General features: G+C 44.1%; 1 protein-coding gene across 1 annotated transcript; it reads left to right on the forward strand.

Annotated features, from left to right (window-relative positions):
- The first annotated feature begins 1,014 nt into the window (after nt 1–1,014).
- Nucleotides 1,015–114,670, forward strand: CD164L2 (CD164 molecule like 2). The gene is made up of 6 exons (XM_078683887.1): nt 1,015–1,333; nt 98,944–99,036; nt 104,926–105,009; nt 106,033–106,074; nt 109,070–109,232; nt 112,144–114,670. The coding sequence occupies exons 1-6, from the start codon at nt 1,240–1,242 to the stop codon at nt 112,160–112,162; spliced, it is 495 nt and encodes a 164-aa protein (XP_078540013.1). The 5' UTR covers nt 1,015–1,239; the 3' UTR covers nt 112,163–114,670.
- The last annotated feature ends 29,509 nt before the right edge of the window (nt 114,671–144,179 follow it).

The following is a 144,179-nucleotide window of genomic DNA, read 5'->3' on the forward strand; positions in this document are numbered from 1 at the left end:
GGGATCTTACATTCCAACCCTCCAGAATTGGGTGGGAGGTTCAGGGCGCTTGCTTTTATTTCCTCCAACTTCGTCGTTTTACCCTGCTGCACCGAAAGAGGCATTCCTGGCCTTGTTATACCGGCCATCAATCACAGTGAGCCCCCACAATGCATTTCTTGCATTCAATGTGCTTTATAAACACAGCACGTTCACCTGACGGTTTTTAAAATAAACTAACAGTTTAGATTTCTGTTTTGCTTTTCTTTTTTTCCCAACATGGAATGCATTTTTAGGACGCATTTTCCTTGGTACTTAAAAACCGAAACATAAATCATTCCTGTTAGTTTATATACAAAAATAAACTCCCATCAAGTGACAGCATTCTGTTCAAATGCATCTGTAACAACATTAGCTATAAAGTGCCCGTCCTATATCTCGCCTCCTTATACCGGCCATCAATCACAGTGAGCCCCTGCAAATGCATTCCATGAGTTTTCTAAACACAATTTGGAATGCAACAGGTATCGCATTTGTGAGTGTTTAGCTATTGGCATTCTAAATGACAATGCCTTTTATTTATGTTTTAAAAACCAAAACATAAATAAAAAGGCATTATCATTTACAAAGCCAACAGCTCAAACTCTGGTAAATGCGAGACCTATTGCATTGCAAATGCTTGTTCACCTTGAGGGTGAGCGCAAAAACTGAGAGAGCGATAGGGACTCGTCTCAGCACTCGCTTTTTAGAACTGCCGGTGCTGAGCTCCGGCAAGACCCGGCCCACTTAAAGCCCTGAAGTAATGGAAACTCCCCCTGCCCCTTGCTTTGGTAGTAAAAGTCAGATTCAGTTGACGTGATGGTCCCCTCACACCCATGGGCCTCGCGCCGCCCACCACACCTGCTGCACCATTGATTGGCAGCTCCCTGCAGTCCATGTCCCGCCGGAGACTCCCACAGCCCCACTCTCCTCGCCAGGTACCTTGTGCCCCTCCTCCTCTTCCATCCCTCACCCCCCTCGCGGCCCACGTCCCGCGGGACGGGCCACAACACAGCCGCGTGCACAGGTATCAGGTGCTCCCTGGCCCGCAGCCAGCCTCTCCGGTTACTCCCCGAGCAGGATCGCTTTACAGCGGATCAGGTTTGTGCACCTGACGGCCACACCGCGCTGATCGGGGAGGAAGAGCGAAGCACCAGCCCCTCCAGCTGCTGTCCACGGCTCCGAGCATTATTCACCGGCGCCTCAGCTCGGACTGTACCAATGAAGATGCGGCTCCAGGTCGGACCCTCGCTGCGCGCTCCCGTGGCACTGATGTTCCTCCTGGCGGTGGACGGCGCCTCTTCGGCGACAGCAGGTAGGGTGCCCAGCGATGCCGAGCCAGGAGGGGCACCGAGAGGGGCAGGGGCAGCATCACGGGCATCAGCGCCTTGTAGGGTACCGGGTGGAGCAGAGCAGGCTCCGGTACTGATGTGAGAAGAACTGCAAGGGCACAGAAGAGAGCTGGGCATGGTAACCAGGGCTAGTAGGGTACCGAGGGTAGCAGCAGCGCTTAATTTGTAAAAAAAAAAAAAAAAGTGCCAGGGCCCTCGTCAGAAGCCCACTGCAGCTTGCAGCACCCATTGCACATGACAGGACAGCCAATGACCGTACCAACACACCTACTAACAGTCACACTCTTACAAGTGTGACAATTCCCACTATTCCAGGCGCTCCACACTATAAGGATGGCTTGGGGGTAGGGATTGGTCCCGTTTACTGTATATTGAATTAATAAATGACTGCTGTATTCTTCGTTTCCAAATTAGAAATACAGCGCCACCATGTGGCACACTACCAATAAAGTGCAGGTGCCCAGCATCGGAAACCACTGGCTCAAATTAAGCACTGGCAGAGTAAAGACTGGCACTACGGCGGAAAATGCATGTTAACTGTACAAGGAGAAGTAGCGGTCTCTGCACGAAACAGGCTATTGTACCCACAGTGAGGTGCCAGGCGAGTGAGGGTACGAAGTGAGCAGGATGAGGTCGAGTACCGAGGGGCATACATGGCATGATGCAAAGGGGAGCAGGGCCGGTGTTGTGCCCACCAGAGCACTGCTTTGTGTGGGCTGAGGGTAGCACTGCTTGGTGTGGTACTGAGGGTAGCTGGGCCTGGAGATGTACCCAGGGCAGCAATTTCTGGTCTTGTACTGAGCGCAGCAGTGCCTGGTGTGGACTGATGGCAGCAGTGCCTGGTGTCCTAATGAGGGCAGCAGTGCCTGGTGTGGTACTGAGGGCAGCAGTGCCTGGTCTTGTACTGAGGGCAGCAGTGCCTGGTGTGGTACAGAGGGCAGCAGTGTCTGGTGTGGTACCGAGGGCAGCAGTGTCTGGTGTGAAACCGGGGGCAGCAGTGCCTGGTGTGGTACCGAGGGGAGCAGGGCTTGGTGTAGTACTGAGGGCAGCAGTGCATGGTCTTGTACTGAGGGCAGCAGTGCATGGTGTGGTACTGAGGGCAGCAGTGCCTGGTTTTGTACTGAGCGCAGCAGTGCCTGGTGTGGAACCGAGGGCAGCAGTGCCTGGTGTGGTACCGATGGGAGCAGGGCCTGGTGTGGTACAGGGGGTAGCAGGGCCTGGTGTGGTACCGGGGGCAGCAGTGCCTGGCGTGGTACCGAGGGGAGTAGGGCCTGGTGTAGTACTGAGGGCAGCCGTGCCTGGTCTTGTACTGAGGGCAGCAGTGCATGGTGTGGTACTGAGGGCAGCAGTGCCTGTTTTTTTACTGAGGGCAGCAGTGCCTGGTGTGGAACCGAGGGGAGTAGGGCTGGTGTGGTACTGAGGGCAGCCGTGCCTGGTCTTGTACTGAGGGCAGCAGTGCATGGTGTGGTACTGAGGGCAGCAGTGCCTGGTTTTGTACTGAGGGCAGCAGTGCCTGGTGTGGAACCGAGGGCAGCAGTGCCTGGTTTTGTACCGAGCGCAACAGTGCCTGGTGTGGAACCGAGGGCAGCAGTGCCTGCTGTGGTACCGATGGGAGCAGGACCTGGTGTGGCACCGAGGGCAGCAGTGCCTGCTGTGGTACCGAGGGGACCAGGACCTGGTGTGGTACTGAGGGCAGCAGTGCCTGGTGTGGTACCGAGGGGACCAGGACCTGGTGTGGCACCGAGGGCAGCATTGCCTGGTTTTGTACCGAGGGCAGCAGTGCCTGGTGTGGAACCGAGGGCAGCAGTGCCTGGTGTGGTACCGGGGGGAGCAGGGCCTGGTGTGGAACCGAGGGCAGCAGTGCCTGGTGTGGTACCGAGGGGAGCAGGGCCTGGTCTTATACTGAGGGCAGCAGTGCCTGGTGTGGTACCGGGGGCAGCAGTGCCTGGTGTGGTACCGAGGGGACCAGGACCTGGTGTGGTACTGAGGGCAGCAGTGCCTGGTGTGGCACCGAGGGGACCAGGACCTGGTGTGGTACTGAGGGCAGCAGTGCCTGGTGTGGTACTGAGGGCAGCAGTGCCTGGTGTGGTACCGAGGGGACCAGGACCTGGTGTGGCACCGAGGGCAGCATTGCTTGGTTTTGTACCGAGGGCAGCAGTGCCTGGTGTGGTACCGAGGGCAGCAGTGCCTGGTGTGGTACCGAGGGGAGCAGGGCCTGGTCTTGTACTGAGGGCAGCAGTGCCTGGTGTGGCACCGAGGGGACCAGGACCTGGTGTGGTACTGAGGGCAGCAGTGCCTGGTGTGGTACTGAGGGCAGCAGTGCCCTACATTGTACCGAGGGGAGCGGTGCCTTGTGGGATGCCCAGGAGCAGGATGCTGAGGTGAAATGACCCAGGTAATGGACCCGGGGCCATGCAGGGCTCCAGTGAGCACTGGGCTTGTTAGGTTGCCATGGAGAGCGGCATTTAGCCGCACACAGGCCGGCCCAGGGTCGGGCGTGGCAGGAAGTGACGCAGGGTCTCACAGCCTACGTACCGTAAAGAGCAGAGCAGGTACCTCAGGTTAGGTTGCATGGGGCGCAGAGCCAATAGACTACCCAGAGGAGCAGTACAGGAAAGTGCAAAGGGAGTAGGGGGGGGGCGGCGGGGTCAGGCAGCACTTACATTAGAACCCAGCTGGGCTCCTTGAGGGAGGTATTATTTATTGGCAGTACAGCCTCGGGTAAGGGGGCGCAGAGGGGTTCTAGCTACTAGCCTGGAACCCAGGGGTTCAGGTCTAGCTCCTAGCTAGGGCACCGGAGGGAGCAGAACGAGGCCTCGGATGTTTGAAGGCCCGGCAGGGCGTGAGAGGGTACCCCTGGGAATACTACCCGGTCTTAGAGGATGTGCCAAGGGCAGCAGAGTCCGTCACTGAGGGCAGCAGTCGAGAGGGCCATTGAGGTTCTGACGGGGGCTTGACACTGCTAGCTTGTGGAACTCACTCCCTCTGACACTTAAGAAGGAAAGCAATCTTTTAAAAACTTGGCGGTTCAAAAACTAGCCCGAACGCAGTAAGCCAGGATCCCCTTCTAGTTGGCCAATACAGCAGAGACGCCGCGCCTAGACATCCTCGGGTATTAGTGCGCGTTACAAATCTTAATTTCATTTAATTTAATTTCATTACTGAGGGAATGGAACAGCGGGGGGCACGGAGCCAGAGAGAGTACTTGGGGAACAGTGCCGGTGGGTGATCAGAGTTAGACCTGGCACTGAGATAAGCAGGGCACACAATGGAGCATGGGGAGGTGAGTACAGAGGGGCTCAGGCATGACAGGGATGGAGAAGAACATGGCTGTTCCTATGAGTTATTCCTACCACTACCGGAAGCAATTCCTCTGCTAGAGGTCAGGTATTCCTGCGGGGGCAATAGCTACTTCTGGGATAAGAAGGGAGGACAAGGTGAAGGAAAGGGGCAAGAACACCTCACAGCAAAAGCTCTCTGGTGCCTATCATGGTAAAACCACCAGTGACGGTACCTCTCAAAATTCTCCTTCTTGACTTTGGCAAGGCTCCGACAGCTTGGCATAGTGCCTGCTTGTACCCAGTCTACAGTGTCTTGAGGAGCACCTCTTCGTACTAGGCACTTGGGGAATGGTCTTCAGACATTAAAGTAGATAAGCCGGTGATTGGGTCCTCACCCTGTTTAGCGCCACTCTAGGCAAGTGACCAGTCTTCTTAGCGCTTTCCTAGGCCAAGATAGCAATACAAGCGAAGGCACGAAGCAATGTACCCGAGGTGAGTGCCTTCAGCAGCAGTCCATCATTAAACCACGAGAAGGTACTCACAAAAAAGCAAGCCGATAGAAAAGGGAAACAGTAAGTAGAATGTAACGTCAACTGTCAGAGCAGAGTCCAGAAGAAGGTAGGAAATCAAATTTCCACCTCCTTGTCGTTCATAAAATTTAGATTTCCTTGCTACAAGCTATAAATATCCTTGTTTTATGACAAGGACAAGGAGTTATCATTATAAGCATGCTCAAAGGCTGGCTAGAACAGCAGTCATCGCATGCTCAATCGGTGTGAACTAGAAGGTCTGGAAGGTGGACGCATTAGACCAATCTGCTGCCTTCAAAATGTAATTTATATCACAATCAGCAAAGGAGGACTAGAGGGCTTGGGCTCTGCAAGTTGAATGAGCAACAGACTTCAGAGCATCAGTGGTCATTTTGGATAACAACCAGCGAACCAATCTGACGAGGGTGTAACTGCTCACTGCACAGTACAATGCACAGAACAGAGGCGCAACCGGTTTGAGGTCCATCGGAAATGAAGAAGACAACCCCATTGAGAGTGAAATATGTTCTCAGAGAAGGAGAGGACCTTGACATTAGCTGCACAGTTGATGGAGATGAAACAGAGAAGGATGGCTAGTTAAGCTGACAGTTGTTTAATAGACAAGTCCAGGTTAAATGGCCAGGCAGAGAGACCCATAAGGACTGTGCTTATGTCTGACGTTGAGGTGTAACAAAGGCAGGGAGGTCGGAAAACACTTTAGTTTCAGTTATCAGCTTTCTGGGTTCCATGGGCCCCCGAGAAAGGCTGCATCGTGTCCCACTGCTCTGACACCTTTTAATGCTACTGTCTACAGGTGATGAAACCCAAATCTAAATTGTTAAACAATCTGACACTATTCAAGCGAGCAGGGGAAGGTGACAGCTTAGAACTAGTGTTTGAGGATTCCCTACGGGGTCTATTAAAATGTCCCAAAAAAACAGAAGGTTTCGGGCAGGTCTGTGGGGCTTTCTAGGAGAGGACTTTTGCCAGGCCTTGGAAGGCCAGAATGGGTTGACGAGGACAATGCAAGACCGCCAACAGCATGGGTGAACAAGAGGGATCAGAAAGAACATAGGAAAGGCTTAGCCTATGAAGGGGCACTAATCCTGGAGAAAGGTGTCTATATTCCAGACTTCTGGGTCCAGGCAGATGCTCATAAACTCCTGGAACTCACTGTTGAGGCAAGAGGCTAGCCAGTCCACTTATAATACATCCCAAAGAGAGGAGATTTGGGAGAAACCTGGTGATCTTGTGTCCATTCATTTTGCTAGGGAACTGGAGTTGCCCGGAAGACATTCTACTTTGATTAGGAGGTTCCTCTCAAAGCAAAGGCTCCAGCAGTCCCGGGACAGGAAGGCTAGCATCTTTGTCTTGTTCCCTACTTGGACTGCCAATATAATGTCTATACGAAGGTGGATAACACAGTTGGCTTGTCTGAGTAAGCTCTTGATGGCAGAGGTTCCCACAAGCAGACCCCAGGAGTTTATATGGATAGAGGACCTTTCCAGGGAACACAGTGCCCTGTAGAGAGACCCTGGAGGTTGGCATCCCATCCGAGTTTGTTCATGTTCAAGGCAAAACTGGCCATACCAGGCATCAGACATTTCTCCGGGAGGCTGGAAGGGTGGGAAGCAGTTTTTACATTTTTTTTAACTGGGGGCCATTTTTGTAGCAGTGTAGCAGTTTTGAAAGCACTCGCTGCAGAGTGCCTTGTATATCTAGAAGCTTTCACGCAACAATAAAAGTGTCAAGATAGCTCTGGTGATTAATGTACCTGTTGTTTTCTCTAGTGGCAGTTTTGACTCATCTAAGGTAGCACATGGGTTAATATGCCTGCTGCAAAGGACGTGTTCCATGCAGATCACAGGACAGTATTTTATGTGTATAGCTTAGTGGGTTACTGCTTTTGTCACGGAGACCCTTTTGCTACTGTGCAGTTCATAAGTTACAATCATAATCTAACACAGTGAGCTATGAAGTGTCATCAAAGAGCTGCATGCAAACTGCATGGTACAGGTCAGAAAGTTATGTTTTTTTCCAGATCTTTCATTATCCTAATGTTGCTAAAAAGGGTTTGTTTGGGTAGAAATACGTTCTTATTAGTAAAGCCAACCCTAACCACTGTGTTACATTCTGAATCCTGAGCTTGTGCTTCTACAGACGAAGTACTCTTAAAAAATGCCTACCAGTATGGATGACATGAATCCTACACCTTGTAGTCCCCTTTGTCTTATGTAGCGTTTTCTTTTCACTGATTTACAGAAGTATGATTCATTGTCTTTCTTGTATTTGTGTGTGATGTAAAGTGCTCTGGCACCATACACTGGTTTAGAAGCTGGTACAGAGACTGTATAAATCAAATGAAATACATGTGAGAGAGGGGGTATGGAGAGATATGGGGCACTGGTGGAGGGATAGTGAGGGAATCATTGAAGAGCCCCAGCAAAGATTGTTGAATTCTGGTGATGCAAAGATCATCATTAACTATGCTTTAAAAGCGAATACAATTGAATATATAATAGAAAAATGTGTTGTAGAATGCATACTTTTTGTCAAATTCTCTTGGGGGAGAACCCCTAAAGCATTCCTTGTAGGTCAGGCATGCTCGCTGCACTCGCTATGCACCATACGAGGGCTGGTCTGACAACATTTGCTGGGGCTGCTTTGGGTTCCCGATCCGGCCCTGTTCACGTTCGAATTAATCACAGGATTCGGAGTGAAGCCAAGAATGGTCTTGCCAGTCCAAGTCTCCATGGGTGTCAGTAACAACAGTAATTTCTCCTTGTTGTCCCTGTGTTGGATAATTGGAGTGGACAATGTGAGACAGAGGCAGAAAGCTTTCCAACTCTTTAGAGCCCTCATATCAAACAATCAATCAATCAGGATTTATAAAGCACAACTAATTACCAGACAGGGTATCCAGGTGCTTGCATATCCTGGAGGCTTATTCAAACAGCCATGTTTTGAGGGCCATTCTGATTTCTAGAAGTGAGGTAATGGTCCGGAGTAGCGTGGGTAGGCTGCTCCAGGTCTTTCCTAGGATGCAGGAGGAGTAGTGTCCTCCAATTCTACTTGAGCAGATGCGGGGAGTATGGGCAAGGAGAGGGAGGCAGAGGGTAGTCTTCTCAACGATTAGATACAATTCAGAAAGTGGTTAATGTATGCGGTTCCTTAGTTGTGTAGAGCTTTGTGTGCGTGGGTCAGCATCTTGAATTGGCATTTCTTCTGAATGAAGAGCCAGTGGAGTTGCGTGTTGTGGGGTGTGATGTGGGTTCATTGGGGAAGGCCGAGTATGAGTCCGGCTACAGCGTCCTGTATGGTCTGAAGTCTCTATATTAGGTGTGTGGCGATTCCTAAGTCGAGGGTGTTAACGTAGTTCAGTCGGCTGGTGATGAGGGCCTGTGTCACGGTGCGTCTCGTGTGTAGGGGTAGCCACTTAAAGATCTTATGTCGTATGTGCAGAGTGAGGAAGCACACAGAGGAGACATAGCTGATCTGTAATTTTAACGTGAGCTTGTTGTCAATGATGATTCTGAGGTTTCTAGCATGGTCAGAGGGAGTCAGTGGGGGTCCTAGGTCTGATGGCCACCAGGAGTCCTTCCATGTGTTGCTGCTGTTGCCAAAGATCAGTAGTTCTGTTTGTCTGTTTTCAGCTGCAGGCAATTGCTCTTCATCCAGTTGGCAACACTTGTTATTCATCTGTGGAAGTTGGTTCTGGTGGTGGGAGGGCCGTTAATGACAGAGGATGAGTGGGTGTCCTCTGCTTAGGAATGTATGATGAGAGCGTGGGTTCGGGTGATGTTGGCCAGCGGGGTCATATATGCTTTGAAGAGCGTGTGGCTGAGGGATGAGCCCTGGGGGGCACCTCAGGTGATCTCCTTGGATTCCAAGGGGAAAGGTGAGAGGTGAATACTCTGGGTTCTCAGTTGATCCATCTGAGCGCGTTCCCTAGGATGCTGATCTGGTGGAGTGATTCAATCAGCGTGTGGTGGGATATGGTGTTGAAGGCTGCCAAGAGGTCATGGAGGATCAGAGCTGCTGTTTCTCCTCAGTCAAGGAGAGGTTGGATGTCGTCAGTAGCTGCAAGCAGGGTGGTTTCAGTGCTGCAATTGCTGCAGAAGCAGGATTGTAGGCATTGAGTAGCTGGTTCTGCTCCAAGTGTGTCATGAGTTGTTTGTTCATTATCATTTCCAGTACCTTTGCTGGGAATGGGAGCAGGGAGATTGGCTGATAGTCTTTGAGTTTGCTGGGGTCGACGGAAGGTTTTTTTGAGTAGTAGTCCGACTTCGGTGTGTTTCCAGGAGTTAGGAAATGTTGCGGTGGTGATAGAGGTGTTGAGCAGGGTAGGGAGTTCCTGGCCAATCCTTAGGTTTCCGGGGTTGAAGATGTGATGTGGGCATAGGTTCAGTAGGATCTTACGAGAGGATGGATTTCATTGTGGAGAGGGTGTCCTGGGTGGAGATGAGATCCAGGTGGTCAATCTGTGGTTGTGTCGGGTGCGATGGTGGCGTATCTGTCAAGGAAGTCCGTAGGTGTCAGTTGGGGTTTAAAGTTTCTGTATTTTGTTGCGATCTTGTCATAGAAGAAGTCAGCAAATGGAGTGGATGGATCGGGATAGAGGAAAAAAATCTGTTTTTCAGGTCCAGATGGGCGCTCAGCTAGTCAGATAGGAGTGTGTTCCAAAGAAGGCAAATGCTCAAAGGATGGCGTCCAGGTCGCACAGGTCAGTAAAGCACAAGAAGAATGTTCTAAATGAATGCAATGGGCTACAACACACCCGATATTGCCGGTAATTTGAGTAACACATATCACCTTGGGTGCCAGAGGCAAAATCCTGTCGGAACAACTGGTGCACCAAATCTGGGCGAGAAAGGCAGTGAGGCCAGTGATTTGGATTCGTAATATAAAGAAAGGCAAGAGAGTGTTCATGAACTCATTCTCAGTTGAAATGAGATGGGCACCATGTCTAAAAACAATAATTATGTAGGCATGAGTGATGAAGGATAATGGGAATTAAAGGGAGTTGAAAGGTCACAAAGTACGAGTGAGGGGAGATGTGAGAGGCATGAAATTATAAAAATGCTGACACATGAGTTATATGCATCATTAGCAAACTAGATAAAGAAGAATAAAGGCAAATGTTAAGTACCCAGCATCACTTTTTTTCTCCAAGTATTGACTGTATAAGAGAGAGTCAGTATGCCATGCTATCACTGATCTACAATGCAGCACAGTGTACTGCAATGGAAGTCTTCTAGCTGAGGAGGAATAAAATGCGACACATGCTGTACTTTCTCAATGCCCCACTCATGGATAGCCAATGCAATAGGATAGGATAACATTTATAAAGTGCACTAATACTCGAGGATGTCAGGGCGCTGGGGAGACAGGGCACAAATCCACCAAGTATCTCGAAAAAAGCTATGTTTTCAGCATCTTTCAAAACACTGGAAAAGATTCTACATTGGAAATAGAGGGGGACAGGGTGTGCCATAATTTGGCGACCACCACAGAGAAGGAGCGTCCGCCCCAGCTGACCCTGCGGAATTTAAGAGAGATAATTTTTTTTCTGGGAGGAGCATCTTAGGGTCCTCCCGGGGGTGTACCATTGGAACATGGTTTTCAGCTGCGGCGAGCCTTTACTGTGCAAGGCCTTGTACACCGTACTAAGGAACTTGAAGGAGATGCACTTCCTAATGGGGAGCCAATGTAGAGCACTGACCCCTTCCCTGGCTGATTGGTGCTTTGGAATGTTAAGGATCAGCCTGGCTGCCATGTTCTGAATGACCTGAAGCTTGTTCAGGGAAGCCAACATTGATGTTGAGGTACAGCGCATTGCACTGATCAAGCTGGAAGATGACTAGAGTAATGATGGAGGGCCGATGCAGTTCGGATAAAACCTACAGTAGCACCTCTCTAACGGTTTTCAAGATGTAGAAACAGGTGCTGACAGTGCGGCTGACCTGAGCGTCAAAGTTCAGACCCTCTTTGAAAGGGATCCCCAGGTTTTTAGCTGTACTAACCAGGACGGGAAGGGGACCACATTCTGCCAGCCACCAGGCGTTCGACCAAATGGAATTCCATCTCCCCTTCTGCTGACATATCACTACTTAAAATTAGGTTCTTTTCAAATTTTACAATACTACCCAGAGGTAAGCACTTAGCAAGCTTGTATTACAATCCTATGCATACGACATGGGGATTTCCAACACAAGCACACTGCAAATATGGAATACCCTCACCTCCTGCCTTACAGCTAAGTTAAGCAGTGCCAAAAATATAAGCCGCCTTTAAGAAACAAGCATGTGCAAAGTCAATAAGTCTAGTTTAAAAAAAATGTATTTCTTTTTATTAAAACAAACATCAGCATTAAGTTACATTACAGAGGATAAGGCACAGTAGCTGAGTAAAGCAATCTCGTCTGTCCTTAGGTCACTATCCATAAAACTTTTATCCTCTGTGGAAAGATGCGGGAGTTGAATATCTCGAAGTAGTAGATGAGAATCAGACTCCGGGTAAGGAGAGACCGAAGTATACACCGACTGGAAGTGTTTGGTAAATTCATCCACAATACTCTGAGGGTCTATAAGCTTTTCACCCTCCACGTCCAGGGACCAGTTGACTAGCCCAGTCCTTCTTATCCAGCCAAGCGAGGAGTGTTCCAGCCTTATCTCCAAAATCACAGAGCCTACCCTGCTGCTCTCTGCCAAGCTGCTTCGCTCCATCTGTGACCAAATTTTGTAGTCGTTCTGTAATAAGTCTAGTTTTTATATGCCAACGTATGCAAGCAACATTTGTGTACTCTTTTGTTGCCATATTAAAGCCAGACCAATGGGCTATGCTACTGATCATTTATCAGTGAATGTAGAGTGCTCCAGGAGGCATAATGCTGTCCTGAATAAAACATCAAAACATCCTGTAGCAATAACAAAACAAAACACATTACTTTTTGATGTAATACAGTCACTGTAGACCCACCAACCCCAACCTCTATCACCTGGAAGAGACTCTTGACTCAATGGCACTGTAGACCGCCCTTCCCCCACCATCACCCAGTGACGTAGCTAGAGCTTTTGCAGCCCGAGGCAGTCCCTGAGTTTGCCGCCCAGTGACAGCCGGTGCAGGTAAGAGCGTTTGGGGGGGGGGGCGGAGGAGAATCGACAGATGACAAACAAAATTTTACAAAAAGAAAAAGTACCTTGCACTCACTGCCGCCTTTCCGTCCCTCCCAGCTACGCCACTGTCTTCACCTCTATCACTACCATCTTCCCACTCTCTCTTCACCCTCCATTATGGGCCACAATAACATCAGCAACTAGGAAAGGACTCTTCTACAAAAACAAAAAAAGAACTAACCCGATCTCCTCCCGCAGCAGACACTGGCTTAGAAGGTGGACTTGATTTTAAACCACAAATTGAAGTCATGTTCGGCACACACTGCAGACCGCCCTGCTTCTATCTCACTCATGGCCTACAGATGTTAGCCGTCTAAGCTATGTTTGTTCAACACTGGCCTTTATCACTTTTCAGTCAAATTTGGCCTATATCATCCATTATTCACAGACAAACATATTCAGTAAAGCTTTACCAACCCATGATTACCCTGCTAAAGACCACTTATTACTTATCACTTCTCAACATTGGCTCCTAGTGTTCTCCTCTGCCTTCTTAGGAATTCCTATAATTTAGTTGATTCCAGTTCTCCTTCCTATCTACACTACCTCACACTCCTAATCATGGTGATGACACTACCCTCGGCTGCTTCACATTCAGCCCACTTCACCAAATCTGAAGTCAGCGCTTTCAAGATTGCTTACCCTCCAAATCTTTCCAACTACTCGAAGAAAAACATGAAACACAAAACCCTAAAAGACTTCCTGGAAACCTTCTTTGCTAGGCAATATCGCTGTATGCTGAAAGGATCTTTCAAATCAGACCTACTCCTTTTCACTCATTCCGCAGTCTCATGGTCCACCACTGTTCAAAATAAGTTCCACAACGTCTCATTATCTAGCGTTCCCTCTGGTAGCAAACTGAAAAATACCTCCCCTTTTGGTCTTTCTAGTAGTCTCTCAATCTCCATTTTTGCTGTTAGGAAAACTATGTTCCAATGGAACATTGAGATTTTGACTTTGATTGGCAATATTTTTCTCTCAGTAAGACCCACCCCTTTCATCTGACATTCTGTACCATCCAGAATGCTGTCGTCCCTTCCTCCCCTTTTCCCCTTTTAGCCCCATGCAACAGACACAGCCTCTGACCTACTTTTCCACCAATCAGTGTGGTACCCTCTACCAACTATAATTCCGACTTCACTCCCCACTGCCCCCTTTCCCCCGCCATCCTTTGTGGTTCACCCATCCTCTCACAGAACACACCCGCATTTTCCAGACACTATCCTCCACTACCTACCTCTTCACCCCTTCTCCTTCCGCCTATCTTTCCTATGCGCTGCAACATTACATCCCCATACTCTCTCCCTACCCCCTCTTCTCCCAAATCCCATCACAAACCCCTCCCATCACTCCCCAACATCCACTCCTAATTTTTCTCTTCCCATCACCCCCTCATCTCTCTCTCTCACTTACTCCCTCTCTAAACTTGCTACACACCCCCACACCACCAGACTCATCATCTTTCTCCCCTCAAATCAACCTTCCTATAGCCCCTCTCTCCCATCTAAACCTACATCCTCTGAAATGGCCTCACCTAAACCTTCCATTTCTGCTCTCCTTTCTCCCATCATCGTACCCACCGAAACCAAAAGTACTCCCTGAATTAGTCCATGGAAGATCTATTCTATCCTCTCTCTACCCCGACTCAGCCTGGGTTCCCTTTCACAGAATTACTCTCTGCTATCTCGCTCCTTTTGAGCAAAATCAACACTCCTTTCTCTTTCTCTCAGGCCATCTCCCACTTCCACAACTCGTTTATACCCCACAATTTATAAACTCAAAACACTGCACAGAACATTAACCCATAGCCTAATAGTATCTCCAGAGACAATGTTTCCACCGTCTCATACGAACCGGCTCACCACTTAACGACAACAACATTGACAATCTTGTAGACACCTACCAAAACACCTCTTCCTCACCCTCTCTATTTGCCAGCCAACCACAAAGGCCTACCTATCCCCACTGTCATCTCGAACCGCACTCCACCATATCACTCACCAAGCCAAAAACGTATCTCAAACCCCAACCTGATTCAAGTTACCACTCTAACTCTTGAACATCCCCCTCTGAAATGTATCAGTCCCATCCTCTTCTGGTTGCTTCACAATTGCTCAATTGCTGATCCGCAGTCATGCACCCCTCGAGATCTCAGACACTATTAGGGACTACAAAATTTGCATCATAGTTCTCTCCAAAACGTGGTTCATGACTCTTCGAACACCATTCTTCCCCGCCCCTTACCCTTTGATTACTCCATTTTAAGAAGTGATCTTGTCGACAGACAAGGGGGAGGGGCTAGTGATCATTCAAAGAAACTCTCCCAGCTGCAGACTTCTCCCGATATCCCACTTTCAGGCCTTTGAATGCTTATCTCTGGACATCTACTCATACAGACTTTAACCTCAAGATGACTGTCCTCTATACATCCTCCCAGACAAACCAACACCTTCATAGAAGAGTGAATCAAATACTTCACAGACTAATTGACTAGAACTAACAACTTCACTTTGTTGGTGACTTTAACCTTCATTGGGGCTCAGAAGAAATTCCCCCTTAGATAACGTTGCTTCTTCCTTCGATGACAATGGCCTCCACCTCCACCAACACTGCCTGAAACCTATGCATACTAAAGGTTCCACCCTGGATATGATAATTTCCAGATCTCCACTTCTAGTGACCAGTGACCCCATCCAGGTAGATTGGTCTGACTACTTAAAGATTCCTATCTTTCTCAACTACAAAATCTTTTGGTCAACCAAATAAAGAAATAATATGGTTCAGAGACACCAGCAACATGGATATAGAAAATATGGCTAACAAAGCCCTATATAACCTCACATCACTAGCCCCCCAGCTCAACATAAGCAAGTCCATAGACTACAACTACTCTTCCATGGAATCCCTGATGGATGAATACGCACCAATGAAGAGCAAACTCAGCAGAACCAAGCCTCCTCGCCCTTGGTTCTCTAAACCGCTTCATGGAGAAAAGAGGTGTATCAGAAAACTTGAGAAAGATTGTCAATGTGCTTCCTCATCATCTAACTTGTCCATGCTCCAATCGGCCAGAAATCTCTACAAAATAACACATCTTTAAAGCCAATGCTGCACACATCAGACTTCTTGACACAGCTAAGAACAAACCAAAATAAGTATTTGAGGCAATCAATTAAGCCAATAACCCGCTCCTCTGCCCCCTCACAAGGCATCAGAGGCCCTTTGCAACAACTTTGTGGAATTCTTTGCCAAAAAGACCTTAACATCTTCCTTCCCACCAACCTCAACTACACACATGAAGAAATTGTACCTTGCAAGGCACTTCACACATGGCCCTCTTTCCCACTATCTCTGAATCCAAGCTACAACAAACTTGATTCAAGGTTCAGTGCTTAATTTGTAAAATATGAAGTCCAGGTGGTCAAATGTTTGTCAGAGGCCACACCTACTTTCCCCCGGCTCCACCCACTTCCACAACTGGGTCCACCCACTTACTCTATTGGCTTCACGCACATCGTCAACTGGCACTGCTAAAAGTTAGATGTAATACCTGATCTGAATTTCAGGAAGGGAGCCTTCCTCATAAGCAAAAGCAACAATAAACATAATTTAACTTAAAGTAATGAAAAATGAAGTAGTAATGTCTGAGCTTTTCAAAACTGGTTTCAAAACTGTTTCTGATGCTCACTTGAATTAGACCCTAAAGCAGAATGCGTGGGGGGCGTACTTCACTGCATACAATTAAATATCTTCAGATTTGTGAGTTCGAAATTTGCCTCTAACGGGTGTTCTACGTTTAAAAAGAGTTGGACAGGCTTGTCAGGCACACTGAGCCTGGAATTTGGCAGTGCCTGCTATGCTAGTATAACACTGAATAGTTAAATGCAACATTTCCCTTTGGAAAAACTTAAATATAATTTTTAAGAACTATTGTAGGGGGCTTGGTTCTTTATATGAATTTGTATTCATTGTATCAATTAGCACTGTTTTAGTGATATTTAAGTATTTTTATGGTGTTATACAATTAAATGTATTTTAATTGCAACTCATTGTGATTCGATTAATTAAACTTGTGCAAAAGTATTTTCACATCCTGAGTAGAGCGCTTCTAATATGTGTGTGGATGTGAGCTAGGGTCCTGGTATGAAGGTGTATGATTGACTTGGTCACAAAGAGCTACAATAGTTCTTAACAAATATATTTAAGTTGTTCCAAATGGAAATTTTGTATTTAACTATTCAGTTATTAGGTGCTCCGTCCCTTTGGACTTGAAGAGCCCCTCTCCTTGGTTTCAAGGTTTTCAGTACAACTATTATAACACTGCCTTTAAAAGCAGGAGTGCATTTACTAAAGCTAAGGGCAACAATTGTCTCTAGTGCAGTCTTTTAAAAAAGCAATATTTGATGGTCAAGGTAAGTGGAAAACTAGAGTAAGCTCATGCTATGCTCGGCTCTTAAGTTCTTATGAAACGATAATACAAAATATACTGTTAGCACCCGTTTTTGCACTCTCTACGATAACCCAAAAGTACCTTTTTTTTCAAAACAATTTGCAAGGATTTGGATATTGAAAGAAAACCGAGAGCTGACGGACATAAATGTTGCCACATTCTAACATGAACATGAGAATAAAGTCAAAGCTGTAGGTTGAGAAACAACAATCTATCTATCTATCGTGGAAGAAAAAGCTACTGCATTTTTTTATGGATATCCTTCCTCTGGGATGATGTATACAAAATTCAGATTAAAAATCTTTTTTTAAAGTGACATAATGCGTGCCAGTGTGGACAAAAACACGTTGCCATGCTTTCAATATAATAACTTGCAGAAACAAGCATTAGAAATGCAATCGGGCTCGGTTTTATTTGAGTTTGAGCTAATGGCATTTTAAATGCCAATGTATTGTTGCTGTGTGTTATGGAGTGTGTTCATGTGGTGTGTACTATATATGTGAAATTACAATCCCAGGCATATATTAAGACAACAACCAATAGATAGAACAAAACAAACTAGTGCAGTTTCAAAACATATACATATTTAATTTGATTTAAAAAAGATTCAATAAAAGAACAATACATTGATCAAGATTGATAAAAAGTTCTATAATGATACATTTGTATTCATAGGAAAATTTAATTAAAAAGGAGGTTAGGTGGCATCCGGTCGACGCGTTTCGGCATAACCTATGCCTTCATCGGGACTTAAACCATCCAATTTCTGTAAAAAAGATTATAACATTAATCTACTTGTTATATCTTCTATCTTCTAGTGGTATAACTGAACTAGTTCTGATTCATCATAGTATTCTATTGGTATAGACATTCACAAAAATGATGTATCGCCATATACACAAATATTTCACACCTATGCACATACAGATTTTAATAGACACAGCCTCTCTTTACTACGTACAGGTCAAACACAAAGATGTACTAATCAGAGTTAGATTGTTTAACTAGATACAAAAGTTTGTACATATTTGTCACAGACATCCTTATATATCATTTTGTTATTAGTCAAAGAAATCTCATTGGTCAGATCTAGTAGCTCAAATGGTGAATCTCATCCAAATGACTAGTCTGTCTCAGCATATCAATGGCTTTGTGTTTGCTTAAGGCTTTTACTAAAACATCATCGTTTCCTAGATACACAAGAAGTTATATAGAAAAATAATAGAAAAATACAGTGAGAAAGATTGGAAAATAGAGACAGCCCATTTTTGTTGTACCATGTCGATTAAGGTCCCTATTCTAAAAAGATTCCATTCCAGGTATAAGTATCAGTTAGCCACGATTTTATAAAGGCAACTTATTCTACAGCTCTAATTCGTAGGTCCAAATTCCTTACCTAAATATGTACCAAGGTACAAGGCCAGTGCTGTTCTCTAAATATTTTAACTGTAGGGCGGCTGTATGGGAACTGCATCCACGGCTTCAGGACTGAGTGATATGTTAAAAATCTTCTGGGAGGATCAAAAGAGATAAAATGTAAGGGTAAGACATGAGTAGACAGACGAACCCTTTTTGTCCTACTAATCCAGTTCCCTTGTTTAGAGCCTACAATGCTACAATAAGAGGATTACACATAGATGCTCACTTTTTATTTCTGTTCGATGTTCCTTCAACGCTTATTTAGCCTAGTTTTCTTGCTGAAATATGGACAGGTCACGATATCCTATTTATCAAACAAACAGTCACTATAGTACACATCTACATTAATGCTTATTTGGTATGAGACAAGGACATCTTATTCATTTTCTTACCCTTAATGGATTATTTAATGTCCTTCAACTGGGGTCTTTTAAAACGATTGCAGGTAACGTGACAAGGCCTCCGGTGTGTTGTTTAGAGTCCTAACAATAACACACCAATCATAATCAGCCGGGGTTCTATAATGATGTTTCATCGAAAAGTTTATACGTGATCAATTTATATTTCCCACTTACCTAAATATTTTTAGGTGATGATATTATGTGGTGCCAATTCATTCACATAACTTGAACTAGAAAACTTGTTTAAAATAAGGTCGTCCTCTATTATTTTATTCCGTTTTTATACCCGATATAAGCTCCTGGTAAGAAAGAGAGGAGAGCAGCCTGTTAATATATCAGTTTAAAACCAAAGTCCTTCACTGGCTCGCTTTAGTGGCGTTTATCTAATCATAAAACAGAAACGCCACGCAAAGCGCCACCGATTACTCGAACAATTTAAAGTGGCATACGTTATTACATTTACGCGCCGCTGTTTACCTAGTTCAAGAGAGCCGCTGATTCGGACGTCGTGGACTACTACACTTGTGATTCAGTCCCGGGTTAGCTACTGATGCGTCGTGATATTTCGCTTTGATAGGTCTCTCAGTGCACGTTGCTCCTAGTAAGAAAGGTGCAAACTTTTAATATTACCCGAATTCTAACAAAAGACTACATACACGTCTATTTAGACGCTACATGGCCCGTGCGGTTTCCTACCTTAAGTCTGCACGAGGACGCCAACAGTTCCCGATACAGTGCCGATGTGTCGGATCTTTCAAAAAGAACAGCCCTGATTTGAAATTCGGAAGTCCTTTTATAAGAATCGATGTCATTGGTTAAGGGAAAATCTAGGTTTCTTAAAGGGACAGGCCCTATTTACATGTAAACTGAGTTCAAGGGATTTTCACAGGATTGCATTTTGCCAAGGCAGCTCCTGATTAAGACCGTGACTAAAGGTCTTAAGAGAGAAAATCCAAAAGACTTCCCGTTTTTTTCTTATCTTCTCTCCTCCCTTAGTATTCGGTATTCGTATTTTTTCTAAAATGCGCCAACGTATCTCTGATGGGGCATGCTTAAAATCCGAGAAATGGGTAGCAAGTGGGGCAGTCAATTTCTTAGTTTTGATTGCCGATCTATGTTCGGTCAATCTGACTTTGATGGTTCTTGCAGTCTCGCCCACATATCCTAAGTTACAAGGACACATGAGCAAATAAATAACATTGCTGGTGTTACATGTCCATAATTCATTTGCTACAATGTCATATCCATTCAATTGGAAAGTCTGCCCTGGTATGATACCGTCACAAGAGTGACAAGAGCCACATCTTGAGGTACCCCATATTGGGTTTGCTCCCTGTATAGATTTTTGTACAAACGGGATTTTCTCAGAGGTGCCCGTGTATCTTGATCTGACTACAAAGTCCTTTAAATTCTTGTTCCTCCGATGGGCATACATTGGTTTTTTGAGTTTTGGGGCAGATGGTTCTAAATTCAGAAGGTGCCAGCTGGCATTGACTATTTGCCTGATCGTCGCATTTAGTGTTGAGTGTCGTGTAACACACACTAATTTAGGTTCCTTGGTTTCTTTATTTGATTTCAAAAGAGCATCACGGTCATAGTATCGAGCCCTCTTATAAGCTTCACGTACCAGACGGTGAGGGTATCCTCTATCCAGGAATTTTTGCTTCATCTTTACAGACTGACTATCATAGTCCTTGATGTTTGTGCAGTTCCGTCTCACCCTGAGGAACTGAGAGAAAGGAATACCATCCTTCTGGCTCCTGGGGTGATAACTTGAAAAATGAAGCAAGGTGTTTCTTGATGTGGGCTTCGAGTATAGGTCTACTTCCAAAGTATTGTTTCTATTCCGGATATATATATCCAGGAATTCGACCTCAGAGGTATGGACATGGGCCGTGAAACGAAGATTTTCGTCCGCAAGGTTGACCCACTCCAAGAATTCTCCAAGAGTCTGTTCCCCACTGGTCCAGATAAAGAAGATGTCATCAATGAACCTACACCAGTGGGAAACAGACTCATAGAAAGGTGCCATCTCATTATGTATATTGCGTGCCTCGAAAAGAGCCATGTATATATTAGCTATGGACGGAGCCATGGCTGCCCCCATGCTCACGCCCTTTGTCTGTTGATACATGCGGTCACCAAACTGGAAGACATTTTCCTGCAATACTATAGACAGACATTCATAGATAAACTGCCTGTTGCAGGGTATCTTGTGTAAGTCTATAAACCACATAGTGGCATCTAAAGCTCCTTTCTGTGGGATGTTACTGTATAACGCTTCGACGTCAAGCGTGACTAGAAGGTCCCTATTACCATTGAATTGGAGATTTTCCACTCTCGCAATCATTTCTCCTGTATCTTTAATATAAGATGGAGATAGGGGTATATAGGGTCTCAATATATTGTCTATATACTTAGAAAGTGCTTCAGTCGGTGTGCCAATGGTTGATACTATGGGTCGATAAGGTGGGTTACTCTGGTCCTTGTGCATTTTAGGAAGGCCATAAATGCATGCTAATTTACCTTGTGAGTTGTTCAAGAACTCATACTCTTTTTTATTTATTATGTCCTCATCCAGTGCTTTCTTTGTTACCTGTTGAATCTTCCTGACTAACCTATTTGTTGGATCATTCCTAACTTCTTTATAGAACAAGGGATCATTCAACATTCTTAGCATATTCTCCTCATATTTGCTAGAATCAATCAACACAATGCCACCTCCCTTATCGCTGCTCTTTATTATTAGCGATCTATTGTTTTTCAAACTAAGTAAGGAGTCATGTTCCTTCTTAGAGATGTTATATTTTGACTTAGGAACATATCTCAAAGCCTGATCTAATTTTGTTAGTACAACTTTTTCGAACATCTCCATCTCCGGACCAAGTTGGTCCAGTGACGGTGTGAAGGTGGAGGGCAAGGCTACAATATTGTTTGAAATATTATCATTTTCTAATTCGGTCCTATCCATAAAAAATTTTTTTAGTCTTATTTTCCTGAAGAAGGAATGTATATCTCTGTAAAGTTCAAACAAGTTTACATTAGCGTGTGGGACAAACGTTAAACCTTTTGAAAGTAAGGATATATCTGAGGCTTCTAGGTTATGTTTTGAAAGGTTAAAAATCGGTATCATATCCATTGCCTCTGGTATTGCCTGCTGCGTGTTTCCAGGTAATGCTGGGGCTGCGCTTCCATGGGATGCTGGTAAGTTTGATGTCCCCGGGATGACGGTTGAAAGCGTACTCTCTGCCGTCCCCGCCTCGCTCCTCGGTACCCTAAAAAAGGCTGGCGTTGATTTCTACGGCCATTCTGAGGATTGTAATGACCATCCTCCTGATAATTTTGTTCATTTTCGGATTCAGGGTCTGAGGAGTCAGAGAAATTATTTACTCTCTGTTGATTATAGCCCCCTTCTCCCTGCTGATTGTCAGGTTTATAGAAATTATCTCCTAAATAAGGGTATGCTCTTTCTATGGTGTAATATCTTTTATCCTTTGTGAATTTCTCTTCTTTTCTTTTTGTGAGATATTCTGCAAAGGATAAGATATCCTTATTGAGGGATTCCAATTGTTTATCAGCATCCACCAATACCGTGGAGGTTTTAATTTTATTTTCTAAATCCTCTATTTCTTTTTTTATATCTGAGGCTATCTCCTTAGAGGTGGAAATTATTAAAATCATTAAATCCCTAGAGCACCTACTTGCTATCATGCTCCACTTATGTAGGAAAGATTTTACATCTACAAATAATCCCGGGATGTTCCTAACCCGTAGTCCTAAAGGGATGATGGCAGCTTTCAAGTAGTTCAACATAAAGTCTCCGTGAGCTTCAATCCTTATTAATTTCTTTTTCAGGTTTGATAGTTTTAGTAAATCACTATTACTCTGTGGTTTTGACATAAAGTTAGAGGTAGAGCCGGTTGGTACAGTATTACCGACCAGAAAGGCAAAATCCTCATCCGAAAAACCAAATGTTTCTAAATGGGCCATTCGAGTTTCAAGAGAGAGGTTGGTGATGGAAGAAAAAAGGAGAGTATACACAGAACTAATAAGAGAACCCACAGTTAGAAGTGCATAGGTGTACAAAGGCGATAAAATAATATAAAAGTTAAAGAACAGTCCCACACGGATAACCGTGGGTAAAACTACGTTAGCAAACAAGGACCCCCTGATATGGATAGTTATCCTGGGACAGGGTAAACAATATATGTGAAATTACAATCCCAGGCATATATTAAGACAACAACCAATAGATAGAACAAAACAAACTAGTGCAGTTTCAAAACATATACATATTTAATTTGATTTAAAAAAGATTCAATAAAAGAACAATACATTGATCAAGATTGATAAAAAGTTCTATAATGATACATTTGTATTCATAGGAAAATTTAATTAAAAAGGAGGTTAGGTGGCATCCGGTCGACGCGTTTCGGCATAACCTATGCCTTCATCGGGACTTAAACCATCCAATTTCTGTAAAAAAGATTATAACATTAATCTACTTGTTATATCTTCTATCTTCTAGTGGTATAACTGAACTAGTTCTGATTCATCATAGTATTCTATTGGTATAGACATTCACAAAAATGATGTATCGCCATATACACAAATATTTCACACCTATGCACATACAGATTTTAATAGACACAGCCTCTCTTTACTATGTACAGGTCAAACACAAAGATGTACTAATCAGAGTTAGATTGTTTAACTAGATACAAAAGTTTGTACATATTTGTCACAGACATCCTTATATATCATTTTGTTATTAGTCAAAGAAATCTCATTGGTCAGATCTAGTAGCTCAAATGGTGAATCTCATCCAAATGACTAGTCTGTCTCAGCATATCAATGGCTTTGTGTTTGCTTAAGGCTTTTACTAAAACATCATCGTTTCCTAGATACACAAGAAGTTATATAGAAAAATAATAGAAAAATACAGTGAGAAAGATTGGAAAATAGAGACAGCCCATTTTTGTTGTACCATGTCGATTAAGGTCCCTATTCTAAAAAGATTCCATTCCAGGTATAAGTATCAGTTAGCCACGATTTTATAAAGGCAACTTATTCTACAGCTCTAATTCGTAGGTCCAAATTCCTTACCTAAATATGTACCAAGGTACAAGGCCAGTGCTGTTCTCTAAATATTTTAACTGTAGGGCGGCTGTATGGGAACTGCATCCACGGCTTCAGGACTGAGTGATATGTTAAAAATCTTCTGGGAGGATCAAAAGAGATAAAATGTAAGGGTAAGACATGAGTAGACAGACGAACCCTTTTTGTCCTACTAATCCAGTTCCCTTGTTTAGAGCCTACAATGCTACAATAAGAGGATTACACATAGATGCTCACTTTTTATTTCTGTTCGATGTTCCTTCAACGCTTATTTAGCCTAGTTTTCTTGCTGAAATATGGACAGGTCACGATATCCTATTTATCAAACAAACAGTCACTATAGTACACATCTACATTAATGCTTATTTGGTATGAGACAAGGACATCTTATTCATTTTCTTACCCTTAATGGATTATTTAATGTCCTTCAACTGGGGTCTTTTAAAACGATTGCAGGTAACGTGACAAGGCCTCCGGTGTGTTGTTTAGAGTCCTAACAATAACACACCAATCATAATCAGCCGGGGTTCTATAATGATGTTTCATCGAAAAGTTTATACGTGATCAATTTATATTTCCCACTTACCTAAATATTTTTAGGTGATGATATTATGTGGTGCCAATTCATTCACATAACTTGAACTAGAAAACTTGTTTAAAATAAGGTCGTCCTCTATTATTTTATTCCGTTTTTATACCCGATATAAGCTCCTGGTAAGAAAGAGAGGAGAGCAGCCTGTTAATATATCAGTTTAAAACCAAAGTCCTTCACTGGCTCGCTTTAGTGGCGTTTATCTAATCATAAAACAGAAACGCCACGCAAAGCGCCACCGATTACTCGAACAATTTAAAGTGGCATACGTTATTACATTTACGCGCCGCTGTTTACCTAGTTCAAGAGAGCCGCTGATTCGGACGTCGTGGACTACTACACTTGTGATTCAGTCCCGGGTTAGCTACTGATGCGTCGTGATATTTCGCTTTGATAGGTCTCTCAGTGCACGTTGCTCCTAGTAAGAAAGGTGCAAACTTTTAATATTACCCGAATTCTAACAAAAGACTACATACACGTCTATTTAGACGCTACATGGCCCGTGCGGTTTCCTACCTTAAGTCTGCACGAGGACGCCAACAGTTCCCGATACAGTGCCGATGTGTCGGATCTTTCAAAAAGAACAGCCCTGATTTGAAATTCGGAAGTCCTTTTATAAGAATCGATGTCATTGGTTAAGGGAAAATCTAGGTTTCTTAAAGGGACAGGCCCTATTTACATGTAAACTGAGTTCAAGGGATTTTCACAGGATTGCATTTTGCCAAGGCAGCTCCTGATTAAGACCGTGACTAAAGGTCTTAAGAGAGAAAATCCAAAAGACTTCCCGTTTTTTTCTTATCTTCTCTCCTCCCTTAGTATTCGGTATTCGTATTTTTTCTAAAATGCGCCAACGTATCTCTGATGGGGCATGCTTGAAATCCGAGAAATGGGTAGCAAGTGGGGCAGTCAATTTCTTAGTTTTGATTGCCGATCTATGTTCGGTCAATCTGACTTTGATGGTTCTTGCAGTCTCGCCCACATATCCTAAGTTACAAGGACACATGAGCAAATAAATAACATTGCTGGTGTTACATGTCCATAATTCATTTGCTACAATGTCATATCCATTCAATTGGAAAGTCTGCCCTGGTATGATACCGTCACAAGAGTGACAAGAGCCACATCTTGAGGTACCCCATATTGGGTTTGCTCCCTGTATAGATTTTTGTACAAACGGGATTTTCTCAGAGGTGCCCGTGTATCTTGATCTGACTACAAAGTCCTTTAAATTCTTGTTCCTCCGATGGGCATACATTGGTTTTTTGAGTTTTGGGGCAGATGGTTCTAAATTCAGAAGGTGCCAGTTGGCATTGACTATTTGCCTGATCGTCGCATTTAGTGTTGAGTGTCGTGTAACACACACTAATTTAGGTTCCTTGGTTTCTTTATTTGATTTCAAAAGAGCATCACGGTCATAGTATCGAGCCCTCTTATAAGCTTCACGTACCAGACGGTGAGGGTATCCTCTATCCAGGAATTTTTGCTTCATCTTTACAGACTGACTATCATAGTCCTTGATGTTTGTGCAGTTCCGTCTCACCCTGAGGAACTGAGAGAAAGGAATACCATCCTTCTGGCTCCTGGGGTGATAACTTGAAAAATGAAGCAAGGTGTTTCTTGATGTGGGCTTCGAGTATAGGTCTACTTCCAAAGTATTGTTTCTATTCCGGATATATATATCCAGGAATTCGACCTCAGAGGTATGGACATGGGCCGTGAAACGAAGATTTTCGTCCGCAAGGTTGACCCACTCCAAGAATTCTCCAAGAGTCTGTTCCCCACTGGTCCAGATAAAGAAGATGTCATCAATGAACCTACACCAGTGGGAAACAGACTCATAGAAAGGTGCCATCTCATTATGTATGTTTGTTTGATAAATAGGATATCGTGACCTGTCCATATTTCAGCAAGAAAACTAGGCTAAATAAGCGTTGAAGGAACATCGAACAGAAATAAAAAGTGAGCATCTATGTGTAATCCTCTTATTGTAGCATTGTAGGCTCTAAACAAGGGAACTGGATTAGTAGGACAAAAAGGGTTCGTCTGTCTACTCATGTCTTACCCTTACATTTTATCTCTTTTGATCCTCCCAGAAGATTTTTAACATATCACTCAGTCCTGAAGCCGTGGATGCAGTTCCCATACAGCCGCCCTACAGTTAAAATATTTAGAGAACAGCACTGGCCTTGTACCTTGGTACATATTTAGGTAAGGAATTTGGACCTACGAATTAGAGCTGTAGAATAAGTTGCCTTTATAAAATCGTGGCTAACTGATACTTATACCTGGAATGGAATCTTTTTAGAATAGGGACCTTAATCGACATGGTACAACAAAAATGGGCTGTCTCTATTTTCCAATCTTTCTCACTGTATTTTTCTATTATTTTTCTATATAACTTCTTGTGTATCTAGGAAACGATGATGTTTTAGTAAAAGCCTTAAGCAAACACAAAGCCATTGATATGCTGAGACAGACTAGTCATTTGGATGAGATTCACCATTTGAGCTACTAGATCTGACCAATGAGATTTCTTTGACTAATAACAAAATGATATATAAGGATGTCTGTGACAAATATGTACAAACTTTTGTATCTAATTAAACAATCTAACTCTGATTAGTACATCTTTGTGTTTGACCTGTACATAGTAAAGAGAGGCTGTGTCTATTAAAATCTGTATGTGCATAGGTGTGAAATATTTGTGTATATGGCGATACATCATTTTTGTGAATGTCTATACCAATAGAATACTATGATGAATCAGAACTAGTTCAGTTATACCACTAGAAGATAGAAGATATAACAAGTAGATTAATGTTATAATCTTTTTTACAGAAATTGGATGGTTTAAGTCCCGATGAAGGCATAGGTTATGCCGAAACGCGTCGACCGGATGCCACCTAACCTCCTTTTTAATTAAATTTTCCTATGAATACAAATGTATCATTATAGAACTTTTTATCAATCTTGATCAATGTATTGTTCTTTTATTGAATCTTTTTTAAATCAAATTAAATATGTATATGTTTTGAAACTGCACTAGTTTGTTTTGTTCTATCTATTGGTTGTTGTCTTAATATATGCCTGGGATTGTAATTTCACATATATTGTTTACCCTGTCCCAGGATAACTATCCATATCAGGGGGTCCTTGTTTGCTAACGTAGTTTTACCCACGGTTATCCGTGTGGGACTGTTCTTTAACTTTTATATTATTTTATCGCCTTTGTACACCTATGCACTTCTAACTGTGGGTTCTCTTATTAGTTCTGTGTATACTCTCCTTTTTTCTTCCATCACCAACCTCTCTCTTGAAACTCGAATGGCCCATTTAGAAACATTTGGTTTTTCGGATGAGGATTTTGCCTTTCTGGTCGGTAATACTGTACCAACCGGCTCTACCTCTAACTTTATGTCAAAACCACAGAGTAATAGTGATTTACTAAAACTATCAAACCTGAAAAAGAAATTAATAAGGATTGAAGCTCACGGAGACTTTATGTTGAACTACTTGAAAGCTGCCATCATCCCTTTAGGACTACGGGTTAGGAACATCCCGGGATTATTTGTAGATGTAAAATCTTTCCTACATAAGTGGAGCATGATAGCAAGTAGGTGCTCTAGGGATTTAATGATTTTAATAATTTCCACCTCTAAGGAGATAGCCTCAGATATAAAAAAAGAAATAGAGGATTTAGAAAATAAAATTAAAACCTCCACGGTATTGGTGGATGCTGATAAACAATTGGAATCCCTCAATAAGGATATCTTATCCTTTGCAGAATATCTCACAAAAAGAAAAGAAGAGAAATTCACAAAGGATAAAAGATATTACACCATAGAAAGAGCATACCCTTATTTAGGAGATAATTTCTATAAACCTGACAATCAGCAGGGAGAAGGGGGCTATAATCAACAGAGAGTAAATAATTTCTCTGACTCCTCAGACCCTGAATCCGAAAATGAACAAAATTATCAGGAGGATGGTCATTACAATCCTCAGAATGGCCGTAGAAATCAACGCCAGCCTTTTTTAGGGTACCGAGGAGCGAGGCGGGGACGGCAGAGAGTACGCTTTCAACCGTCATCCCGGGGACATCAAACTTACCAGCATCCCATGGAAGCGCAGCCCCAGCATTACCTGGAAACACGCAGCAGGCAATACCAGAGGCAATGGATATGATACCGATTTTTAACCTTTCAAAACATAACCTAGAAGCCTCAGATATATCCTTACTTTCAAAAGGTTTAACGTTTGTCCCACACGCTAATGTAAACTTGTTTGAACTTTACAGAGATATACATTCCTTCTTCAGGAAAATAAGACTAAAAAATTTTTTTATGGATAGGACCGAATTAGAAAATGATAATATTTCAAACAATATTGTAGCCTTGCCCTCCACCTTCACACCGTCACTGGACCAACTTGGTCCGGAGATGGAGATGTTCGAAAAAGTTGTACTAACAAAATTAGATCAGGCTTTGAGATATGTTCCTAAGTCAAAATATAACATCTCTAAGAAGGAACATGACTCCTTACTTAGTTTGAAAAACAATAGATCGCTAATAATAAAGAGCAGCGATAAGGGAGGTGGCATTGTGTTGATTGATTCTAGCAAATATGAGGAGAATATGCTAAGAATGTTGAATGATCCCTTGTTCTATAAAGAAGTTAGGAATGATCCAACAAATAGGTTAGTCAGGAAGATTCAACAGGTAACAAAGAAAGCACTGGATGAGGACATAATAAATAAAAAAGAGTATGAATTCTTGAACAACTCACAAGGTAAATTAGCATGCATTTATGGCCTTCCTAAAATGCACAAGGACCAGAGTAACCCACCTTATCGACCCATAGTATCAACCATTGGCACACCGACTGAAGCACTTTCTAAGTATATAGACAATATATTGAGACCCTATATACCCCTATCTCCATCTTATATTAAAGATACAGGAGAAATGATTGCGAGAGTGGAAAATCTCCAATTCAATGGTAATAGGGACCTTCTAGTCACGCTTGACGTCGAAGCGTTATACAGTAACATCCCACAGAAAGGAGCTTTAGATGCCACTATGTGGTTTATAGACTTACACAAGATACCCTGCAACAGGCAGTTTATCTATGAATGTCTGTCTATAGTATTGCAGGAAAATGTCTTCCAGTTTGGTGACCGCATGTATCAACAGACAAAGGGCGTGAGCATGGGGGCAGCCATGGCTCCGTCCATAGCTAATATATACATGGCTCTTTTCGAGGCACGCAATATACATAATGAGATGGCACCTTTCTATGAGTCTGTTTCCCACTGGTGTAGGTTCATTGATGACATCTTCTTTATCTGGACCAGTGGGGAACAGACTCTTGGAGAATTCTTGGAGTGGGTCAACCTTGCGGACGAAAATCTTCGTTTCACGGCCCATGTCCATACCTCTGAGGTCGAATTCCTGGATATATATATCCGGAATAGAAACAATACTTTGGAAGTAGACCTATACTCGAAGCCCACATCAAGAAACACCTTGCTTCATTTTTCAAGTTATCACCCCAGGAGCCAGAAGGATGGTATTCCTTTCTCTCAGTTCCTCAGGGTGAGACGGAACTGCACAAACATCAAGGACTATGATAGTCAGTCTGTAAAGATGAAGCAAAAATTCCTGGATAGAGGATACCCTCACCGTCTGGTACGTGAAGCTTATAAGAGGGCTCGATACTATGACCGTGATGCTCTTTTGAAATCAAATAAAGAAACCAAGGAACCTAAATTAGTGTGTGTTACACGACACTCAACACTAAATGCGACGATCAGGCAAATAGTCAATGCCAACTGGCACCTTCTGAATTTAGAACCATCTGCCCCAAAACTCAAAAAACCAATGTATGCCCATCGGAGGAACAAGAATTTAAAGGACTTTGTAGTCAGATCAAGATACACGGGCACCTCTGAGAAAATCCCGTTTGTACAAAAATCTATACAGGGAGCAAACCCAATATGGGGTACCTCAAGATGTGGCTCTTGTCACTCTTGTGACGGTATCATACCAGGGCAGACTTTCCAATTGAATGGATATGACATTGTAGCAAATGAATTATGGACATGTAACACCAGCAATGTTATTTATTTGCTCATGTGTCCTTGTAACTTAGGATATGTGGGCGAGACTGCAAGAACCATCAAAGTCAGATTGACCGAACATAGATCGGCAATCAAAACTAAGAAATTGACTGCCCCACTTGCTACCCATTTCTCGGATTTCAAGCATGCCCCATCAGAGATACGTTGGCGCATTTTAGAAAAAATACGAATACCGAATACTAAGGGAGGAGAGAAGATAAGAAAAAAACGGGAAGTCTTTTGGATTTTCTCTCTTAAGACCTTTAGTCACGGTCTTAATCAGGAGCTGCCTTGGCAAAATGCAATCCTGTGAAAATCCCTTGAACTCAGTTTACATGTAAATAGGGCCTGTCCCTTTAAGAAACCTAGATTTTCCCTTAACCAATGACATCGATTCTTATAAAAGGACTTCCGAATTTCAAATCAGGGCTGTTCTTTTTGAAAGATCCGACACATCGGCACTGTATCGGGAACTGTTGGCGTCCTCGTGCAGACTTAAGGTAGGAAACCGCACGGGCCATGTAGCGTCTAAATAGACGTGTATGTAGTCTTTTGTTAGAATTCGGGTAATATTAAAAGTTTGCACCTTTCTTACTAGGAGCAACGTGCACTGAGAGACCTATCAAAGCGAAATATCACGACGCATCAGTAGCTAACCCGGGACTGAATCACAAGTGTAGTAGTCCACGACGTCCGAATCAGCGGCTCTCTTGAACTAGGTAAACAGCGGCGCGTAAATGTAATAACGTATGCCACTTTAAATTGTTCGAGTAATCGGTGGCGCTTTGCGTGGCGTTTCTGTTTTATGATTAGATAAACGCCACTAAAGCGAGCCAGTGAAGGACTTTGGTTTTAAACTGATATATTAACAGGCTGCTCTCCTCTCTTTCTTACCAGGAGCTTATATCGGGTATAAAAACGGAATAAAATAATAGAGGACGACCTTATTTTAAACAAGTTTTCTAGTTCAAGTTATGTGAATGAATTGGCACCACATAATATCATCACCTAAAAATATTTAGGTGAGTGGGAAATATAAATTGATCACGTATAAACTTTTCGATGAAACATCATTATAGAACCCCGGCTGATTATGATTGGTGTGTTATTGTTAGGACTCTAAACAACACACCGGAGGCCTTGTCACGTTACCTGCAATCGTTTTAAAAGACCCCAGTTGAAGGACATTAAATAATCCATTAAGGGTAAGAAAATGAATAAGATGTCCTTGTCTCATACCAAATAAGCATTAATGTAGATGTGTACTATAGTGACTGTTTGTTTGATAAATAGGATATCGTGACCTGTCCATATTTCAGCAAGAAAACTAGGCTAAATAAGCGTTGAAGGAACATCGAACAGAAATAAAAAGTGAGCATCTATGTGTAATCCTCTTATTGTAGCATTGTAGGCTCTAAACAAGGGAACTGGATTAGTAGGACAAAAAGGGTTCGTCTGTCTACTCATGTCTTACCCTTACATTTTATCTCTTTTGATCCTCCCAGAAGATTTTTAACATATCACTCAGTCCTGAAGCCGTGGATGCAGTTCCCATACAGCCGCCCTACAGTTAAAATATTTAGAGAACAGCACTGGCCTTGTACCTTGGTACATATTTAGGTAAGGAATTTGGACCTACGAATTAGAGCTGTAGAATAAGTTGCCTTTATAAAATCGTGGCTAACTGATACTTATACCTGGAATGGAATCTTTTTAGAATAGGGACCTTAATCGACATGGTACAACAAAAATGGGCTGTCTCTATTTTCCAATCTTTCTCACTGTATTTTTCTATTATTTTTCTATATAACTTCTTGTGTATCTAGGAAACGATGATGTTTTAGTAAAAGCCTTAAGCAAACACAAAGCCATTGATATGCTGAGACAGACTAGTCATTTGGATGAGATTCACCATTTGAGCTACTAGATCTGACCAATGAGATTTCTTTGACTAATAACAAAATGATATATAAGGATGTCTGTGACAAATATGTACAAACTTTTGTATCTAGTTAAACAATCTAACTCTGATTAGTACATCTTTGTGTTTGACCTGTACATAGTAAAGAGAGGCTGTGTCTATTAAAATCTGTATGTGCATAGGTGTGAAATATTTGTGTATATGGCGATACATCATTTTTGTGAATGTCTATACCAATAGAATACTATGATGAATCAGAACTAGTTCAGTTATACCACTAGAAGATAGAAGATATAACAAGTAGATTAATGTTATAATCTTTTTTACAGAAATTGGATGGTTTAAGTCCCGATGAAGGCATAGGTTATGCCGAAACGCGTCGACCGGATGCCACCTAACCTCCTTTTTAATTAAATTTTCCTATGAATACAAATGTATCATTATAGAACTTTTTATCAATCTTGATCAATGTATTGTTCTTTTATTGAATCTTTTTTAAATCAAATTAAATATGTATATGTTTTGAAACTGCACTAGTTTGTTTTGTTCTATCTATTGGTTGTTGTCTTAATATATGCCTGGGATTGTAATTTCACATATATTGTTTACCCTGTCCCAGGATAACTATCCATATCAGGGGGTCCTTGTTTGCTAACGTAGCATGTGGTGTGTACTGCCAGTGATCTCCTTGTGAGTGTGAGAATATTGCACCGTTACTGCCTGTGATGTCCTTCTTGTGAGTGTGAGAAGCTTGCACCTCTGCTGTCTGTGGTCTCCTTGTGAGTGTAAGAAGCTTGCACTGCTGCTGCCTGTGATGTCGTTCTTGTGAGTGGGAGAAGATTGCACCTCAGCTGCCTGTGGTCTCCTTGTGAGTGTATGCACGGTCATCGCTAGCCTGTAGATATGCACTGTCATCGCTAGCCTGTAGATATGCATTGGCTTCACTAGCCTGTAGATATGCACCGTCATCGCTAGCCTGTAGATATGCACTGTCATCGCTAGCTTGTAGATATGCGCTGTCATTGCTATCCTGTAGATATGCGCTGTCGTCGCTAGCCTGTAGATATGCATTATCATCGCTAGCCTGTAGATATGCACTGTCATCGCTAGCCTGTAGATATGCTCTGTCATCGCTAGCCTGTAGATATGCTCTGTCATCGCTAGCCTGTAGATATGCACTGTTATCGCTAGCCTGTAGATATGAAGTGTCATCACTGGCCTGTAATTATGCACTGTCATTGCTAGCCTATATGCACTGTCATCGCTAGCCTGTAGATATGCATTGTCATCGCTAGCCCATAAATATGCATTGTCATCACTAGCCCATAAATATGCATTGTCATCACTAGCCTGTAGATATGCACCGTCATCGCTAGCCTGTAGATATGCACTGTCATCGCTAGCTTGTAGATATGCACTGTCATTGCTATCCTGTAGATATGCGCTGTCGTCGCTAGCCTGTAGATATGCATTATCATCGCTAGCCTGTAGATATGCACTGTCATCGCTAGCCTGTAGATATGCATTGGCTTCAAAAGCCTATAGATATGCACTGTCATCGTTGGCCTGTAGATATGCTCTGTCATCGCTAGCCTGTAGATATGCATTGTCATCGCTAGCCTGTAGATATGCACTGTCATCGCTAGCCTGTAGATATGCACTGTCATCGCTAGCCTGTAGATCTGCTCTGTCATCGCTAGCCTGTAGATATGCTCTGTCATCGCTAGCCTGTAGATATGCTCTGTCATCGCTAGCCTGTAGATATGCACTGTCATCACTAGCCTGTAGATATGCACTGTCATCGCTAGCCTGTAGATATGCATTGGCTTCACTAGCCTGTAGATATGCACTGTCATCGCTAGCCTGTAGATATGCTCTGTCATCGCTAGCCTGTAGATCTGCTCTGTCATCGCTAGCCTGTAGATATGCACTGTCATCGCTAGCCTGTAGATATGCACTGTCATCGCTAGCCTGTAGATATGCACTGTCATCGCTAGCCTGTAGAAATGCTCTGTCATCGCTAGCCTGTAGATATGCTCTGTCATCGCTAGCCTGTAGATATGCACTGTCATCGCTAGCCTGTAGATATGCATTGGCTTCACAAGCCTGTAGATATGCTCTGTCATCGCTAGCCTGTAGATATGCTCTGTCATCGCTAGCCTGTAGATATGCATTGTCATCGCTAGCCTGTAGATATGCATTGGCTTCACAAGCCTGTAGATATGCATTATCATCGCTAGCCTGTAGATATGCACTGTCATTGCTATCCTGTAGATATGCGCTGTCATCGCTAGCCTGTAGATATGCATTATCATCGCTAGCCTGTAGATATGCACTGTCATCGCTAGCCTGTAGATATGCTCTGTCATCGCTAGCCTGTAGATATGCACTGTCATCGCTAGCCTGTAGATATGCATTGGCTTCATAAGCCTGTAGATATGCAGTATCATCGCTAGCCTGTGGATATGCGCTGTCATTGCTATCCTGTAGATATGCGCTGTCATCGCTAGCCTGTAGATATGCATTATCATCGCTAGCCTGTTGATATGCACTGTCATCGCTAGCCTGTAGATATGCTCTGTCATCGCTAGCCTGTAGATATGCACTGTCATCGCTAGCCTGTAGATATGCATTGGCTTCACTAGCCTGTAGATATGCACTGTCATCGCTAGCCTGTAGATATGCATTGGCTTCACTAGCCTGTAGATATGCGCTGTCATTGCTATCCTGTAGATATGCGCTGTCATCGCTAGCCTGTAGATATGCATTATCATCGCTAGCCTGTAGATATGCACTGTCATCGCTAGCCTGTAGATATGCTCTGTCATCGCTAGCCTGTAGATATGCACTGTCATCGCTAGCCTGCAGATATGCATTGGCTTCACAAGCCTGTAGATATGCACTGTCATCGCTAGCCTGTACATATGCTCTGTCATCGCTAGCCTGTAGATATGCATTGGCTTCACTAGCCTGTAGATATGCAGTGTCATCGCTAGCCTGTAGATATGCTCTGTCATCGCTGTCATCGCTAGCCTGTAGATATGCATTGGCTTCACAAGCCTGTAGATATGCACTGTCATCGCTAGCCTGTAGATATGCTCTGTCATCGCTAGCCTGTAGATATGCATTGTCATCGCTAGCCTGTAGATATGCATTGGCTTCACTAGCCTGTAGATATGCACTGTCATCGCTAGCCTGTAGATATGCATTGGCTTCACTAGCCTGTAGATATGCACCGTCATCTCTAGCCTGTAGATATGCACTGTCATCGCTAGCCTGTAGATATGCTCTGTCATCGCTAGCCTGTAGATATGCACTGTCATCACTAGCCTGTAGATATGCATTGGCTTCACAAGCCAGTAGATATGCATTATCATCGCTAGCCTGTAGATATGCGCTGTCATTGCTATCCTGTAGATATGCGCTGTCATCGCTAGCCTGTAGATATGCATTGGCTTCACAAGCCTGTAGATATGCACTGTCATCGCTAGCCTGTAGATATGCTCTGTCATCGCTAGCCTGTAGATATGCATTGTCATCGCTAGCCTGTAGATATGCATTGGCTTCACTAGCCTGTAGATATGCACTGTCATCGCTGTCATCGCTAGCCTGTAGATATGCATTGGCTTCACTAGCCTGTATATATGCACCGTCATCGCTAGCCTGTAGATATGCACTGTCATCGCTAGCCTGTAGATATGCATTATCATCGCTAGCCTGTAGATATGCACTGTCATCGCTAGCCTGTAGATATGCTCTGTCATCGCTAGCCTGTAGATACGCACTGTCATCGCTAGCCTGTAGATATGCATTGGCTTCACAAGCCTGTAGATATGCATTATCATCGCTAGCCTGTAGATATGCGCTGTCATTGCTATCCTGCAGATATGCGCTGTCATCGCTAGCCTGTAGATATGCATTATCATCGCTAGCCTGTAGATATGCACTGTCATCGCTAGCCTGTAGATATGCTCTGTCATCGCTAGCCTGTAGATATGCACTGTCATCGCTAGCCTGTAGATATGCATTGGCTTCACTAGCCTGTAGATATGCACTGTCATCGCTAGCCTGTAGATATGCATTGGCTTCACTAGCCTGTAGATATGCGCTGTCATTGCTATCCTGTAGATATGCGCTGTCATCGCTAGCCTGTAGATATGCATTATCATCGCTAGCCTGTAGATATGCACTGTCATCTATATCCTGTAGATATGCACTGCCATCGCTAGCCTGTAGATATGCTCTGTCATCGCTAGCCTGTAGATATGCACTGTCATCGCTAGCCTGTAGATATGCATTGGCTTCACTAGCCTGTAGATATGCACTGTCATCGCTAGCCTGTAGATATGCATTGGCTTCACAAGCCTGTAGATATGCACTGTCATCGCTAGCCTGTAGATATGCTCTGTCATCGCTAGCCTGTAGATATGCACTGTCATCGCTAGCCTGTAGATATGCATTGGCTTCACTAGCCTGTAGATATGCACTGTCATCGCTAGCCTGTAGATATGCTCTGTCATCGCTAGCCTGTAGATATGCACTGTCATCGCTAGCCTGTAGATATGCTCTGTCATCGCTAGCCTGTAGATATGCATTGTCATCGCTAGCCTGTAGATATGCATTGGCTTCACAAGCCTGTAGATATGCATTATCATCGCTAGCCTGTAGATATGCACTGTCATTGCTATCCTGTAGATATGCGCTGTCATCGCTAGCCTGTAGATATGCATTATCATCCCTAGCCTGTAGATATGCACTGTCATCGCTAGCCTGTAGATATGCTCTGTCATCGCTAGCCTGTAGATATGCACTATCATCGCTAGCCTGTAGATATGCATTGGCTTCACAAGCCTGTAGATATGCATTATCATCGCTAGCCTGTAGATATGCGCTGTCATTGCTATCCTGTAGATATGCGCTGTCATCGCTAGCCTGTAGATATGCATTATTATCGCTAGCCTGTTGATATGCACTGTCATCGCTAGCCTGTAGATATGCACTGTCATCGCTAGCCTGTAGATATGCATTGGCTTCACTAGCCTGTAGATATGCACTGTCATCGCTAGCCTGTAGATATGCATTGGCTTCACTAGCCTTTAGATATGCGCTGTCATTGCTATCCTGTAGATATGCGCTGTCATCGCTAGCCTGTAGATATGCATTATCATCGCTAGCCTGTAGATATGCACTGTCATCGCTAGCCTGTAGATATGCTCTGTCATCGCTAGCCTGTAGATATGCACTGTCATCGCTAGCCTGCAGATATGCATTGGCTTCACAAGCCTGTAGATATGCACTGTCATCACTAGCCTGTACATATGCTCTGTCATCGCTAGCCTGTAGATATGCATTGGCTTCACTAGCCTGTAGATATGCACTGTCATCGCTAGCCTGTAGATATGCTCTGTCATCGCTAGCCTGTAGATATGCACTGTCATCGCTAGCCTGTAGATATGCATTGGCTTCACAAGCCTGTAGATATGCACTGTCATCGCTGTCATCGCTAGCCTGTAGATATGCATTGGCTTCACAAGCCTGTAGATATGCACTGTCATCGCTAGCCTGTAGATATGCTCTGTCATCGCTAGCCTGTAGATATGCATTGTCATCGCTAGCCTGTAGATATGCATTGGCTTCACTAGTCTGTAGATATGCACTGTCATCGCTAGCCTGTAGATATGCATTGGCTTCACTAGCCTGTAGATATGCACTGTCATCGCTAGCCTGTAGATATGCACTGTCATCGCTAGCCTGTAGATATGCATTGCCTTCACTAGCCTGTAGTTATGCACTGTCATCGCTAGCCTGTAGATATGCTCTGTCATCGCTAGCCTGTAGATATGCACTGTCATCGCTAGCCTGTAGATATGCATTGCCTTCACTAGCCTGTAGTTATGCACTGTCATCGCTAGCCTGTAGATATGCATTGGCTTCACAAGCCTGTAGATATGCATTATCATCGCTAGCCTGTAGATATGCACTGTCATTGCTATCCTGTAGATATGCGCTGTCATCGCTAGCCTGTAGATATGCATTATCATCGCTAGCCTGTAGATATGCACTGTCATCGCTAGCCTGTAGATATGCTCTGTCATCGCTAGCCTGTAGATATGCACTATCATCGCTAGCCTGTAGATATGCATTGGCTTCACAAGCCTGTAGATATGCATTATCATCGCTAGCCTGTAGATATGCGCTGTCATTGCTATCCTGTAGATATGCGCTGTCATCGCTAGCCTGTAGATATGCATTATCATCGCTAGCCTGTTGATATGCACTGTCATCGCTAGCCTGTAGATATGCACTGTCATCGCTAGCCTGTAGATATGCATTGGCTTCACTAGCCTGTAGATATGCACTGTCATCGCTAGCCTGTAGATATGCATTGGCTTCACTAGCCTTTAGATATGCGCTGTCATTGCTATCCTGTAGATATGCGCTGTCATCGCTAGCCTGTAGATATGCATTATCATCGCTAGCCTGTAGATATGCACTGTCATCGCTAGCCTGTAGATATGCTCTGTCATCGCTAGCCTGTAGATATGCACTGTCATCGCTAGCCTGCAGATATGCATTGGCTTCACAAGCCTGTAGATATGCACTGTCATCGCTAGCCTGTACATATGCTCTGTCATCGCTAGCCTGTAGATATGCATTGGCTTCACTAGCCTGTAGATATGCACTGTCATCGCTAGCCTGTAGATATGCTCTGTCATCGCTAGCCTGTAGATATGCACTGTCATCGCTAGCCTGTAGATATGCATTGGCTTCACAAGCCTGTAGATATGCACTGTCATCGCTGTCATCGCTAGCCTGTAGATATGCATTGGCTTCACAAGCCTGTAGATATGCACTGTCATCGCTAGCCTGTAGATATGCTCTGTCATCGCTAGCCTGTAGATATGCATTGTCATCGCTAGCCTCTAGATATGCATTGGCTTCACTAGCCTGTAGATATGCACTGTCATCGCTAGCCTGTAGATATGCATTGGCTTCACTAGCCTGTAGATATGCACTGTCATCGCTAGCCTGTAGATATGCACTGTCATCGCTAGCCTGTAGATATGCATTGCCTTCACTAGCCTGTAGTTATGCACTGTCATCGCTAGCCTGTAGATATGCTCTGTCATCGCTAGCCTGTAGATATGCACTGTCATCGCTAGCCTGTAGATATGCATTGGCTTCACAAGCCAGTAGATATGCATTATCATCGCTAGCCTGTAGATATGCGCTGTCATTGCTATCCTGTAGATATGCGCTGTCATCGCTAGCCTGTAGATATGCATTGGCTTCACAAGCCTGTAGATATGCACTGTCATCGCTAGCCTGTAGATATGCTCTGTCATCGCTAGCCTGTAGATATGCATTGTCATCGCTAGCCTGTAGATATGCATTGGCTTCACTAGCCTGTAGATATGCACTGTCGTCGCTGTCATCGCTAGCCTGTAGATATGCATTGGCTTCACTAGCCTGTATATATGCACCGTCATCGCTATCCTGTAGATATGCACTGTCATCGCTAGCCTGTAGATATGCTCTGTCATCGCTAGCCTGTAGATATGCACTGTCATCGCTAGCCTGTAGATATGCATTGGCTTCACAAGCCTGTAGATATGCATTATCATCGCTAGCCTGTAGATATGCGCTGTCATTGCTAGCCTGTAGATATGCTCTGTCATCGCTAGCCTGTAGATATGCATTGTCATCGCTAGCCTGTAGATATGCATTGGCTTCACTAGCCTGTAGATATGCACTGTCGTCGCTGTCATCGCTAGCCTGTAGATATGCATTGGCTTCACTAGCCTGTAGATATGCATTATCATCGCTAGCCTGTAGATATGCACTGTCATCGCTAGCCTGTAGATATGCTCTGTCATCGCTAGCCTGTAGATATGCACTGTCATCGCTAGCCTGTAGATATGCATTGGCTTCACAAGCCTGTAGATATGCATTATCATCGCTAGCCTGTAGATATGCGCTGTCATTGCTATCCTGTAGATATGCGCTGTCATCGCTAGCCTGTAGATATGCATTATCATCGCTAGCCTGTAGATATGCACTGTCATCGCTAGCCTGTAGATATGCTCTGTCATCGCTAGCCTGTAGATATGCACTGTCATCGCTAGCCTGTAGATATGCATTGGCTTCACTAGCCTGTAGATATGCACTGTCATCACTAGCCTGTAGATATGCATTGGCTTCACTAGCCTGTAGATATGCGCTGTCATTGCTATCCTGTAGATATGCGCTGTCATCGCTAGCCTGTAGATATGCATTATCATCGCTAGCCTGTAGATATGCACTGTCATCGCTATCCTGTAGATATGCACTGCCATCGCTAGCCTGTAGATATGCTCTGTCATCGCTAGCCTGTAGATATGCACTGTCATCGCTAGCCTGTAGATATGCATTGGCTTCACTAGCCTGTAGATATGCACTGTCATCGCTAGCCTTTAGATATGCATTGGCTTCACAAGCCTGTAGATATGCACTGTCATCGCTAGCCTGTAGATATGCTCTGTCATCGCTAGCCTGTAGATATGCACTGTCATCGCTAGCCTTTAGATATGCATTGGCTTCACAAGCCTGTAGATATGCACTGTCATCGCTAGCCTGTAGATATGCTCTGTCATCGCTAGCCTGTAGATATGCACTGTCATCGCTAGCCTGTAGATATGCATTGGCTTCACTAGCCTGTAGATATGCACTGTCATCGCTAGCCTGTAGATATGCTCTGTCATCGCTAGCCTGTAGATATGCACTGTCATCGCTAGCCTGTAGATATGCATTAGCTTCCCTAGCCTGTAGATATGCACTGTCATCGCTAGCCTGTAGATATGCACTGTCATCGCTAGCCTGTAGCTATGCACTGTCATCGCTAGCCTGTAGATATGCACTGTCATCGCTAGCCTGTAGATATGCATTGGCTTCACTAGCCTGTAGATATGCACTGTCATCGCTAGCCTGTAGATATGCTTTGTCATCGCTAGCCTGTAGATATGCACTGTCATCGCTAGCCTGCAGATATGCATTGGCTTCACAAGCCTGTAGATATGCACTGTCATCGCTAGCCTGTAGATATGCTCTGTCATCGCTAGCCTGTAGATATGCATTGTCATCTCTAGCCTGTAGATATGCACTGTTATCGCTAGCCTGTAGATATGCACTGTCATCGGTAGCCTGAAGATATGAAGTGTCATCACTGGCCTGTAATTATGCACTGTCATTGCTAGCCTATATGCACTGTCATCGCTAGCCTGTAGATATGCATTGTCATCCTCACTACTGTGTGTGTGTGAAAAACGTACGTAAAAATCAACTCAAGGTGATGGCAAATAAAACACGCCGCAATCTACATAGCTGTTTTTGTTTATTGCGAAAATCTCTGTTAAACTCTACCATATTGTTTTATTTTAAAAGACACGCGGATTGGCGAGGCAAGGGTGCTTGTATGCGAGGTATCTTAAAAAAAATCAACTGTGACTGCCCTTGAAGCTACAGGAAAATTCTTTCCATTATCTCCGCCGTGAACGCGGCACTCTGACAGCTCCTAATTAAAATGAATGGACTGCCGTGCGCGAAAGGTAAATGTTAAACGCGCGCATGATACATGCAATGCAATGGTGAACGCGCTCGCACCATCTGGAATGCATTACACGGGCACTCTGACAGCTCCTAATTAAGATTAATCACTCTGCGTGCTCGTTCTCGCACAGAATATGCCACATCGGGCACGCGTAAATTACATATAGCCTATCACGTCAACGCTGCTAAATACACAGCACAGCGAAGACGAATCACTAGGCAGATGCCATAAAAACCGGACCCCTTTCTGTCTTTTTTTTTTTGAACGCATAAGAGCTCGGAAGCTCCGCCCGACACTTCGTGGAGGCCTAGGCCCGAGCCCTAAAAACTACCAGGCTCGTGGGAGGGCCATACAATTTCCTTCAACATCGTCTTTCACATAAAAACTAAATATGAGTCAGCCCTTGATTACTCAAAATACTGTCACACTTTGGTGTTCTGAGAATGACAAGCATGTAATAAAAGAGAGAGGGAAAGGGTTCGACGGAAAGCGAAAAATAAAAGAAAGCATCAAGAGGGAGCATGTAAAAGACAGAAGGATATTGAAGAGAGAGGGGAAAACAAGTAAAGTAATAAAGAGAGAGCAAGAGTGAAAACAGAGTGAGAGGGGCAGGGAAAGGGGGGGCAAAAAAAGATAGTGAAAAAGTGTGGGAGAGAGAGAAAGACAAAGAGAAACCACTTACTAACTGTAATTGCATTAAAAGTATGTTCGTGCGGTGTATTCCAAGAGGAGGGAGCACCTGATGCGGAGCTGGAAATACCAGTACTTAATGACATTGTAATAGTATTTACCCTATGACTTCTAATTACATTAATAATAACAGGTATTACTTTAACATGAAAATATTGACTTGTTCGACTGCAGGATCACAAAAGGCTGTGACACCAGCCAGGCCTCACATTTGTGCCCCTCCGGGTGCTGACATGTCTCTAATGCACACTTCTAGTTCTCTAAGTTATCTTTACAGGCTGTCCGACCTTCCCACGGCTTTAGGAGTGGAGCCAAGTTTGAGAAGAGATCTTACAAATAAGACTGGATGTGTTTTCATGTAACTGCAAATGCCTTACTTAGGGGCATATGTAGGTAATTTCCATTTTGCGATTCCCAAATAGCGATTTTTAGGGAATCGCTATTTGAGAATAGCAAAATGGAATGTAGGTAAAAATTCGCAATTTTTTTGCTAATCTTTAACATTCCTTATTTGCGATTAGCAAATTGTGAATCGCAATTAATGAATGAGTGTCCCATTCATTCCTATAGGCCAAAAGGCCCATAGGAATGAATGGGGATACATTCTCAAATTGCGATTTTCTGTGTGAAAATCGCAATTTGAGAATCGCAATTCCAAGGGTGCCAGGGTGTCCAAAGGACACCTGTTGCACCCCTGGAATGTGCCTGTAAGTACATGTGGCTCACATACATGACCTAAGGGCATGTCTGTGCGCCACATGGCACTTTGAATTTAAAAAAAAAATGCATTTTTGAAGGAAATCGCAAAATACCACCTACTTGAAGTAGGTGGTATTTCGCGATTCCTTATGCAAAAATCGCACTTTTTAAAGCACCCCTACATAACATTTAAGGAATCCCAAAATTGCGATTCCTTAAATGCTATAAGCAAAATAAGGAATCGCAATTTTTGCCATTCCTTATTTAGCTAAGTGGCACCTACATATCAAAACGCCGTTTGTGATTCGCAAACAACGAAATTTGCCGAATTTCAGCATTTGCGAATCGCAAACGGCTACCTACATATGCCCCAAAGTTCGTTCATAAAACTGCTTTGTGCTCGTCTTGTAAAGAGAACTTTCTCTTAAACATCCCGCTGCGAAATTATTCTATTTACCTGTAAGTGCTGGTCAGTGGCTATGTAGACAATTAAAATCATTGCAAGACGTGGCAATCTGAAAAAAATCTGCGCACCTGCCTTCCGCACACAGTCCGCAGAACTAAATCATCCAGATTCCTGCCCGGGGCAGGACCTTCCTTAACTTAACCTCTCTCCGGACATGAATTAAGTTCACACAGACTACAGTAGCCTTTTAGCCTTTGAAAAATGAAATCACACTTCTACTGTGGCTGTTTGGGACCCGACAACATGACTTACCCATGGACTCCCTGATTTCTTAGTCTCACTCAAACCAAGGTCTAGCCTTTTTGGCACTTTTGTCTAGAAAAAGATGCAGTGTGTAGAATCTGCAAATTTGGCTATTATTATGTGTACGGCTGATGGCCGCGGGCTGCTATTATGCCAGGGCAGGCTCTACAGTAGTGCATCATGAAATCTTGTGGAGCCGTCGCCAGAGCTATCACAATGGTGACCGACGTCACACCACCACGCTCAAAAACATAAAAACAGCATTGGTATGGCAATGGAATGCAGCTTACGGTTTACTCTTGGTGGTGAGTCGAGCACTGCCTTATTAACTAGATATGGCATAGCTGCGCAGGCCTGGTGGCTAGTGCCTCTGCTCCACAACGCCGTCGGCGGATGTGCGTGACAGGGCGTCACGTGGCAATCTGTAAAAAATGTGCGCACGCTGCCTGTTGCACACAGCCCTGCAGAACCAAATCCATCCAGATTCCAGCCCAATCAGTGTCCCTACTCCCGCCCACCACCGGCAACACTGAACCAAAGGCTGCGACCGCCATCGTATGATATGAATATTGGCTTAGGCAGCTCTCACAGCCTCAACACTTCACTGGGACTCAGTCAAGAGACAATACTGAAGAACCGGGTTTTCTTAGAATCCAGCGGTGCCAGGGACACACCCGAAGTCTTCGGATTCTCCTGTCTTGGAATACAGAGACACGGAATACTTCTGGATGGCGTCAAAGATCAAATTTATTAGCTGCAGCTAGTAACAGTAAACCAAGCAATACAACAAGGTGTACAACTCAGGAAACTGCTCAATTTTCGTAGAGCAAGACATCTCTTTTTATACACCATATTCTCATTACAAATGTATATATATATGGTAATACCAACTCGTTCTCTCCGCTCCACCCATCACAATCATTTAGTAGTACCACGCACTAGAACAGTCACCTGGGGCGACAGACGCTTTTTGGTTGCCGCCCCAAAACTCTGGAATTCCCTACCCTCTCATATCAGGACTAGCCCATCCCTGCTAATATTCCGTAAACAACTTAAGACTTGGTTGTTTGATCAATAGTTAGGAAGGTTCTGTTGGTTCTCCTGGATGTTGACCTATGCCCTCAGCCAGCGCCGAGACGCCTACGGGTATTCGCCGCGCTTTAAAAATGACAATAAATAAATAAATAAATAAATAAATAAATGTACACCCACTGCGCAAAATTCTGACCAATAGGACACATTTTCTAACTGAGTATCACATTAACAAAAACCCAATTTACAGTAACCCAACCCAAAAGTTAATTATTAGGACTGTCCCAAATTCAATTTCCACAAACCGGACAAACCCATAATTGAAAGCACTACCCATGTAATGAAAAGTCGTAAGGAAAAAAACAATTCAGATGTTGAGTAGGATAAGATATGTGCAAGAAACTAAAAGTTAACGATATCCTGAACATTGATTGGTAATTTTAGACAACGATCAGCCAGAGAAATTGGCTTTGTGAAAGGGTCAGTTTCAGGTGACGGGGTCAGTGTCTTTGCAATTCACTCACAAGTCAGAAAAGGGCCTGTTAATGCATACATGAACAATGAGGCCCATGCAACTTTGTTCGTTCGGTTACCTCCACGGCCTACGTGAGGGCAACACAAAAATGGTGTCACAAACAACTCAAACAAAATGGAGTCTGGTTCGAAATCACAGAACCTCAGACCCTCCTTTTGCCATTACGTAGGCAATGACCTAAACTCACGTCAATCTGAATCCAGGGCTATATCTATTCTCATCAGGTCATCAAGGTGTTGCTGTAACATCATCTTATTATCCTCGCTTCTCTCGGGACGGGTCTTCTCACACAGATTGTAGCACAAAGGCCACAAATGGCGGGACCACACTGGATGCATAAGCAACACGAGAAAAGGATTGCTAAAGCCATACCAAGAAACATCAGAATCTTCCATCCCCATTTGGACAGCAGTTCCCAAAACCATTCTATCAATGACCAGTTCCCTTCGTCTACATGTATAGACTCAGCGGACTTATGTAACTTCAAGATGGCTTGGTACACTGTCGGCGCGTTATCTGGAATGAAAACACAGCAACTAGACCTGATCAATTTACATACCCCACCTCTATCTGCAAGTATAATATCTAAAACAAAGCGGTTCTGTAATGTCATAAGGCGATCCGCTTGAAGCTCAGCTGTAATATTGCTAAGGGCACTTGCAGTCTCATTTATAGTGGCCTCGACCACTCTCATAAGCTGACGAATATTTCTACTATTAGCCATAGAACCCCAAAAGGGCAGAAAACCCTTAAAGTAGTCCTCATCTTCTTGTGCGACATTATCTTTCGCATCGATAACACCTCTACCATATCTTGTCTTATGGTAATTGAAAGCAGCTGTGTATGATGGGGGAAGCTAATATGCCACATAACATGTGCCTGAAAAATCAGAAGGCAACCATGTATAAGCTCTATCATGACAAACAAAATACGTGCCTTTGGCTGGCACGAACGGTGGAGATTTCTGGGATGTATAGACATAGGTGTGAACACACACATTCTGACCAAGCTGAGCTCTCGGGTTCTGACCATTACCTTGCAGACAAAAATGACCTTGGTGGGGTACAATCCAAATAGGAGGAGACCTTTTCTGTCTCTCTTTTTCTGTCAGACTAATGCTATATCCAGTCTTGTTCCAACCAACATATGCTCGTACCTCATCTTTAGGGATAGCATTATATGCATCAATATCTCTGATCATATCTACTATTCCCTGTATCAAGGCATTATTACTCGCATTATCTTTGACGGAACGCACAGGAGATGCTTCATTCGCATAGATAAACATTGCTTGGAGTGCCCATACTGACCCATTAGGCGAAAAAGGAGGAGACCTTTTCTGTCTCTCTTTTTCTGTCAGACTAATGCTATATCCAGTCTTGTTCCAACCAACATATGCTCGTACCTCATCTTTAGGGATAGCATTATATGCATCAATATCTCTGATCATATCTACTATTCCCTGTAACAAGGCATTATTACTCGCATTATCTTTGACGGAACGTACAGGAGATGCTTCATTCGCATAGATAAACATTGCTTGGAGTGCCCATACTGACCCATTAGGCGAAAAAGGCAAAACCAAATATGGCATTCCCTTATCTGTCGTATGTGGCATAAGACCACAAACCCAGCAGTCCATAGTATTTACGACTAACTGATGCTGATGCAACATCTGTATAAACAAATTGTTCACAAATTCTGATCTTCGTGTCTGTTCATGTTCAGGCAACGTATGAAACCCATGTGGAGAAACAGTAGAGAAAGAAAGAGTAGGTTGGGACGTAGATGCAAGCGTCTGTTGCGTAACATAGACAATCCAACCCACACAAGCTAACGTAATATTCAAAAGCATAAGAAAACACAGTATTAAAAAACATTTGCTACGGACCAATATACACATTCTCATTTTAAAATCAGTTCTCTCAACATCAGATTCAAAAGACTCCATCCTCTAACGTGCTGCTCACGGCTATTACCTTCTTCACTTAAGCGTGCGTCAAGATCGTACTAACGACCATGAACCATAGACCTTTCGTCAATTCGCGGCTCACCCCTTAAGGCTGTACTGCGACCCTGCAGCGGAGTCCGGATGGTGACTCGAAAAAGGAAAAAAAAGGTAAAAAAAAGTCTCTTGATCTGACAAGGTGTAATTCACTACATAAAAAAATTCAATCTTTATTTGTCCATAGGTTCAGTCTTTCTCGGTCTTAAATTGTAGCGCTCTTTACCAGGCACAGTTTGCTCTTGAAAAAGGATTTCTGGATTTGTTGTGTCAAGTCTCAAGGGCAAAGGCACAGCAGCTTGCAGTATGTCATCATCCTCGCGTTTTGACTGAGTCCATGTCAAATGTGCATCACTAAAAGGTACAAATCTAGGAATCCTTTCACATTCGGAATCGGCTATTCCATCCCTCACCAACTTATCAAACGGTAGGGGCAAAGGAAATTTTTTACAATGGGTGGCATGCACCCAGTTTTTTTACCAGCTACTCGAACAGCAGTTCTAGTGGCCAAAAGGACCAAATGTGGTCCAGTCCATCTCGGTTCCAAGTTTTTGGTTCGTTGAAATTTCTTGATCAAGATGTACTCTTCAGGTTGGATCGTATGGTCTGGATCTGCAGTAGCTGTCGGCAAACTGTCATAGACCTGTTGGTGGAGAACACGTAATTTAGCAGTCAAGTCATGTAAGTAATCCACCAACATAGGGTACTCAATCTCGCTGTATTTCTTAGGACGAGGCACACCCCAAACATTCGCTGGACGACCAAAAACGATTTCGTATGGACTAAATCCCACACAAGAATGCACTGTCGTCCTTGTTGACAAAAGAGCCAAACGGCAAGGCATCTGGCCATGTAAGACCAGTGCTCGCTTGTATCTTAGCTAGCTTCAGCTTCAAGGTGCCAATATAGCACTCGACAAGTCCAGCAGACTGGGGGTGATTCGCAGCATGGAATTTCTGATTGATACCCAAACCCGCACACACTTTCTTCATGATCTGGCCCACAAATTCACTCCCATTGTCGCTCCATACAATTCTCGGCAAACCATACCTAGTAAAATACTCTTTGAGCAAAACCTTGGCTGTAGACAAAGCAGTATTATTCTTTAGGGGGTAGGCCTCTATCCATCTGGAAAAGGCACAAACAACCACAAGAACATACTTTAGGTTGTTGCATCTCTCCATGTGAATGTAATCTAGCTGTATCACTTCAAACGGATACGTTGGGGGAGCAAAATGACCAGCTGGAGTTGGAGTTCCCTTTCCAGGATTGTACTTCAGACAAATCATACAATGCTTCACCAAATTCTCAGCACATTTAGGAATTCCAGCATTCTGCCATACCGGAACCAACAACTTGCATATTCCTTTCGAACTAATGTGAGCCATTCCATGAGCCAGAGTAACCACTGGGAGCACATACGTGTCAGGCAACAACCATCGCTGGTGCTCCGACAACTCAACCCAACAACCTGTCGAATCCAACATACCCGTACTTTCTCTCCACGTACTCACTTCCTTTTCCGTAGCTTCAGCCTGAATTGACTTCACACTTTCTATTGTGTCTTCACACATTCCACCAGCCATAACCCAATTAGCAGGGCCTGCAATATACATACGGCTCATCGTGTCTTTCGCCGTTTCCTTCGCTACTTCATCCGCAAATGCATTTCCTCGACCTACATCATCCACAACCTTCTTATGGGCACTACACTTCACAATTGCAATCTGCTTTGGGAGAGTAAGTGATTCAAGAAGCTCCTTCACTAATTGCCCATGCTGTATTTTCGTACCATGGGAAGTAAGAAATCCTCTCTCTCTCCACAAACGCCCAAAACTGTGGGCAACACCAAACGCATACTGGCTATCAGTATAAACATTCACTCGTTTTCCCTCTGACAACACACACGCTCTAGTCAATGCAATCAACTCTGCTGCTTGCGCAGAATTATGTGCTATGCGTGCTGTTTCAACAACTGTATGTAAAGTTGTGACAGCATATGCCGCAGTCGTTTCACCATTCAGAAGCTTGAAACACGAACCATCTACCCATAGGGTACCATCAACATTCGTAAGAGGAGTATCTTTCAAATCAACTCTAGCCTTCGTTTCTTCCTCTGTCCGAAGAAAGCAATCATGCTGTTCTTGAGCATCTGTCTCTACAGAAATCGGCAACAACGTAGCTGGATTCAACCATTACATCTCTTAATGTGAACATGGCTAGCCAAAAGAGTCAGCTCATAACCTGACAGACGTGCACTAGTAAGGTGCTGAGTCTTAGTCCTATTCAATAAGGTATCCACTGCATGTGGGACCATCACAATCAACGTATTATCCAATCCCAAACCAGCAGACTGTCGGATAGAAACAGCCGCTGCCGCTGTAGCTCTCAAACAGCTCGGCAACGCTTTAGCTACCGGATCTAACGTCGCTGAAAAATACGCACATAGACGCTGCTTGTCTCCAAATTGTTGCGTCAACACTGACAATGCACAACCTTCTCTCTCGTGAACATACAACGTGAAAGGTTTACTGTAGTCAGGAGTACCCAATACCGGAGCAGAACACAATGCATCACGTAATTCAGAAAAAAATTTATGACAATCATCAGACCAAGGGAGAGGATACGGAGTATCTTTAAGAGTCAGTGCCAACAAAGGTTTCGCTAACAAAGAAAAGTTGAAGATCCACTGCCTACAATACGAGGTGATACCTAAGAAGGCACGCACTTCTCTCTGTGTGGATGGCACACTCATTTGCGCAATCGCTTGAATTCGTTCTGGGGTCAACCTTCTTCCCTCCTTCGACAAGAGATGACCTAAGTAGGTTACTTCTTGGCAGCAATACTGTAACTTTGAAGGTGACACTTTATGATGAAGGTCAGACAAATGTCGTAACAAAGAAAGAGTAGCTTCTTTACAAATCTCTTCATCATCAGCAGCAACCAGCAGATCATCAACATACTGGATAAGAGTAGCACCAGAAGGCAATACAAAATCATCAAGCTGAGTTTTCAACGCCTGACTATAGATCGAGGGACTTTCACAATAACCTTGAGGAGCTCTCTTAAACCGGAAGCTGCGGCCTCCTAAAGAGAAGCCGAAAATATCTCTACTCTCCTCGGCAATCAGAATACTGAAGAAAGCATTCTTCAAGTCGATAACAGAAAACCAGGCTGCCAAAGCAGGAATCGGAGTCAACAAAGCAGTGATATCAGGAACAATAGGAAACTGTGGCACCACAATCTTATTCACTTCTCGAAGATCGATCACAAACCGATACACAGGTGGCTGAGAAGCATCAGTACGCTTAAGGACAGGCAGAACAGGACTGTTACACACATTACCTCTCGTTTCTTCAATTACACCTTCTCAACCAAATCATAAATGATCGCCAAAAGAGCTCTCTCGCCATCACTAGATATTTTATATTGCGGAATAGAGGTAGCCTAGCATTTGACTTAAGGGTAACAACATAGGGTGGAATCTGCAAAAGACCAACATCATTGGGACCTGTAGCCCAAAGTGTATCAGGAAGAGAACGCAATTCCAGTGGAAGACAATCTTTAGACAAATACATCGGGGAAATCACTTTCTTACCCATCGTAAGATGTACTCCTGAAGGAGAGCAATAAAATGTCGCATGCAGTCTTTACAGCAAGTCCAAACCCAACAGATTCTCACCTCAACCAGTCGTTAGAATAAGTGGAGCTTCCAATTCACAAGGACCAATTGAAAGGGACAAAGGACTAGAAACTGAATTACGAACTGGGGCGCCTGAAAATCCTACGGAAACATTGATCAAGCCAGACAAAGGTGCGCCAGGAAGTTTAGCGTGCATAATAGAACTCTTCGTCGCACCAGTATCCAAAAGAAAAGGTTCTGCCACACCTAATTAATCACTTCAACATAAGGTCCACTCTGGTCTACTGGAACTGACACTACTCCCTCTCTTTGCCCATGGCTGTCCTAACTATCATCATAACCAGCACTCTCACTCTCGACATAATAATCATCAACATAGTACTGTGCAAACTGACCACTCGAAACATTCTGTCTGTCAAAATAATTCGCAGAATTCTGAAGGGAAGAGGAACGCTCATTCTGGGGTAACACACCACGTCCCCTACCCCTAGGAGCTTGTTGGAAACCACCACGACCTCTTTGACCAGATACACCATTCGCACGCTGCAACTATTCTTGAAATGACCTTCCTCTCTGCAAGAAGCACACTGATTAGGACCAGAAAAGAATCGCGGAGCATAAGGCTCAGGCTTCTGTAACAATCTCTGAAACTGTGGAGGTTGCTGAAACTGAGGCTGATTCTGACGAGGTGGATAAGCTTGCTGCAAAAGAACTTTCGTCTTTAGATCTTTAGTTTTCTTCTCTGCTTTATTCTTCTCATCTTTAACCCTATTCTCATAATATTGTGCAGTAGCCAATATCTGGGCCGACGAAGAAACAGCCCATGAACTCTCAGAATCATTTAACTTATTAGAAAGTTCGGGAAGTAAATTAAAGACAAATTTGTCCACGAACAACCGTTGACCACCTTCCGTACTCATGTCCTCACCACTATGATCGATAGATGTCTCTTCAAACCTAGTGAAGAAATCAGACACACTCTCGTCTTTCTTCTGTTTGCATGCTGCTAACTTGTCCCAATTCAATCGTAAAGGTGGCATCATAGTTTTAATTAAATTAATAATCCTACCAGGTAATTCTGCAACTAAGGGCTCAGGTTTTGCACCTCCTACCTGCCGACCATCTGCAGCAACAATATAAGCCCACGTATCTCCTAATTCTGCCGCATGATTCTCATGACGAATTTTCGCCCACAAAGGTTGAGGGACTACATTACCCATCAACATATCTATATCAGCTAAATTCATAATACACGCATCAACTGTCTGGGACAACTCCTTGTAATAACCAGCAGGATTTTTACGGGGGTCAGGTAAGGTCTGCCTTAGAGCCAAGACCTCTGCTCTCTTCCAAGAGACAAGTACCCATACTCGTTGAAAATGTGCCGGTACACCCTGAATACCCTGATTAACATTAGCAACAACTTCCTCTCTCCATACAGGGGGAACCTCTCTCATAGGATACTGCTTCACTTTCCTCCTAACAGAGGAATCAGGTTCGTACAATGTCTGAGGCGGTAATCTAGACCTAAAAACAAGTATCGCCTCCACGGCATCTGTAACATCAGATTCCACTATCGTCCCTTTAGCAAATTCGGACTGAACATCAAGCACTTCCTGCGGAATCGGACCCAACTCATTATCTTCCCTTTCCTGACGGAGAAAAGTACACATTACATCAAAAACATACCTTTGCTTAGGCGGCTCCCACTGAAAGAAAACATCCATAACCGCTGGCAAATTATACCTGGAAGCATTTAAAATCCATCTACGAGCCAACAAATCCAACACTGTCCATTCCTCGGAACTAGGAAGCTGACTACGACTCTGCTTACGTTCCGAAACAGGGGTCATATTCAGTGACCCAAACAATGGTGACAACAGATTAACAACAGTCTCAGTCATTCGTTTTCGAGCAGAAGGAGAAGAAGCAGACATAAGAACAGGAGAATAAGTATTTTGAGGCTAAAGAGGTGTAGGGACAAGAACAGTAGGAGTCGAAGATACACGAATGGAAGGCAAAGGAGTTTGAGGCAAAGCTGGTAGCAAAGCTTGCGACCCTAGAGTGGGTTGCGCAGTAGGAGGCAAAACCAACTGTGGAGCACCGGGTGGCTGAACAACAGCAGGAGGTTGAAAAACAAAGGGTGGAACAACCGGGGGTAATGGAGGCGCAGTAGCACCCTGCACATAAGGGGGTGGCAATCTCAGTAGATGAGAGATCAAAGGATCTTTTTCAAGATCTTCAATTACTTTCGGGGGAGAAGACGGCAAGGCCGGATAACATTTATCTATGGCCATGCAACGCTGTCTATCTGAAACTTCACTCGCACGCTCTTCTCCATCTTCCCTAAACTGCCTAGCAGCTTGTAGTACTGACATATTCTTATCTTTCCTATCTCTCTTTGCTTGCTTAATTTCTCGCTGTTTGGCTTCCTTTCGCCAGAGGCGGAAAGAGTCAAACATTGCCGGCCGGGCTTTCTTCTTAAATAGCGCAACTTCCAGATTATCTAAAATATTTAATTCGAAACTACCATGTTGGGGCCATCGTAAAACACCATCTTTCTTTGTATAGCGAACCCATACTTCATTATAAGTAATAGGACCTACGCCGTGTTTTGAATACAGCTCATAAGTCGGAGTTCCAACCGGAGGTATCGGACATGAATCCTCCAATCGGGAATCCCTGTTGCAACCACAACTAAACCATTTCCCAAATTTACTAAAACCAGGCATCTTATAGCTCACTAGTCTAGCTTCAAACTTCAAGGGGTTATCAACTATCGATATACTCGTAAATATACGAGCCCCTCGGCTTCGACTATTGCAACAACCGAATCAAAACCAAGAACCAAAACAAAGTCGTGGGAGCGACCCACTTATACTTAACCAAAATGTCTGTCACGCCACCAGAAGACCATCTATCGTCTCGCTTTACAAAGGATCAATCAAGGGTCCAAGACAGGGCGACAGTCAGGGCAGCAGTCCTTCGTAGCCGTTGGAAAGCGGGAAGCCTCGCAGTAAAAACTTTCGGTCCACGTCGACATACAGGGGTCGATGAAGTGGTTGGCCTTCCTCCAGAATTTCCTCACGGGCTCCTCACGATCCTCAGGCTTGGACCGGTACCGCTGAAGTCGCCCCACGTTGGGCTCCAACTGAAGAACCGGGTTTTCTTCTAACCCAGCTGTGCCAGGGACACACCCGAAGTCTTCGGATTCTCCTGTCTTGGAATACAGAGACACTGAATACTTCTGGATGGCGTCAAAGATCAAATTTATTAGCTGCAGCTAGTAACAGTAAACCAAGCAATACAACACGGTGTACAACTCAGGAAACTGCTCAATTTTCGTAGAGCAGGACATCTCTTTTTATACACCATATTCTCATTACAAATGTACACCCACTGCGCAAAATTCTGACCAATAGGACACATTTTCTAACTGAGTATCACATTAACAAAAACCCAATTTACAGTAACCCAACCCAAAAGTTAATTATTAGGACTGTCCCAAATTCAATTTCCACAAGCCGGACAAACCCATAATTGAAAGCACTACCCATGTAATGAAAAGTCGTAAGGAAAGAAACAATTCAGATGTTGAGTAGGATAAGATATGTGCAAGAAACTAAAAGTTAACGATATCCTGAACATTGATTGGCAATTTTAGACAACGATCAGCCAGAGAAATTGGCTTCGTGAAAGGGTCAGTTTCAGGTGACGGGGTCAGTGTCTTTGCAATTCACTCACAAGTCAGAAAAGGGCCTGTTAATGCATACATGAACAATGAGGCCCATGCAACTTTGTTCGTTCGGTTACCTCCATGGCCTACGTGAGGGCAACACAAAAATGGCGTCACGAACAACTCAAACAAAATGGAGTCTGGTTCGAAATCACGGAACCTCAATACCAACACTCTGCACAATAAAGCAGTCATGCTGAGACTTATCATCAATGCCATTTGTGACTTGCAGACGCCGCCAGGGGTAGACCCGGCCCTGATAAGTAAGTGCTGGTGCTAAGGACCGGAAAACCACGGCACAAATTAAGCACTGCCAAGGTCAAACCCTCAAACCACCTTTCCTATATCGTTCCGGATTCCGTCAGCAAACCTCTAGCCAAACAACTTTTCCCCATATTGTCTACTCTCATCACCTCCTCTCTTGAACAGTTCTCAGCCATTCTAAAAATGTGTCAAATCACTCTTATCCTAAAAAAACAATCATTGGATCCTGACGACCTCAACAATTATCGACCAGTCTCCACCCTGGCTCTTCTTGGCAAGGTGATTGAAAGCTGTGTAGCAGCCCAACTGAAAAAAACCTCCTTGGCCTCCTCCAATCTGGTTTTCATTATCCCTGGGTGTAGTGGGCATAGCGGGGCTACGCAGAGGGCCACAGAGTTGATAACAAACTCCATGGAACTCCGTGGAGCTCCGCTACGCCACCCGCCTCCCACCCGCCCTATTAACAGTTACTTACAACTTTTAAAAAACGACTTAAAGTAAATAAAAAAATACCTTACCTTAGCTGCGGCGTCCCCGGGCTGCCCTCCTCCTCGCGATGAAGAGGAGGAAGGCAGCCCGGTGACGCCGCAGCTACGGTACGTTTTTTTAAATTTACTTGAGGTCGTTTTTAAAAGTTGTAAGTAACTTTTGGCTCACTGGTTAGAGGCGGCAGACCTGTAAGCAGCGAACGGCCCGGGACCAGGGTTCAATTCCCGACGCGGCAGGGTCTTGGACCAGGGTCAACGGACTCGATAATTCTTGCCTCAGTGCCTACTCTAACCATGGAACACACTCGGTAACTCTGGGCATTAAGCTTGCCTCATCTCTACAACGGCCCCCCACAGATGCCGGGGATGCCTGGTTTCACCCTGGAGATACCCAGAAAGGGACCATCTCACAGGGAAAACCACGACGGGTTCCCCAGCGGTCTACAGCGCCAGGACACTCGGGTAGAGTAACAGTGCGCTTTACAAGTATCCAACATTACATTACAGTACATTACATTTAATAGGGCGGGTGGGAGGCGGGGGCTGGTCAACTCCGCTCTGCCGCGGAGTGTTCCAGAGATTTGCCTACTCCGCGTTCTCCGCGGAACGCGGAGTAGGCAAGTCTCCACACACTCTGCGGAGGGAGCGGAGCTCTCCGCCTGTGGTTAGTTTTCATCAGGGCCATAGCACTGAGTCAGCCACCATACAGATTAAAGATAACGCCCTCCACATTCTGGACACCCCACAACTCCTGTCTTCTTAGACTCCTTGACCTCTCTGCTGCTTTGATGCAGTTAGCCAACAGGCTTTGTTAAATATCCTAAAGCGGCAGATGGGTCTTGAAGGGAGAATCCTAGACTGGTTCTTTTCTTACCCTACAAATCAATCTCAGGAGTGCAACCTTGAAGACAGCTTATGGCAAGGGGTCCTCGGGGTTTGATTCTTTCTCCAACCCTTTTCAACCTCTATATGGAACCCCTATGTCTGAGCCTTAAGAAGTCTGAATTTCTCTTCCATCTCTATGCTAACAACACCTACATATACCTAAAATTCTCTTCCCCTGATGACCTCACTCTGTTATCCAACACCCAAAAAATTATGCAATCCTGGATGTCAAACACCCACCTCAAACTCAACCATGCAAAAACTAAATTCTTACTTATCTCCCCAAAGAAACCCAACCCTCTGATGCAAGACTAGTTGTCATTCCTCCATGACCTCTAAGGTTGCCCTGTCATTGTTCAGAATGCTAAATCTTTGGGCTTCACCCTTGACAGACATCTCAACATCCAGGACCATATATCATCCATGGCCAAGAGTGCTCGTCTCCAGCTAAGAATGTTTTGGGGAATCTGATACCTCATCCCTGAACAGGACTTAAAATCTGCCGTCCAGGCCATTGTCCATTCCAGACTCTACTACGGAATTGCCCTCCTAGTAGGCACCCCCAAAATCTATCAAGGTTTTATCAAAGCATTTCTACATGCAGCAGCTCGCTTTGTAACAAATGATAAGAAATTTGATCACAGCACTCCTATTTTATGCTACCTTATGGCTTCCCTTGGACACTGGCGTAACGAAAAGTGAGGGGGCCTTCCTGCACGGTACTTAGGGGGTCCCCCTCCGGGCTCAATCAGGAGCTTTCCCGGCCAGAGTTCAGTGCCGAGGGGGCCCCTTGGAGCTAGGGGCCCCCCCACACAGCGTGGGCTGCGGGGGCCTGTGTTACGCCCCTGCCCTTGGAGGTGAGGGTCCAATTTAAGGTGGCCTGCATCACACACAAAGCACTTCACTCCTCCTTATTGTCATACCTAACAGAGAATCAAAAAATCTCAGGCGCAAATCGGAATTGGAGAAATGCTCACTCCCTTCCACTTGAACCTCCCCCATCTTTAGAAGGAACGTTACATGTCCCAGTCCTTCCCTGGAAGTGCTACAAGAATCTGCAACTCCCTCCCTCAGAGCCTCCACTTGACCGCTTTCCACATCACTTTGAAAAAAGACCTGAAAGTTCTTCTTTTCGAACGACATTTGGGTTAACTACCTATACTTCTTCTTTATTTCGATGTGTTGAATCGTGTGCTTCATTGTGTTCTCTCTATTCTGTCTGTTTGTATCTACTGTGATGCGCTTGGATTCCCCGGACCCACGCTATAGAAACCGCAAAAATAAAAAATAAATACAATAGTTCCCTCATACATTGCAATGCAGGCACTTCGAGAAGGTAGAAATATACACCAAACAGTTAATAACGTGAGGTGAGAGTGAAATGCTCCTTTGGCACGAGCCTGTGCCCACTCGGTGTATTTGAAAGAATTGGTAACTTGGTAAAATAAGTAATGCAGACAATATGCTGCAGAGCCTGAACTTATTGATGTGGGTGACTTAGAAATTATATAGCACAATATTTCTCTAGCCAAGTAAGGCCATTAATATTTTTTAGCTGATAAAACAGAACAAACGAACAAATAGCAAGTGACTTAAATTGCAATGGGAAAAATCCCCTATCCACCTTTATCATCCATTTACAGTTCATCTCTAACAAAACGATGTTTTTATAAGAGAGAAAACGTACGAAAAACGTGTAGTACCTAAAAAAATTACTATGTGGGTGGAAGTTGCAAATGAGAGTATGTCTCAACTACACCATCTGATAATTAGATCTTGTATACCCTTGCTTCCCTAGCAGAGGCCTTGGCTGCTTCTGTGTAAGGGTAATCAACGTACCCTGTTTTTTTCAGGTAAGTAAACTCACACACCTCATTGCTCAGAGTCTGTTTGGTTGTTGGTAGTCTGTTCGTAATGTTTTCGTACAAATATCTGCACCCCCACATTGATCCCTACAAGTCCCCTATTTCAAATCCATGGTGCCCCCGCATTCCCGAACGTAGACGCTCTGTTCCCCCACCACACATGAGTGGAAACAAAAGAACAGGTGTGATCCCTTTTAGAGGACACATGTTTACAATACTGTTGCTAATGCCTAGACAGCCTGGATATGTTTTACATTCATTGCTGGACCAATTATACCAGTGGCGGTTGGTGAAATACAAAAATGGTCGGGCGCTAGACGAACGTACATTAAAATAAACATTTAGCAAAGAAAAAATAAAAGTCTCACTTACCTTAGCCTGCAGCACGTAATCGATGTTCTCCAGTCCCTGGCTCCAGACTCCTCCAAGGTCACACAGCCAACTACCTTATCCAATCCAAACACTGCTCTCACGCTGTTAACAATGTTAAGCAGCATGAGTGACGCATCTGGATTGGCTGGAGCAAACTGGCCAAGCACTCCAAAAGGCACTGGAGGCCTGAGCCTGCTCTCTAGCCCAGTTGTGTAAGAAACTAGTTTTGGGAGGTTTGACAGGCACATGTTGGAATGCCCACTCCACATTGCTGCCAATTAGCAGCAATGAAGTACTGACCCTGCCCTCACACTCCATCTGGCAGAGAGTAAAACATTCAGGGGCAGATTTACAATAACTGGCGCATCCCCAGGGATGCGCCAGTTATTGTGCGCCGCAGCTCCGCCACCCATGGTGCGCCGCGTTTACAATGCGGCGCACCATGGGGCAAAAACGGCACAGATGCGTGACGCATCTGTGCCGTAAACGCGGCGCATTGCTGGAGTTGCTGACGGAGCTCCAGCAAGGCTCTGGGGGGCCCTATCTGTCCAGTGCTGCGTCAAGCCTTACGCCTGCTTCAAGCAGGCTCAGGGTTTTGATGCAGCATTGGCCTAAAAGTGCCTGCGTGAAATCTTGTAGATTTCACGCAGGCACTTTTGCAAGGCGCACCTGCCCCGGAACGCCCACCCTGCGCCAGAACGCCCACATGTGGCGCAGGGTTTTACGACGTGACGCATCTGCCTAGATGCGTCACGTTGTAAATGGGTCGCGGCGTAAACGTGGCGCAAGGCCGACATAAATCTGCCCCAAAATGTTCATGCCTTTTGTAGCAGTGTGGGGGGGTGAAGTTCCTCCGCTCATATTGAGGAACCACCGCTGAACTATATACAAATAAGGAGTTATTTTTCTCTGTCTGGACTTAACTGGCTGTAATACACAAATCCACTTTCAAGTTAACCTCTCCTTATTGCCCAGGACAATGCCTGCAAGAATGTTTCAGGCAGTGGCATAACAAATGTTTAAGGGGCCGCCCTGCAATGTACACGGAGGGGCCCCACTCCGGAGTCACTGAGTGGCTTTAATAAGACTATCATAGTGTGGACTAGGGGGTGCTTAGCTGAAGCCATCCTCCTGAATCACCGGGTCTGCATTGCCGTCCTGTTGAACTGTAGGGAACCCCTTTGTAAAGAGAACCAGCACAAAGCCTAGGGCTATCCTCATTAGTCTACTCAGCACCAGGATGCAGAGAGATACCCTCCAGACCAGAAAGAGACAGGCGTGCCATGGAGGAGATGGCACAACCATCCCCAATTCCAGAGGAGCAACTATGTGAACATAGCCATGCACACTGGTCACCTCCATATCAACAGACCTACTTGTATTTTTTCACTTAGAAGTGGCGTCCCAGCCTTCCAAGAACATCACTAGTGAATAACAATTTCCAGCACTAGGATATGCTGTGGAATTCCTAGCTGACAGTCCTCTACCGGTATGGACACCTCACAAAAATCATCTCAGCACAAGGTACTCCCACTCATGGTGTCGAATCTGGCTGTGACCCATCTCTAACTGTGGTGGGTTGCTGCACCCCAATGACATATCTGGAAACTACAGCTCTGGTAAACTGGTAAACTGATCACTTACCGTCTGTTGTGTATCATCATGTCTATGTGAGTGTTAAGTTCTCTACAGTGGCTGACACGGACGTCCTTTCCAGGAGCGTAGCTTCAGGGGGGTGTTTGGGGGGTCACACCGCCATCATAAATGCATTTTCTGGTAAAGAGTTGGGTACAAGTGCTTTCAGTCGGGTATGGTGAGGTGTCTGTTGGATTTGACCTGGAATTTTTATCTATAGACAGACAAAAAACGCACCCGCACACTCTCTGTTTTTAAAGTCCTCACAAATGTTGGTTATTTTACGAAATATTGTGTTTTCTCTCGCTTTGCACTTCTACCAATCCACATTCCTCTCCCTTTTCACTGTCCCTTAGGCTCCTCTGAGGCACCCTGCTTGTCATATATTGTATTTTAACAGTATATGCCAGCTTGATTGTTGGAAAATCTGAAGCTCACCCCCTTCCAATTCTCAGTAACCAAGCTACGCACCTAGGGCCAGATGTAGGAGGCCATTTACCGACCGGTAAATGGGTATTTGGGATGTAGGGGCATCATTTTACAGATTCAGTAGCGCAATCTGTAAAATACCGAATCGGTATTTTTACCGATTCGGTAACGGCCAGATGTAGGTGGGACTCTTCAGAGTCCCTAAAGCCTTACAGATTCGGTATTTTACCACCCAATCCAATTGGGTGGTAAAATACCGAATCCAGGTGTGCATGCACATGTGTGCATGCACACCTAGCCATGTGACAGACAGACATGCCCTTAGGGCATGTCTGTGTGCCACATGGCACACATGCCCGTCTTTGGGGTGCTAGAGGGTGTCAAAGTGACACCCCCTGCACCCTTGCTGAAATCGGTATTTACCGATTCGGTAAATACCGATTCGGTATTGCCCATTGATTCCTATGGGCTTCAAGGCCCATAGGAATCAATGGGCATTACCGAATCGGTATTTACAGAATCAGTAAATACCGAATCTTAACGATTCGGTATTTACCGATTCTGAAACACCTACATACCCCCCCCCCCCCCCTCTATTTTACCACTTCTTAAATACCGAATCGGTAAAATTCGGTATTTAAGAAGTGGTAAAATAGAATTACCTACATCTAGCCCCTAGTCCTTTAATTCCTACAGATTTTGGGCTGCTAAATTGGTGCTGCTGATAATCCTACTCCTCATTGTTGGGAATTGAGAAACTTGTCTGTCTTCTCTGCAGCCATGACTGTGGTCTGTCTAGTGTTCGAAGGGGTGCAGGGAGAGTAAGAACACCATCATCTTGATCATAAAGAGCACCTAACTATTAGTTTGCTGCTGCTTGCTGAGACAATGAGAAGTCACCAAACTGAAACCAAGATTATTATTAGACAAGCATGGGATTACATTTACAAACACCTTTGCATATTTCTCCATCCCTGATATTTGGCATAAAGAAAAGACAGTCAATCACAATAAAAATGGACTTCACAAGTCTTGAACTTCCTGAACTATGAGAGTAATGTCTGCAGGACCACAACGTCCGTCAATAGATTTGTATTATAGTAGACTTGACCCCTCTTGATCTTGTCATTATATTGAAAATGCTATAAGATAACATTGGGCCATAGTGTAACATCCCTAATCCTTTCTTTGAAGTGGTAGATCCCACCTTTGTGTCAAACGTAATGTCGTTATAGATCGTTTTTAAAGAACTGTTAATGTTTAAAGTAGCCAATGCCATTTGACTGGTTTTTGATTATAATTACCTAGAAAACTGTAGTTCTGCCATGTATTTTATTCCAAACATAGTAGCACCTCCTATCTGGTCAGTAAGGTTTCATGTGAACATCTAGAGCTACCGCTGAAAAGTCATGGGCGCCTCTTAGTCTTACTGACCCTCGGAGACATAATTCCCAGATACCTGGCCTTGTAGTAGTCAGTAAATTAATTATGTCAATGGGTCATGGAATGCACTCTTTGACACTTGGGAATTCATTTTAAAGATTGTGTGGACACACGCACAGTTAGCACAGAACAGAGGACCTTTATTTATTGCTTCGTGCTGCAATGCGCTAGGGCTTACACAAAACTTTAATTTATGAGGGCCTTGATGACGTCATAAGGTTGACTCCTTGTATCATTCCCTCAATAGTCCCCTATTTGCTGTTGATGTGTCAGGAGAAGGGCAATGAGGAGAAACTATAGAAAGTAAATGGGTCTTAGTGCTTATTTACTTCCTGTCATATCACTGCTTTCCTGACCTTATGTAGCAAAGCGTATTGCAGGGCTGCAAAAGAGCCAGTTGCTACCCCTGGCAACTCATAATTGACATTCATGCCTCTTTGGAGAACATGGTATATTCTTTGAAACCGTGGCGCATATTTACAAGGACCTAGCGCTTCTGCAGTGTCATTTTTTCAGACGCAGCGGCAGGGCAATCTGTGATCCACACTGCTCCATATTTACAAGCTGACTCATTGGGCCCAATGCATCAGTTTGTAGAGGCCACCGCCACATTATACCTATATAATATATGCAGGGTAGGCATTACCACATTAATAGCCAGGTAGAACTGACACAGTGAAATTTACAACTTTTCACTGCGTCACTCTATTACTCGACTATGTCAAAATCCCTATGCCTTCTCAAACCAGGCATAAGTATTGATGCAGGGCTTTTAATATGGGACTCACCTCTGTGTTCTGACGCATTGCTGGAGTTGCATCAGCCTTACGTCCAGCTCCAGCAATGTATCACTTTAGTACCAAAAGATGCATAAGAATCTATGACGCATCCATGAATCCTTGTGCCCTGGAGCACTGTATTGTAAATACAGCACATCAGTTGGCATCGTTAGGGCATTAACGGTAGGGGGAAGAATTCTGAAACATCGATGCTGCTGCGTCAGTTCTTGTAAATATGCCAGCAGTGGGGTGCTCACTATAACAAACAGGTACTGGGGAAAGACCCGACGGAACATTTCCTATTACATCCATGGCTAGAACATTTTGTTTAAGATGGGAGTCGGGTGAGGGCTGTAGGTAACTTGCCATGGGAAAGGGATGTCATCATAATAATGAGAAACTGCTATAACCTTAGCAGCTATAATACTGAATTCCATCAGATGGTATAGCGTCTGTAAGGAACAATAGCCCACATCTGATGGCTATTCTAATTGCTTACGGTTGGTACTAGAGTTATAGGCCTGAGGGGCAGGTTAAGGCCTATCACAAGGGAGAGGCAGAAGGGCCCAACCGCTGTTAGAATACCCATCAACTGATGGCAGTATATTCTAAATTAAAAAGGGAGAGACAGAAGAACATGCATTAGAATATTGGAGTAGAAAGCTATGCCAGCAATTATTATTGCCTTCTATAGAGGTTCCAGAATTGCTATGTTCTAAACCATATTATTAAATGGTCTTTGGTACTCTGCATGTATTATAAATACAACATCTGTTAGTTGAGGGCTTCCCTGTAGTGGAATCAATTGGGGAGCCTAGTCCTGCGACCCTAACCAACACTGTGTATGTTTGGCCAGTGATTCATGAGCTCAATAATGAGTTTCCCTACAGTGAAGACTAGAGGACAATTGTCTTGTGGCCTTGCCCACCTCACCAGTGGACAGTGAGGTCTGTAAGCAGAGTGCACGCATGGGTGGCCCTGCTGAGATGGCCTGGTCTGGAAGGCCAGATGTGCTTTTCTCTCCAAAGTCAGAGTGTGTATGAGTTTGATGCTGTGATGGCAGTCTGACATTCCTTCCAGCTCCTGTATCACCTGTCATAGTGTCTGTGTCTCCTAGCCCTAGCGTCTGACTCTGACCCAGCTTGTGTTTCTGAATTTTACATGCTCAATTGCCTATTGACACCAACAATGTATGTAACTGTCTGTAATTCGTGTCCAGTTCTGATATGTGAAATGGTCACCTTTCACGAAAATCCCTTACTCTTAAGTCATAGGTAATAAACTACTTGACAACATGCAACAAGCAACCCTTTTGACCTTTTGCGCTGGGGAGAAAACAGTCATGTTAGTCAAAATACATTTACTCACATGCATTTATCAATGTGCTCCTCTTTCCAGTTTCCTTTTGATACCTCGATTGAAGAGAGAAAATCTAAGACATTGTTAGAAGTCCATCTGAGGCCCTCAACAGAGCTGTGGGACACCCTCGGATCCTCAAGTGTTGTTATCGCTGTTGTTGTCTAGTCCATCAATTACTACATAGTCATGCAGGAGGCTATGGATCATATTGTGGTAGTGATTTCTTCTTCCCTACTACCAGGAAGTTGCTGAAAAGCAGAAGAACATCTTTGAAACAGTACTAGAGCCTCCACAGTCCGAGAGGTTTCCAAGTGTGTGCGTCTCTGCGAACAACCCATACACTACTGAGTCTGCAGTGATGCTTTATGTGGGCATCAGGGTTCCAAGCTTTGTGTTAGGACCCTCAGCAGGTCCTGCTCAGAGGTGCATCCCCAGAAAAGATGGTAAGTCGTCTCATCTGCGGTGCATCCTCTCAGGCAGGACTTGAAGGGGTTGAGCCCTCTTGCGTGCATGTAGGCTCTCACTGGCAGACCTCCTTGGTTTGCCATCAAGCAAGGTCTTTGTCGGTCAAACTCCTGCAAATGATGTTCTTCTACACACTGTTTCTGAGAGGATGGCACCGATATGTTCCCTGATGTCATTCGTACGGATTTGTCTTTGGCTGATCATCAGAGTCCATTGGCCCGGGGTTGCTGTCTCGAGTCAAAATTCCTTCACAAGCGCCTCCACTTTTTAGTAGTGCCATGGCGTGGCACAGTTGTAGGGGGTGGTGCTCACCCACTCTGCCCATCTGAAGCACCTCCATGTTGGTAATAGAAAGAAGCCTGTCATTAGGAAGCCAGTTTATTTATTTATTTATTTTTATTTATTTATTTTTATTTAGGAAGTTTTATATAGCGCTTCTGGACCCAAGAGTATCAGAGCGCTTTACAAGGTAGGTAGAAATATTAAGAAATAATAAACAAATTTACAGTGTGCAGAAAAATTCACAAAGGTAAAACATTGAATTAAATGCTAGAGGGGTCAGCGAAACAACGGGATAATAAGAGGGATAAAAGGGAGTTGACATTAGGGAGAGAAGGGGGTGTGGAGAAGGGGAGTGAGAGAATGGAAGGAGGGAGAGGGGGTGGGTAAAAAGTGAATCATAGTGGGGCGGTAATAAGCGGGTCAGAGTCAAAAGCATTAGGAACCCCAGTGCTTGTTGAGGAGAAGTACTTTGAGTCTTTTTTTGAAGAGAGGGTAAGAGGGGTTGCAGCGAAGGTCTTTGGGGAGAGAATTCCAAATCGTCAGAGCAGTACCAGAGAATGCACGAGATTGGGTCTTTTTACGTTTTAGTTTAGGAGGGATCAGCGTAAGGGAGTTAGTACTCCTCAGGGACCTAGAGCATCCAGCTTTTTCAAGTTTGCTTGAAAGGTAAGAAGGGGTGTTTTGGTGAAGGGCTTTGTGCGTGATACAAGCAATCTTATATGTGGATCGTCCTTCAATTGGAAGGCAGTTTAGGTTTTTGAGGACAGGGGAGATATGGTCAAATTTCTTACAATCAGAAATGAGTCTGGTGGCAAGGTTGAGAACAGATTTGATCGGCGCAAGGTGGACTTTAGGGGTTCCAGCAAGAGTGGCCTTGCCATAGTCAATCTTGGAAAGGACAAGTGATTGTACAACGATTTTGAAGCTGGAATAAAAGGTTTAATTTTTTTTGAGGTGGTGAAGGGTAAAAAGAGCACTTTTGGCTGCATTTTTACTGTGGGGGATGAGATTAAGGTTTTGATCGATGCTGATGCCTAGTGATTTGGCAGAATTTATAGGTGGAGAGGGTGCAATTAAGTACTGTGATATCATTAATCCAGAGTTGAATGGGAAGGGGGTTATTTTTGGGAGTGCACAGGATGATTTCTGTTTTTTAGGATTAAGTTTGAGATGGTTGAGATGGAACCAGGTTTGGACTTTCATCAGAGTGTCATTGAGGTGAAGGATGTCCTTGTGGGATTTAATCTTGTAGTAAAGTTGAGAATCATCGGCATAGAGGTGATAACTGATTTTGGCTTGTTTAAGAATGAGGGTGAGTGGTTCCATGAAAAGATTGAATAGGGTAGGGGAAAGGATCGATCCTTGTGGGACACCGAGTGAGATAGGTTGAGGTTTGGAGAGGCAGTGACCAAGCTTAATTTGTTGAGATCTATTTTGGAGGAACGAGGAGAACCACTCCTTCAATTCCAGAGCGATCTTTGAGGGTATTAAGAAGGGTGGGATGGTGGACAGTATCAAATGCAGCCGAGAGATCAAGGAGGATTAGTAGAGAGGATTCACTTTTGTCTAGAGAGCGATGAATGTCGTCAGTAATATTGAGCATAGCAGTTTCGGTACTTCATCCCTTTCTAAAGCCAGATTGGAAAATGTCAAGGAGATTGAAGGAGCTGATATGGTTACCTAATTGGGATAGGACACATTTTTCAAGTGCTTTAGAGAGGAAGGGAAGGTTAGAGATAGGGTTCAGATTGTTAAGGTCATTAGGGTCAGCAGAGGGGTTTTTAAGAATGGGGGAGATTTGCCCTAGCTGAAGGGAGTCAGGAACACAGCCAGTGGAAAGTGAGGAGTTGATGATGTCGGTCCAAATTTGGGCTATGATCAATTTAAGATCTTGAACTAAATGGGAGGGAAGATGGTCTTTGGAGTGTGAGGATGGTTTGAGTTTAGAAATGATGTTAATGATAGTGGTTTCAGAAATTGGACTAAATTCACTCCATGCAGCCTTGTTTTTCAAAAGGAGCCCTGAGCGAGAAGAATCGAGATGGGGGAGGGCAGGGATGGGTTGAGAGGGGTCAAGATGTGGTGGAGGGGAGGGTGAAAGTGAGTTAGGAATGTTAGGGAGGATGCATTGGTTAAGGGGGGTTGGCGAGAGAGAGGGGGGAAGAGAAGGATAGTTCGATGTTGTTGATTTTATTAATAAAGAAGCTGGCGATTTCTTCGCATCTATCCACAGAGGCTGCTAAGTTTGGAGGGCCGGAGGTGGTTTGTTTTTTAACGATATTAAAGAGTTCTCTGGGGCGGTTTCTAGCCTGGTCAAGTTGAGACCGGAGAAAGGAGGACTTTTCGTTGAAGATATGTTTTTTGTATTGGGCTCTAGTAGTTCTCAGGAGAGCCAGGTTATATGTAAATGTAAATGTGGGATACTTGTAAAGTGCACTGTTACTCTAACTGAGTGTCCTGGCGCTGTAGACCTCTGGGCAACCTGTCCTGGTTTTCCCTGTGAGATGGTCCCTACTGGGTATCTCCAGGGTGAAACCAGGCATCCCCGGCGTCTGTGGGGGCCGTTGTAAAGATGAGGCAAGGTTAATGCCCAGAGTTGCAGAGTGTGTTCCCTGGTTAGAGTAGGCACTGAGGCGAGAATTATCGAGTCCGTTGACCCTGGTCCAAGATCCTGCCGCGTCGGGAATTGAACCCTGGTCCCGGGCCGTTCTCTGCTTACAGGTCTGTCGCCTCTAACCAGTGAGCCACACCACTCCAGAGGAGGGTTGGCTCCTCCAGGCACGTTCAGATTGTCTGAGGGTCCGCCTTTCATAGTTAAGTTCGCATTGAACCAGGACTTGGGAGGGATGTGTTTTTGTTTTTTAAGTTTGATTGGGGCAATTAGGTCAAGGGCTTCACGAATGTAATTATTGTAATGGTCAGTAAGGTCATTAGTGTTAAGGGAGGGAGGGGGGAGAAGTAAGTGAGTTTTGATTGTAGATTCCAGTTCGCCAGGTGGAATGAGGTGAAGGCTGCGAGTAGGTTTCATAGGTAAAGTGATCACAGTGGAGGGGCGTGTAGTAGGGCTATTCAGGGTGAAGAGGATAAGGTGGTGATCAGACCAGTCTACAGGGAGTATATTGGAGAGAGAGGCCAGATCCTTGCTCGTCAAAATCGCATCAAGGGTGGCACCTTTAGAGCGAGTCGGAGCATGGCAAAGTTAGGTCAAGTCAGTGATGTCTAAGGCTTCATTAAATAGGGTGACAGCAGGGTCATCAGTTTTGTTCCAGTGAATGTTGTAATCTCCGAGGAAAAGATTTTTGGAATGGGAGAGAGATGCTTGAATGATAAGCTCAGTCATCTCTTCCGTAAAGGGGAGGCAATTTCCTGGGGGGTGGTAAATAGTGTGTAGCCGAGTTGTGGGGAAGCCAGGACGTGTGAGGTCAGCGCAAAGGTATTCAAAAGATGTGGGGTCTTGGAGCTGAATAAGTGAGATGTCAAGTTCATCTTTAAAGATTAGGGCCAGGCCTCCTCCTATTTGATCGATTCTATCTTTCTTAATGATAGAGTAGCCTTGTGGAATGAGCAAGTCGACGATAGGGGTGGAGTGGGCTTTGAGCCAGGTTTCAGTAAGGAATGCGATGTCAATGTTTTCAGAACGGTTTCAGCAATCTCAGTTGCGTGGCAGGAGGCGGATCTGCAGTTTATCAACATACATCAGAGGGGAGAGGGGACAGGTAATAGGGTGGAGGGACAGGGGGTAGGTTTAAGTAGTTGGGGGGTCTGGGAGAGGTCAGAAGAGGGGGGTCTGTTCATTCTTAAGAGAACTGGGATAGTGGATTGACTAGTAGGGGGGATAGTGGATGAGGCAGAGGCGTTGAGAGACAGGTTTGAGTATTTGGGAGGGTCTAGGAGAGGTCAGAAGCGGGGGGAGACTGTTCGTTCTAACGAGAACTGGAATAGTGGATTGACTGGTAGGGGGGTTAGTGGATATGGCAGAGGCGGGAGATATACGGGGGTTCGTAGACAAGTTAGCTCCCGAGTAAATAGAGCAAATATCACTTTGAGGAGGGGAGATCGTATTGTTCTTTTATGGTGGGGCGCTTAAGGAGGGTTTAGTGTGTTTAGATCCGATAGTGTGGTTACCAGGGAGGGGGCGAGTATCGGTATTGGTGATACGAATAGGAGGTCTATAAGTGGGTGGATTAAGATGAGTGTCGATGAGCGACGGTCGGGTGTGTTGTGAGGCGGTCGATGTGTGGACAAGATCTGAGGAGAGGGATTTAACAAGGCGTGAGATATCGTTTCTGAGAGAGGAGAATTCTAAAACGAGGGATGAAAGGAGAAGTTCGACCTTAAGGAGTAATTGAGTAGGAATTGATGGGAAAAGTGTATCAGTAGTTGTCGGGAGGTTGTTAAGGTAAGGGTTATCGAGGGGTGGGATGTTCAGGAGGGGACGGGGGGAAATCCTGGAGGAGGGGTGAGGGGGGAATTGAAATGGGGGGAGTATCATTTTTGGGGGTAGGGGGTATGCAGGATGTAGGTTTACAAGTGGCATTCAATTTAGGAGAACATAAAGTAGAATGAGGTGGAGAGACAGTAGAGGTTGGCATGTCTGGTGTATTGTGGGATGTTAGGCCGAATGAAGGAGTGTGTGAAGGTGGTGTCAGTGGGGGATGTGGGGGGGTTGTAGGGGAGGTGAGGGGGATGGTTAATCGAGGGTAGAGAGTATGAAGTGCAGCAGAGGGTGAGGTGGAGTGGGAGTAAGAGGGAGGGAGGAGAATAATAGAATAGGAGAAAGTTAATAGAATGGGGGATATAAGGGGGTAATTGGGGAGGCAGGGGGCATCACTGGGGCATTGTATGGGGTGGAGGAAAGGGGGGATTGTTCAGGAGGAGATCAACAGGAGGGGAGCGTGTATCCGAGCATAGGGAATTCAGGGTTAAAGAGGTAGCCTGAGTAGGCATGGGGGCATCAAAGGAGTTTGGCAGTTTGGAGGAGTCAATAGGTGGGGTGGGAGAGTCATGGGTGGAGGGGGAAGAAAGGGGGATGTGTACACTGTAGGACTGGGAGACATTAAAGGGTTGGGAGACATTAGGGGACAGGGAGACAAGGGTGTCGTAACAAGTTATAATGTTGAGAGCGAGGGAGGTAAGTAGAGATTGGGAGAAATCAACTTGATTGGGGGGAAGAGGAGTGTGAGATGGTGAGAGGGTATAAAGGTAGAAGAGGGTGAAGGGAATCAGTGTTGGTAAGGGAGATGGGGTCAGGGGATGTTAAATGCTGTTGTTGGGTAGGGGTAGCGATGTGGGGTGTACAAGAGGGGGTGGGTAGGTTAGGGAGAGGAGATAGGGGGGTAGGGGATATGATGGAGGGTGAAGGAGGAGCTGAGGGATGGGGTAAGTCCGAGGGAGGCGACAGGGGGCAAGGGTTAAGATGGAAGGAGTTGGGTTTAGGGGTTCAGGAGGAGAGATGGAAGGATTAGGGTTTGTGTGAGGGATTGGGAAAGTGAGCTGAAGTAGGATTCAAAGATGTGGAGGTGATTTTCAGATGCCTGGATAAGAATGTTTCCAGATTTGAAGATGGAGATATCAATTTCACCCGGAAAGGAAGGGGAGGGAGTGGTGGAGAGTTTCAGACCATATGGGATATTGTGGGAATTCGTGATAGGGAGGTGACGGAGGAATAAGCTTTTCCATTTCGATGTGCGTTTGGTGAAGGAGATGTAGTTGGTGATAATGGAGGAGTTAAGGCTATTATGGTGATCAGCAAATAAGGTTTCTGGGTGGAGACAGAGAAGTTTATGTTTGAAGTTCTTCTTACCATGTTTGGAGAGATGGGAGGGGTAGAGGATAGACCAAGAGTTAGGGCAGAGTTTAGAAATGTGTGAATCTGAGATAGTGGGTGGAAGTGAGCGGGGAAGCATGATTAGGGGTACAGATAAAAAAGCGGAATAGGGGGATAGGAAGAGTTAAGTCAAAGCGGGTTCAAATAGTGAGGGACATGGGTGAGGCCAGACAGAGGGACACCTTGTGGAGGGGTAGCGTAAACAAAACTAATATACAAGGCAATCTCACAAATGGGCAGCCAAGGAATAGAAGGAGGTGGAAGGAAAAGGGAGTATATAGTTACGTTTAGACAATGCAGAAATGGCAGAAAATGTGATAATTCAAACGGATATAATCTAAAAACCTAAGATACAACATAAAAATAGAACATATAAAATTAAAAAGGGACTCATCGTACATTAAATACAAAAAAGCTAAAATGTAGACGAGAGGAGTATAAAACAAATTAGTACAGACACGATGTGAGCTCATGGACGTGAATAAATGTCACTGGAGTCAAATATAAGCTGCGAAGATAGAGCAATATAGTATAAGTGAGAGAAATCAAACAACATGTATAAACAGTCAAACAGCATGTATAAACAATTAAACCCCCATGAAATAACAAAATAATAAAAAATGAATAATGTACAACAAAAAGAGGGGGGATATAAATATGTATAACCAATATGTAAGGACAAAAAGCGAAAGATTTAGATTAGAAGGTATTTGGCCAACCGTCTCAGGCCAGCCAAACCCCCCCATGCGCAGTGAAGCTCTCCCCAGCATCAGCTGCATTGCTGGAGCTGGAAAGAGCAGGCACAGTCTCCCAGTCTGCCTGGTAGCGCAAGTTAGGGGTGCCCAGGCCATGCCTGAAGCTGCTCTCATGCGAGAGCAGCTTCAGGATGGGGCGCAAGGCAGGCTGGGAGCCTGTGCCCGGGTCAGAATAGGGAGAGCTGAAGCGCAGGAGACAGCGGAAGCAGCAGCGGTAAGATAAGTTTATTTTCTTTTAATTAAATTTTTTTTAGTCCCTGAATCCTCTCCATCTCCCTTCTACCCACTTCTCTCCTCCCTGCTCGGGCCCACACACCCACTTCGGCAGGGAACGGGCTGCTACTGGGAAATTCCTCTCTGGATTGATTTTGTGCAGGAAGGCACCTTCCTGCACAAAAACAATCCTTCATGCAGCACAGACCTCCTTGCACCATGGTGGGGAGAGGGGTTGGCCTAACGGCTAAGGCGCTCGACCTCGGACCTGGGGATCTGGGTTCGAGTCTCGGTAACGACGCCAAAAACCCCCTGTGATTCTGGGCAAATCACTTAATCTCCCCGTGCCTAAAATGAAAGTGTGTCCTCATGTACCGTAACTGGTGCTATGTAAAGCGCTCTGATAACTGATTCGGTTCGGTTCTAGTTCGCGCTATATAAAACTCTGCAAAAAAAAAAAACAATGGTGGCCAGGTGCCTGCCTTGGCTCTAGGCAGTAAATTGTGCCTAACGCGGGGGGGAAAGGACAAAAAATCACTGCATTTCATAAATACGGTGCATTCCTACCATTTCACATTAGCTTAGGGCAGCGCAGCAAGACGGCTTGCAGCGCAGCTCTACGCCAATTCCCCTTAGATGAGGGCCTGCGCGTCATGGTGAATGGAAGGTCTTTCTTCTTTGAAGCACCAGAGGCGGCTTAGGGTTGCAGCGCAGAACGAAGGGATTTAAACCAACGGGATCCTAATGAAAAGATTTGCTGGCCAAAGAAAATTTCATCATGGCTCACAGAGGGAAAGGGACGACGGGGGACTTAAGGCAAATGTTTAAATTAAACGTGAAGCAAGGACACATGAAAGGTCGGCCTGAAATAGACGTGAGAGGGACAAAACCGCTGGTGGAACAGAGGGCAAAACAAAAGAAGCGGTCGAAGTCCTGATCTGCCCGAAGAGCAAAACTATGATGTTGAGGGGGAATGTCCAAGCTGTGGAGGGTACAATGGAAGGGATGGAAAGGAACTGCAGCTATGCATGACGTATGGTGTACAATGTTGGGAGAGTTATTTGTAGTTTGTGCATGAACACAGAGTCTGAGAATAGGGGAACGGGAGCAATGGAAAGGGGGGGCTGGGACGAGATGGACAAAAGGGAATGTTCAATTCACTTCAGCTGACATGCTTGGTAGATGGAAGCAAATGAGGGGTTTACAAGGGACACAGTTACGTTTGGTGGTGGGTGTGGGTGGGGGTGGGGATGAGAGGAATAGATTTCCCAGGCTAACACAATGGGATAAAATAAATGCATTGAGATGTGCACATCACCAATATTTATAGAGTTACTCAATTGACCTCTAGTTGATTTGATCTGAAAAAATAGTATATGACTACAATAGCTTGTCATGTAGCACTTACTGTTTCTAAGCTCTTTGTAAAAGTTATTTCTACCACATATTTAAACACCAGTTAATACATTGACTTTTGATGGGAAAAATAGGCTGGGTTGGCCCACTTGAGAATTAAGCTAACACCCAGCAGACCACACTCATGTCCTCAGCAAACTTTTAACTCACTGAGCCATCTTACCAGCATCATTACATAAAGGGAAAAAGTTAATTGGTCCACAAGCAGGGTTGGCTTTACAGCAGTGCGACTGGTGCAGATGAACCTGGTGCAGAGCCCGGAGGCTGGTACGGGGGTGCAGGGAAGGATTGCTGTGTTAAAGTGCTGGGGCTACAAATGAGGTGGGCGGAATAACCGCTTGAGGACAGTGAAAGCTTTACCACAGAGGGGAACCTAGTGCAACAACCTTTTTTGCCCACTCTCCCAATGATCACCTTCTTCAGGGATTCCCTCACTACCACCTTACAACAATACATGCCCCTCATCTCTCCATAGTACCTCTGTCACATGCATTTAATTTGTTTAGTGCTCAACTCATACCAGTGTAGGGTGTCAGAGCACTTTACATCACATGCACACTATAAAGAGACAATGAATCATACATGTGTGAATCACTCTATTGAAAATGTTACATAAGACAATGAGAATTACAAGGTGAATCACGTCATCCATACTAGTAGGCAGTATACGTTAAGAGTGTTTGGTCTGAAGATGTGAGTTTACATGCAGCAGTTCATAGGTCCTTGTGCTATATTAAGGTAGCAACTTATGGTCTTTAAGTAGCAAAAGGATCTCTGTTACAAAAGCAGTAACCCACCGAGCTATCCTCATATAATACAGTTCTGGGTTCTGCGTACATGTTCTTTGCAGCAGTCATGTTAACCCTCTCTGTTTCTTTATGATTAGTAAAAACTGCCCCTAGACAAAACTCTACTCTCTCAGAAGATTAATCACCAGAGATATCTTGACATTTTTCTTGTTGCCTGAAAACTGCTAGACATACAAGGAACTCTGCCGCAGATGCTTTTAAACCCATACGTTCATCAACTAATAGTACTAAGATGCCTGTATCTTTCACCCTAAATAATAATGCAGATTTACCTAGTGGCGTGTGCAGTTTTTTTCATGCACTTCTCACAAAAGCTACAAAAGTACTCAAAGGTTATAAAGTTCAACATTGGACTTTCTCTTGAAAATCAAGCGTTTTACAAAGTTGTTATCGTTACTTACAACCTATCCATGTTCACCCCCAAAAAATTTAACTGCAGCTGAGAAAATGTACAGGAATCGTTGTCTGGCGCTACTGTAAACATGGTTTTAATACTGGCATACTAATTTGGAGTTTCCAATGCGAGTCTCAGAGCTGTGCCCCCAGTTTCAAAGCCATGATTACATGTATGAAGTGCAGCACACGTGGATTCACAGTAATATCGCCATGAAATTCCAATCCTATTTCCACACCATACTAACACCAGGGCTTTAAGCGGGCCAGGTTCAGCCGGTGCTCAGCACCGTCCGTTCTATAAAGCACGTGCTGAGACGGGTCCCTATCGGGCTCTTCATTTTTGCCCTCACCCTCAGGGTGATAACAAATCTTAACTCTGCAGCAAAGCCACCCTTCACTGCCTTTGGTGTGACTTCAAAGAGACTCGTTATAGTTATTTCAGTCTCATCATGTAAGAACTGCAGCATTGTCAATATTCTATACAACAAAGCCATAGTTGTTGCTTATTTATCTTATGCAACTAACAACTATTGGTAAATCCAATAGTCTTGGCGTGTTGTAGGTGTAATGTTACTTGTTTTATTATATGTCTGGATGCAACGACAGAAGCCCCAAATACCAGTCTGGCGGCACAACATAGCTAAACACAGATTTTTAGCTTATTGTTTAAACCACGCCCTAATTACATCGCCACGCCCCTATGAGAGACCCCCCCCACCCAGGTTTTTTCATTCCACTTACAGCCCTGACTAACACTCACAAGAAAATGTTATGCCACTTCCACTGGCCCAAGTAGGATGTCTTAATGCTCAATCCTTTCAACATAAAAGAATCTAGCTAACCCTATATAAACTATAGAACAAACAAAATCTACACTGCTTCCTTTTTTTACCTTCTTCTTAACCATCTACTTATTATAAAATTAGGGGTGTACTAAATTAATATTAAGCTCACCAAGTGTTATGAAATTCCACTTATTGGCCTTTGACTTCCCCTGTCAGCCCTATCTAAGCACGCACAGTTGCACATCGTAACTCACTGGTCCAGATCAGGGAACCAAACAAACTGTCAATTTAATGGGAAAGGTGCACAGCAGAGACACCTCTACCCAAGAGGCCTCACTCTTCATCCCACAATGCATTGTCTCTGCGCTTCCACTGAGAGCGCAGAGATTTGAGACTGTGAAGCCTTTTTAAGGCGGTATTAGTGAATAGTATCACAGAGATGACAAACCCATCTGGGAGACTGACTGAACTTTAGGGAGATATGTAGGTCTGTGGTTTAAATCACTCCTCAGACATTTGTTCATAACGAGAAAGTGATGGCTAGATTCCCTGGAGCAATGACCAGTTATGGGTAAAATTAGCTCAAGTCATCTGGGTGAAATAAACAAAGATGTTGGTTGCCAGAAGGCCGGAAGAGAGAAAAGGGAGAGAGAGACTGAATGCACATTTATGCAGGACAACTGCACTTGGCAGCCACAACCACCAAACAAGGCAAGACACCGGGCAGTGCCGGTCTCCCAGTGCAGCTCAATGTCGGACTGTGGAGCTGATCGAGTTTTACGAGAAAATTATAGAAAAGGGTAATATGCTGTAATCCGTGACACAAGGCATAGTGCTTTTGTACAAACAGAAGAGAGAGAGAAAACCTAAAAAACTGGAGGATATTCTAACTCCTGAATATGGTCTACAAAATCTTTGCAGAGGTAGGAGACAGCCGCTTGAAGAAGATAATCGCAAAAGTAGCACACTCTGACCTCTGGGATACTAGGTTGGAAAATTGGAGACAGTCTGTTCATAGTCCAGGACATGACTGAGTATGTAAGAAGCCGAATGGTTCAAGCAGTATGGATCAGCCTTGATCAGGAAAAGGTGTTTGACTGCATTTCCCACATATTCAGGGGCCGGACACTCAAGGCATTGGGACATGGGGATTTCTTCTGGGACATGGTGAGCACAATGTATAGAGATATCTCTAGCAACGTGTTTGTTAACTGTTGGAAAACAGACCCCTTCTCAGTCCTGTCGGGTATTAATCAGGGCAGTAAGCTTTCACTGCTTATTTGTGTTAGGGAGCTCTTCATTGAAAGCATCAGACAGAGCAAGGAGTTCAAAAGCTTAACAAAACCAGGCTACAGCAGAAAAGGCAAAGTGAAGTGCTTCCTCTCCATGAATGACCTCTTGGTTTTCTGTGTGAAGACCCTATAATAGATGTTCTTCGAGTTTGGGAAAGTGGCTGGAGCACAGATCAAAAGAGCCAAGTCAGAAACCCTGCGATGTCAGCCACTGGACCCTCAGCTGAGACCCACTGTCATTCCCCAACAAGCAGGATTTCATGCAGATCCTTGGAGTCTGCTTCTGAGGAAACAGAGCACCAGAGAAGACATAGGAATAGAAACTGGCAAACACGAAGCAGAAACTGGGACTCTTGAGCCTCAGCACGCTAATGATTGATGGAACGATATTTTTCCAGCAGTGAGAGACCCTGCTGGTGCCCTAGTACATCACTCAGGTATGGCCAATGCAACCATGAACAGTAAAGGCGATGATCTTCTACTTCGACTAGAACTCCAAGATGAACACAGTGAAGAGAGAGTAGTGATGTTCAAGACCCACAAGAAAGGAGATAAAGGTGTTCCCGGACATCACCACAGTCCTTAGGGGGATCTTTGGGTGTCACTCCATGAGGAGCACACTGAGAAACAAAGAAGATAGCCAAAGTAGCCATGCAGAGTGCAGCACACATGGAAAGATGAAAAAATGAGGATAAATACCAGGGCCGGACTGACTACCGGGCAGTTTGGAATGCTGCTCAGCTGGGGGCTGATTTCACTGCAGTGGGGGCTGATTTCGTTCATGGAGTCCTGCGTGTGCTTCAAAATATTTAAAGCAAAACAAATTTTGTTTAGCACATAAACGAAATCAGCCACAAGCTCAGCAGCATTCCAAACTGCCCGGTAGCCAGTCCGGCCCTGATAAATACAAATATTTCTCCTTTTCTCCTTGTTACAATTGCTATGAGGAGGTGTAAGGTTTTAGCGCTACCCCAGATTTACGGAATTAAGTAAATCTGGAGCAGCTTCAAAATCCATGGGCGTTGCGTGGGAAAACCCACCGCAGTGTCCATGGAGCGCCTCCCTGGCGCACAGTAAGGCAACTCAGCAACTTGCTCTGCTTTGTCTTCTTATCTATGAGGCCGTGCAATTCCATGCAGAGTGGCTTTTCGTGGCCTCATGGATATCATTGAGAAGCTTGCGCCGCTGGAGCATCAAATAAAGTGACACTCTGGCGGCTCATGCCTATCATAAACAACCCCCTCAGTTTTGCTGCAAATTGAGAACTCTGAGTTTCCTTGTTATGTCCACTGCATTGGTAAGCTCCTCATAAGACCCGGATTGATAATAACCACATTTCATAAAGGTGCTCGGCTGCCCTCACGGGGGTCTGTAGAACCACGTCTTTTGTCGTAGTTTAATATATTCTGCAGATTTTCTTTAATATCAGCTCCATGACATACAAAGTAATATTTATATTAGTTAGTCAGCAATAGCAATTCTGTAGTTATGGTTATGTCAGATTTCCCTATTGAAAAGCCTTTTTTATGTTCCTAATGAGCTCGCCTCCATCTGACGAATCTGACTGAAAGCCGCACACAATGGGCGAGAGATACTTTCATAGATGTAGCACATTTTCAAACCCGCAAAAATCACCGAAACAAAATACAGTTACAGTGGAGTTCTGGTTAGAATTGGTTATAACACCTAAATGTATGCTTGAAAAACCTCTTTAAAAAAGAACAGTTGAACTTCACTTACGATTACTGAAAAAACACTGAAATTTGCCAGTTATGTTTAACTCCACAATCCATAGCTAGCACCAAATGCAATGCTTATAGTCTCATGATGTTAATACCTATAGGTAACAACACTTAAAAGGACAATTTCATTAAACCAACTTATACTCAAATCAACTAATAAGACTGTCATAATCCTTTTACTGATACTAATGATAATGTGATATATAGCCTCACCTGCTTGATCATTTATAATGTTTTTAATTGCATTTGTTACATCAAGGATGAGGATTTTAGCAGTGCATTCAGTGAGCAACATACAGCATGCTTGGCTGTTATGAATTGGTGCTTATACAGAGATTGTCTGGCTCCCAAATTGCCAATCCAGTCTGGAAGATTGCCTTTTGTGCTTGCACTTCCAGCAGAGGATTCATTGGTGCCCTTTTAACTCCTAAAAGGACTGAGCTGCTTATAATTTTTACTTCCTTCTGCAACGTTTCTAATCTTGTTAAGTTTACTTTGTGTACCCTCATTCAAAGGTGGTTGTGTGATGCAAGAAGGGCCGCCACAAAGGGAGGGCAGTCAGGGCTCCATCGCTAGAACGTTGCAGAAAATAAACACCTAAAGCTGAAACATCCAAGGGACTTATTTATGAGAGGCCTGCACTGCCGTTACGTCAATAATTTTGATGCGACACAGGCTCAGGCAGTACTCCATATTTACAAATAGATGCATGTGGCTAAATGCATCAGGTTTGGTAGGCCTGTGTCAGAAAATACCACCACCAGAACCAGCTTTGCCACACAGAGACGAATATATTCATCTCAAAATTCGCCCGTAAAATCCATCGTAAAGCAAATCCTCCCACATCTTAGCTTCCCACTTGGTCTTGCCAGAATTAATTATCTTTGAGTAATTTATTTTGGAGCTTATAATGTCTGACCTCACATTACCTTTTAAAGCTTTCACCAGATAGGACTTTGCCACTCTACAATGGTGGTCAAACAATTTGTGGGTTTTTGGGGGTTTCTTATGGGTTTGGACCTCCTTCACAAAAAATAACTACAGCTTTGAGAACAGGTCTTTATGAGCATCCATGATCTTAAGGGGTGAGTATTCCTGTTCTTCAAATGCTGTCACTACACCCTTGACCATTTTTATATATCCCTTTCTGGATGTGCTCCGCACCAAAGATATCCACCCACTACACGTTTCACCTATTGTTGGTCAAAACTGTTGAGGATGATGGTAATATCTCAGGACAGGACAAGGCTTTATTTATGTTCAGTTTTAAAGAAAAAGGAAAATGGTTGCAAACCTGCCGATCAACGACCTCCATATCGACCAATTCATGCCATACCCTAACATCCAGTAATACATAGTCGATATTGCTTGTGCAATCCCCCCCTCTTAAAAGTTGGTTTAGCTCTAGAGTGGCAATTACATACTCTTAGGATGTGAGATACCATAATTTCTATTATTAGCAACACAGCCGAGCTCACCCTCACATTTTTTCTAGAGTAGATATATGCTGGGATCCCCCAGCATTCGTCCTCTACTCTGGTGAATTCTAATAAACGTGGATATGCCTCAAAGGAGGTATTGAAATCGCCAGTGATAACAAGATAGCGACCTACACTGTGGTTCAGTGTGAAAAGATTTCAGGGTTTGGGACGGTTTATTAAAGGGACAAGACCTATTGTAAACATTAACCAAAAAATAGGGGATCCCCAGTTTAGGTGTTAATGTAAGGGCAAGAAGGTCTCAGGTATCGGTTTCACTAACCTTCATTTTACAGTTGAGTGATAATTTGATACAGATGGTGAGACCGCCCGAGGGTCTTCCTACTTGTGAAGCTATGACTTCTTTTTTTTTTTAATTTTTTTTTTATTTTTCAATGGCAGAGGTAGAACAAGTACAAGGATGGAACAAGGTACAATAATAAGGCAATAACACTCAGTGACAAAAATTAAAACATATAACTCAAATGCTCTCTCTTTACAGATGTGATCATGGTTAAATTAAATCCAATTATCAATAGGAAGCCATAACTTCCTGGCAAATGTCTTCTTTCTCCGTCCTTTCAATTTGTAAACTGCATTGTCCATTCGATAAATATCTAACAACTTTCCTAACCATTGTTCAAATGATGGTGGATCAGCATCTAGCCATCTTGAAGTAATGCAGAAGCGGTAAATAGACATTCCAATGAAAAGAAAATGTTCTCGATCAACAGATAGACTCTCGGATGGAAAATATACACCAAAGATAGTAACAGAAGGGCATAATTTGATATTAACATTGAGCAAATTGGTCAGAAATTTTTCTATCTTATTTTTATATACAGTAAGTTTGGGACAACTGAAGAACATATGACATAAGTCTGCTGCTAAAATTCCACACCGGCTACAATTGATCCCTTTCGTAGCTTTCCATTTAACAAGTTTAGCAGGTGTATAATAAAGATCTAAAGAGGCCATATAGTGTTGACTTTTAAGAGAGCTGTTGATTAGTACTGTATTACTGATCTCGAATGCCCTTGCCAAATCAATCCCTACTATAGACAATTTCCTTTCCCACTTCTGGGCTTGTTGATCGAGGTCATCATGCAGCCTATTAATCATTAACTGATAGACAGTTCCGATACGGCCATCCTTCCTACCACTCTCCAAGACATCATTAGACTCCATTACATCACTATATAGAAGGTTTTTTTTTTCCAAAAAACTACGGATTTGTAGATATTTGAAAAAATCATTTCTAGAAAGACCAAATGTGTCTTGGAGTTCGGAAAAGGACATTAGGGTCCCATCTAAGTACAATTGCCCTATTGAGTGGATCGGTCCCAGACGAGATCGATGAATAGGGATACTTTGAGAAATCTCTGATATTGGAATATTACAACATATAGGTGTGTAGAAATTCAATTTAGGAATAATCCGTAAAGCTTTATTCATTTGTCTCCAAGCCAAGAAAGCAGAGAGAAAGATCTTAAATTTCGTTTTTTTGTAATAGCTCGGCTCCATAAATATCAGTAGCGATTGGCGCACATGGTCACCCATAAGCATTTCAAAAATAGAAGGTGCCTTAAAGGTTTCGTTAGCATGATCATGAAATAGTAAAACTTTAATAGTTTTAAGCGTAGTAGCCCAATAGTATATCCTGAAATTCGGAAATCCCAACCCAGCACGCCCTTGCGAACGGGTGCACCACTTAAGAGATCTTCTTGATCGACGGTACCCCCATAAAAATCTGGACAACATCCTATCTATTTTATTAAAAAGAGACATAGAAAAAAATAAAGGAATAGTACGAAAGAAATAAAGGAATTTTGGGAAAATTAACATCTTGATGACATTGGTCCGTCCAAATAGAGATAAATGTAAATTATTTATCCTTTCTAAAGTCCTATTAGTAGATAAAAGTAAAGGGTCCAAGTTTAATCCGACAATGTCGTCTATTTTGGGAGATAAAGTTACACCAAGGTATGTAGCAGTAGAATTAATTGGAAGATCAGTGGGTGTACCTGTTTTAGAATGTATGATTTGGGTTTTTGAAACATTCAGTTTATAACCAGAAAATTTACCAAATTCGCTAGCAACTTCAATTATTTTGGGTAAAGCAGTGGAAGAGTCGGGGGTTACAATGGCCACATCGTCTGCGTATGCTAAGACTTTGTAATCTACTTCATGGAGTCGGACTGGTGGAATGCCAGGTTCTACAATTAATCTGTTCAAATAAGGTTCTAAATAAAGTGCAAATAAAAGTGGAGAACAGGGGCAACCTTGTCTGGTCCCCCTAGTGATAGAAAATGGTCTAGAAGTATCCGTACCTAGTCTTATTACTCCTTTTGCATTAAAATAAAGTGACTGTACAGCTTTGATAAATTGTGATGGGAAACCTTTCCATTCTAACACCGACCAAAGGAACCCCCAGTCTACTCTATCAAACGCTTTTTCAGCATCGAGTAAGATCACTCCGACTGAGGATTCCTTTGCTTGGGCCCAATCCAACAGTGCAATGACACGTTTGACATGATCTGTGGTATCCCTATGTTTGATAAACCCGTGTTGAATATGAGAAACCAGACCGGCCATGACGTCATTTAATCTATTGGCAAGAATTTTAGAATATATCTTGCTATCTGCCGTGATAAGGGAAATGGGACGGTACGAGCCAAGTTCCTTTGGATCCTTGTTCTTTTTTACAAAAACAACTATAATGGCAGTCGACCAAGAATCAGGAGGTTTATCTTGAAATGCTACATTGAAAATTTTTAATAATTCTGTCTTCAACAGATGTCTAAACGTCCGGTAAAATTCGAGGGGGATCTGATCGGACCCCATGGCTTTGCCAGCAGCTAGACTCAGAATAGCCTCTTCAATCTCTTCCCAGCTTATTGGCCTAGCAAAGAGATCGATATCATCTGTACACAATGACAGTTGATTAGAGTTTTGAAGATAATTTATAGGATTGAGAGTCTTATCAACTTCATTGTTATAATCGTTATACAGCATCTTGTAAAAACCATGAAATGCGTCTAGTATTCCTTCCTTATTTTCTTGAAGGACCCCATTAATGTCTTTGACACATTGTATTTCATTAAAAGAAGATTTTTGACGTAGACGCTGTGCTAAGATTTTCCCTGTACGTTCGCTAAGTTCATAACGTTCAGTTTTATATTGTTTAAATTTTACAGCTACTTCTTCGGCAATATGTATACGGAGTCCTGAACGTTCAATAGTTAGTCGAGTTTGTGCATCCTCTATACTAACATTGTTTTTACAAGCGGTGGATAATTCGAGCTCAGCCAGCCTAACCTTGTTTAGCCTATCCTTAAAGTCTTTTAGATTTTTTTGCCTCCTGTAATTTGCAAAACTAATAGTCTCCCCCCGTACAACGGATTTAAAAGAATCCCAGACTACCTGTGGAGAGGCAGAATCATTGTTTATAGAAAAATAATCTTTAATAATTGTAACCATAAACTGGAGGTACTCTTCGTCTAATAATAGACTCCTCTGGAATGACCAGGATCTGCTTGGGCTTTGACAATCAGTAGGGAATTGAATCTCTGCAATTATGGGATTATGATCTGAAATGACCTGTGGTAATATTTCAATACGGATTTTCTCCAGAAAAACTGAAGATACAAAAAAATAATCTAAACGGACAAATTTTCGATGGGGAATAGAGAAGAAAGTATAACCAGGGTCATTATAATAAAACTTATTCCAAACATCGGTTAGCCCGTTACTTAATACCAGATCTCTAAGAGCTTTATAGGCTTGAATCTTGCGACCCATATATCTCTTTCCTAATTTGATGTTCCAATCGGCTGGTATATCGATATTGAGGTCCCCACACACTATTATCGGTTGTGTCCAAGTGGATAACTCTGTGTTGGTAGAGTTAAATAATTCAGCGTCATCCAGATTGGGGCCATACAAACAACATAGAGTAAATCTACAGCTACCAATTTTTAGTTCCGCAAGCCCCCATCTCCCCCATTTATCAGAAGATGTTTTTACGCACTTCCCTACTCCCTTTCGCATACAAATAGCAACGCCTCTCTTGATACCCATTTGTTTGGATGTAATCAAAACTTCTAAACCCAAATTATTCAGGAGAGAGCGTTTATCCCATGAAATGTGAGTTTCCTGAACACATAACAAGTCAATATTCAGAGTTTGAAGCATTGTACGAAACATGGCAATCTTCTTTAAATCATTGAGACCATTAATGTTAATAGTACATAATTTCAGCCTTTTATACATTTCGAAAACAGTGTAAAGAAACGATTGTTGACCATCATCACAAACATTGTAAAAAAACGATTATTGACCATCATCACAAACATTTGCACTTCTATACTATAATTTAAATGCCTTATAGCCATCCCTGCATTGAACACCTCTGCCTTACACCCCCACCACCACCCGCTGCCCATACCCACCCCCACCCTTGTCCCCGAAACCCCTCCCCCCACCCTCCCCACTATAGGAGGCACAGGAACTATCAGTTCCTGGAACATATGGATGCCGTGTCCCTAACCCCTAGCGTCTTTACCAAAAAAGAAAAAAAGCGAAAAAAGAAAAGTAAGAGAAGAGGAAAATTCAAAATTCAAACAAATAATAAAAGAAGTATAGAAAAGTTTAGAAAAGAAAAAACATAGTAGTCCTGCATTAAAATAATAATTATTGATCAATATAATTCCTAGACATATATTCTGAAATATTCATACTACACGTCTGAGTTCATCAAGATCATTCAGAGAGAGTCCAAATACTCCTTGGCTTTAATTGTAGAAATGAAATATTTTGTTTGACCTTTGAATATAGTTTTAAGTTTTGCAGGGCCTTGAAGAAATACTGCTACTTCCTTCTTCTGAAAGTCAGGAATTAATTGCTTCAGATGCCAACGTTGAGCCACAGTAGCTTGGCAATAGTCTGGTCGCACGAAAAACTGAACGCCAAGACCATCCGCTTTCTTATCTGGTCTTGCATTAGCATAGATAGCTTCACGAGCAAGAAAGTTATTGAATGACACCAAGATGGCCCTGGGATAGCTTTCTTGGCCTTGTCGCGGTTTCCTTGCGGTAAAAGGGAATCTATGTGCTCGTTGTATTTCCCGAGCCCAGTCCCAAACAGTGATTTCTGGGAAAGCATCGCTTAATAGATTGATAATGAACTGCCTCGGGTCACCTCCTTCTTTATTTTCAGGGATTCCCAAAAATCGCAAGTTACTTCTGCGGGCCTGGTTCTCCAAACTGGCTAACTTGTCAGATAAATCATTTTTTTGTGATTTAAAGTCTCCCACTTCTTGTCTTTGGGCCATACATTCCTCTTCCAGCACGGATATCCTGGCCTCTGCTTCAGTGACCCTATCAGCAGTCTCTGAACATAATTTAATTGCACGGCGTACTGCATTTTTGACTTTGGCACATGTCATTTGCGTACGTTGATTCTCGGCCTTACTTTCTGCCCTGTGAATCATCATGGTATCAAATATTGTTTTCAGTGTGATCTCTTCATTATTGTCTGGTGGCAGAGTTGGGTCAGGTGAGCCATTATGATTATGCCCAAGAGTATCGTCAGCAGCAGAAACAGTAGATACTAAGTTGGGAGATAAAGAATTCACGTCGTTTAGTGGCCTGAGAATAGTCTCTTTACTTACTGCACGAAAGGATCTTTTCTTCTTCAGCCTCTTTTTAATGATGGTAGCTGCATTAGTATTATCAGGACTGAAGCTGCTCTCTCCGGCGGAAGATAGACTCTCACAGCTAAGGTCTGCCCAATCTTTATTTACGCCAGTCGCTTCATCAGATGAAAGATCTGACAGAGAGTAAAAGTTTTCAGGAAGTTCCTGATTGTATTGCTGCGTGGTAGTTTCTTTTTCAGATCGTGGATCACTAGATAAGTCGTTTGATACCAAAGATAATAATGGAAGTGAACATGATCGATTAGTAATGGCTCCGCCGGGGACTACAATTCCCATAATGCCCTTCCTCAGAGAGTCAATCGGTATTGGAGCTGTTATCAAGGTTGAGGGATTATTAGCCTTATTCTGATTACCGCCGCTAATAGATGGTTGACTAGAAAACTGTGTGGCTGTTAAATCGATGCTTTGATTATCCATGCCATTATCTATAGTTTTCTTTTTAGCAGCATGCTTCTCAAACAAGTCTGGTAATGTTTGTGATACATTAGATTTAGTAGCAGCCCCCTTGTTGGAGCTCTTACCCGGTTTTGTAGCAATTTTGACAGGAATCAGTGGTGTTGCCTCTGCCATCGCGATCTCCGCGCACACTTGTCCCACGTCCTTCGGCTTGGGCCCAATGTCGTTTTTCTTGCTGCTACGTGTTGCAATGGAGGATGGAAGCGGCGTCCTCTTTTTCTTTCGTGAGCCCCCTCTGCCAGGAAAAACGCTACTCTGTGCCCAACAGAGACAAAGTGTAGCGCGCCACAGCGGAGACCGCCGTCGGAGCTCAGAGAAGTTTAGTAGCATTCGTGAACACCGCCTGTCACAGGGATAGTTTGTTGCAGGGGTAGTTTATAACAATTTATTAGAGCTATATACAGATATAGCGTGATACTCTTGTCTTCCACCGTTTTCACCGGTTTGGAGTGCTCTAACTCCAAGGCTCAATCTGACGCCGGTCGAACACTGAGGGAATCAGCATCAGCCACCAGGGAAACAGCCGACGCCTCTCTGCAGCTGCGAAGCTCCGAGTCAGATCCCGAAGGTAGTAGGCGGAAATGGAAAACGCCTCTCAGGCTCCGCACAGCTCCGAGTCCGTATCTGTCTCTGAGCAGCCCAAACCGGGGCAGCCTCTGCAAGCAGCGGTAATGACACCGACCGGCCAGTCGGAATCGTATTCCTCTACAGGTAAGATGCCCCCGCTGATTTAGAAAAATCGACGGAATTAGCAGAGAATCTCAAAGTCCACTCTTGTAGCGATTAGACACAATGAATAGCTGAATTTCCTTTCCCTTCACATCAAAACGCCAGGAGCGAGGGAGTAAGCTGCCTACACAGCCTTCCCCACGGCAGCCATCTTAGGGAGCTCTTCATTGAAAGCATCAGACAGAGCAAGGAGTTCAAAAGCTTAACAAAACCAGGCTACAGCAGAAAAGGCAAAGTGAAGTGCTTCCTCTCCATGAATGACCTCTTGGTTTTCTGTGTGAAGACCCTATAATAGATGTTCTTCGAGTTTGGGAAAGTGGCTGGAGCACAGATCAAAAGAGCCAAGTCAGAAACCCTGCGATGTCAGCCACTGGACCCTCAGCTGAGACCCACTGTCATTCCCCAACAAGCAGGATTTCATGCAGATCCTTGGAGTCTGCTTCTGAGGAAACAGAGCACCAGAGAAGACATAGGAATAGAAACTGGCAAACACGAAGCAGAAACTGGGACTCTTGAGCCTCAGCACGCTAATGATTGATGGAACGATATTTTTCCAGCAGTGAGAGACCCTGCTGGTGCCCTAGTACATCACTCAGGTATGGCCAATGCAACCATGAACAGTAAAGGCGATGATCTTCTACTTCGACTAGAACTCCAAGATGAACACAGTGAAGAGAGAGTAGTGATGTTCAAGACCCACAAGAAAGGAGATAAAGGTGTTCCCGGACATCACCACAGTCCTTAGGGGGATCTTTGGGTGTCACTCCATGAGGAGCACACTGAGAAACAAAGAAGATAGCCAAAGTAGCCATGCAGAGTGCAGCACACATGGAAAGATGAAAAAATGAGAATAAATACCAGGGCCGGACTGACTACCGGGCAGTTTGGAATGCTGCTCAGCTGGGGGCTGATTTCACTGCAGTGGGGGCTGATTTCGTTCATGGAGTCCTGCGTGTGCTTCAAAATATTTAAAGCAAAACAAATTTTGTTTAGCACATAAACGAAATCAGCCACAAGCTCAGCAGCATTCCAAACTGCCCGGTAGCCAGTCCGGCCCTGATAAATACAAATATTTCTCCTTTTCTCCTTGTTACAATTGCTATGAGGAGGTGTGAGGTTTTTGCACTACCCCAGATTTACGGAATTAAGTAAATCTGGAGCAGCTTCAAAATCCATGGGCGTTGCGTGGGAAAACCCACCGCAGTGTCCATGGAGCGCCTCCCTGGCGCACAGTAAGGCAACGCAGCAACTTGCTCTGCTTTGTCTTCTTATCTATGAGGCCGTGCAATTCCATGCAGAGTGGCTTTTCGTGGCCTCATGGATATCATTGAGAAGCTTGCGCCGCTGGAGCATCAAATAAAGTGACACTCTGGCGGCTCATGCCTATCATAAACAACCCCCTCAGTTTTGCTGCAAATTGAGAACTCTGAGTTTCCTTGTTATGTCCACTGCATTGGTAAGCTCCTCATAAGACCCGGATTGATAATAACCACATTTCATAAAGGTGCTCGGCTGCCCTCACGGGGGTCTGTAGAACCACGTCTTTTGTCGTAGTTTAATATATTCTGCAGATTTTCTTTAATATCAGCTCCATGACATACAAAGTAATATTTATATTAGTTAGTCAGCAATAGCAATTCTGTAGTTATGGTTATGTCAGATTTCCCTATTGAAAAGCCTTTTTTATGTTCCTAATGAGCTCGCCTCCATCTGACGAATCTGACTGAAAGCCGCACACAATGGGCGAGAGATACTTTCATAGATGTAGCACATTTTCAAACCCGCAAAAATCACTGAAACAAAATACAGTTACAGTGGAGTTCTGGTTAGAATTGGTTATAACACCTAAATGTATGCTTGAAAAACCTCTTTAAAAAAGAACAGTTGAACTTCACTTACGATTACTGAAAAAACACTGAAATTTGCCAGTTATGTTTAACTCCACAATCCATAGCTAGCACCAAATGCAATGCTTATAGTCTCATGATGTTAATACCTATAGGTAACAACACTTAAAAGGACAATTTCATTAAACCAACTTATACTCAAATCAACTAATAAGACTGTCATAATCCTTTTACTGATACTAATGATAATGTGATATATAGCCTCACCTGCTTGATCATTTATAATGTTTTTAATTGCATTTGTTACATCAAGGATGAGGATTTTAGCAGTGCATTCAGTGAGCAACATACAGCATGCTTGGCTGTTATGAATTGGTGCTTATACAGAGATTGTCTGGCTCCCAAATTGCCAATCCAGTCTGGAAGATTGCCTTTTGTGCTTGCACTTCCAGCAGAGGATTCATTGGTGCCCTTTTAACTCCTAAAAGGACTGAGCTGCTTATAATTTTTACTTCCTTCTGCAACGTTTCTAATCTTGTTAAGTTTACTTTGTGTACCCTCATTCAAAGGTGGTTGTGTGATGCAAGAAGGGCCGCCACAAAGGGAGGGCAGTCAGGGCTCCATCGCTAGAACGTTGCAGAAAATAAACACCTAAAGCTGAAACATCCAAGGGACTTATTTATGAGAGGCCTGCACTGCCGTTACGTCAATAATTTTGATGCGACACAGGCTCAGGCAGTACTCCATATTTACAAATAGATGCATGTGGCTAAATGCATCAGGTTTGGTAGGCCTGTGTCAGAAAATACCACCACCAGAACCAGCTTTGCCACACAGAGACGAATATATTCATCTCAAAATTCGCCCGTAAAATCCATCGTAAAGCAAATCCTCCCACATCTTAGCTTCCCACTTGGTCTTGCCAGAATTAATTATCTTTGAGTAATTTATTTTGGAGCTTATAATGTCTGACCTCACATTACCTTTTAAAGCTTTCACCAGATAGGACTTTGCCACTCTACAATGGTGGTCAAACAATTTGTGGGTTTTTGGGGGTTTCTTATGGGTTTGGACCTCCTTCACAAAAAATAACTACAGCTTTGAGAACAGGTCTTTATGAGCATCCATGATCTTAAGGGGTGAGTATTCCTGTTCTTCAAATGCTGTCACTACACCCTTGACCATTTTTATATATCCCTTTCTGGATGTGCTCCGCACCAAAGATATCCACCCACTACACTTTTCACCTATTGTTGGTCAAAACTGTTGAGGATGATGGTAATATCTCAGGACAGGACAAGGCTTTATTTATGTTCAGTTTTAAAGAAAAAGGAAAATGGTTGCAAACCTGCCGATCAACGACCTCCATATCGACCAATTCATGCCATACCCTAACATCCAGTAATACATAGTCGATATTGCTTGTGCAATCCCCCCCTCTTAAAAGTTGGTTTAGATCTAGAGTGGCAATTACATACTCTTAGGATGTGAGATACCATAATTTCTATTATTAGCAACACAGCCGAGCTCACCCTCACATTTTTTCTAGAGTAGATATATGCTGGGATCCCCCAGCATTCGTCCTCTACTCTGGTGAATTCTAATAAACGTGGATATGCCTCAAAGGAGGTATTGAAATCGCCAGTGATAACAAGATAGCGACCTACACTGTGGTTCAGTGTGAAAAGATTTCAGGGTTTGGGACGGTTTATTAAAGGGACAAGACCTATTGTAAACATTAACCAAAAAATAGGGGATCCCCAGTTTAGGTGTTAATGTAAGGGCAAGAAGGTCTCAGGTATCGGTTTCACTAACCTTCATTTTACAGTTGAGTGATAATTTGATACAGATGGTGAGACCGCCCGAGGGTCTTCCTACTTGTGAAGCTATGACTTCAATGCTGTATGTAGAATAACCCTGCCTAAAAACCCTGTGTAACACCCAGGTCTCTTGAAAGAGGCATATTTGGAATTTATCAGTAAAGACTCCCCAAACTGAGTCAATCAGTTTTGTTTTGATTCCAGCTATGATCCAGCTTACTAGCTTTATTTTAAATGGCATTTGTTGGGTGCAAGGGAATGATGTGGGCTTACATTGTGATCCAAGCTGGGAGGGAGCGGATCAGGAACAATAGGAAAGCACAATATCTCCTCCTCACAGCTTTGTATGCTAGAGCAACCTTCATCCCCCTGTCCATGCCAACACCTGGGGGGCTCAGTTTAAAACAAATTTCAGACCCTGTAGGAGGAGGAGAAGGCTGATCCAGAGAGAGCAAGCCCTCAACCAATTCTGGAGATATTTGATTTTCATCTCAATAAAATCCCTCTCATACCCCTGTGGCGAATAGCGCCTCACATAAAGAATGTCAGAATATGGAGCCGAATTACAATGCCTAATGCTTTTGATCCAATGTAGGACGACTTTGTTCTTCAGAGAAACATGATGTTCGAGGGTGCCAATGGGAAATTTAGTGACCTTTAACATGAAAACATGATTACCCACTTGAGGTCGCAAATTACTTAAGTTCATTTTAGGAGGAGCGTCTTAAAAAGGCATAGATCCATTAGGCCCAGAGTATGCTGTTTGGGTACTGATCCTTTCAGAGAGACATGGGGGCTGGGCAGAGAATGGGTATACCCCCCTATGGGGGAATGAGTCCTTAGGTAGACGTTTAGGTGGAAACTGCAGCAAGGAGGATGAAAGAGGGCCACTGATGTGATTAAAGAGGGGCATGGGAGATTAGTATTTCTGGGATTTGTTGTCGACCCATTTGAAGGTCAAGTATTTAGCATCTCCAGGGCGAGGCTGGATAATCGGAGATCTTGAAAACCCCATGAGTTGCTCTGATACGGAATAGAAATGGACACCAAATAATTTGGTGAGAGAACCCTGTAACATCAATCAACATTTGTTTGAGGCTATTAGCTTCATCCCTTAATATTTTAATGAGAGTGACTGCTTCTGCTAAAGACAGGGGGCTATTGCTGAGTGCAGTGGTAGGAGCAGAAGGCGGCTAAGCAGAAATTTGGAGTTGGGTGTCCAGGAGATGCTCCTATTGGAGGACCTTGTATCTGTTAGAACATTCTACATTGGGGATTGCTTGATCAGGCATGGCTCAAGGATTAATGGAATTGTCTGCGCAACAGGAGTAATTTGTGCCCTTGGTGGAGACGGGGGGTTGAAAGAGATACAATTTAGTGTGAGCAGTCGTTGCCTTAGATCTCTTCTTAAAATGTTTTGCCATCTTCCCCCCTTTCCCCCTTTAGGTTCTTTGGTCTTGCTAGGGGCACTGGTTTTTAAGTCGAACATTCAAGACCTCTTGTACACTTTAGTGTATACTTATATATGTGTATGTACTTTGTGGGCTCTAGAGATCAGCCCTAGGACTTGTCTGCTTACGCTTATGAACTTTTTTCTGTTCAACTGCCTCTATTTAATTGTCTTGATAGAAAATTACCATTAGAGGACAGTAAAATACCAGAATTGCTTTCTGCTTGTTCAACTGCCTCTATTCAACTGTCTTGATAGAAAACGACCAGTAGAGGTCAGTAAAATACCAGAATTGCTTTCTGCTGAGGGACTTTCTTTATTTTGTTTTTCGGCAACTGCCTGTATTTAACTTTCTTGATAGAAAAGGACCAGCAGAGCTCAGTAAATACCAGAATGACTTTAGCATTCTCTAGATTCCAGTCCATAGAAATTGTCTTCCATGAGCAACCGTAGAAAATAATATTTTTTTCAAATCTTGTATTTTCAATGATATTACCACCTAAGACCCTGGTGTATTAAAAACAGAGCTTTGGACTATACCATTTCCCGCTGAAAGGCAATATTTCTCTCCATGTGTTCCCATACCTGGCGTATCACACAGTTTGGTGCTTACTTTCCCTCCATGTTAAAGAACAGTAGATGTTTCATCACACAGGCTAATGTGCTGCATAGCTAAATACATATAAGGTCCCAAAGGCGAGACCGATTGCATTGCAAATACTTATTAATATAGTTTCCACTTCTACTATTAGTGTGTCAACATCTTTGGACACACAGCTTGTGGCCATATGTTCAGGATGTTTAGAGCGGTTTGGTTGAGTTGAGACTAGCTGCATCCTTCCTTTTCCCCATGTTTTGCATACAGCATACCACCTAGCAGTAATTCTGTAAGTTGTAAGCAAGCATTCTGCAGCACACATAGAAAGACGAAAATGCCTCAGAGGATTGTTTTTGTGCAGGAAGGTGCCCCTTCCTGCACATAAACAATCCTGCTTACAGCAGGCACCGATGCCGGCGTTGGCGCAAGGCAGCACATTGTGCACCAGTGCAAGGAAAGGACAGGAAAGCGCCGTGCAATGTTAAATATAGCACATTCCTGCCCTTCCCCTTTCACTTAGTGCAGCAAGGTGGCTCTTGCTTGAAATAATGATAAATATGCCCCTTAGTTCGGCTGCTCCCCTTCCTTTAAGGATTCTTTTAGCTGAGTATCAGGTTGTTTTCAAGGTCATATCGTCTGCAGAATTCGGCTGCTTCTTCTGTTTTTCTGAGGCCACTGTTAGCGCGAGGGCCACAGCTGTTCCACTCATGCTGTTTGGGCCTTGAACGGCGTTCTGCGCTCTGACGTCAGGGCCCATACTTCACAGCTCGCGCGGGAGCCACGAGGTTCACCCGGAGCAGGAGGCCAGGTGTGAGAAGAGGAATCAACCAGACAGCTGCACTGATTGGCGGTAGGCTTTAAACCCCAAAAACCGGCGAATGACAGTTGAAAGACAGGCCCTAGCGTTTTGCTCCTTTGAAATAAGATTGCAGGCTCCTGTCTTGGGATGAAAACCACTCAATGAGTTCAGAACGAAGGGCGTTGGTTTGATATTCTGGAGTTTTGAAGTCTTAGCTGAAAGGCTGCATGCCGGGGAGGCTTGAATGCAGAAATCAGAACGGGAGACTATTGCAGTAACCTGAATATGCTTTAATTTAGAATTCAAAATCACAGCTCATCTCTGTAAAAGTGTGTTTGTGTGTTAAATAAATTGCATGTGCACCAACACGCGTGAATTCTACATTTCCAGGGCCAGCTCTGAGTATCATGGAATAATGTATTCTAACTCAGAAGCTGATCACACGTTTTAAGTAATACATTTCGTATTTCGGAAGAAAAAAATCGTTACATATTTAAATGCAAGGAAAACAGGCTGTAAAGAATCCTCTTTTTTCTTGAAAATATTTGTTAAATCTTCATGCAGATTGATATTTCTTCAGATGCGCTCTTAATAAAGCAGAACCTTTTATGTGTTAAAAAAGCACCAGCTGCACAGTTCCTTGTTTGTTTCTGGGAGTCATAAAAATGACAGGATAGCTGGGGTGATAAATGTACCTTCTGTAGATAAATTAGAGGTTTGTCGTGTGGCAGTTTTGATTTTATAATAGAGTAGCACAGAGTATTAATATGCCTGCTGCAAAGAATGTGTGCCATGCAGATAGCTCACTTGGTTACTGCTTTTGTCCCAGAGATAACTTTGTCACTTGCATTTGATAAATTGCAATCCTAATATATCACAGTGAGCTATGAACTGCTATCAAATAGCTGCATACGCAAACTACAAGGTATGGGTTAGAAGGGTATATTTTCCCCCAGTCTTTCGTTCTTTATCCTAATGTTGCTAAAAACTGTAAAGGCTTGTTTGGTTAGAAATAACTTCTGATTAGTAAAGCTAACCCCAACCACAGTGTTATGTTTTAAATTCAGAGTGTGATTATCCAAACTAAGCACTCTTAAAATATACTTCCAGCCCCCTACACCTTGTAGTCCTCATTGTCTTATGAAACTTTTCCTATGTACTGATTTATGCAGGTATGATTAATTGTCTCTGTATATGTTTGTGTGCGATGGAAAGAGCTCTGACACCCTACACTAGTATGAGTCGCGCTATAAAACAAATGAAATGCATGTGAGAAACGGTCTACAGAGAGGTGGAGGGCACTGGTTGAGGTTGGTAGTGAGGGAATCTGTGGAGAAGAAGGTCATTGGGGGCGTCAAAAAAGATTATCGCACTGGGGGCAACCAGCGCTAAAACTGTCCCTATTACAATGGGAATTAGAAAAGGACTGCATTCATAAAGTACCTTTTTGTACCTCAATGCAAGACAAGATCATTATAGAATGGTGAAAAACAGTTTCATTAGTGGGAGAAATTGAGCTGTTGGTTGATGGGGTTGAAACCCTAATCAAGCAGCAGTCACAATCCATTTACGGGTGAACCACAAAAAGTCACTAAATTAACCTGTGTGCTTAACTCTGTGGTAGCTTGGCACAAAAACAGTCAGGCTAAAGTTAGAGGCAATCTAAAGTTTTTATGCTCCTCACAAACAACAATAAAGGGATAACATAGCACAAACAAATAAACTCCAGTTTAGAATAATACAGCAAACTTTACTGAATTATTTGACACCAAAATGACAAAATCCAATCATTAGAACCGGATATATACAATTTCAAGGTTTAAGGTAAGTATAGCACCTAAAAGCACAAAGCGCTAACTGTAGTTATCTGGTCATGCTGGACCGGGTCAAAGTCTTATGTTCAGACTGACCACGATGAAGTGTGGTCCAGATACAGGGACCAGGTTATTCCCACTGATAATTCTACCTTATGTCCTTGATACGGAGCGTTGCGTCGCACTGTGTATGTTCTGATGAGGAGCTGCGAGAGCTGCAATGTGCGGTTCTGTGCCAAGTTGTGTTGTGCTGCATCAGTTTTGATGAGCTGCAAGGGATGTGATGCAAGGTCCTGCATTGAGCTGTGTTGGGCTACATAGGTTTCGATTAGGAGCTGGGAGGACTACGATGTAAGGTCTTGCGCTGTGCTGTGTCGGCTCCGATGAGGCCGCCTTTCAGGGACTGCGAGGGGCTGCAATGTGAGGCCCTGCATCTCACTGCATTGAGTTCCAACACGTTATGTCAGCCCTGAATGAACCCACAGGTGGGTCAGAAGGAGTACACTCTGATGTCAGCAAGCGCCTAGGCACTGAGGGGGCACCTCTTGGGTATCAGGACTCACTTAAGCAAAGGCCAGTCGCAGGGCACAGGCAAGTCCAGTTGAGCACGGGCAGCTGGGTAGATGCAAGGCAGGTTTATGGAGCTTGTTATGTATTTGGAACTCAGAACAGGAGTCAGTTAGCCCCTGGATTTATTCTGGTGTTTCTGGGAGCAGGTCCAGTCTTCGTTTCTCAGGTAACAGGAGAGCAGGCCAGTCCTTCTTGCAGCAGGGTAGTAGGGCAGCAGGGTAGCAGAGCTGTACTTCTTCTGAGTCTTCCTCAGGTCCAGAAGTAATCTGAAGAGTTGATCTGAGGGTCCAATATGTATACCTGGTGCTAGCTTTGATGCGGGTTATCACTTATTAGATTTAATAAGGTAACCTCATGTTATCCTATGGGAGAGGTAGGCTTTGCAGTAGTAAAAAACGAATGTAAGAGTTTTTCGCTGTCAGGACATGTAAACTTAAAAGTACATGTCCAACTTTGTAAATACACTGCACCATGCACTATGGGCTATTTAGGACCTAGCCTAGAGGTGACATATGTATTGAAAGGAAGGTTTAGGACTGGCAAATGGTTTATTTTGTGAGGTTGAAATGGCAGTTACAAACTGCACACACAGGCTCTAAGGTGGCAGCTCTGAGACATATTTAAAGGGCTACTTAAGTGGGTGGCAAAACGAGTGCTGCAGGCCCACTAGTAGCATTTAATTTTCAAGCCCTAGGTACATGTAGTACCACTAGACTAGGGGCTTATGAGTAACTTAAATGTGCCAATTTGGTGTAAGTCTATTACTCACTGGTTAAGGGAGAGAGCACAAACAGTTTAGCATTGGTTAGTAGTGGTAGAGTCCTAAAAGCCAACAAAATGGGTTCAATGAACAGGAGGGATAGGACAAAAAGTTTGTTGATGACCCTACAGAGAAGACCAAGTCCAACAATAGGGATCTTCTGAATGCCTACAGTTTTCTTCTTAACCGCATCCCTGCTAGAGCGATTCCCCTGCTGTGCTGGACAGCAATAAAAGCGGGTGTGGTCATGACGAGCTCAGCTCGTCATGAGCACAGGAGCACTGAACTGCATGACGAGCTGAGCTCGTCATGAGCATGGAAGGGGTTAAAAACTCTTTGCTATTTCTATAGTGTTTGGATCCATGTTGAAGGCGTGTTTCTTAAAATGCTGAAACTAGTGGTTTATTAATGGTGCAGAATATGCTTTGGGTTAGAGCCATTGGAGTCTAGCTTTTGAAGGTCCACAGTCATTGGTGAACCTCTGTCCGTCTCTCCAGCTCCCTAGGTTTTATTGAAGCAGGCGCAGCTGGTACAAAAGTGGAAGGTGAGAGAGAGAGAGAGAGAGAGAGAGAGAGAGAGAGAGAGAGAGAGAGAGAGAAAATAAAAAATAAATGGATGGATAAAACACGATGGAGGGGAGGAAGGGAGCGATGTGGCTTGAACATTTTTGCCAGAGCCACTTTTGGTTCCAATTTCAGCCCTGACTTGTCTTGCCTCTTAATTTGGGTCGCCATTGTTGCATAATAAATTGATCCTGCTTAAGGCAAGCCCCAAGCTGGGCTAACAGGGTTACCGGTGGTCAAATGAAAGTCATACTCCAGGCAAAGAGGTGAGCAAGACAAGTCAACAGAGAGAGCTGAGCTAAGGGAGTGCTCTGGCTCTAAGAGCTTTTGCACAAGCTTGGTACAATAGATTATATATCTGCATTGAGAAGTAGTTATTAAAAGTGAGAGTTTTTAAACATGATGTGAGTAACATTCCTGCCCCGCCTTGATGACAGTGCTAAAAGGGAACAATGAGGGACGTCGGTGGTCATGTGTACTCTATATGTGTCCTAGATATTTTATTATAGATTGAAGAACATTATGGACTATAAGTTCAAACACAAGAGAGGTTTTTGTACTATGCACATCCTGAATTCACATATTTGAAGGTGCTGTCATGTGATAATGAACAGAATTGAGGCTCAGGTATATAAAGTATTTGACTAGGATCATACAGATTGATCAAGCAGGGAAGCCAATACTAATCCCAGGGCAACATTAATCATTTTTTCACACAGTGCAATGCAGCAAGCTCACTTGATGCACTGTGCGAAAGGGCAAGAATGCATTGTATTTAACATAATACTGCACATTCCAGTCCTTTCCTAGCACTGGTGCACTTTTGGCTGCCTAACGTTGACGCAGGCCCCCAGAATGCAACACACATAGAAAGAGGAAAAATAAGGTGAAATAAAGATATTTCTCCTTGTTGAGCCTCACCTGGGGATGCGTAGCATTTCGATGTATTACCAGGTCTACCACTAATGGTAAATCGGGGAATGCACCAAAATCCATAGGTGGATGCATGGGAAAACCCACGCTCCATCCATGGAATGCCTCCTGGGGCAGATTAACGCAAGGCAGCAATTTGCACTGCCTTTCGTTAGTCCAGATTTATCAAGCCCTGCAGGAACACTCAACGTGGTGTCGATCTTGTGTCCCCATGTGTGGCGCAATACTGAGGCAAAACCTTGATAAATCAGGCCCCGGATTTCCAGTCTCACACTGTGTAATACAGCTACTCAATAGGTATCTCTTTCTGACATCAAAGGTTAATGCTTTTGCCTTAATTTTTGTAGAATGAGATGAGAGCATGAACAACAGGCAGACTCCACATTCTATTTTTGGAAAGTTTACATGTTGCAAAAATTTTCAAGGAAATAAGAGCACCAATAACAGACACTGACTAGGCTACATGTGTGTTTTTTTGGGACAGGGACGTTTAACACAAGTCACAGGATGCTGAGCTCAGACTGGGATTCCCAGAGGCAGCAGCTCTAGCCGCTAGGCCACATTGCCTTATGTGAAAGCTTGGCTCGTTTTGGGCTTCTTGTTCCCAGAGGATGTAGAACTTAGCCAGAACCAGGCATCTAGTTTGATCCTAGCTCTAGCTTTTAGTAGCTCTCCCACCTCTATTCGTCTGTAACGCAACTGGTGCTCATGTAAAGTGCTCTGATACGTTCGAGTCGAGTTTGCGCTATATAAAACTCCCACCCCCATAAAAAAAACATTTTTGCCACTGTCCATTTATCTTGTGGCTTGCTCTTCCCCCCATCTTTTTCTGGCCAACAGATGGCAACAAAGCTTGCGGCATGCACCAAGAATTAATAGCTGGCCTTGTTGTCTTTCAGAGGAATGTAAGCGCTTTGAGTCCTGTGAGAGATGCCTTGTGGGAGAACCGGAACAGAACATCACCGGCTGCAGATGGCTCCACTGTGAACAAGGTACCACTAGGGACATGGGGATGGAAGTAGCTGGGTGGGAATTTAGCATGCTTGGAACATGGCAACGTATGAGGAATTTTCTTCAAATTGCAAATGATAACTAGGGGCTGGAAAAGAGTTTATCTCCATGAATGTGATAAAGTTAGAGCACTGAGCCTATGGAAAGGCAGGGAAAGTTACATGACTTTGCAGACTTTGCAGAAGCGGAGTTGAGCCCACACACAGATACACTACTGGGCTGTATTCCAGTCGAAGAATATCATAACCCTCAATGGCAGGATGTCCTGTGACTGAAAATAGCACGCATCGCATGATGGGGCGAGGGCCGGCGCATTGGTTGGTTAGCATCCTGGTACAGAAACAGGAGGGCTTGGTTACTCAAGTGAGCAAATAATGGTCCAGTGGGACAGGACAGGCAGAGAACATGCCAGAAGGGAAGGCTTTGTATGGAGGAGTATAGTCAAGTAACACAAGCCTACCCACTGCCCTTCCTGGTTCCTCTTAGCAGCAGGAATGATTTCCCTCTTTCACAAATGACATATGAAGCTCCCCTTTTTCTTTTTAATTTTGCATGCCTTCTGGTTTACAAACCTTGAAAACTTTGTAAAAAATTATGCAAAGTTTCTTGCCACTAAACTTTGCTACTTCACATCTCAACCGATGACACCCCTATATTGAAGTTAAGTATCCCATTTAAGTCTGGCATGCTGTCAATGATGACTCTGGGCTTGTTTACATGAGGCCTGCACTGTGGGAGTGTCACTTTTTTTGATGCTCCGAAGGCGCAAGCTCTAAGAGGCCACTCAAAGCTACTCTGCATGTCTTTGCATGGCCTAATAGATATGGAGTAAGACAATGCGGAGCCTCTCTCTGCGTCAAAGAGGTGATCCATTGGCGTTGGGGTGGGTTTACCAGCACAACACCCATTGATTTTGATACTGCCCCAGATTTACTTGATCCCATAAACCTTGGGCAGGGCCAAAACCGTACGCCTCCCCAAAGCAGGCATAACGAGGAGAAATATTTTTATAGTCCTCCTAATTTTTTCCTCTTTCCATGTGTGCTGAATCTGAATTCTGCAACACACATAGAATGAGGAAAACACCTCTTTGGATTTATTTTGGTGCCGGAAAATGCCTCTTCCTCCACAAAATCAATCCTGCATGCAACACCGACACCTTTGCACCATGGTTCAATGGTGCCTGCATTGATGCTAGGCAGAAAATAGTGCGCCAGTGGAGAGGGAAAGGACAGAAATGCACTGTGTTTCATAAATTCTGGTGCATTCTTGCCCTTTCCCATTGGCTTATGGCAGCGCTGCAGGAAGACTTGCAGTATTGCCCTACTGCAGTTCCCCAGTATGCGGATTCCCTTCCATGATGTCACTCACTAGGTTTCTTACTGCTATCTAGTAGGTCATTTATGGTTATAGAGTGAAGGAAGGATTGAGAAAGAGAAGAAGAGGGAGATTATCATGGCATCCATTTTATCCTCAGATCATGTCTCTCTGCCTGGAGTGCAGCATGCTCAAGTCATGTAAAATGGATGATGTGGGACAGATTATAGAGAGATGGAGAGAGTGAGCGAGACAGAGATAGAGCAGGAGAGAGAGAGAGTTCATATTTGGGAACAGAGAGCGGTAAAGCAACTCCCTAAAGGAGTCATATGATAGCAGACCTCTCCCGTTCAAGTTGTTCTGCAGCTGCTTCTACCACAGCCTTAAACGTGCTCCAAATTAGGGTTCTGTTGCACCTGCATTTGGCAAGTTCTAGGTGTTACAAAGTGGTGCCTCCTCCACTGTGGTGGAGGATCGTCACCCCCTCCCCCACACCCTGCAAGCTTCCGAACCTGAAAACTAAAACGATAAGAAAACAGGTTTATTATTGTTGTATTTTTCAGGTTCCAAGGGCTGGGCGATTCTTGGGGGTGGGGTTTTTCGCAAGGGCAGCAATGAGAAAAAGTGGTGGGCACTGCTGTCAGTGCGCATGTACTTTTGGCTGGCTGTCTCAGAGCAGCCAAACCGGCATGTGCACTGAGCTGTCTCCAACCCTTCTGCGTTGCTGGCTTTGCGACAGCAAGCACAGGCTCCCAGTCTCTCTGGGAGTGCAAATTCACGGCACTCAGGCCAATTCTGATGCTGTTTTCAAGGAAGAGAAAAGCGTCAGGATTGACCACAGTGAAGATTGGGAGCATGTGCTGCAGCAAAGGCATGGAGCAGAAGAGTGGCAGGTGGCAGGTAAGTTCTTTTTCTCCAATTTTATAAAAACGTTTTATTCATTGTCCATTCTCCCTCCACCGTCGTCCAGTCTAGCAAAAGGGTCCTGATTATGATGCAGGAACAATGCATAATACTCTCAATTTTTAGTCAGGGACATATTTAGAAAGAGCAGGTCTTCATTTACATATACTGTATGTAGGATAAGTAAAATGATGAGTGACAAAACAAATAAGAATACTCCTGTGCCTTCTGGGGCCTAGATTCAACTCCACATGTAATTCTAGCTCTTAAATGATAAGGCTATGATACTTGAGTATATGGTACCCTGTGGAGAGAGAATTGGAACTCTCCTGTGCCTGTCTCTGGAAACCCTTAACTCAGTCATTTGTCATGGCTGTTAAAAATACATGGTTAATGAAACAAAAGTACCTGAAAACAGGGTACAACTGGCCACAGCGGGCATTGGGCATTGTCCCGGGAGGCCGGAATGGTGGGGGTTGGTTTTGCAGCAATGGGGGCTGTTTTTTTGTTACTGGTGCCGGTTTTGCATAGGTTCTGCAATATTGGCCCTTAGTACCAAAAGCAGCAGGGCTTCACACTTGCACCCCCCACCCTCCCTCTTTCTCGGGAGCTGGTCCTACAAAATTGCCAGGGCAGCTTTGTGTTCTCAGTACTGCCCTGCCTGAAAAGAAGTCACAAATGTCTAACTTTTACACTTTTACACGTATAGCTCTGCCCTTTGTCCTTGTTTTAATGCAATCTTGTTTACCAAGGGAGTGAACTCAGTGTGTATGCCTAAGCTGCTGCTATTTTTGCTAAACAACTTAAAAATCACAGCAATGTTACACATTCAAACACCTACAAGCCTAAAGGGTAACTGGATTTCCCAGCCACCACAAATGTTCCTTTCTGGTGTCAGAAGAGTTTATCCACAGCCACTCAAGTGGGATTTGGGGCTACAGTTCAAAGTGACAAGGTGGCCCATGGACACTATTTAACAGTAGAACAGCTCCTGCTACAGATAAACCCAAACGAGCATTGTGTAGGATGTGGTGCTAGTACCCCAAGTGGGTCTCCCCTAGGTACCAATATTTAGGAGGTCATCCCTTGTGAACAACTGGTTGTAGTCAGAATTCTTGATTATATGGTGTCACCTACAGCCCTTAGTGCACCCTCTGAACCCAGTGGTTCCAGGAGCACCTGGGAGATGGGGATTTAGGGATAGGTCCAGTTGCATCTCCAAATCTCTTTGCTGCTGCAGCTATAAGGGTGATAACGATTAGTGAGGTGGTTCAAACAGTTCCAGAATTTAGAAGACAAGCCTGAGCATGCAGGATAAATCACTATGACCTATAATGAAAGAGAGAAACCCTTGTCCCCTCTGGCAGCACTTGGCTCCCACAAAGTCTGTGAACATTCCATTCCCATTTGCTTTTGAGACGTGGAGCTATTGAGACTCTTACCAAGCAGATATTATGAGGATGGTTCCGGTCAGCAGCATCTTAAAGTCCTTATAGCTCTTTCATGGTTCATTGTCATTCCACAGGTAGGTTTTGCTTCGTCCACTTGGTCAAGGGTCTTCTTCTCTCCCATTACAGACCAACTCAATTCTTTCTTCTTGCAGGGCAGAGTCCTAGGCTTGTTCCAAGCTTTGCTGTGAACAACACTCTCCAGAGTCATGTGTCTGGTCAGACTTTCCTCAATGACTTATGAAGCCCAGACCACCACCTGCCAGCTCAAGAGAGATAGCACTTGCTTAAACTGGTGTATTGTCAGCAAGCCATGGCCAATCTAGGTATGGAATCAAGTCAAAAAACCATGACTCACACCAACCAAACAGAGATATTTTTTCATGTCTTCTTCAAAGTTCACAAAAATGGAGGGGCCAGCATCAACTGGACAAGAATATATAGATCTCTATAGAAGCTTGGCAGACTCCCTGCCTGTGCCCTGAGTGGGATATTTGGGGTTTACATACAATACTGGGCAGAAAACAAAGGTGGGAGGCCACAGTTTGCAGACTATGGCACAGACAAGTTAGACGGGCAGATCTGTAGGCACCATTACCACGCAGCAAAACAAGGTTTGTTTAACCAACTGTTTTTAGGTCGGAACCTGTTGTGGGTTTATCTAAGGCACAGCACCAGAGGTTGCTCCAAAAATGGGAAACTCAGAATTAACTTATACTATAGAGGGAATCATACCTTCTACTGGATGCAACATGTTACTGAGAAGAAAACATTTCAGACTTCACTCAGTCTCCATTCCCTCCACAGGTACACACAATCAAACTGTAATGTGTTTTCTGCATGGCCCATTGTAGTTTTCCCTTATGTTAGCCTAATAGTGCACATTGTAGGCTGTATTTTCTTTTGCACACATTACTATATATACATGCTTGCTTTTGTGCCATATTGTGCTTTCACACAGAACCTGCATATGTTTTCATGTTTTTTATCTTTTCCTGGGATTTAGCCTGAACACCACAGACAAGGGCAAACAACAATGCCCCTTGTTATTCTCTCTGGTCAGGCACCTGCTCTTAGACATAACACGAGAATGCAGCTGCTGTTTATGAGCACACATGTCTTGTCATATGACCTAGCACAGGAGTTTAAGTAGACACACTGAGCAAGGGTTCTGAAAGAAGATTGCTATGTCAACTGAGATGTAGAATGTCCATCTGTGTATGCGGGGTCCATTGCTAATCCCAGGGATCTTTGATCTATAATCATTGAGCTTCAGTAGAATGGGAATGGGGTTTAGGATATTCTGTTTTATAATATGACAGGATTCATTATGATATATGGGATATTGACCATGCTAACAGTATTTTTAGTATGCATTTATTTTCTACTTCTGGCAAGAATACTGCATTTTAGGACACAATAGTTTGAATGAATATTCTAAACTTTCTTTGTGTCTCTTATTTATTTTATTGTGGATGAGTATGAGTGAGAGAGCGAAAGGGTGTGTCCTGTTACCACGATCCCTGAGAAGATCGAGAGTGTTGCGTTCTGGGGTGCCAATTCACTTGTTTCTCTGGTAAGGTTAGGAGGGCAAGTGAGGCACTATAGATAGTCAAACTCGGGCTCATAGGCACTGAGGTGATAAGGTGTTAAACACTGATGTTCTATGATCCCAAGCATAATTCTGTTCCTGAGCAGAATCCCTGCAACAAAACAACACAAATGAGGATGCGTAGATAAGTCTTTGAGAGGTACAAATTCAAATAGTTTCAATGTTGAAACTCAGTTGGCATCAATCACCATCATGGTCGGTAGAAGGGGAAATTTGCACCCTCTACTGTGGGTGTGGCATGGCTTAAATAACTTCTAAGTTCAGAAGAGCATTGTGCCCTACTGGTGACTAGTAGAGAAATACATGACCCACCTGCAGTGAGCTAATGCATATCAATTTCTGTAAGAAAATCATCAGGTCAGTGTAAACAGGGTAGGACGGCCCCATAATGTGAGGACTTCTGTACATGTGTGCTTATGTGGTCGCATGTGAGTGTGTCCTTGACAGGGAGTGTTTCAACCTCACTGAGCTTCCTCCCGCTTATCCTACAGAACAGACTGCTCCTCATGGTTCCATACGACCTGGACTGCATCTGTTGCCAGGGAAACTCTGCACATCATTAAAGCTTCATGACACCTTTTCTCTTTCAGAGAACAGCACCTGTGTCCCGAGCAGAGAGACTGAGACCGTGAAGGAGGGGTGTTTTGTCGACAGCGACACTGAGATGTGCAAAGGTAAGGTGAGATGCCCATGAGGCTACATGGTTAATTACACCCATATCACAAACAGGAAGCCAGTCGCGCTTCAGCAGATAGCTGTGCTAAGAGAATCGACATCTCCTGGCGTACTCTTGTCTTGCAGCAGAAGCTGCGGCGGTGAGCGAATGGAGCGGGCTTGCTGGCTGTCAATGAACTCTCAACTCAAGCAGTCCTCAAACCTCCCAGTAGGAGGCATTATGAAGAAGAGTGCAGTGCTGACCATGGGTATCTCCCAGCTCCTGCAGTGCTTGCCTCTTTCGTCTGGGTGTGCTGTGGTAATTAGGCTAGAGTTCAGGCTGCGAGAATATCTTAGTTCCCACAGTTCTGGGTCCCCCAGCAGAACATGCTGTGCAGGATGAGGTGGGGTCACCAGAGCCTAATTTGTAAAAAAAATAAGAGCCAGGGCTTTAGTCAGCAGGCGGCTTCCACTTGCACTGCCTATTGCCGCTGTCAATTACAGTAACAGCATAACTAAGTCACACTCCTACAAGTGTTACAATTCTGACAATTTCAGGACACCACATTTAAAAGAATGGCTTTGGCAGCAGGTATTAGTCATTCTTAATCTATACTGAATTATTAAACAACAGTTGTTGTGCTCATCTCTGAATTCAAAACACTGTGCCACCATGTGACAGACTGTCAATAGTACAGGTGCTGACAACTAAATGCTGGTTCTGAGCATTGGAACGCCCCCCCCTGCTCAAATTATGCACTGGGGCCCCTGCTTCTACAGGAACTCCCACCCCTGCAGTCTGTGTCTCTGCCTGAGGGAGACTCTATGAGAATGGTCCATGACCTCTGGCTGTTAGGATCTGCAAGCTCTCGCAGTCCTTGTTTCGGTCTGAGGAAGGTGCTGTAGGGCAGTCTAGTATCAGACTTATCCCACAGGGGGTGCTACGAAATATGGCCCTGAACTCAACAGTTATGATGAGGTGTTCTCCATGAATTTGTCACTTTCTGAATTACTCCCTCCCTCTTTGTCTCTCTTCCTTTCAGGTTCTCACACTCACTCCGAGGATTCAGAAATCTTGACCAAAGGTAAGGAGTCTTTTTGTGGACTGGGGAATAAGGAAGCCAAGGATTCGCCACTGGTAGCAGATTTGCCTGCAGGGTGGAAAAAGTTTTATAAAGCTCTCAAGTTGCCCTGTGTCATCCACCACTTCAGTGCCAGGGCTGGTGGTCCCACCTCTCCTCTCCTTCCATTTTGTGTACAATATTGTTCATTGTTAGATATATCAACTCTATGCACATACGATCACAAAAATAAAAATAAAAACCACTTATTTAAAGTTCATTTATTTCTATGGCGCATAGTCCCCGAATGATGGCAGCACACAATTGTACAAAAAACAGGTAAAGTTGCTGTAGAAGAGAAAAATGTTGCAACCATGGAACTAGGTCAAGAGTAAGGAGAAGGGAAGACCTGGAGGTTGATATTGTTGGATAAAGTGAGCAGGGTACGGGGGGCTGAATGGAGTACTGGCAGAGGGTGGTATGATGGCGAGAATGAAGAGGGGTGGAGGAAAGTGGATGGAAGGGTACGGATTAAAAAAAGAACATATCATACCATATTATATCATGTCATATCATATCTTATTATGTCATATCATCCTAGCATATCATATCATATTATACCATATTATATCATATCATATAATATCATAACGTATTATATCATGTCATATCATCATAACAAATCACATTTTATCATGATTATATTGCAAGTTTTCCAAGGACAGATCAACTGACGTTGCCAATGCTTGTTATAAAGGTAATATTTCAAATAATCTGGTACTTGAAGTATTACCGTTATGATGAGAAACAGAAAAAAAGCTAAATTTACCGGGATTCCAACCAGAAGGCTGGACTTTCTGAACATCTGACACTTGATGTTGGACGTTTGCGACTTTCTTGTATGACTCCCCTCTGAGTCGGAATTCTCCTCCATCCTTGATCACTGTTTTTCACCTCAACAGAGGTCAGCCTGTTGATATGGAAGTATCAGGCAATCCCTATGCAATTCAACTCATGTAATGCATCACAATCAAAGAAAAAATTGAAATGAAAAAATTGAAATGAAAAACTTAGCGCTGGCAGTGCCATTCCCTGCTGGAACTCTTGCGGGCTGTGAAGACGTTCGGTCCCTTACTGGCAACATCTCAGCCAGTCACCTCTAGATCCATTAGTGTCTGGGGGAGTCTTTGCCTCAGCAGTTAAACATAAAAAACAGATGAACATACACAATTTTTTGGGGAAGGGTTGGGGATAGTGGTGGGGTTCTCTTCCTTTGGAAAGCGCCGTAGCACGAGCACCCACAAGCATACAGGACAAGTGCATGAGCGGTAGGCTATTGGGGGTCCAAAGACAAGGAGCAATCTAGAAGCAGAGCAGTGGTTTGCAGACCCTAGCAGACCAAGTACTTTCACTAATTACCTGCAGTAACATGAGGAGCAAGGCCTTTGCATTATTGACAAGTGGGCTTTGCTTGCTAGATCCTAGCATCAACCCAGAGGGTTACAGTCTCCAAGATAGGTTTAACATCTGCAAGAAGTAGCACAGTTCTAGCAAAAGCCAGACCTCTGATCTTTGCTACTTTCGGCAGAACACAAATAAATGACATTAATAAAATAAATAAATACATTTGGATTTGCAAGCAGGCAAAGGGAGTCCTTCTCATAAACTCCTCTGATGATCCCTGCTGTCTTTGTAAGAACAGTGCTGCCTGTTTCCCTTACCAACTGTTCTTATATAGTTTTTATTTTCTCAAAATGTTGCATTTATCTTTTGGAGCTTCTGGGGAATAATATATGATTGGTTATCAGGGACAAGGATGGAGGTAGGGGGATGGGAGTGAATGAGGCAGGTCAGGTCTGATGGTGAACTCACCAGTGTTGCCAAGTTTCAAAGAGCACCGTTGTCTTATGTACGTCTAAGGGTGCTGGATCCATGCCAGATTGTCAGAATATCCACATAAGTTACATTTTGCAATAACTTTAAATGTAAATCAGTTACATACTCTTAATTATCCTGAAAATGTGGCATGGATCCGGGCCTCCTACACTTCATCTGGACACGCTTCCAAAAAGGGTTCTGCGTTTCTTGATCAGGGCGAACATTCCTACCTAGGGACCTCCAGGACACCAGTGATGATGCCAAGTGTGAGTACTGGGAACAGAGACTGTAGCATGGGCAGCTGAACGACACTGCGAAGGAAGGTGGTATCGTATATAGCTCCCTAGGGTTATTAGTTGTTCAGGAATAGCGAGAGTTGGATAGGGTAGGGATCCTGACTATTCCAACAGAGAGACAGAAAAGGGTCCTACTCCCTTGTTTGAGGTAACTAACAAGTAAGAATGTTGCTCAAGGGGCTGGAAACCCGTGGCCTCCCTTACTATATTTTGACACATGGCAGCACAGCAAGCCTTCTTGCTGCTCTCTGTGTGTCAAAATAAGAGGGCAGGAATGCGCCGTATCTTATCTGCAGGATAAGCACATTCTTAACCTCCTTCCCTGCGCTGACGTGCAAACAGCAGCTGTGTACCAATGCAGACACCCTTGCGTCATGTTGCAAATGTCCCTGCATTGCAGGGATGATTGTTTTTGTGCAGGAAACCCTTCCTGCACAAAAACAATAATTGATGGCATTTTCCTCTTTCTATATGTGCTGCAGAATGACTTTACGTGGCCTTGCAAATATGAGAAAGCCCATTGCGCTGCCGGTGGGTCAAAAAAAGTGATACCCAGCGGCGCAATGGGCTTGTAAATGAGGCCCCAAATCAAAAGTAGCTTACACTCAGTTTGTTTCTCAAGTACCCCTCTCCTAACGAAAGGAGAGATCACAGGGGTATGAAGGGATCATGCCTGAAATGTAATATAATCTACATCAGGCTAACAACCTTTCATCGGCATGGATCATTTATAAACTCTCAATATGCTATAATTGACAATCCATTAGTGTAGAGGGGAAGCAGGATATGTGGGTGGACGTCTGTGACAGAGTAAATTGAAGTCCCATGTCTTTTTGTCTCTGCAGAACCAACGCCAGCTTTGCCTCTGACAGGCAACCCTGATATCCCGCCGCCTGTTTTCAGCGTCACCAGCTTTTTTGGAGGGATCATCCTGGTGTTGATAGTGCAGGCCATCCTCTTCTTCACTCTCCGGTTCATCAAAGCAAAGGACAGCACCTACCAGACACTGTAAGAGCCCCTTATATGTCCCTTGAAGTTATAAAATGTGTGGGGAAAAAAGGGTGGGCAACTTTAAGGGAAAGGTTGAACAGGGTAAGCATCTCTTTCCAGGTCATTATGGACATTGATCGCCTGCTGCATTCTTGGTGTTGGGATCTTGATTTGCAAGAATTGAACTAGTTAGGCATACCTAAAGTCAATGATTTGTAAGTGCAATCTTCAGGACTGGAATCAGTGTTCGCAATGACTTGGCATGAGGTGGTCACCCGTAGTTTGACACTGGTGCCCACTTATTTATGTAGTGGAACATCAGGCACCTTAAAACTTTGAGTTGGAAGGGTTGGACTTCCTTAGTGTTGGGGTAAGTAGACCTGGACTACTTGATTGTCATGATGCGATCCCCATAGTGCTGGATTGGAGCATGTGCCTGGGTTCGGAAGTGTCTTGCCATTAGTGCTGGGGTAGTGGGAAATGGCATTCGTACTGCAGGGGACATGAATGAGCAGCCCTATGTCTTAGGATACAGAGCAGTGATCTCTGTACGGTTTGTGTGGAGGGCTTAGGTACTGTATTGTTTCTAGGGTGATAAGTGTCCACCTTTAGAGTTGGGGTAGAAGGACCAGGCTAATGTAGTGTTTTAGTGGAAGTGACATGACGCCCTGAATACTGGGACTAGGAAACATGACCCCTGTGAGTCTGTTTGTGGTGGGCACTGTCATTTACTGATGGTGTCTCAAGCCTTAGACAATGTTGCACTTAACTGGCTCTCCTGGAATGGAAATCTTACTCCAAAGAGTTGGAGGACAGTTTGGAACTTAGAAAATTCATGACACAAGCAGTTACATTAGATACATTTAATGTGAAATCAGGATCAGAAATTCAAAAAATGACATCAGTATACATATCAGAAATTATGACTCTGAATAAAGCAATAGAAAAAAAATCAGAAACAACTAGCGAATTCTGTGACTGACTCATGACTCAAAGCAGTGCTTATGCAGTCAGCCTGTTTAATATAATTTCTTGTTGTTATCTTTTGTGGAAATATTTTAGCTTTTTCAGAGAAGTGTTGGGTCACATGTTTTTCACTGTGGGTTCTTTTTAACAAATCGATCAATATGGCATGTGCCAGACAGCATACTACAATGTATCAATCATGCTATGCTATGGCCGCCTTTTGACCTAGTTTTTCAGTTGCCTGGTCTGAGGTCAAGTGTCTCAAAATGTACCAAAGTAGTCAAACCAACAATTAAACAGGGCGCCCCACCCAAATCAAATATGTTTTCAGGGTGCAATACGGCTAAGTCCCTAACTCAGGCGTCTCATTTTCCAATTGACAGGTCTACTGGCAACAAGTAGCCAGTGTCTGGGGCACTGAACCACTTGAGATGAGATCGGTGACGAGTCCAGCTATTCTCAGAGTCATCATTAAAGTAGCGGAGCTGCTGATGCTGTGATGGGCTACCTCAAAGAGTATGTTCCTTATGGTTAGAGCTTGGCTCGAATGAAGTCACTAAGTTAGTTTTGGGGTGGAGGCTGAATGGCTTCTTATATGTTGTACTGGAGGAACTTAAGCCCCCTCGTAGTGTTTGATTGGCAGGTCGTGGCACCCTCAGTGTTGGAATGAAGCAACAGGAGGTTGAGGCAGGGTGACGAGGCCCGCCCCATCAAAAGAGTTTAGCTTCAGGGGGGAAAGCTGCAGAATCCTGCGACTGACCAGAAGGGTGGACACAACATATGTGGCAGGGGAAAGCAGGGGGAGAGTAGACTCTGGTGCTTGACAAAGGTGAGAGGTGGTGCTAAGGTTGAAAGTCAGGCAGACGATGCTACCTCAGTATATCTGGAAACTGGCTGTGAATGGGGGTCTTGAAAATCATCACTTTCCCTGATGGTGTAAAATCATGTTGTGTTCATCGGCAGATTTTGTCTCAATATTGTTTCTCATGAATAGGTTTTACATCTGCTTTGTGTTCTCTGACACTGTGTTACTTCCTTCTTTGTTCCCTAGCTCCATTCTAAAATTCTCTCATACTCGCTGGTGCTTTCTAAGGCCATTATAATTCCACATTGGGTTCCCTAACACCATTTTGCTTCTACATTGGTCTCCCTAGCTGCTTTACTTTCATTTTGTGTTCCCTGACACCTTGCACTCTTTTTCTATTTTGTTTTGCCTGACACCATTTTACTTTCACGTGGCACTATTCAATTCTATTTTGCTTGTGCGCCCTGGTGCAGATATACCTCCACAGTGCGTTTGTTCCCTGGCACTGCTTTTGTTCCATATTTTGTCTCATGATGGTTGGTCTCCCATGGGTTCCGACACGCCATATCCATTCAGCTTTCACATTCTGTAGCCTTGTGCCATTTTACTTCCACATTGTGTTCCTGACACCATTTGTCTTGGATGTTACGAGACATCTTGCTTAACCCTTGTTACCTTTGTGTTTCACAATTGTGCTTCCTCTTTTGCTTTCACGTTCCATTTTCTGGCACGTAGGGACTGATTCGCAAAGCACCTCCGCACTCATTGTGGAACCCCACAGTCGTAAGGGAGTCTCTGCACTTGGGGCGGAATCTCCACAATGAGAATTCTTATTGCGGGGATGTTTTCCAAGTGCGTATACTCCCCCATGACTGCGGGCCACCACCACGAGTGCGGAGGCCCTTTGTGAATCAGGCTTCATGTGTTCTTCATCTGCATTGTGTCCCTGACACCGTTTAGCTTCCATGTTGCTCTCAGGCACTCATTTACCCTCAATGCTGCTCTACTTCTTCATTGTGTTCCTGCTGCAATGTTATTTCCTCGTTGTGTTGCATGACCCTGTTTTACTTTCACCTTTGAGAGCTTGCTGTATTGCAAAATGTCCCTGATGTGAAGTATGTGTCTCGCTTTTTTTTCTTTCATGCTTTCGTTGCCCAGGGAGGATCAGCCACAGTAGGCCAACATGGGCGCATATCAAGAGCTCCAAGATGGCATGCTGCAGTCCCCATCCTAAGCTATCCTATTCCCCAAACTCCAACACAGCGAACCCCATTGACATAGCACCAGTGGCCATCAGACCTATTGGAAAATCAGAATTATCGCCAGGGCTGACTTTGACTGCCAAGCCCCAACCACCTGTCCAAAAGGACTCATTGTGGCAGACCTTCTCCCTATTTCCCCATAGGTCATCCATGTCGGTGTGACATTTGACTTTGCCGTGAGAGAGGATGCGCCTTACAGAAACAGGAGGGTCGCCTGTCATCAATAGATGTGGAAAATTGATGTCTTGTTTTTGGTGTGGGAGGAAGGGTTGAGGTTTTGACAATATCAGCGCCTTACATTGCCCGCCCAATCCCCTCCAAGCGAAAGCAGCAGACCCCGTCGTCATCCCCATGAAAGAACACATCCTATCAAGAGACCCTCACCCACCAGCCCCTGTGCTGAGGCCTGGTGCTTGGGCTTTTATTCCATTGATGTAGTGGGCCGAGGTGACAGGCGCTGAGGGTGGCCGAGGGGGGAGGAGGCAGAAGACACACTGGTTATAAGAAGGGTTAGGAAGGGGGGCGTGAGAAGGTGCTGGGTGGGTCATTCCAACTCTTATAAAGCAGGCCATCATAGAGTTTCTCAACTGTGCATGTGTGCTGAATGGCCCCCCGAACAGATCATGTTCCGTCATTCTCAGCATGCTACCTTTAGATGAACCTTTGCCCTTCTGTAAGATAGGGGGGGTGTATAGGGGAGGTATCCATCAAATTAGGTTGAACTCCTTTCACAATGAATCAGAGCTCAGTCTGAAAAAGTGGGCCTCACAGCAGTAACCAGAGGCGCTTTCTAATCTTCCATGAACTCCAGGTTCTCACCCCCAAAAAGTAAACTGGCGTGACAAAGCAACCCGCCCCCCCTCTGTAGCACCCTCTAGAGTATTACTTGTAGGGTGTGGCCAGGGGCACTAAAAAGACATCCATGACTATCAGGGATCCCTGAACCGGTCTTCGTGCTGGATGCCCTTGTTTATTTTATGTAGCTCAATATACTTGTGATCTCATCAACAACATTACTTTGACTTGAACTTTGTCTCTCATGCTAGAAATGTTCCACGCATGAGGAGTAGTGGAAGGCTTCTGCTCCTGGTAAACTCACCCTTGGGGCTACAGTGGTTCTGTTCACTGAAACACAGACAGCCTTGGCGCTGCCTCCTGTTTCCTAACCTAAACTTAGTCTGCTCTTGGGCCTCTGTTCAGCCACTTGCAGCTCAAATGAGCTCAAAAGGAGCAGAAAAAGAGAATTGACCTGACTCAAAAAGAGATGTCATGTAGGAGAAGATGCATAATTGGGGTCTCCAGTATGAGGGAGAGATGAGGAGGCTTTTGAAAGAAAAGAAATTGGGCTACAAAATGGTGGTGCAAGTCAGGCTCGATTCCCACTGAAACCTTCCTAGTTCCCTTCAATCCCTTTCACAGCTAAGAACACGCCACCCCCCCCAACCGCCCGTGCTAGTCACCCTCCTCAAGTGCCTGTTTTTTTAGCATGAGGATTTCATGTGTGTGCTGTGTATCTGTGACTTGCTTTAGAATACACTAACCCAGAGCTTCCCAGCCCTCCATCAACCTGGCCTCAAAATCACCTCACACATAATGCGTTCTGAGGGTTTAAGGTGTACATTTTGGATTGGATTGCAGTGCTTTACATAGAGAGAGACCCTTTTAGTTCTTAAAGAGATATCGCACGTCTCAAAAGTGTGAGACTCACTCCTCTATTTGCTGTAATCACATGTACTGCAATGGAGTCTCACTCCAGGGTATTTTCGATAACCCTTCCTAACCCAAATATTTTAATGAAGTCACACACTCATTATTACTCTTTTAAAACTCACATCCTTCCACGCCAAAAACCCTAATTACAAATTGAAGGGTATTTCTGATGTCTTCCTAGGCCTCACGACCACCACAGATGTAAAATCTCTCTACCCTTTCAACAAACTGGCTGAGAAGCTTTGGGGAAGTCTGGGTGTGCTGTGTTGTCGTCTTAATTTTTGCCGGTGTGCTGCTGTAAATTTGGAATTAAAAATTTGGAAGCTGCCTTCTCTGGAATTTGTTGTATTACGTTGCCGCTTGTCTTTATTTTTAACCAAACTCCCTCCCAGCCCCTTTGTTACGCATGCCTTACCTCCTCTGTGTCATCTGACAAACATACGGCAGTGCATCTGTTTGTCTAGCACTCCTGAAGAGAAATAACAATTTAGGGGGCAGATTTACAAGCCCCCTGTGCCACCAATATGTCACTTTTTGTGATGAACTGGTGGCTATCTTACTGCTGAACCTGACACATTTCCAGATTTACGAGAAATTGTAAATCTGTAAATGCGTCTAAATGCTACGCCTCACCAGGGGAGGCATAGGGAGGCACAACTAGGAGAAATGTTTTTATTTCTCCTCGTTTTTTCCTCTTTCAATGCGTGCTGCATTCTACAGCACACATTGAAAGAGGAAATGCCTGTAGTGATTGTTTTTGAGAAGGAAGTGCCCCTAACTGCACAAAAGCAATCTCCCCATGACGCAGGTGCAAGGGTGCCTGCGCCAGCGCATGGCAGCAGTTTGTGCGCAAGCGCAGGCAGGGGTAAGCACAGAGATGCAACATATTGTTTAAGCCTTTACAACGAAACTTTTACAATGACATACCATTACAACGCAACTTTTACAACGCAAACTATTACAACGCATTGCTCTGGGGGGCGCTCTAGGATAGAGAATAGGTTAATTTACTATCCAATAACCTTCCCTACTATCCACGGGGACTGGAGTTGGAATAGTAAATTAAACTATTCACTACCCAGCGCCTAAAAGCATTATGCGTTGTAAAAGTATGCGTTGTAAAAACTGCTTTGTAAAGGCATGCGGTGTAAAAGCATGCGTTGTAACGTCATACATCCGTTTAAAATATGCCGCATCCCTGTGCTTTGAAAGTGACTCAGTGCGGCGCAGCTAAATGCTTTACAGAATGTACTGAGTCACTTTCACTGTAAATCTGCCCCAAGGTTTTTAAAAAACAGCGCCATCATCTGCCACGCTTCTAGGTATGCGTCGGAGGGGCTAAGTCTAGTTGTAAAACAGCATTCATAGCATCCCAAAACAACTGAGTACTTGCACACCAGGGCGTTCTGGATAACGTTCTGTTAGCTAAAAGAATTGTATGTTGCAATGTCGAACCCTGAAACAGGGCCGGCCTTTCCACCGACATCGCCCCTCCACCCCTTTCGCACCCCTCTGCCCTTCTCATTGGGATCCTAGTCAGAGGTCCTTTAGTGCTTATAGGTTATGTCTGGCTCTGGTATGAATACTTCAGCAGTGACCAGCCTGTTATGTTATTCCACATTTGTCTCTTGTCCTCAAGAGCCAGCCAGGCAGAAGTGAGTGGGAGTGGGAGAAAGATAATCGGAGGGAGGGGCATTTTTTATGCCATTGGTAGGTGCCCCGGGCCTGGGCCAAGCTCGCCTATGCCAAGAGCCAGCCCTAACCTGAAAATTTGATTTACAGGTATATTGCGACCATAATATCTACTGAAATGTTGTCAAGATAAGTGTAGATTATTATTAACTCCGCCATTACTGTATTATGGGTCTCGATAATCAGTGCCTCCCTATACTTGTAGATCAGGGCTCTTCAAACTGGGGGGCAGGCTCTCCTAGGGGGGCCTCAAGTGATGCCAGGGGGGTACCAGGCTCTAGCCAAAAGAAGCATTTTGCTGATAACATTGCTTTGTTTTCAACAGGAAAAAATGAGCAGCAGTAAGACACTCTGCAATGGGCCATCACTAACATATTTTGTCATTTATATCCTGGCTGGGAGAAGGTGTCAAAAGGGAAGGGACTCCAAATATTCTTATAAACCCCCCACCCCCATTTCTAATAATCACACTGTGGATACTTTTGCAGGTTAGGAAGGCCTGCCTGACCAGATCAATATGTTTGGCAATCACATATGTGATTGCATTTTTAAAATGGTAGCAGAACTTAACTGCAATGTTTAAATAAGTCTAGACATAGTTAAATATTACCAATTTAATAGAAAAAATTGTGAAATTTTTTGAGGGGGGCAGTGCTTTTTTTTTTGCAGGTGCCGGGGTGCAGAATTAAAAAGTTTGATGACCACTGCTGTAGATCGATAATTTCAACAGCAAAAATGTGGTGTGAAATCCTAAAATGTTGGGTCTGGCTGAAGGTGTCCCAGTGACATGCAACGACTAAGTAACTGTGAAAAGTTGAGGACATACTCTAAACACTGGTTACATCACACAGGTTACGCAGAAGTCCACTTACCCCTAAATAATGGCAACGCCATGGAAGAAATGCAGTCTAAATCCGCCCTGCTGGAGATTCTGACCTATGATCTGCAAGACATACACGGATCTTGTTGCAATAAGTGCTCATAATATGACCTGGGTTTTGGAAGTGAGGGCAGATAATCTAGGTCCACCCAGTAGCCCTGATGGGGTGGGGAGTGGAGATGGCTTTTCAAAAGCAGAACTTTCTGCTATAGCTGGAAGGTCCTGAGCTACATTAGGCCACTGTAAGAAGGTGCCTTATGGCGGCACAACAAATTATCACAAGAGGCTCCAGATATTAACATCATTAGAAATAGCTTTGATGATGCAGAGAAAAGGAACACTTAAGTAACAAAACATTTTTTTTTCCTGGTCTCAAAAAATTGTAATGTGTCAACTCTACAAACCTAGGGTTCAAAAATAAATATAGAAGAGTTATATGTCACAGAAATAAATCAAACCAATGCTATTCTTGTATTTATAATACCAGTTGGTGGCATGGTGTGGAAATGTGCAGAATGGTGCATGCGCTGTTAGTGTAGGTAATTGTGAAAATGGATATTGGAGAAATTAATATGTTTGTGTTGAAAAGATCACTCGTGCACCGGAGAAGATCGACATATATTTCATTTTCAAGATGAAGCATGCGGCATACCCTGTCAACCTCATCTCCGACTGACTCCCACAGAATTTTCATTTCAGAATTTCAATGATGGTTCTGGGAAAATAAGAGAATCAATTCAATAAACTAATTATATTGAGAAAATAACAAATTCTCTTGAAAAAATATAACTATTTGGTTATGGCAAGGGACATTCTTGAGTCTGTTTTGCTATACGTCTTCAATTTATTTCTCATTATGGTGTATGATTGTCTGCTGTATGTTGCTGATGTTTCAGCGCACAGTACTGTTGAGAGATGACCTTCCTCTGGACAGATTTACTTAAAGAGATTGACTCTTGTTTTGTTATTACCCAAACAAGAATGGCCCACTTCACATCTTTAAGTGCTAGTATGAATATCAAGTTTTGGCTTTCCATAGCTCCTTTCTACACAGATGCAAATAGAACAGTTGATGGACGGAATGCAGAACAATGTCATACATTCCCCCCAGCCTAATGGGCCTAAATTCATCGTTTTTTTGCTCCCAATGCCGTTCTAGTTTAAACCTAGCAAGCTTGTTTCCGGTTCAGGGAAGACCTGGCTTGGCGGTTCGGGCTGGACTGTTCCCATGAGGCACAGGATCAAGACTGATTTGCATATAGCTGGGTCTTATCTGAGGTGGTGAAGTGAGCTAAAGAACGATGAGGAATTCAACCTAGATCTGTGACTGGGGTGAGTGTCTGAAAACTTTCAGAGCTCCATCCATCATCTCCTTATGTTTACTTTCTACACAGAGACTCAATTCAGCCCCATACACATTCAACTCTTGGTTATCTTATAACATGAGATAGAGCTTGAGCCTTGCAAGTTTCTGGGTCTCACTTTGTGTAATCGTCTCAATGAGGACAGCATGCATGCCATTAGACACAATTAAAAAATGGCTTTATTTTGGTTGTCTCCTGCCTGAAATCGGCTCTCCTTCGAAAGAAGTCAAGGGAAAAATACATTCTTCCGATTTTTTTTTTCAAAATCTGCCACGTTCCTCTTCTAAAATGTTGGCAGGTATTGGATGGCTCAGTAAGAAAAGAAAAAAAAGTTTAAAAAAGTGACAGACGAAAGGTTTGAATTAATCACACCATTGATAATTACTCTTCTCATTCGAGGCCATTCTATTTTGGTCACTGTGCCACTGCAGACAGCAGTTCAATATATTCAAAACTGTTTTGGCCCTTCCCTTAAAAGGGGCAGTCAAACCTGAAGTCCCATCCTATGGGGACCCATATCTACTCATAATGGAAAAACAGCCAGTCACAGACATGGTTGAGGCTGCCAGGTTGTATCAAGAAGGTCTGCTTCAGTCTTAAATTGTAGGAACGTAAGAGACACACATCTGAGCATACCTATGGAATTTAGGTCAAACAACTGATAAAAGCTAAACTGTGTTTCCTCTGTACTCAAACAGATGGGATGTGGCAGTTCAGGTTGACTGTCACAACTGGCATATTTATCATTATGTCATGCAGCACAGCGAGTCACTTTGCTGCTCTGCGCTGCATCATAGGGAAAGGGCAGGATGCTGTACTTAACATTGTATGGTGCATTCCTAACTTTTCCCAGTGCTGGTGCACAAGGTGCTGCCTAATGCCAGTGAAGTATAATGAAGGAAAATCTACAAGGGATTGAATTCGAAGTGTAACTAAACTGAATTGTGTTATTCAAATCAACGAGTACGTCATAGGATCAAACTCAAATGTGTCCAGCAGGACAACAACAACCAATGATAAAGAGAGAAAAGGTCAAAAAGCACACGAAGATCCTATTTATATTCAAAAGGATATATTTTAAAATTTCATATATAAAAACAGATTCATGGGGATATGGCAAGAAGGAATTGATCGAATGCAAAAAATCATGAGCGGATGTTTAGATCAGTTACAACAAAAACAGTTCATGACAAGCATCAACTCCTGGAGTGAAAAACAGAGCAACTATATACAAACATGTGAAAAAGTTACTCAGAAGAAAATAAATTTCATATGGAGATGATGTAGAGGTCGACGTTTCGGTCTTGGCAGCATAAGTCTATAAGACCATCTTCAGGACATTTATTTTTTGCAGGACAAAACCCCCTATACAAACACAATACAATATATTAACAATTTATATATGTCATCACTCAATACAACAAATAAATGTCACTATTCAATGTGCTTAAAATTCAATCAATGTGATAATCATAAATAAGAAAAAAACGTGTGCAAGCAAAACAATTAAAATGGTGTTACACCATAATCCAGGTGCATGTCAATGTAATCTGCATGCCTATGAGTGGACCACCACCTTAGCCTCACATCATTTGAGCCTAAAGAAATCTTACTTATAGATGTATGTGTAGCTGGTCCCAGTGGGTCTAACTGCCAGTGAAGGCACTCTTGCACCAAGGCACTCTTGCACCATGGTGCAAGGGAGCCTGCATTGTTATCAGGATTGTTTATGTGCAGAAAGGGTCACTTTCCTGCACAAAATGTGCCACAGAATGCTGCATACATAAAAAGAAGAAGTAACTAGGAAACATAAACATATTTCTCCTCGTTACACCTCACCAAAAATATTTTTGGGTCTCAAAATGCCCACATTGCCATAGCAGTCCCAGGTATTCAAGGGAACTACTGCGTGTAGGTGTGCTCCAAGTGAAAGATCAGAATTCCGTCACTCACAGTGAAGGTAGTCAATTGCTGAAGTCGGCTGACCCATTGCCCCATGTTGTTGTAGACAGAAGAAAAATGTGAAGAACAGAACTACAGAGCAGTGAATGAAAGACTGGTGGAAAGTCCCATAAGAAAATTGATGACACATAAAATGTTAGTAAAATCAACAGGTCTTGGCTAACGCCAGACCTAATAAGGCCAACGTATGAAACTGGGTGAAAGCCAAAGCTGGAGAGTGAATAGAGTAAGGCAGGGAATAGCAGGACAGATGCGTCTGCCATTGCTGTATGTTTTGAAGTTTCTATCAGCAGATTCACAAGTTTTAGCAGCTTTTGCTGTGAAGCTGTGTGTGTGGGGAGCTGCGCGTGCTCTTCTCAAGTCTTGTGTGAGGTGTGAGGGCCGCAAGCCTTGCAAGAGAGTGTTTTCATTTGAGCTGCCTGTGAATAGGAGCTTGTATCTAGGCACCGGCGTACCTCAAAGGGATCCTTTGATCCTGATGTCCTGAAATATTCCACTATTGAACGGGGCGCTTCCATCTAGGCCTGTGAAAGACTGCTCTTTTTCAGCTCCCTGGGGGGCTTTGGATGTGTGAGCAAAACTTGGAGGGAAACAGATGTGAAGGAAGAAGGCTGCATTATTTTATGTTACTTATCGATTTTCCCGTTTAGTAAGCCCCTGCACAGCAATATTAGGCACTTTAATTGGCAAGGGTACCATGGGCCCTAATGCAAGCAATGGAAACGACCCCGTATCCACAGCTGGATATGAAAACACGGACATAATTGGCATCCGGTGGACCTCTCACGCACCTGGGCCTGGAATCAGTGCACCTGTTGCCCCAGTGATTGGAAGGCACACGACTAGGCGCCTCAGAGACCTCTGTAAGATGGCCGATACTGACTGGAAGATAGCTGCTCCGGCATAGAATGTATAACTTAACCAGGCCCCGTTCCAGGAATTTTGATCTGGATGGGCCAAGTGTTTGTTTGGGTGGGCCAATGTACATCCAATTTTTGTCAAATGTAATCACAAGCTTTACATCATATCTTCTTCCAAACCGGCATAAAGAGCATCTAGAAAGTTATTTTAGAGTAGCAGCTGAGGCCTATGCTCACCAGCTCAACTTTTATAATTTCCAGCAGGCTAGGCTTTAGCACCAGCACCAAGATTCCATGAAGATTGTAATAGCAGTTTAAGGTTAAGGAGGTACCTGTTACTACATCTGAGCCTTGACATTTCGCACTAGGACGACAGGCACTGAAAGCTTCATCCGGGCTTGAGCCTGAAGCCTGCTTCCTGTTGAGGTCCTGTTGGAAATTCGAGCCCATAATGAACCGAGCTATTATGTACCTTTTGCATGCTACCCTCAATCTCATCAGGGGGTGGCGTTACAGCGAGAGCTTCCAAATTTGGAACTGAACAAGCTAGGTTTGAGTCATGGTGTTGGCTCAACTTCCTGTGATTCTGGGCAAATCTCAAATGCCTAAAATAAATGAATGTGACCTTGTATAATGTAAATGGTGTTCATGTGAACGCTTCAATATCTCTGGGTAGCGTTCACACTATAAAAAAATCTCAGAAAAACTGGGTGGTAAAAACAAAGTGTTAACATATGAAGGAGAGACAAATAGCCATTAAGCGGCTGATTTGTACAAAGTGAAAACATAAAACCTGGATAATTTGCAGCACCTCCACTTAAATTGTGTGAGCTTGGGCAAATATTTCATTTAACCAAAACTCAATTTTCTTCACATTTCCACATAAAAGCACATTCAAATACATGAATTAGAAAACCAACTATACAAAAGCTATTGTGTTTCATTTAATAGACTAATGTTGCTATATAGTAATCAAGGCTACATACAGGGTCCACGTGAGAACTGTCTTGCCTGTTGGTTCACTAATATCACTGTCACCAGTGTGAGGACAGGGCAGGAATGACTGACTCTAAGCTCATGTTTAAAAAACATCACTTTTAATAAGTGCGTCTTAGTGCAGCACTATATTGTGACATATTTAAGTCAAAGCTTTCCTGAAATACGGTCTCATCAAATTTTTAAAAAGTATATCATATTTTACGTGATGTTTGTTATATATTTTACATAGCAAACATTTTCAGGGCTCGGATTGTGCATGGGCTCCAAGAGCCAAGCCAGAGCCTGAGCTCGGCTCTCCCTGTTAATTTGTTTCCTCGCCCACCTCTAACCCCAAAACCCAATTTCAGTTTTAAAGACCATGAAACAACATTTTGACATTCTGACGTTGAGATTGATGAAGCACTTACCAGGTACCTTCTCCGTGGCCTCTTATTCCATGATTGGGTGGGCCAAAGGTCATGTTTGGGTGGGCCTGGCTCACCCGCCCCCCCCCCCTGCTAGAACCGGGCCTGAACATAACCCTAGGAGCACTTCATGCTAATGAAACAATACTGTGTAGTCGGGACTTTAAGCGGGATGAAGAAACTGGGGGGTCTCTCCAAGGGGCATGGCCGATGTAATTAAGGGTGTGGCTTAAAGCCATGTAAGCCAACAATCTGTGCTTAGCAGAGTGTGCCGCCCTCCTGCCATTTTGCAGTTTCTGTCACTGCATCCAGATATATAATACAACAAGTCACATTAAACCAACAAGACAGGCGATTGGCTTTGTCAATGGTTGTTACTGGCATAAGATAAATAAGCAACAGCTATGGCTTAGTTGTATATAACATTGAAAATGCTTCAGTTCTGAAATGATGAGACTGTGAAAGAACTTAAACGAGTTTCTTCGAAGTTACATCAGAGGCAGTGAAGAGTGGTACCGCTGCAGAGTTAAGATATGTTTTGCAGAACCTGATGCTGAGGGCAAAAATGGAGAGCCCGATAGGGACCTGTCTCAGCAATTGCTCTTTAGAACTGCCGGTGCTGAGCACTGGCAGGACCCAGCCCACTTAAAGGCCTGTGTGTAGTATTCTGTCTGATGAAGGAACCTCTATCTGGTTGGTGTAGATGGAGGGGCATAGAGTAGAGCTGTAATGCCACACTGAATCCAAAGAGGAGCATTTCTGGAGGCTCACAGTCCGACAACCCAGCATGTGTCAGATGAGAGGGAGGCCCAGGCTGTCTCTACATGCACTGAGACCATAGGTGGACATGATTGGCAGGTGTATCCTCTAGTAAAAAGCCACATGGAAGGTACAACTTTAGTGTGACCCAAAGGTTTATCAAGGCTCCCCTTATGCCTGAGGTTTGTTTTGAGGCCATTTCAAAGTACAGAACATGGTTCAAAGGGGGATTTTCCAAAATTGTTCAATATCTGACTGGACATGTCGAGGGTAACACTGTGGAGGGCGATCTCAGGTGTCTAAAGGGATGGTTGATCAAAGAAATTTTGTAAGGCACCCAGGAGTGCTGCCGTGCAGTCTCTCATGCACTCTTCACAGGGCCTTTGGAGGCAATCTCTGTCATCGTTGAAGGCCCTTGAGGCAGGAGTGGCGGGGCTCGGTCACCTGGAATCCAGTAACAACCAGTGGGCTCTTGTGAGCCCAGAGAACCACTTTGGCAGTCCTGCTCAGAAGGTGCTGCAAGAGCCCACTAGGATGGTCACTGCACCAAGGGGGAGGGCGATTATGTGAGAAGAGAGAGAGAAGACTCCACAAAGCTGACTGGGAACACATTGTTGGTGAGTGCATGAGTTATAAACATTTAGAGGCATATTTATCATTATATCACACAGTACAGCACAGCAAGTCACCTTGCTGCATTGGGCTGCATGATAGGGAAAGGGCAGGAATGCGCTGTACTTAACATTGTACGACACATTCCTGTCTTTTCCGAACGCTGGTGCACGATGTGCTGCCTACCGCCAACTCAGACACTCTTGCATCATGGTGCATGGGTGCCTCCATTGTTAGTAGGATTGTTTTTGTGCAGGAAGGGGCACTTTTCTGCACAAAAACAATCCCCTGAGGCATTTTGCTCTAGAAAGAGGAACTAATGAGGCAAAATAAACATATTTCCCCTCGTTACGCCTTACCTGGGGAGGCACAGCAGGTTGGGTGCATTTCCAGGTCTAACACTTTTGGTACATTTGAGAAGGTGTCAAAATTCATGTTTTTTTTGTGGGAACACCTACACACCACCGATAGAATGCCTCCTTGGGGTAGAGTAACAAGACACAGTGATTTGTGCTGCGTTACATTACTCTCGATTTATCAAGTCACTCAGGGCACTTTTGCACCCCATTGTGTGGTGCAAAAGCAATGCAACCCTTGATAAATATCACCCTTATTATGTATGGGTAATTTGTAACTTACTTATACAGTTAGAAACCATAGCTTGTACGTGCACGGGAGAGACCGATGTCGCGCCACACTTCTTGGTTGTGCATCCTCCATGCTGGTGCAGGTTGAGCTGCATTGAATCTGGCCCTAGAGCGGGAAGGGTGAGGGAATGAACTAAGACACTGAAGGGCTGAATCATTGCTGAAAGCGAGGTCTGTTTCGGCCCTTATTATCACAGTTTTGAAGTGAATTACAAGTGTAACCTTAAAATGTGAGCATTTAATGAGGGACTAACTGTGTGATTTTGCCTGGAGGTGCGAGCTGGTGTGACTAAGAACACAGTTTCTGCTTGAGTCATTTAACTAGAGTTTAATATCTGTTATAGAGCAGAGAATGCAAAACATAATTTTTCTGCACTTTTTTTACAGTGCGAGTCTGGTCCAAGGGCATTAGCGCACTTTACAACAGAACTAGGGGCCATATTACCAAGGTGAAGTATCGGCGCTTTTTCGGCGAATTGTGCCGAGAAAGCGGCGATACTTCTAGCGCCCTATTAACAAGGGCATGCTAACGCCTGCCTCAAGCCCACTTTGCATGTCAGCGAGAAACATCGCTAATGGCATGCAAAGTGGGCGTTCCCACGTCCAACCACATGTAAAATGTGGTTGGAGGTGGTAACACCCTATTACCAAGGCAGGCGTTGGGAGAAGGAGACCTGCGATAAACTCGTTTATCGCAGGTCTCCCAACGCCTGCTCTGATCAGGTGTTATGCATTGATAACATGGGGGTGTGGATCATAAAGCTGAATCCACCCCCATATTATCAAGGCACACATTAGCGCGTGACAACAACGCTTGTTTTCACGCGCTAATGTTCCCTATCGCCGGTTATCGCCGGATTTAATATTGCCTACGTGTTGCGCGTTGATAATGACGTGCTAACACGGCGATAAAATCCGGCGATAGCCGGCGATAGGGAAATGTGCGATTTGCGTTTTTTAAGGCACATCTTGGTAATATGGCCCTAGGTTAGTTGTACATTTGTAGTACAAAATTTACATAGCACTTACTATCCCTGTTTGGGGGCTGAAGCGCTTTACTACATGGGAAGCACGCTACACCATGTAAGGTGTACTGTTGGAATTGTGCTGTCTCTTTTTTGATTCTATGTGGGAAGCGTTTGTGTGTTGTTCAGTGAGGGCAACCGAGGTGCAGTTATCATTCTATGGGACACAGAGCTTAGCAGCGTGAAGGGTGAAGATGTGTCAGAGAATGGTGCACTGCTTACGGTCTTCAATAAACTGGCAGCTTTGAACAGCTCTGCACGTCCCTTTATGATATTTCGTATGATCAGTCCACTTCAATGTGTACTGCAATGGGTTGTACATTCTGAGATATTTTATTTCTCATGAGCAGGCATAATTGGCAAGAAAATTCGTGGGGAGGTCTGCTGGAATTGACTTTGTTTATGTCATTTCATAGTTTATTGTCATTGTTCGATATTAAAAAGCTGTCTTAGCATGTAGCTTGTTGGGACCGGCAGTGGTAGATGAAATTAAATTCCTATGGCCAATGGCACATGATCTTCAGATATTCTATACCTGTTCAGTTGGTCACGGGTGGTTTAATTACTGTGGACTGGTACAATATTGCATGATGGACATGATTCATAGCAGTTGTATCCTATCTGATTGCAAGAGTGTCAAGCGGGGTAAGGGAATTCTTATTCAGCCTGTATGAACTACAATCGGCTGCCTGATCTCTCGGTGTTATGGCATTAGTATTAGTGTGGATGAGGCACTGAAGCTCTTTACACCAGACGGCATGCTGCTTCAGGACCCATGGATAATGTTTTCGTTAGTGGTTATGAGGGGTGGGAGCGGCGCAAGAGGGCGCAGGGTTGTGCATTGCAATATATATATATATATATATATCTTTGCTGACTTTTGTGGTCCGTCTCCCTCGTCTGCAAGCGTGCGCTGCTGCGGCTTGAAACGCTGTGAGAGCCGAGGAGGAGCTGAGTTTTCATATATATATATAGATATATATATATATATATGTATATATATATATACATATATATATATATATATACCACTCGCCGTGCAATCAATCACGTGTGCACTCCTCGCCTGCACAGACACCAACACTGTATCGATACTCCAAAAGAGATTTATTTAAAGTGCATTATAAGCCAAACAAAATACCCAATGCGTTTCGGCGTAGCCGCCTTGCTCACGGGTAAACCACATACTTTACATCTTGACATTTAAACAAACATAACACGATAATGTGACACAAAGCACCGTGACTTAGAAAGTGGACTCGTATTTACATAAACTTGAAAAGTGTCGGCCATCTTACAGTGATTTCAATTAATATGCGATAGTAGTCCTCGCTGCCAAGATTCATATTGACTGATCGATTCATACACTTGATGCCATCTGATAGTGTGCTCCCTTCAACGAAAAATGTCATCAATACATAACTATTAATCAAACATAATACAGAGTTGATTTTTCAAAACTACAAACATGGCAGCCACTTGTGGCATAAGTCATAAAATCATCCGATATCGATCTGTGCCAGGCAGAGAATGAATGGACTCGGATGCAGTACAGGAAATAACATATAAAGCGCAGGCAGACTATGAGACGAGTAATATACTAATACTAGTGCATGTTTAGATATACATGCTAATCACTCAAGATCAAGACATTCAAATATATATATACATTAACTTTGCCGCCGGGTCCCGCGTCTCTGCTCCTGCTCTCCTTGTGGCATTCGAGGAGAAGGAAGTCAGGAAGAACAGCCAGGCTCCCCATACCAATCACAACACTGCAATGCAGCATTGTGATTGGTTTTGAGGGTCCTGGTTTGATACTCAACCAGGAAATGGAGGCCTGGACATGTAATGCAGCCTGCATGGAGAACAGGGAAAGTGCTCATGACTGTTTCGGGCTGCCCGAGAGGGCTGACCAAACAGTTATTGTGCACTTAGGAGTGGGCAAACCACTCCTCCCCTGCCCTGCTCCGACAGCAGAGCAGCCCTACCCAACGATGGCCCACAAAGAAAACATAAAATCATAATAACTCAAAGTTATTATCATTTTATATTTCCTTTACTTTGCCCTGCATAAAAGCAGTGGGGCTACGCCACTGGTGATTATTATTGGTTTTTGGGATTAGCCGTGTGCTTTTAAAGAATCCATTACATGCACTTACTCCAGTTTCTATGTTAATATGAGTTAGGTGCGATCTTTAGTGGAGAGAGGTATGTGAATTTGTTAGAAACGGGGATTCCCAGTAGGCTAGGGCAAACACCAGAGCCAGGCAGAAACCCGTGGTCTAGTCAGGTCGAGGGAGCTACACCCTGAGGATAACCCCTGCTCAGGCCTATCCCATAGGCAATGTGTAAAGCGTTTGCGCAAGATACACACACACAGCGGCGACACAATAGGCACACTACAAAAGAAACTCCACACAAGGTTATATAAAAAAAACCTTTGTATTAAAAAAACACATTAGAATTACAATCACAGATATATACACTTTGCCAACGGGCACCAGGTAGCAATTTACAGGGGACTATGTACATGGCAGCGCCAATCGGGTCGCTGCCAGAACCATTGCAAAAGTACAAGTAATCAATATAGAACCTACTGGCAAGATCATAAACTTAGCATCATATCAACATGAGGCATAAACACATTAGATCAGGCATGCATCTAATGACCTGACGTCAGGCATCCCCCTAAGCATAAATGCAACAGTATAAGGCATGCCACCAATAGGCATAAAGCACATTTAGACATGATAACCATGATGCATCCCATTATGCGTAAAACACATCATTCATCAACGCATTAGGCATAATATGGGGCATCTCATTAGGCATAACGATATGCTTTAGGCATCATCTAAGCATCATAGTATGACATTAGGCATCATCATCAGTGTAAAAACATGAGGCTTAATCATATGGGCATGGGGCATCAAACATAATCAGTAGTTTGCACATAGTAACACCTAAAATAACTGCCCAACGTTGCAGCTGGCTGCTCCTGCAGTGCAGCTGTGACCAATGTGAGCCCCCACTCTGGGACTTCAAAAAAAGAAGAAATGGCACCAACGTTGCAGCTGCCCACGCTCTCGTGGTGCAGCTGTAAAAACAAGTACTGGCACTAACACTGTGCAGTTGGAGCCCCACTCTGGGACTCTCAAAGAAAAGTTTGCCCAATGTTGCAGCTGCCCGCAAAGGCGGTGCAGCTGTGTCGCGAATGGAGGACTGGCACCACTGTACACATGAGAGCCTCACTCCAGGGTCCTAGAGTCCGAACTTGCCCCCACGGTGCAACTGCCTGCAACTGCGATGGCAAAACACACAAGATGATGGACGGAATGTTGCACAATGGCAAAACATTCACCCCAGTCACAGATCTGGGTTTAATCCATCGTTATTTTGCTCACCAAGCCACCGCAGTTCAGACATAGCCATATGCAAATCAGTCTTGACCCTGTGCCTCATGGGAACAGTCCAGCCGAACTGCCAAACCATGTCTTCCCTGGACCGGAATCAAGCATCCTAGGACCGGTTTCTGGCTATCAGCCGTCTTCAGCCAGGATAGCTTGATTCCAGTGGCTTAGTGAGCACGGGACCCACGTCTGGGCATACCCTTCCCACATAGGGTGAACAGCAAAACACACAAGATGATGGACGGAATGATGCACAATGGCAAAACATTCACCCCCAGTCACAGATCTGGGTTTAATCCATCATTATTTTGCTCACCGAGCCACCCCAGTTAAGACATAGCCATATTCAAATCAGTCTTGACCCTGTGCCTCATGGGAACAGTCCAGCCCGAACTGCCAGCAGCAGCTGAGATGATCCAAAGGAAAACTGAGCACCTTGGAGCCCCACTCCGGGACTCTGAAGTTGAAAAAATGCCCAAACGTTGCAGCGGCCCGCAACTGCGGTGCCGCTGTGCAAATTAGCCTGTGGGGTTACGGCGCCCGGGGAGCCCCTACTGTGGAGCCCAGAAAAATAAAATGCCCAACAGTTGCAGCGGCCCGCACCTGCGGCACCGCTGTGTAAATGGGCACCCACGGGCCCTTTTGGTGTCACCCTCGATGCTCCAAGAGCCCCCACTCAACAGAGTCTCTTCTCCTTCTGGCTGTGGGTTCAGTGGCACCTCCAGCATGTGCAGGGCTCTCCTAGCACATGGGAGCCCTGCTCAAGAAGACGCCAACTTCTGGACTCTGCTGGGCTCTCTTCCTCTCCCGGGGCCCCGCTGACCACAGCTGCACCTCCACTCACCGGGAAACATCTCACTAGGCACGGCAACCGGGACGAGTGCCGGGCCTGCGTGGCTCTCCTCGTGGCTACGGGAGCCCCGCCTGCAGTTCGGCTGCTTTCTTCTTGGGCCGCTCTCTGATTGGCCTGTCCCACCTCACACCAAGGCTTCCTGTTTTTCTTTCCAATCTCAGCAGCGGCGGCTTCTCCCAGGTTCAGGGCAGTGCTTCTCTGCAGTTTTGAAGTGCGGGGTGGGCACCCGCTTACATATAAAATCAATTGTGGGGTGGGCATCCATCAAAATCGGCAAGACGTGGGGTAGGCCTCCACATTATTTTTAAAGCAGTAGCTCTCCCTGCCAGCACGCGGGGTGGGCTCCCGCTGTTGTAAAAGGGCATAAAAAGCGTGGAAAACACAGGTGGGCACCCGCCAAAGAGTTGCAACATGCAGGGTGGGCACCCGCTCAATTTAATACACACAAATGAGCACGAAGGATGCAGCAAAAGTGCAGGGTGGGCTCCCGCTCTTCTCGGGCAGCACAGGGGGGATCCCACACATTGGGATTCCCTCACAGCACGTCTGCAGCACAGCGCTGCAGGATCCACGCTTCTTCTTCTTGGGGGGATTACAATGTAGTGCACACGAGGTGCACGGACCCAAAAATGTTGAGGCAAGGCTGGGAAGAGGTCAGCAGATTGGGGGACAGCACAACCAGGCAGAGCAGCAGTTCCTGGGAACAGTCAGGCACAGCCAAGAGGCAATCCTCCCAATACAGCAGGCTTTACTCTTGCAAAGTCTCTCCTTGGTCCAGTAGAGAGTAGAGGGGCAGAGTTGGGCACAAGGGCCAGCACGCAGAGTCCCGCGGCGGTTCCTCCTCGCAGGGTGTCCCCTCCACGTCAGCACAAGCACAACACCATGTGGGCTCACAGCCCCTGTATTTATACACCTCCCTGCCCTGCGTCTGGAAGGGGGTAGCAGCTTCTGGAAGGGTCTAGGGGTAGGGGTTTCTGGAAGGGTCTTGGAAGTTCCAGTCCCAACTGGCACTGGGAGGGGTAATAGTAGGGGGCGGAGCTAGCCTTGTACAGGGCAGGCACTGACCTAGTCAGGGAAAGAGGATTTCTCCGCCCACTACTCCAGTTGCAGACCTCCCACTCAGCCTGACCCTGCCTCCCTGGAGCCACCCACTCCTCACCAGCCCCGGTCACTTCTAGAAACAGACCTGCAGGCAGGCACACAGCACACAGAAATGCCAACTTCTAAAAATGGCGTTCCTAAAATAGTAAAAGTAAATTTGCGCACATCATTGTGCAGCATTTATCATTTCCATTCCACACATTCCAAACATGCCATACTTATTTTGTTTTATTTAGGAACTATCCCATAAGGTAGGAGTTCCCAATATTAGTCTATGGAGGGCAGAGAGCGCACGCACTCTGCACTGCTAACCAGTGCTAAAGTGCCCAGAGTCCTAAAACCACCAACACCACGTCAGCAAAAAGGCTAGGAGGAAGGCAAAAATTTAGGGATGACCCTGCAAAAAGGGCCAAGTCCAACAGAATTCATATAATTGGTTGGCCGTATTAGAGGATGCGGTACACGTGATCAGCAGCCGCAGTACGTGAAGATAACTGCGGTGGGACTTTGGGGCTGTGTAAGAGGTGATTTCTAGGGACGATGTAGAGGAAAAATAAAATGAAGAATAATTTTTTCCTTGCCACCTTCCCTCAAAATCCCCCTTTATTCGGTCCCACCACCCCACTGCTGTTACCTGAATGGACCACGGCTGGTGATTAGGTATTATTAGGGTGCATGGGTAGGACTTTTAAAGGAAAGTATGTGATCTTTGAAATGAGCTGCAGGCAATTTGCGGAAATACAATATTAGGGAGTAAGGCAACCATGCTTCTGACTTAAAATAGCTAGTGCTCGCAGAGAGGAGGCATTCCGAAGATAACAAGTAAGGAGAGGTTCACCTGGAAAAAAGGAGAGACAACAATTCAAGGTTTTAAGTAAAAGTTAATTTTCCTGGGGATGCAGAGAGGCCATTTTGAGATTGCGTGCAATATTCCAAGGACACAAAACTAAAAAGAAACAACGTTATCTGCATGTAAGATTTTTAAAGGAATATTTGATAAGCACTAGCAGTAAAACAGCCTATTCCCTGAAAGGCTACCTGTTAGGCTAACGTTTTTTCAACAACAGCTGATCAGCTGAAAGTCTGGAAGCATAAAGTAATGCCTGGACACATATACAGGGAAATATCAAAAGGCAGCAGGAATTTGATGATCTCCAATACAACAACTGTACATTTGGGATTGTATGCAGCTTTTACACAGGTACCTTTTTGATTTGTACACAATTACATTACACTTATTTACAATCTGGGGTCAGGTGATAATGTGTTTGAAATCACATGATTTAGACGGCTGAAGCACTGGAAGCTGCATTTTGAGTGCCGCACCCCAGTAAAAACATCAAATTGCATTCTTGATACAAACAGGTACCTGAATCTGCCAAGGTCTGAGCAGCTGCACTGCCTCTTCTCAACAGGAGTGCAGTACATTCACTGGCAGAGTGCCTGTACGTCTCAGTTAGGTAGGGTAAGGGATCAGCACACAAATCCTTCCATTGCAACCACTTACTGTAGGCATACAGTCCTGCAAACGCAACCATTTAACAATTTATTTACATACATAAGCCAACCAGTGTTGAAGATTACACATTTGCTCTCATCTGAGAGAAGTGGAGAAACATGAATCCAACTCAAATGAAGTTACTGCAGTTCCATCTGAGATAAGCCGTCTCCTGGTGATTACAGGTGCGTGGTTTGCATCCCTTGTTGTTGTTTTTCTAGCATAGGGAGATTAAGGGATTTGACCAGAATCCCAGCATGTTCCGCCAAGGCCGGGGTTCAACCTTGACTCCCCATGTTACGTGGCCGACAGCTCTAGCCTGTAGGCCACAGCTCCACCTCTATTACAGTTGACTACCCTAGCTAGCCTCCACCAGTCACCAGCAAAGCCACCATTTTTTTGGAGTGGTGTTTAACTTGTGACTGAATACTAGAATTATCATTTAATTGAAAATCAAACCTGTTTTGTAGTTAGACGGCATGTCCTTGATAAGAAGCAGATGTAGCAATGGACATGATTGGGAGAAGGCGAGCACACTGCACCCACATACTAGTGTGGCCCGTTCTTCCTAAAACGCTGCTCAATGCAGCTTGAAATAAGCAAATAAACACAAACGTAAGTAAAACTCATACTGTAAGTTGCACTGTTTGACTGCATTGCTTCAAAATGTCATCAGGGGGAGGTGGGAGGAGAGTAACCCACTCCAAATTCAGTTGTTACCAGTGTCAGACTAGGGCAGGCGAGCCGCGATAGGCCTGGGCACCACAATAAAAGTGGCACCCATTGGTGAATCAGATAGCTGCAAAAGTGGCCCACCTTTGCAAATAGGACAGTTTTTAAGTTCTAAAGACATGTAGTATATGTGTTTTTAAAACGTATGGGACACTGCATGCATATGTGCTTGGTCAAGGCAATGTTTGCGGTTATGCCAGGGAAATTGACAGTAAAAACTGCCCACTGGACCATAAAACAGGCTCGCAAACCTCCAAAAGAAACCAGCCCACACACTGAGCTATCAAATCAGTCTTTTGAGCACTGCTTAATTGCCATATAGGCGACTCTGACCAGGCCTAGTAGTAACGGGCACTGGACGTTTCCCTTGGAGGCTGGAAGGGTGGGGGCTTGATTTTAATACTGAGTACCGATTTTCCAATCGATGGCAAATTTGTAGCAGTGCTACAATAGTGTCTCACGATAAGTAAATCCGCAGGCCAGCAAGTTCAGTAGTCCTGCACACTCACTTTACGTTTCAGTCTACAGAGAGCGCGCTTCACACGTGCAGTCTACTGCTGCTGTTTTGATCACATTATCATATGTAAGACCACCTCTAGCCTAGGCCCTGGTAAAATTGCATTGGCCTGCACTGCGACCCCTCCTTTTCAGCTTAAAAGTCCCTTTCTGGTGCCTCGCCTCATCACAATGCTTAGCGGCCTCTAGTCCTCCTCGGATCCTGTCCTGCGGTACAGAAAGCAAGGCCTAGGCCAGCATCTGGTCTGAGACTACTCCACCAGCAATTACCACAGCATCCAAGCTGCAGCTGGCCACAGTAAAGGCTGCCATGCCTGGGTGTGTGATATACAACCAATCAGCCGCGGCCCGTGCAGGTAAGAGCGGTGAGGCGGTGGGGGAGGATTCGGATGGCTGATGACGAGGGAAAATTAAATAAATAATTCATATTCCCTCGGCATCGTCCTTCGATATCCCAGCCCCACCGATCTTAACTGCACGGGTTGAAGCTGACATCAATGGCCAATACTGTATACGCTCCAAGATGAAAGCTTCACTGCTATGAAATACTCCTGCACGGCGATACATGCTACCACAAATCAAATTAAAAAAGATTATACCCGACCTCGCTGGGACAGAGTAAGCAACAGAGGGTTGGCGACCTATGCCGTAGCCAGGGCTTTAAGTGGGATGAAAAAACTGGGTGGTCTTTTAAAGGGGGCGTGGCCAATGTAATTAAGGGCGTGGCTTAAAAACACATAAGCTAAAAATCTGTGCTTAGCATAGTGTCTGCCTGACTTGTATTTTGCTGTTTCTGTCATTGCATCCAGATATCTGATACATATATCTGTATGATGTAACATCATACCTACAACAAGTCAGGACTATTGGCTTTGTCAGTAGTTGTTAGTTGCATAAAATAAATAAGCAGCAACTATGGAGTGTATATAATATTGAAAACGCTTCCACTGAAAACCCTAGTGACACCACTACAATGTTACTGCTCATGAGTTTTAAAAGAGAAGGGAAATCCAGAGAGAAAATAACTCTTTTTAAAGGATTTCCCTTCCCCTACAACGCTCACCTGGCATGACGTCATGGCGTAACTTCTCCACGAGTGAGAAGTGAACAGTGCGAGTAAGCGCACATCGATGTGCCTGCTCTCACTGCAGTCTGGAAAAAACGGACCGCCTGTGCCAGGGCACAAAACAGATCCCGATAGAGACCCGTTTCAAGGTTCCCTTTAAAAAAACTGCCGGTTCTCAGCACAGGTGAGACCTGGCCCACTTAAAGCCCTGGTCGTAGCATTGGTGAAATGGCTGCAGCTGCAGGCTGACCCATGGCTGGGAGTTTCCCATAGCCCAGCTGCTCCTGCGTCAGAATAGGTGCTGTTGCTCCAGCCATTCGCGTGCGCATAGGATGCGTCCTAGGTCCAAGGGTGAACTCCCTTGGAAAATTCTTCCAGGGTGGTTATGCACAATGAGATGAAAACCCATTTGCCACAGATGATATGGAAATTAGTCAAATTCAAATAAATTTTTATTTTTATTTTTTAGTCTTAGCAGATAATTATTACCTTGGCATTCAACCGTATTTTAACATTTATTGTTTGTCGATTTCTCTTTTAAAATACCAACAGTTCAACAAGTACAATGTATTATGTTAGTCAGAATTACACACCACCATGATTCTCTCGAATGTGGACAAGAAGCTTATTACCTCGCTATATAGTAAAACAGAAGCATGCATTTATGTTTGTGCTGGGTGTGGTGCCTATACAGGGATGCTGACTTAATGAACACTGGTTCAGTGGCAATATATATTTTTGTGTCTAAAACCTTGACAACAGACCATAACACATCTGTCCAAAACGTCATTATTTTAAAAGGATGCCTGACACCTTGTATCTGAGACGTCAGTATTGTGTACTTTCAGTTGTGAAAGCCTAAGTGTGAGATATGTCTTGTATGAATGCCACTGGTATAAAGTACACCTGGGTCAATATATATGGTACAGTCAGGGTTGGATAGGGATTCAAAATCGGCCCGGGCACGCTAAAAAAAGTGGCCACATTTGCATATTGCCTTTCCTCAACACACTGCTTCGGCGAAATTTTATAAAATAAGGGGGGGGGGGGAATACAAAAAAATGCATGGATTCGTTTACACTGGTGACTGAAAACAAGTGAGCGAAAAAACATCTATGGTTAATGGCTCTAATCAGTAAGGCTGAGCCAACGTATTCAAACAAACAGAAACAATTGCCAGTATTGATATAGCCTTCAACAAGAGACTAGACAGGGGGCATACGAAAATGAATCAAAAAGCCCCCTATGAATGAATGAATAAGGTATTTATTGAGCGCACGGTGGCCAAACGGCTTCCTGGCGCTGAGAGCTCTACAGGTCACACCAGAACGGAGGCCGAGGAAGCTAGCCAGAGTATGCCTGGGCAAACAAGAAGGTCTTAAGCGCTTTACGGAAGTGTGAGAAGATGGGGATTGAACGCAAAGATAGAGGAAGGGAGTTCCAGAACCGGGGGGCAAGAACAGAAAATCTGGTACCACCAGTGCGGGATTTACGGAAGCGAGGAACAGTGAGAAGGGCAGAACCAGAGGAGCGGAGGGTGCGAACAGGGGTGTGGGTGGAAATCAGAATGTTGATGAACGCCGGAGCAGAGCGGTCAACCGCACGGAAGACTAGACACCCTAATTTGAATAGGGATCTCTGCAAGACCGGTAGCCAGTGAAGTGATTTAAGGACGGGAGTAATGTGATGGGTTTTGGAAAAATGAAAAATGAAAAATAAGACAGGCAGCCTGATTTTGGATTGCTTGGAGACGGCGAGTTTCGTAGGCAGGGATGCCGACGAACAAGCCGTTCCCATAATCAAGACGGGAAATAATGAGGGCCGAAATGATAATTTTAAGGGAATCCAGAGAAAAAAAACGAGAAATTTTTCGGATCAAACGAAGAGAAAGAAAACAAGAGGATACAACAGAGCTAACCTGATCGTGCATAGACAGGTCCTGGCTGACCTTAATGCCCAGCGTTTTAACAGAGGACACCGGAGTGGGGGAGGGACCGAGAATAGAGGGCCAGAAGGCAGAGGACCAGGGGCTGGATGAGCCGCCAGTCAGGACAAGCTCGGTCTTGTCTGGATTGAGCTTGAGATGATTGGCGCTCATCCAACCAGAAATGAAAACCAAAGTGGAACGAAAAAATGATAAGGAGTGGGACGAAGAAGAAAGATCAAAGACGAGCTGGAGGTCATCTGCGTAATTATACACAGAGACCCCCAGGTCAAGAAGAGAAGCAATAAGGGGACGAATATAAAGATTAAAAAGAAGAGGAGAGAGAGAGGAACCTTGGGGGACCCCACAGGACACCAGGAGAGGGGGGGCAGAAAAGCCAGAGAGGTGAACAGCTTGAGAGCGGCCTGTAAGGAAGGACGCAATCCAGGAAAGAGCAGAGCCCCGAATGCCCGCTGCGCCGACACGGTCAAGTAAGATGGAGTGATCAACTATTTTTAATTATTTATTTATTTAATCAATTTTTCAATGCCAAATGACACAATAATTACAAACAAATAGAAAAATAGAATATCACCAGGATTCATACAACAAAAGAGAAAAAGATAACTGACTTCAGTGAAAACTTTCATTGCCATACTACCACACATACAGCCTGATTCATCATTCTCCCGTTTTGCGAGCCCCTAATAGCGATTCATAAGGAATCGCTATTGAGGACTTGAAAAACGGGATTCATGTAGGAATTGCAAAAAATATTGCGATTCCTACATGTTCCTTATTTGCGAGTAGCTAATTGATAATCGCAAATAAGGAATAACTCCCCATGCATTCCTATGGGCCAACAGGCCCATAGGAATGCATGGGGAGTTATTCCTTATTTGCGATTAGCAATTAGCTAATCGCAAATAAGGATGCGATTTCAAGGGTGCAGGGGTGTCCAAAGGACACCTTGTAGCACCCCTGAAATGTAATCTACATTGGTGTTGCGCACACACATGTCCAAAGGACATGTGTGTGTGTAACATGCAACTTAGAAAAATGCATTTAAATGCATTTTTCTAAGTTTTTGCTATTTACCGAGAGGTCTGACCTCTCGGTAAATAGCGGCCCAAAATTGCATTTTCGCAATTTTAAAATGCTTCATGAATTGCATTTAAGGAATCTCAAATAGAGATTCCTTAAATGTAATTGCTCGCAAAATAGCGAAATCGCTATTACCGATTTTTGCATTTGGGATGATGAATCCCAAATGCAAAAATAGCGCTCGCAAAGGGCCAGATTCTCAGAATCTGGCCCTTTGCGAGGCAATTTCGGCTTGATGAATCAGGCTGATACTTCCTTACACTGCAATGCATGCATTCAATGTGAGACAAAAACAAAGACAAACATATACAAATAATGAATACTAAAACTTGCCCACGACGTTGGCCCCAAAATGAATTAGGACTGGTTTCAACAAGAATATTTTGGGCAAGACCAAACAGTGCTGAGCTATAAACAATTTTGCTTAAGTCCATTTATCTTTTTCTCTTTTGTTGTAGGAATCCTGGTGATATTCTGTTTTTCTATTTGTTTGTAATTATTGAGTCATAATGCAGGACGATATCGTCATTGCATGAGTTATGTACATGGGCGGGTCATAATTGCACAGTTTAAATCAGTAGTCTACTTAGGACGCCCAGTTTAAAAATGACATTGTATTTACAAGATGGCGCCCACGATCTGTCAAGGTGCGCAATGTCCCTCCTTTGTCTCAGTTACCTATACCTGGTTTTAAAATGGTGCCGCGCAACGCGTAATGGTTTGACACAGAAGAAGGGAGCTTTCCCGAAACGCGTCTGTCTTGGCAAATAAACTCGCTGTGCTAAAAGTTTCCCGGGAGTGCTGTTTATCTTTTTTATGAATTTGGAAAAAGATTATTGAGCGTCCATGTATATATATATATATATATATATATATATATATTGCTGCACACTTTTCGTATCCCGAAAAAGAAAGGCCGGCACGCTGGTATCCAGTTGCAGAATTTTTAATCACCAAACCCCCCTCACCCCTTACAGACGCGTTTCGCCTTCACAGGCTTATACATATATATAAATAATTCAATTTAAATAAAAAATGTTTTTTTAAATTAACAAAATATATATGTGTATTTTTTCATGAACAAACATAACATGGAGATGAAATATATATCTCTCTGAACATCGTGGGATTAACTATTGCGAAATCATTTTTCGTGTAAACAGAGTTTTGCAACATGCACATGGTAATAACAAGTGATACAAATGTAAATAATTTGTTTTATTGCTCACCTCCTGCCTCTACTTTTCCCATAAAAGAGGAGCACATATGCGCTATAATGGATTGTGATCTAGATAATATTGGATAATACCATGTTGTCTTTTTAAACATGCACAAGCACTTTATTATCACCATTTCCCCTGTTTATTGATTGCTTTTTAATGTTTGTGTAAGGATTACAACATTGCACACTATAAGATGGCCGCCGAGAAAATCTCGGCGAGGTTAGTCCTCTCTTTATGTTTAGGGAAGGGTGGGTATATAATGGTGGCTGATACAGAGTTGTAATTGACACTGACGAAGCCTAAACGGTGAAACGCGTCTGTCGAGGGGGCAGGGGGTCTGCCAATAAATCTTTTGCTGTGAAACACCGACTTGGAGTGCCGTCTATCTTTCACTTGGTGAATACGAGTGTGTGGCAAGTGTTGAAACGCGACTCACTACCGCGAGACAGAGCACCCGGGAAGAAGGAGGAGCGACGGCGGTAACGGTGCGGTTGGAAAAGTTAATTTGGCCGTCGCCCGAGGTTCGATGCGGAATTGAAACTGGCGTCCAGACTGTGGAACTGCTAAGGAGGAAAATTCGGAGGAAACCTGCAAACGCGCCATACTGGAGCTGGGAGGATGCGGTAAGCCAGCTTGCCGCTGCTGAACTCCGGCACAGGGTAAGCGCTGCATGCACTAGTACCCGTAGCACCCGTGATACAAAACGTCTTATTTTTCCAAACCTCTATCCCGTATCTCAAGTCATCTTGGCGGACCCCCCGCAAACTGTAGTGGTGCCCTGTGAGACTTAAAGCAACAGCGCAAAAAGTGAGTGTGTATTCCCCAAACCCACCAATATGTCCGTAGCAGCGGAGAGAGGATGGGAGGCGGATGACATCTTCAGAAGCCTAAATACAATTACGACCAGAATGGAAGGTGCAACAACCTCGCAGACACCATCGAGTAACCTACAAACCCTTTTCCAGCAACTTGAGAGAATGCAAGAACGAGAAGTTCGCAAATGGTGGGAGGCCACATCGCTGCAGCGCTATGTTGACTGCAACAGGGTCCCAAGGGGGTTGCGGATTTTAACAATACCCTCTTATGAGAACCCGGACCCGCAACTCTTGAAAGACTGGGCAATATATACTGCTGACTCAAGTAAAGGGATGCTATTAATGCTGATTAAATATGCCTGGAGCGATAGGGATAAAGCCCTCACTGAAATCCAGAGACTGCAGGATCTAATCAGCAAGGATAAAGATACTAAAGCTGCTGAGGATTTGCGGAACCAAATGCAAAAAAGTTTAAAAGACTATGAGAATGGAATAAAGAAAAGAAAACAAACTAAGTTCCAGAGGGATGAACAGGACTATCTGACTGGCAGAATACTCCCTTTTGTGAAAAAGTTCGACGCAACAAGGAAGAGGCTGGCTCAAGGAGTCCAAGTCACCCCAGAGATGGTAACATCGGAATCGGATGCGTCTATCTCAGAAGATGAATCTGTAAAAGGTGGCAAGAGCAAGAAGAAGGCCAGCAACAGCGGGACTGTAGTCCCTCCTCCCTTTTTAGACGAGTACCAGGTAATGAAGGAAACCAGACAACGATCCCAATCCCAGGTGCCACAAAAACCACTGCCAAAAAGAGGAGGAAAACTAGGCGGGGCAGGAGGGGGCGCGCAGGAGGCGCCACCCATGGTAACTCGCAGCAGAGGCAGGAGGGGAAGATGGTGAAAGATGAACGTACCATAGTTAACCTCTCTGAGCACAAATTGACAACCCATGAAGAAGCAATCTTAAAGAAAGGGATGACATTCTGCCCAACAGCCAAATTCGATCCGGTGGAAACTAGAATAGACATTTTTAAGTTTGTCCGGAAACTGAAGTTACAGAAACTATTCGCCTTGAAAGAACAATCTGGGACTGGAATGACTTCGGTAGAAACAGCAGAAACCGGACACACTCTCATGGACAACGATCTGACACTCCTCACAACTGCACATGAACTAATGGGCTTGGATGATGTTTCCAGTTCCATGGAGGTGCTAAGGAATGAGGAGATTGCACAAACAAGGGACCCAAGTAATCTAAAACGCAAATCGAGGTTTTTGCCACATGTTACGCATGACGCTATAGACGTCTTCAATGACGCTGTCCTCCAAGACCTGGAAAAAATGACATCGAAAAAAGTAGAACTGACAAAGAAAAACTCAAACATCTCACGTTTGGAATGGGAGGCAATCAAATCTCTGAAGGAAGATACTTCCATTGAGATTAAACCCTCACACAAGGGGGGAACATCGTGATCTTCAGTAAAAGTAAATACAAGAAGGAGGCCCTAAGACAATTGCAGGATAGAGACTGCTAAAAGGTCATTGACAGGAGGGACTTTGTAAAATGCACAATTGAGTATCACACGCTACTGGAGGGGTGGAGGGATGAAGGGATGCTCAATAAAAACGAGTTTGACTATCTCTATTGTGAACACCCGATTATTCCCACATTCTACCACCTCCCAAAGGTGCATAAGGACATCAGGAATCCCCCGGGGAGGCCGATAGTGTCCTCCATAGGAAGCCTCCTGGAGAACACATCAAGGTTTATCGACACTTACTTGTCCCCTTTTGTCAAAGACTTGCCTTCCTATGTCAGGGACACCCAAGATTTTATAAGGCAAATTGACGGCATCAAATGGGAAGCGGATATGCTTCTCATTACCCTGGATGCCGCCAGTTTATATACCTGTATGGGACATCAGGAGGGTATCTGTGCAGTAAAATGGTTTTTGGGAAAGAAAAGCATGAAATACCATCAGCATAATCGCATGCTACTGAGGATGATGGAGTTCTGCCTCCATAATAATATCTTTTTGTTTGCAGGCAGCATGTATCGTCAGATGAGAGGGACCGCCATGGGCACATGCTTCGCCCTCAGCTATGCGAACTTGTTCGTAGGCTGGTGGGAGAAGCACGTGGCCTGGGGGGAACCAACGAGATATGGCTGGATCACATCATGATTTGGGCAAGATATATTGATGATCTGTTTGTCATTTGGCGTGGTGACAGATCCTCGGCCGAGGAGTATGTCGCTACGCTAAATGACAACGATCTTAATTTAAGATTCACGAGCACTATCAGTGAGACATCGGTATACTACCTTGACCTAGAGGTCTTTGTAACAGGAAGCTCCTTACAAACTAGACTCTATCGTAAACCCACGGCAGGCAATACCATATTGCATGCTGCAAGCCACCATCCCAAAAGCATGATAAAAAATATTCCATTTGGGGAATTATTACGCCTGAAGAGGAATTGTTCAGATCCTAAAGATTTCTCACAGGCACGGGATGAAGCGCTGGCAAGGTTACAGGATAGAGGGTACTCCAGGTCACTACTAACAAGTGCAGTGAGTAACGTGGAGCTAATAGACAGAAAGGATCTCATCAAGACCAAAGTCAGGGAGGTCCAGACCGAGTGTGTAGCGAGAATGATCACTAGCTATAATATGAGATCCAGCGAACTGGTACAAATATTCAACAAGAACTGGCATATCCTAAGGACGGATACAATTATGAAAAATAAACTACCACCGAAGCCGTCTGTAACTTACAGACGTTGCCAGTCTCTCAGTGACCATCTGACCAGTAGCCACTTTGAGGACTCCCCTAGAACATCGAAATCTAAACCCATTCAAGGCTTTTTTCCGTGCATGCAGTGCAAAGCATGCAAGTACAGCAGAAAGCGGACCAAATATGAAGGGAGACCCAATGAGCCTCGACCCGTCAGAGAGATTACAAAATTCCTGAATTGCAACTCGGAATTTGTAGTCTATTGCCTGGAATGCCCATGCTCCAAAAGATACATCGGGAGTACAATCAACCGGGCAAAAAAGCGTATCTTAGAGCACATGCGTGCCATTACGAACAGGGATAAAAGCTACCCGGTGGCACGCCACTTTGAGACCCACCATAAGAGCAATAGGGATCTATTGTCTTTCTACCTTATTGATCAACTGGGTAGGAAAGAACGGGGTGGAGACAAAGTAAGGTCACTAAGAGCATTAGAATCAAGGTACATTATTGACCTCCAAAGTATGCAACCTAGAGGATTGAATAACGACGAGGAACTTTGGTCCACCTAGAATAATTTGGTCCATCAAAGTAGGTGGCGCTCTAAGATACAGTGATATGCCTCCAAGCATAAACTTCCTAGCGAGCAAGATGTACTGGGGAGATACTAAGCTAGGGAGTTCAAGTTGAATTTGTATTGTCCTACTCACTTCTATTCATAACTTTTCTCTCTCCTCTAACCGGCTTTCTATGATGAAGATGAATTCATTATATTTTAGGCCCATAGAGGGTAAGAGAATAGGATAAGGGGATAGACAACAGTCAAATGAGCCCATACAGGGCGAAACCAAAACAGTACATGCGTAAGTGCAATGGGGAATGTAATACCACAGAGGAGGAGGATGGCGACATGTGACGCTGTTCATGAACAAACATAACATGGAGATGACATATATATCTCTCTGAACATCGTGGGATTAACTATTGCGAAATCATTTTTCATGTAAACAGAGTTTTGCAACATGCACATGGTAATAACAAGTGATACAAATGTAAATAATTTGTTTTATTGCTCACCTTCTGCCTCTACTTTTCCCATAAAAGAGGAGCACATATGCGCAATAATGGATTGTGATCTAGATAATATTGGATAATACCATGTTGTCTTTTTAAACATGCATGAGCACTTTATTATCACCATTTCCCCTGTTTATTGATTGCTTTTTAATGTTTGTGTAAGTATTATAACATTGCACACTATAAGATGGCCGCCGAGAAAATCTCGGTGAGGTTAGTCCTCTCTTTATGTTTAGAGAAGGGTGGGGATATAATGGTGGCTGATACGGAATTGTAATTGACACCGACGAAGCCTAAACGGTGAAACGCGTCTGTCGAGGGGGCAGGGGGGTCTGCCAATAAATCTTTTGCTCTGAAACACCGACTTGGAGTGCCGTCTATCTTTCACTTGGTGAATACGAGTGTGTGGCAAGTATATATATATATATATATATATATATATATATATATATATATATATGTACGCTCGCGTGTAACGACACAACCACACTCACGGGGAGACTCTTGAACTCGCCTTTATTTGCCACAGCTTGCTTGAATAGCTTAAGGAGTTTCAAGAGATTGTGATTCAAGTCCCATTTCGCCGTGGTGTTCCTGACGCGTTTCGAAGGCTCCCGCCTTCTCTTCAGAGGAAAGGGCGAATTGATAATGGGAATGCAGGTACCAGCCCTGTTTATGACCATGGCACGCCCCTGGATGGGCAGTCCAAATGTCCCAGTGCCTGATGGGACTGGTAGTCCTGTAATGTCTTGGCGTCCCATCTGTGGACAAAAGCGGACGAGTGGTCTCCCCTCGCCAACCAGGCGACATCACGGTAATGGAGTAGGAGACGGTAGATACCCGTCAAACTAACAAGCTGGATGCTTGTCCTGGTCAGCTCCTACCGTGAGGCTGCGTGGCGGTGCTCAGCGTGTGTGCAGGATCACTGCTAGCTTGATTCCATCATGGCGCTGCTGCACTCTTCT

The sequence above is a fragment of the Lissotriton helveticus genome, chromosome 3_1, assembly GCF_964261635.1.
Source record: "Lissotriton helveticus chromosome 3_1, aLisHel1.1, whole genome shotgun sequence".
Taxonomy (NCBI): Eukaryota; Metazoa; Chordata; class Amphibia; order Caudata; family Salamandridae; genus Lissotriton; species Lissotriton helveticus.

Bases quoted from the DNA above. Each gene is read 5' to 3' on its own strand.
- CD164L2 (XM_078683887.1), top strand. From the start codon at position 1,240: ATGAAGATGCGGCTCCAGGTCGGACCCTCGCTGCGCGCTCCCGTGGCA. The intron at 1,334-98,943 runs GTAGGGTGCCCA...GTTGTCTTTCAG, and splicing joins CGCCTCTTCGGCGACAGCAG to AGGAATGTAAGCGCTTTGAG. The intron at 105,010-106,032 runs GTAAGGTGAGAT...TCTTCCTTTCAG, and splicing joins CGACACTGAGATGTGCAAAG to GTTCTCACACTCACTCCGAG.